At 37.5% G+C, this 116,189-nt stretch overlaps 3 protein-coding genes across 4 annotated transcripts; 1 reads left to right on the top strand and 2 right to left on the bottom strand.

The window, feature by feature from the left end:
• Nucleotides 1–23,910: 23,910 nt before the first annotated feature.
• Nucleotides 23,911–38,606, bottom strand: HAT1 (histone acetyltransferase 1). The gene is made up of 10 exons (XM_010221659.2): nt 38,535–38,606; nt 37,162–37,237; nt 36,539–36,659; nt 30,478–30,657; nt 30,130–30,251; nt 29,525–29,629; nt 29,079–29,185; nt 27,621–27,772; nt 26,301–26,417; nt 23,911–24,307 (listed from the first exon to the last, which is right to left on the bottom strand). Exons 1-10 carry the CDS (start codon nt 38,593–38,595, stop codon nt 24,140–24,142), a joined length of 1,209 nt encoding a protein of 402 aa, XP_010219961.2. The 5' UTR covers nt 38,596–38,606; the 3' UTR covers nt 23,911–24,139.
• A 3,024-nt stretch (nt 38,607–41,630) lies between these two features.
• On the top strand, nt 41,631–87,482 carry SLC25A12 (solute carrier family 25 member 12). The gene is made up of 18 exons (XM_088519435.1): nt 41,631–41,661; nt 42,179–42,232; nt 47,164–47,306; nt 51,112–51,227; nt 59,485–59,624; nt 61,895–62,041; nt 63,093–63,231; nt 64,065–64,158; nt 64,799–64,883; nt 69,681–69,765; nt 70,250–70,408; nt 74,217–74,269; nt 74,457–74,537; nt 81,978–82,118; nt 83,996–84,134; nt 86,297–86,455; nt 86,621–86,711; nt 87,274–87,482. Exons 1-18 carry the CDS (start codon nt 41,650–41,652, stop codon nt 87,458–87,460), a joined length of 2,025 nt encoding a protein of 674 aa, XP_088375561.1. The 5' UTR covers nt 41,631–41,649; the 3' UTR covers nt 87,461–87,482.
• Nucleotides 87,483–90,431: 2,949 nt separating this feature from the next.
• DYNC1I2 (dynein cytoplasmic 1 intermediate chain 2) lies at nt 90,432–115,501 on the bottom strand. 2 transcript variants are annotated; one of them, XM_088519437.1, is made up of 17 exons: nt 115,394–115,501; nt 113,837–113,954; nt 111,970–112,084; nt 108,761–108,851; nt 104,866–104,925; nt 103,476–103,591; nt 97,933–98,022; nt 97,617–97,779; nt 97,425–97,524; nt 96,870–96,995; nt 95,899–96,045; nt 95,480–95,593; nt 95,011–95,144; nt 93,866–94,010; nt 92,902–93,042; nt 91,909–92,034; nt 90,432–91,203 (listed from the first exon to the last, which is right to left on the bottom strand). In XM_088519437.1, the coding sequence occupies exons 2-17, from the start codon at nt 113,942–113,944 to the stop codon at nt 91,090–91,092; spliced, it is 1,890 nt and encodes a 629-aa protein (XP_088375563.1). In that variant the 5' UTR covers nt 113,945–113,954; nt 115,394–115,501; the 3' UTR covers nt 90,432–91,089. The 2 variants fall into 2 exon arrangements, with proteins under 2 accessions (XP_088375563.1, XP_088375562.1); XM_088519436.1 differs by lacking the exon at nt 104,866–104,925 and having other exon boundaries at nt 115,394–115,477.
• Nucleotides 115,502–116,189: the final 688 nt, after the last annotated feature.

The following is a 116,189-nucleotide window of genomic DNA, read 5'->3' on the forward strand; positions in this document are numbered from 1 at the left end:
GGCTCCAACCAGTTCAACTAAGTAAGAACATACAGCTTTTTCCTGTTAATTACCTAAAGTTCCCATTTGTCAATTTGAAGCAATGGCTGTGGTTCAACGGAGCTTTAGTTATAATTGGAACTATAACTGTTTAATAAAACACTGACTTTATAAAGCCCGTGTCACAAAGGTGCATGTGAGCTTCAAAAATAGAATGGGAAATGTTAAAGCTCCTTTCCAACTCTGGGTAACCTGTGTAACAGAGCGGCAGCTCACATTTCACAAGCAATAACCTGTGCATTTGCTGAGAAAAAGGACAACATGGGGAAATGCCTCAGGCAGAAGTCGAAACTGATTGGGCAAAGTAGCAGGACAAGAGTCCTTGGAATTAAACAAAAGCAAATTCATTCTGTTGACAGATGTTGATTACATCAAAGCCACAAAAAACTTTCTTCTTTCTTTCCTTTTATTTATTTATTTTTTGGCAACTAATACCTCTGCATTCTCTCTACATTAAGGATATAACATGTCTTAATCTACATAACCCAACATGCAATAATTTCTAAATTTGGTAAAAGTATATTGTAACGAGGTCTTAACGACAGGCTTCTCTAAACAAGAGTGTATTCACATGGTCATGTCTGCATACCCGTGCTGGTCACGCCATCATCAGCCCCTTACTTCCAGGGGTTAACTGCTCTGGCAGCCAAATAAAATACAGAGAGCGCTGTGTAATTATGGAGACAGTCAAAGGGCAGACTCTATTTTGAAATCTATTTGCACAGACAAGGTCTTCCAATTTCGCTTACAGGAAACAAGCTGGTAAACGGGCTCTCCTCCTCTCCAGATGCTTTCCACACTTTTTTCCCACATCAGGAAACGGGGGACACGGACACCACGCAGCACTGCTTCCTGCATTACAGGACTGTGTCATTACAAGGAGAAGAGCAAACCCATGCTCGTGAGAAATGTTTCCTCCTAATTGCCCATATTAGAGAAAAGCAAAACCCACGAGGACTCCTGAAAATGTGACTAGCAGCAATTTGTAAACAGGACACAGCCACAGCTGTCATAACGGTACTGGGAAGGAGAAAACAGAAATGAAAGGGTAAAAACACTCTGGTTTTAATAGCATGATTGGGGAAATGAAATATTCATTGGTTTGGATGTGACTTCACTCACAACAGCAACATATTGGTGAAAAGCTCAACAGCGTGCTTAAGATTATACCCCGATAAACCCCAATAAAGACCAGAATTTTACAAGCATTGTATTCAAATTGGCATTATTTTTGTTTAATTAAATAGAAAATAATGACAACAAAAAATCATTTATTTATTTAATGAAGGTATTAAGAGGAATTCCTGTTGTCACTACCCTCATGAACAGGGCCAACAAAGTTTTGTGGTGACAATCATGGAAGTCAGTGGCCAAATGCCACCAAATGACACCACTGGGACTCTGAGTGACATGCACAAAGTCAAATTTGGCCCAAAGGGCCAGTTATGCTCCTCGCTAATTAAAATTTTGCATTTACTTCAGGGAGAGCAAAAGTGAGCAATTGGTTTGCTGTATGCCAATACAATAAGTACTTGATTAGGGTGCAGATTTTAAAATTATTTGGAAACACATTTGCAATTGTCTGTGCCTGTTATTACTTACTTCAGACCTGCATACTGTGCATGATGCATCACTGCTTTCTGACATGATGCAGGTCTTCCAATTCATTATTCAGTCAAGCTATGGCCAGCAAAATAGCTGTTCTGCAAGTCGGCAAACTGGGAAACCAGGGAGACTGAGCAGGAAGGATGACAGCCTAAGGGTACTTCATCCCAATAATAACAACATTCAAGTAATAGTGCCCAGGTCATGACAAGCCGTGACCCTCCCCATAGCTCCTGCAGGAAGTTGGCTTGGTGCCACCTTTTGTCAGAAGCATTTGACAGTGCAACTTTAACTAACAAAGAGAAAAGGAAAATTTGATTTTATATCCTTAAGAAACCCTTCGACTGATTCCCTAGGCAGCAGTGTATGTATATGTTTACATGTATAGGAAATCCTGCCACGACAACATAAGAAATAAATTTATAGACAGAGTATCATTAAGTAGCACTACGTCATTATATTGCAGAATTTAAGAAATACAGAACACAATCTATTTGAAGGATGTAAATGTTTATACCAAAGGAAATTAATTGTCTGTTACACAAAATGCCACTAGGCTGTACATACTTGACTTTGAAAACCCTTCCTGCAACATACTCATAAAGCATTTTGACAAAATGCTTGCTCTCTGCGTTTTGAGATGATGGCAAGATTTAAGGTTAGGCATTCTCATTATGTTCCAAGAATATAATGTAGTCTTCAATCCTAGCTCTATTTCTACTAAATTTCCTCTCTCCAACAGAGTAATGTAAATACAAAATAAGAGGAAAATGTTGCCTAATGCAATATCACAGCAAAACAAAGCAAGTCAAATAAAAATCTGGACAAAGCAAAATTAAAAGTTTCACACACAGTTACTATCAGGGGAATTTATACTTCAAATCACAGCATCTGGCAAATTTCTGATTGTATGACTGGCAAAAAACATTCTTATTTTACTATGTTCATATATTGAATACATTAATTCATCTTAAGCAGAATAAATTGGGAGAAACATGTATTTGTTCAGGTTTGCACACACAAATATACCTTCCAAATGTGTTGAATCCAAATTTTTTTTAAACATCCGTGTTATTAATTTAGCTTGAAAGATCAGTCATTATATTCATTATTTTGATGCTGTAGGGAAGTAGCTATTGTTGGAACAAGTTACTCATTAAAAAGGAGCAGTTATTTCAGATAAAAATAATAAGCAATTCACACAGTCCTTACACATATGCACTCATACACACACACAAACACAGATCTCGTTGTTAATATGCACCCACCCACAGCTTTAACATCCATTGAATCCTACTGGGATAAAATCCTCTCAGGTGCCCTACGAAACAACTGTTTTTCAGCTGGCATGTTTACGTCCTGCATACACCCCTGCTACAGCATTAAATGTTACCGGCAGCGTGCTAAAAATAAATCCTACTTCAACACCTTAAATGGAAGGAAAAAAAAAAAGTATGTCCGAATCACCATGAAAATGTTTCAAACAGAAACCCTTTCATAAGATAAAGCTATGAGCAAGGTTGCTAAAATGAGAGTAATTTTTGCATAGAAATTTTAGGAATGCTTTAAACAATGTATCAGTATTTGCTCTGTAACTTGAGGTACGGGAAAGGAACTGTCTTCTTCCTGTACAAAATACATGTCTCACTGCAATAGCTCTTTTCCGTACTCCTGCAGCCAAACTTTAAAGGGTACAAGAAGATCCCTGAATCGTAAGGCAGGCTTATCTCAAGGATAAAAGTACAGATTGTTAGCAATTTGGGGATGAATGTTTTCATTCTACTTGTTTACATTGCTACTCATTTGGTTAAAAAAAAAAAAAAAGACAGCTAGCAGCCAAGTTCCTTGCCTTGTCTCAATTTTTATTAATTACTCATAATACTCTGTTTTATAAGAAGCCTCTATAAGCACATGAAAACACAAGTTATATTAGGGTGGTGAGTTTCCTACTGCGAAAGTGTGAGTGTCTTTTGCTGGAGCATGAGGTGCCAGGCTGGAGCGTCCTGCCTGTAAACTGGGCTCCCACGTACTCCAGCAGACACATGTAAGAGTTTGCAGATGTTTCTTCTGAACTGCGGTTCTAGCAGCTGTGGAAACAAGCTCCTGCTTTTAGAGAAGATCCTCTGCACACGGAAGCTGTTCCAGTCAAGGGCTTGAGGTTGGTAACTTAGAGCACCTTTGGTAAGGCATTTATTTTTATACCTATCAGTCATTAGCATGTGCTATTAATGCATAACATGGATGCTTATTCATAAATATGTGACATTTGGGTCACTGAATGAATTATAATGACAGGATTACAGATCCAGTTTGGAGGTATATGGTATAATACTTAGGATTTTTTTATTTTTAAGTATCTTTTACTTATCTTCTTGCTTAACCTTTACAAAGATCCCTTTCTTATCAAAAAAGTCCCTATTTATCAAATGGTAATACAGGAAGAACTTGTTTGCATTTTCAGAAGCACCAACATACATCACTTCTGACAAAAAAAAAAGTATTCTATAAGAAATGCTCAATCACTGTCACTCATACACACTAAAATATACATAAACGAAAGCATGTGGTGCGAACTATATTAGATTCAAACTGAACACAGAATTACAACTATAACAAACCTAAAACAAATAATTACAAGTGAATCACAGGCCTATTTACACATCTCACAAAACTGCTGGAAAGGTAGGTAACCATAGAAACCTGACAGCCTAAATTCAGTATTTTAAAATTTGTATTTAGTTCAATGTGCTCAAAGTGATGTTTCTATTTGATGAAATTCACATCTTTTAAAGGTTTCAGTTTTTACTTTGATACTTAAATAAATGCTTTAAATGATTTAATTTCTCAATTACTAATAATTTGCCTTTTTGATCTTATTTTATTCAAGTAAAGATTGCAATTTATTCCTGTAATATCAAATGTCAATATATTTAAATCCTGCAAATTAATATTTCCAACATTTCTTTCACAACTGAAATTAAATAATGATACAAAATAAGCACTCCTGAACCCAGTCCCTTATTATTGAATGTTTGTGTACAGACTTTTAGAAGCCACACCAAAAAAAAAGGATTACTCAAATTAGCTGCTATAGCTGAAATGCTGATAGTCTTTTCAACTTATAGTTGTCTTTTGCTGACAATTACAATTTGCTCAGCATAAAATCTAATGTCACAATTAGTACTAACGTCTCATGCTTTATTACATAATCCAAATGAGTAAAATATTTTTGCAGTCCACTTATAGTTTGGATGTTGGGCCCGCAGTATTTCATTCCACGGATGAGCAGGGGTCACGGGCTGACACGATTTAAATGGGTCAAGAGTATTTTCCTATCCACATTAATCACCCGGACGGCCGCACGCACGCAGGGAAGGCAGGCCGAGAACTACCAAGGAAATCACTTTTCACCGCCGACACTTCCCGTGGCCCCAGTGGCCGCAGGGGTGCCCGGAGGAACGCGGGGTCCTGCTGGGCCTGCGCTGACCCCGCTGGCAGGGCCTGCTGGCACGGAGGACGCGCCGGTGTCACCGACACGGGGCCCTGCTGCCCAAACACACATGGGGAAGCCTCGCACAGGAACCGACGGCCACAGAATCGGGCCTTTTCCTGCCTGGCATTTACAAAGCGCACCAAAACTGCGGCCTCTGCACTCAGAGTGTGTAGCTGCCATTGGAAGCCCTTTGCTCGCATACGGCAAAGGGCAAAGAAAATTCCTAAAAACTGCAGCACCTCTGTGCAAAGGGGAGCTGTCCTCTCTAATGCTAACGGCGAAGAGTCCAAGCACAAAAAAGCAGAAAGTGAGAGAGGGGCTAGGGATCAAACATCCTGAAGTTTCCTATGCAAGGAATGTAGGACTTATGGCAAGATTAAAATAAAAAGATGTCCTCAAACACACCAGCAGTCACATGTCCCTGGGCAAGTACTTTACTAGTATCTTAAACAGCTGTGAGCAGCAGGCGCATTAACCCAACACTGTCACTGTTCCACAAAGACACCTAAGGCACCCAGGGCATGAACCTGGCGAATGATTTCTGGTAAATCAAACAGTAATCATCACTCTGATGACTTCAGGCTGACCATAACTCTCTGCATGAATGAGCATTAGGACTGATCAGCCAATTTCACCGCTGTGCCAACCTACGTGCATGTTGGTATCCGACACGCTCATTTCCCTGGGTCCTGACCTGTGTGATGTACAGTTAAGACTCCTGGCATACAACATTTGTGACATTCCCAGCCACATCTTTGGGTTAGCTACAGCACCACAACTATCTATTAAACGCATTTCCAATTCAGATACCAAAAACTACCTAGAAGCCTTCACTGATAAGAACTTTGGATCTTCTCCATTAGACAAGACCATGATTGACACCACATATTCTTCCATCTCTTAGAAAACTTTGGCCTTAACTTGGGTAAATTATCAAATGTGATAATCCTATTGCATATTGTAATCATGGAATAAGTGAAGTCCAAGGCCCAATTCTACCCAGCTGCACAGCCTACTGCCAAATGCCGTGACTGTGAATTTTATGATCTGGACCATACCCCAGCCCCTTGGATGGAAAAGTGATTTCAGTTGGTCAAAGAATAAAATGAAAAGCTATCATCATTATTTTAGCCTATTTATTTCAGGTGATCAGAGGGAATTAGTATTGCCATCTGAGCTACATAGTTGGGTAGGATGAATCCCTCCTTCAGTGACTTTATTCTCTGCAGGAAGGCTGAGATATTCCATTGAAGGAATATTTCTTTCCATATTCCATTGAAAGACCAAGGTTGATTTGGTGACACAGTTTTCAAAAGCAATTTCTGGAAAATCATGACCCCCTATTAACAAAAGCAAGTGAAGACTGTCTTTATCAAGCACACTTTAGACCCAGTCACTGAACACTTGTATTTAGCACCGCCATTGCGGCATTTGGGTTGCTCCGTAACTAAAATTTTGCCAGAAAAGACCTGTTACCTAAAGAGAGTGTTCTATAACTCAAAACTCCTAGACAGTGTAACTACATGTTGAAGAAAGCAGCTGAGACAGAAACACATCAGAAAACTAACAAAACCATCAAAAACAAACAACCAAAACCAAAACAAACAAAAACCCTTTGTGAAAACTTGATCTTTTCAACGAAGTGGTTAGAGCTTTTTGAGAAAAACACTTTTCTCAGGTCCTGAGCTTGTTTGGAACTAGGATAGACTGCCTGATTATTAGCCAAGCTTTAGAAATCTAGACAAGTCCCCCCCCCCCTTTTTTTTTTTTCTTTTTAAACATAACACCTTTTAAGTTTCCTTCATAAGCCACATGAAGAACATTAATAATCAGTGCAGAATAACCAGAAACAACTCTGACAGATGAGATTTGCCTGGTCACCTCATAGGCATTATTCAGAAAACATGTGATGATGGTGGTGATCAGTTTAAACTCTGTCACCCCCTACAAATTCATCCATCATGCAGATGTCTGACTTCATTATCAGACCTGCACAAATCAACGCAGGCAACATCTCCTCTTGGTGTCAAAACAGGAGGTCTTTGAAAGATGGCCTTCTATTCATCTAGTCCAGAGAAGCTCAGCTCAACACTAGAGGGGTTCATGAGCATTTCAAGAGCTATAAGCTAAGCAGCATTACAGGCAGATCTGGAGAGGCTCCATCAGCCATTACAAAAAAAAATCTTCATGACTTCATCTTCATGACATGTGGAAGGAGATTAGGTCCTTACTGTTGCTTTTTTCTACCTCCAACTTCACCCATGTCAATCAAAAACGTGCGACTGAACATCTGGATCTATGTGAGAAACAATTTCCTTGCTATTTGCTATGTATGCTAACTTTCAAAATTCTAAAAAATCTATGATGTAGAACATAATTCAGATTTATGTATACCTAAATATGAACTGGTTAATCCAATAAAAGTGGCATGTTCCTTTAGAGAACATTGGATATGCCAAAAGCACCAATGTATCAATTCAGATCATGTTCATTACCGCAATAGTCCTTCATGGATCAGACTGAACTTGATCTAAAATCTAAACATTGCTTTAAGCAGGTATTTTAAATACCAATACAACAAAGTAAACATATTTAAAATCTAAAGGTTGGAGACTTTACACAGCTGGTTAAAGTAGCTGCCCATTACTCATTTAACCTGAAAAGAGCACAGTATCCCTTTCAGAAACACTCCAGAAAGTTCTCCTGGCACTATGCTATAGACGGAGTCTGCCAGAAGACCTGTGATGGGCTCTGAAGAGCTCTTTATTACCCTTTTCTAAAATTTCCACATAGCAGAGCCGTTTGTTGAACACTTGGCTTCCCACATTTTCCTCAGAAGCCAAAGAGCAATGTGAAAGACAACTGTTGATCTGGAAAAAGACACTGGCTCTAAACAGAACTCCTCAGGAAAATGGTTATTCAACAAAATAAACAAATGAGTTTTCCATACATTGTCTCTGTATCATAAAACACTTCCAGATTGTTTCCTTTCAAATAGCACAATTTTAATATGAATTATCTTGCAGGAACTTTAAAGCAAATTTCAAACTTACCCGGTCTAGGATTTTATTGGAAGCAGTTACCATGTGGGTAAACCCCTTTGCTAAGGAATAGCCAAGTTTGTGCATATTACCTTAAAAGCTTTCTCTTACATTGTTTTAGAACATACTGAGCTAAGGCTACAAACAAAACAAACTAAAACAAAATAAATCATTCTAACACTTTCCGTCATAATAAACCTAGCCCTTATTGTATATTCCTTCTTGAACTACATCCAGAGAGTGGTAAGACTGCATGCCACAGAACACCAGTTTTCATGCTTTCTCTCTCCCACTTCAGCCCAGCAAGTATTCGGATACATGCACTATTCTGGTACATGAGACTTCTGGTAGAGCGCAGGGGACTGTGCTCATCTAACTGTACACACATGTGAGTCTTTTTAGCATGTGCCACTTGCCTCTTGCACATCTCTAACCTCCTATGGGAAGTCAAGATGAAGCTGAGTATTCTATTATCCAAACTAAACAGACTACATCATGTCGATACATAACAAACAAGACAACTTCAAAACAATTTCGACCTGGGATCTAAGGAAATTGGGAATTTGTAAGCCGTATCTAAAGAATTCATGAAAGATTTATTTTAAAAGAGCAAGTCTCTTATCAATATGTTTCAGTTCCAACACACGACACAAAAGGCCACATCACTGCTGGACAATGCTTAGCAATATCCAAGGTGTATCCCAACAAGGACAGGACAGTCCAGTCTCAAACACAGGGGGAGACCCTGCGAGTGATAAGTGCCCTTGAGTAGAGGGGATGCAAAGGACAAGAGTATTGGTGACAACGGTTGAGAGCCACGGACAGAGCAGGGGCAGAAAATACACTGCAGTCGAGACAGGAGTTTAATGAGGCACCAAAGAACATATTGGCAAAACGTAAACAGAGAGAGAAGACCTGAGTTTCTTGTAAACAAAAACCAAGGTGATACAGAGGGAGTAGAATGGAGAATGAATAAGAAGACATCCATATTATAGCAAACTTTCTCTTAAGGGTTTTGAAACTGTTCCATTTTAAAAACCTTTTAGAATCTATGCTTTTGCTTGAGATAACACAGAGGACAAACGGTTTGACTTGAACTACTGAACACAAACTATGAGTGAATTTTCTTAAATGGAAACCAGAATTTCATTTCATATGGTACGTTTCACACTTAGTGTGTTACAAATTGCTTTAAATACTGGCAGGCAAACAGCCATTATGTACTCAAGAGCTCATACATAATAATACTTAGCATTTTTATAGTGCTTTTCATCTTCAGAGTGCTTTACAAACAACTCATTAATCTCAACCAATGCACCTGCAAGGTAAATAAAATATCTGCTTTGTGGGTGAGGAAAGAGACATAAAGTTCCGTGGCTTATCTGAGGCCAGGCGCCACGAGCCTCCAAAGCTCAACCTCCCAGCTCCTCAGTCCTATGTCTCGGTGTCTGGGCACAGACCGCGAGTTGAGATCAGCCCCTCCATCCGCCTGCACGGAGCTGGGAGAACTTGTCTTCTCAAGCAGCGACCGCCGGCAGGTTAGCAAGGCTGGCACATGCAAGCATTGGTGCATGCAGGTTCCCCGAGATCTTTAGCCTCCACCAGGAACGCTGCACAAAGACCCGAGGAGGTACAAAGCTCATGAGATGCCAAAACTAGACTCAAGACAGACATTAACAAACATGTTTGCCACCAAACATCAAAACGGATCTCACACTGTTTTGGCTCTGCTCGCCTCCCATTTTTCCCAAATGGCACTTTCTCCAGGGTGCCAGAATTGGACAAGTTTGACAACTGAATCCTAAACTTAGCAGGCTCTGGAGACTTCCATAATATAAGAAAACAACCACAGTTTAATTTTTCAAGCATTCTCTAATCAAATATTTTGTATGAATTTTGTCCAATAAAGACAGTAACCCTCTCCTAGAAAAAAATGTTTTTAAAGGGATTATATCACATGATTGCACTGTCCCTTCTTTCAGGTAGAAAAAGATCTGATATATTTTTTTTCCTTTTAACCTCGGAATACCAGGAACATCAAACCTGGAGCAGACAAGAATCCTGGAATAGCTGAAGGCAGTACAATGCAAGCACTGTTGTACAGCAGACTTGCTATTCTCTCACCCAAAGGAACAGAACCACGACATTTCAGCAAAGACTTCTTTATACCAGATGTTAGCTAGTTGTTTGATTAAACAGGTACACTTGAGAATCCTTTATCTGACCAGTTTTCACATTTGTCATGCCCCCACTTCACAAGTTCTTGAGTCTCTGTAGTTCATCCCAAGGTAAACAGCTCGCTTTAAGGAAAATAAATAAATCAGAAGCTGTTATGGTAACAGAAAAGCAAAAATAATTGGAAGCCAATTTTCCCACACAGATTTCTTAAGAAAGCAGAAAAACCCTCTCCCTAAAACCAATGGCATAACTTGATAATGAGATAAATACAGGCAGGAAAAGCTAAATGAACAACAACTAAAACTTATGTAGCTAGAAGAGTAATGAATATGTTCTGACTGCACTTCCAGTCAACATGGCTTTTAATTACTCTTCCACTATTTTAATTTCTTCAATTTACAGAAGAAAAAAATAACAAGGACTAACAATTCAAAACAAGATGAATAAACAGTTTTTGATTGTTAGGTAGAAATTACATGTTCTCCTTGTTTAAGAAAAATTTAAGATGATTATTGTGTTGTTTTTAAGTGGGATAGACATGGTCTGACTGCCAACTCCATGTTTTTCCTTTAAAAATATGATATATTTACATCTCCTGATGAAAATAAAGGCATATAAATGGAAACTAATTCACACAGGAAATGCAATTAAATTTAATCAGATTGAACACTAGCACGCACTCTGCAATCATAAAAAAATCTAAAAGTATTTTCTAAATAAAAATAATCTAACACGATAATATTCTACAGCTAAAATAATAGGCAATGTTTGCATAGTATAGCTCTTCTAACAGAAGAGAACAGATTAAAGAAATAAACATGTAAGAACAAAATTAAAATATGTAATTGTGTCTGTTAAAGCTAGGATAACAATGATAATGTAGCAAACCCCAGCATGATAGCACTAGTGCTACAATTTTTTTTTTGGTTATTTTGTTTAATAACGTGTCACTTTATTTGTAAGCAGTAATCAAGAGATGTCAAAGTAACTTCTTTGGCTGTGTGTATCCTTCATGGCTTCTGTTTTCATTCCATTTTAAAAGAATCTTTTCTTTTAATTACTAACAAACTAAACCCAGATTTTACAAGGAGTGAGGTACATTCCCCATGAGTATAAGGTGATACTATGTGGGAACAACAAAGAAAATAAGAAACACTGGAGCCAACGCTCAACTACAGTTTTCTTTGAACTCCCCCGAGAATCCCGCGGGTCCTGCAGGTCGTGGATTCCTGAGCAGGGGATCATGTTCATCAGTTACAGCAGCTCTGCTGGGCCCAAATCCAGGTAGACTGCTTGTCTAAACTTGATGAAATATAGGCGCCATCAGGTAACAGGGAGACTCCAGAAATGTGTAACTGAAAACTAAAAAATGAAATTAAAACACAGCCTTAGCCAACAGCCTCTTTCTGCAGCACACAGTAGCTGCAAGCCAGACATTACGAAATACCGACATTGCCTTATATACTTTCTCTTGCCTTCTCATGTATGTAGTATAAGAGTTGAACCAAGCAACCAAGTTGATTTTAAACAAACACTGCTGATTTAAAATGAAAATGTTTGGGAAGAAACCACTGCTGTAAGAGCACACAGCGTGGACCATGTCAAAACCAACCCCAAGCAATTGCACTGTACATTTTAATGCTAATGAAAATGCCTGACTGAGAGCTTGGTGAGAGGGAAGGAGGAAAAAAAAAAAAAAAGCAAGTGAAACTATACAGTCCTAAATGCCAGTTGAGAACCATTGTAGCTATGGGTCCTACACATGTTTTTAGCACAAAAAAAGCCTTTTACCCACTGCATGTGAGAACAATCCCTACAGTTTGCAGTGCAGTGGCAGGACTGTCACTTCATGTAGCTTGCACACAATTCCTAAACTTCCATTTAAATTTGCTAATGATTGCCAAAACAGAACATCAAACCAAGCACTTCTGAATATCCTGGAGGGGAAAAACACATTGGAGTCCCCAAAACAGATTGGAAAACAGAAGAAAAACAACTTTGATTTGATCAGCAGAAACCCAATTCTCTTCAGAGTAAGAAGTGAAAATACAAGGATGCAATGGTATGGCAATTTCCACCATTAAAACAGAAATCTTTTTTTTCTTGGTAGCTTCAATTTTAAATTCTAACTCTGACTATATGTACAAAGCTATGTGAGAAATAATTCAAAATGTTAGAATAACATGGAACATGAACAGAGGAGTTGAGTTTTCTCCACAAAGCTAAATAATAGCCATGAGACAGAATTTCAGAACTTTACAGATAAGTGTTACATCATTTTTGTGTATGCCTTAAATCCAACTTTTAGAATATTAAAGGAAATTTAGTGCAAAAACTTCAGTAAAAGTAGTATGTTATCTAAATCTAGCTTTCCATTTATGTCTACTTTTTTTTAAAAAAGCATGCAGTTCTGGTAGCTTGTAAAGAGAAGGCATTCATGCAGGCTTCAGGCCGTATTTAGTTCTGCCGATGTCATGCTTCCATGAGACCCTCCACAGATTACTCCCCTGGGTTCTCCATCTATGAATTAGAGATAACACTTTCATCCTCCCTTTGCCTGCTTTGGCCTTCCAGCCTGCAAGCCCTCCGAGACAGGAACTGTTTTATTATATGCTTGTATGGCATCCAATCCTGTGATTTAGGTTAGAGAAGCTATGTGCTCTGAAATACAACACACTATTCACAATTTGAGATCCATATTTTCTTTATTGATGATTCAGTCCTTCATCCTTTCTCTTCAAATACTATACCTTATAGTAAACAAGCTTAGAGATCACCAGGATCCTCTGAAATATTAACAATATTTTAAGTAAAATATCAAAGTTTTAAGTTAAAAAAAAAATGCAAGAACCAAGAAGTCATAGATTTCACTTGCAATTCAGTCCTTCAGATGGGCTTGGCAGGGAAATTGTCTGATGAAGATTTTAAGAGTCTGTGTCTTTTTTTCTTTAATTTAATCCCCAGAGACTGTGAAGCAGCATTCTTCATTCCACTTATTTGCTACATGATCACAGAGAAGTCGTTCAATTTTTGGCAGAACAACACTTGAGACTTGTGTGTTGACTAGTACTACATTTGTTCTGGGTATAGATTTCAACCTGAAGGGACACGGTCCTTTAAAAAGAGGCAAAGCAAGGAGCTCAGAACAAGTTTGTCTTTCACGCTGCCCACAGGCTGCGCTGACCCGCACACCTAAAACACCAATCACACACGAGACCTTCTATTTGAGACTTTGCATCTCATTAGATGCTACCACTTTGAGCTTCTGCTGATCCCCCAGAGCCAGGTAAGGGCAGGCCGCACCAGGAAGACATCCACGGCAGGCTGAGGACGCTTGTCGCCCTGGGGACAGCTTCATGTCCAAGCCTGAAGACCAGAAGAGCACAATGAAACCAGGGGGGAAACACAGCAATGAGCCAGGTCCTCCCCGGGGCATCCTCTTAGCCCCTTGGCCCCTTAGCAGAGGCTTTCACAGAACTTCGGGTTATTTTCCTTCTCTCACCTAAAGGTGGGCCTGTCCAATATGATTATTTCAGGCTGAGCACTGTCTGAGTGAGGGCACTGCCCAAGACCTGCCTGCCTAGGACACAAGGCTCAGGGGACAACGTGCGCCTCCCGAGCCAGGCGCCCCACGCGCTCACCCACCACCGTGACCCGAGCGCGGGCGGACAAGAGCTGTGTGTCCTGTCGGGGCAGCAGCACAGGGCACCTCGCACAGGAAAAGAGAACAATCAAACACTTGACTGGAAAGGGAATATCGGAATATTTCTCTTCTCCCCTGCCTTAGACTATGAAAGTGTGTCTCCTCCCTCCCCCTCACAGTCACTCATTGCTGCGCTGTTGAAATGGGAATTACTTCTTGTCTGCCTGACTATTTTCAAGACAGAGATGAAACTACCTTTGAATCATTTGAAAAATGTTAAAAGTGCCCTGTAATCAAATGGTTTGAACTTCAACAGTGCTCAATTTGCAGCTGATACTGCTAATGTTAAGTCCTGGAGACACGAGTCTGTCTGCAAATTAATGGAAAATATGAATTAATATTTACTTCCAGCTAATTGCCCAGCTCATGTACTGCACAGTGCAGCAAAGCATCATTTGATATTAAAAACTTCACAACAGAAGTTTCCAATCACTTTTTCTCATCTGCCAAAAAATTCATAAAAGCAAGACATATTTCATCTTCATTCTAGAACACCAAAAACTTTTAAGACAAGTCCTTCAAAGATGGCTATTGGCACATGCACACAAAAATATTGAATATGATACTTTATACGTATAAAATAAAAGAATAAAGGAAAGGAAGCTAAGCACACAAGGAAAGAAAATCTCACCTCAGTTACTGTATTGGTTCTTTTCAGAAAATTCCCAGAGAAATCTTGAAAGTGTTGTGACTGTGAATTCTAACTTTATGATCCGCATCTGCAGGGGTATCTCACAGTATCTCACATACCATGATGCTGGATGCTACAAAGAGCCCAGTGGGGACAGCCACACTTCTAGCCATGAGCAGAGTCGTGGGATCCATCGTGGCCGCTCCGGGCGCCTGCGTCACCTTCCAGTGCAGGGAGAGCCTGGTAAGGCAGAGCCCGGGCAGGTGCAGGGCCTGCGCCCACGGGTGGCACGGGCAAGAACTGCGTCATACACCGTCAGTAAATTAACTTAGAGAGGCTGGCCAACAACTCTGAGACACGTGAGGCAACGTATCAGTTATATCAGCTTATAATCACAATCAGGTGATTCATTTTATAAGGAATATCTTCTCATGATGTGGCTCAAATTCTTCAAGCTTCATTGCAACAAGTTAGGGGCTTCTGCTCTAACAAAATTTACATGTCTAAAATGAGTAAATCCATCTGCAAAAGAAGATTATGCCTTAAACTATCCAAGCTGTACATGGAGACATGCATTTTTTATGTCTTCTGTCTTATTTTGTTATTAATAATTAAATTTCACAGATGCGATTATTTTAACACCTGAAAACTGTCACAGTATGTAGTTAGATCATTCACAAGCCAATGAAACACTGTACGAGCCATACCAATCACAAACATAAACCATGAAAGGTCAGCATGCCATTTGATGTGTCTGTGTTGCGGCTCTTTCTTAGTTTCCCTTCACAAAATGCTAAATGCAATCAGGTCTCCTATGTATGACCGCCAAAACTCTACTTAAATATTGTTCCAGCAGGGACAGCAGCTCTAAGGAGGTCAACCCACTGCAAGGCCACTCTGAAACACAGTTTCTGAGTAGGTATGAGATTTCACAGGGCCTGTACAACCACTCACACTCTTGCAAAGTTGTTCATCTTCTCCTTGGTTTGTCAGTATTTTAAAATGCAATTCAGCAACTAGCAAGGCAGAGACTATTTAAACCAGTTCCCTGATATGCCTGCTAAAAATGCACAAACTGCCTTTTTGTTTCTTTGCAAACACAAGCACTTAACTTCTTTCCTTTTTCAGTCAAAACAAATATTTTAAGGATACATCCAGTCTTTCTGATAAGTGGAGGAAGTACTTAACTAGTATGCAAAATTCCACAATTTCAGCCTTTCAAATATATTTATGTAGAAACAGTTCTGTAGTTGAACTAGTTGTACATTTTCCTTTCATCACAAAAAAACAAAAACCACATATTTAAAAAACAAAAACAAACACACCATAAATATGAAAAGATATCACAAAAGTGGCTATCAAAAAGTAATTTTCATTCAGTTTAGGTAGAACAGATTCCCTTAGGTGATCAGAAATGTAATTTCAATTACTTCTGTCTTTTAGTAGTTGCAAATTAAGTTATACTGAACTGTCGAATTCAGGGAAAAGTTGATTTAGTTTAATCGACCTTGTCTGAACTATGACAATTGTGCTTTTTCAAGTTCTGGAAAGAAAGCACTTCCATTGGGGGTTCTAGATAAACTATGATATCTGAAGGGAAAGTACGAAAGCTTAACAATTTATTTATTTATTTTTAACTTATTGGGTCATTTAAATGGGTAATAGACTTAAAGCTGTGAGGTGGGGAGGGAGCTGGAGATGGTGACTAAAGCAATATCCAGAATGAAATGGTTGCAAAAGCAAAACTGATGAAGCAATAAAAAGTATGGTATGAAGCTGCACAGTAACTTTCAATTCACTTGAGATTCAAAACAGAAAATGATTGTCTTTATTTTCCTACATACTAGAAATGTGATTCAATTTCAACCGGCACGTGTGAAAGAGGGAAGGTTTTGACAGCTGTCACTAATAAAACAAATAGGAGACTGAATCTGAATGCTGAATATTGTAGCTGAACTCTCCCCAGAGTTCAGCAAAAGTTCAGATTCCGAAAGCAAAGCCAAACTGGAACGTCTCTATGGTATGAAAATACCATAAAATAATGAAAAATAATGATGTGGCTTTTCTGCCCTGCAAAATTCTGGGTTAACTATACAGAAGAGGCCTTCATAATTTCCAACTTGTTTCAAGACTGTCGGATAGAATAAAACATTAAAGAAAAGCAGAAGACAGAACTGTTAACATGACAAAAGGGACTGAGCTTCTGCTTTATGTCAGCTGTATAGCATAGCAACATTATGCTTTAGCTAAAAGCATAAAGCATTCAGTTTAATGTTTTATTTAAAGTTATTCTGGGTTAATGCTATGCTCTATTATTGTGATAAGTATTTAATAGACTTTAAAATAACAAAAAATAATGAAAAGAAGCAACAACACAGCTTACAAGTCTTTCATCAAGACCATTGCAAAGTATTTTTCCTGTTCACACATTTAAGATTCAAGCTCCTTTGAGCAGACATGACAGATTTACCACAGAAATTAAGAAGAGCCACTCAGTGAACAGTATTCCCCGAAGAGCTTCCAATGGTGCTTAGCACGAGACAATACAATATTGAGAGTAAGAAATGAAATGTAAACAGTGTTACACTGATAATGTTGCACTATTTTTCTAGCAAAGTGGGGCATCCCATACAATTGGTCCTATGCACTTGTGAAAGGTTATGTGGTAGAAAGGGTGCTCTTAGGAGGACCTGAAAGCACGAGAGAAGCAGGGTCCTGGAGAGCATGACATACACAGCACTGGCAATGTGTAAGAAGTTGTGGGGCTTCAGCACTTGCGAAGCAAGGGTCAAAGTATAAATAGGCTTTTAGGAGGATCATATATAATTATGCCAGGTTACCCCCCTTTTTTGGCGGGGGGGGGGGCGGTTCATACATAACAGCTCAAGTTATTAGAGCAGAACTACAGCGAGGCACTTTCATAGCTTGTTCATAACTCATAGATTTCAGAACTTTGCATCGCTTTATGTTAGCTGTTTTGGCTTGTCTTGTCTTATACATGTAATGAAGCCAGCTCTGCCTAGATTTCCAGCACAACAAAGACGAACAAGTACTAATACAAACACCGCCACCAAAGTTATTGTGGGCTAGAACTGTATAATAGCATAAGATTGTCTTAACGCGTACAGTACTTCTTCACGCAAGTCAGCTTTGCCTCTGCTTGTACTATAACCAGAGCTCGTTTTTCCAGGAGGATGGCGAAGTAAAATCACGCTCCTCACTTGGACCCTTCCCCGCGCGCACACACGGGGGCTTCACTTCGCGCGCAGCCCCCTTCCTACAGCCGCTCCTGTCCGCAGGAACCAAGCAGGGCTCGCGGTAACCCCGGCTCAGAGCTCCGCACGCCCACGGGGACGGGGACGGGGACGGGCCGCGCGCACTCACCGCCGCTCCACAGCACGGTGACACCCCTGGGCGCCGCCATCTTGGCCATGCGGGGCGGGGTCACGTGGCCGCGGGAGCCGCCTCGCGCCGGCGGGAGCCGTTGGGCGCCTCGGGCAGAGGCGGGACCGGAGGTGAGTGCGGACCGGACCGGACCGGACCGGACCCGTCCCGTCCGTGCGGCGCGGCAGGTGCCACACGGGCCCGCGGCACCTGCGCGGCGGCGTCGTGGCGGGCGGCAGCGCCCCCTTCCCGTCCTCGGCAGCGGCTCGGTGACGCCGGGGCGCCCCCGGCTCGGCTCGGCGCTGCGGTTCGCGTCGTGCGGCCGCGGAGGAGCTGCCTCGCGCAGCGCCTTTCCCGGAAAGCCGCGTTTCGGGAGGAGAACCCCCGGCTGCGTCCTAGGAAATGGGCTCCGCGTGTTGTGCTCGGGTAGGGACCGCTGCGGAGTCCGCAGTGAAGCGTAATCCCCGCTCCTCGGTTCCTGTGCACAGCCAAACGGCAGGCGAGGACCTGCAAAGCAAAACTGTCTGGAGCTGCTTTCCAACCTTTTCTAGTACTTTACCTTAAAAGCATCCAGGGACTCTCTTATGCAGTACTGTTGTGGTTGGTTTCGCTGGCAGCCAAACCAAAGTCTAAAGATTAAACTTCTAAAGCTCATGTATCCTGTTTATTTTCCATTCTTTTGTTTCCTTGCTTGCATTTGGCTTACCTGTATGTCTGTATGAACTTATTATTATTATTATTGCTATTGTTTTAGAAATTATGTTTTTATGGGCAGTGCATGATACAGAGGAGGAGAAACACTGCTACAGGACACAGATAACAGCTGTTAGGCAAATACCAAACCTAAAATAATCAAATTGCCAGATGAAAGAATTAGTGGAATGTATTAGAATAGTAGTTTAAAGAGCAGAGGGAATAAAAGCAAAATGTACAGGTAATGCAATGTACAAAGCAATCCTTTCTCTACACACACATGCACACATCCACATACTGGTACCTAGTGAGAAAATCCTCAGTTGAGAAGAGAGGATGACTGTTTACACCTATGTTTATTTGTGTCCTACTATAGCCATTATTAGGCTTCAGCTACACATCTACAAATTCTATAATTTAATTAACAAAGCAGGCTCAAACTCCAAGGTAGGTAAGAACTCTGATGCTATTTACCTTCACCTACTACCAACTCACTACTGGGCAGTAGAGGAGCATGTAGCTGGCAGCGGGATTGCTCATGCTGGCTGCAGCAGGTCGGTAGGTGGGCTCAGCTGCTCCTGTGAAAGGCGCCTCGGAGAAGAGCAGCAGGAACACCAGGGTGGGCGGCTGCAGAGGCCGGCTTAGCTCTGAGCCTGGGCGGTTATGGCTCGTAGTGGCTTGTAAGTTGTCAGATCTCTGTGTCGATAAACATTTGATTAAGTGAGCAGCAAGCATGGGGAAGCTGCTTCTAAATCAGTGATAGACAAAGCTCATATGAATTGTTACATCACAGCTGCAAAGCAGGTGAAATCACATATTTACGTTTGTCACCTTGTTAAACTTACTCTGGCTAAAGATTTTATCTTTTCCATGAAACTATGAAAGTATAAAAAGCATGATACGTATATGTATGTGTGTGAGTGTGTGTATGTATATACATTTTTAGAAAAGCTCAACTGAAAGAATGGTAAGCATTAAAGAATAGCAGGTATTGAACATGAAACACCTACCTTATGGAAACCAAGAAGTGGATGGCAAAGTGTTCCAAGTTGAGCTTGATTTCATTTTTGTTCAATCTTTTCCACTCAAACTGTGCAACATCCTTAAAAGGTGCATATACCTCTTATTTCAGGCGTATTTACAGCGGGACATATTTGTTTACTAAAGCAAGAAGTTATTGCTCTGCTCCTAGGTTTTTTTCAGTGCCTAGGTTTTTTTTCAGTGGCAAAGAGGGAACTCTGAAACACATATTTCCAAGATCTTTTCTGTATTATGTCATTACCTTAGATTCTTTCAATTCTGTGTGAGTCTTCTATCTGAAATGACTTTTGAAGAACTAAAGGCAGAATTTTTTCTTTCCCTTCTCTATTGGATTCTCTAAATTGGAACAGTAAAAATATTTTGAACATGGAAATTTGGGAATTGCTAGATAAATGATACGCTTGCTTGTTCCATTATTGGTCTGAAAAGAAGTCTAGATACATAGTCTATAGTCCCATTTCTTGCAATGACTATTACCAAAGACTTCAGCACAAGATACTAAGAACAGGGCAAACACTTATTTGAATGAGTAGTTCCGAGTAGAAACTCTGACTTTTATTATTTTTACATTGTAAAAGATTAGAGTGATAGGGATGAAAGCCCATTCCTACAATTTCTGTTCCCCTGATATAAACCAGAATGAATGTAGATAGTGTGGCCTGAGCAGAGTTTGCATCTATTTGTATGGCTTTGTGTAGTAGTCCTCCATTTTTACTGGTTGCACAAAAATTTTAGCCTTACAGTTCCAATTACTGCCACCTGTGTGGCTAATACCCTTTTGTAAAAGAAACTGTAGTAGATAGAACTCACGGTTTTGATCGTTGGAGAAGAACTAGCAGTGAAAAATTACCAGAGATGTTGATGTCTTTGGGGAAAAAACAAAAACAAAAAACCCTTGTTCCACATGATTTTTAGCTACATTGAGACAACTGAAATAGCTGCAATACATACCTGCTTATGAGATACCAGATGTTAATTCTTTTCCATGCTGTTTCTTTGTCAACTTCTCAAGTCCATATTATCCTAGCAAGCAATCGTTCACAAAGCAGTGATGTTAGCAAATAATATTTTGCAATTTGAAAGCTTTGATTCCAACATTTTAGGTGATACGTGTACAAATATATCACGTATTTCTAGCTCTAGCAGTTTGATACTGATGAAATCAGGTAAGAACTGACACTGGGAGAAAAGTAAAATGATAAAATATACAACATAAGATTTGCAAGACTTGTAGTGTCTGACAGTCATACAATATGATAAAGGATAAGCATAAAGAACAACAAAGTCTCAGTGAGAGACAAAAAGGAATTGAAAGAATGATCTATATAAGCAAACATAAATCCTTCGTATAGACATTGTGGGCTGCTTACCCTCCTGCTGATATTGTACAGAGAGACAATAGGTCAGTCTTGAATTGCCTAAACTGCCACATAGCAGCTTTGTGTGTTTCTTCATAGGAGGCAGGGACATTTGCTGTCCAAGATACTGCTGCGACTGTCTAGACCTTTATTCCCAGTATTGCAGTAGTTTAAGCACCCTTCAAATCCCGTAACTTCAGGTAGCGCTTCCTTTCACAGTTTGGAAACTAGAGTTTTTTTTTTTTTTTTTTTTTTTCTCCTTGAAATCACATTAATTACTGTTGAGCTAATTGTTGTTTCATAGTTTTTGAAGTACTTAACTTCTATTTTTGAAAATACACCAGGGAAGTCTTACTTGCAGGATTTTAATGTCTTACTGCATCCAGAGTAGGAGAGGACTGTAATAGGCTTCAGCTTCAAATGGTTAATTCCTCTACTCTTATTTGCTAAAATCTACAGATGAAAAGCAACTATGAAGTCTCAATGTTCCTGCATCTGCTAACAAATCCACAAAATTGGATGTTCCCTTTTACAGGATCTCATTGCAAATCTATGTAGATAGTTGGCATTAGTTCACGGGTTCCTTCTCAGCATGCAATTCAAGTAGTATCAGCAATAACTATGCTATTTTCTATAGTAAACTGAGAGGTATTTATTTAAATACAATATTAAGTCCCTGTTCCTAATTACCTAATACACCAATATAAATGGGGGCAATATAAAAAGGGTGATTTACAATATCAAACTTTTATTTCATAAATATGACTTGTAGGACAGTTGGAGTTGCTGCTGTGTATGCACTTCAAAGGCAATCCTGTAGCTATTTTTTAGGTGAAATTGATAACCGAAACCACTGAAAAAAGTAGGAACAAACATGTAAACTGGCAAGTCAGAAAGGTAAACGTGTATCTAGTAGCATCCACCAAAATATATATTTTTAGTCCATTTTACCATTGCCATAGTAATGGTAACCATAACCCTCTGTTGGTTCTAGTGAACGTGTCCAAGGAATCTGCATAAGTAAACTGTCAGACATGCCCTCCAAGTTATGGTGGCTACTACAAACCCCAGTACAAACAATTATTGTTTCTTCTGCTCTGCCACAGAATAGCCCAGACACTCCAGGCAAAGTCGGAAGGTCTAGCTTAATTTGTCAATGAAGGTAGTTTTAGGTAATTCATTTAACTGTAATGGATTAAAGAGTAATTGCATAGTCTTTCCAAGTAGCAGTACTGTAGATTCTCTAATCTGCTTCAAGATAGCAGAATTCACTTTCTAGATCTCTAAAAGACAGTTTATTCACAGCCTTGATGACTGTAACTAGCAGCAAGACAGTTCCTGTAAGCCAAGTCATAATTTCTGTTGCATATCCCAGCAGTTTAGAAACTTCCAGATGACACTGAAATGAGAAATCATGCTGAAAATAGGGGAGCACTACTATTCACTGGGGTGAACAGTTCACAAAACTCCTTCAACATTGTCAATATACAAAGAAAAAAACAAACCCTAGTAGGTTATGAAAGGATTAATCTACCCTAAGCACTATGCATAAAAAGTTACAGTAAAATGATTTTTGTCATTTTGACTCAGTAACTTCTTTCATATCCCTTTCCCACCATCAGTTAACTGTGACAGACTTTACTACATCTAACATCAAGTTCTAGATCTTATTTCTCATTTCTTTTGGAGCACCCATGTAACCTGGAGATGGTAACGGCCACACCTCCTTTCCCCATTTGGTACTAGAAAGAAGCAGAATTGTTAAGACTCTTTCAACTCTCCGTTCCCTCCTGTGGGGGAAGCAACTTAAGAGGGAAAGTACTGTTAATCACCATAAATGAGCAAGCAACCAGTTAAGGCTGTTTCTTCCTTGTTAGGATTAATGCTTCTTAAAAGGCTGAAGCTTCTTGCATTTCATGAGTAGCTCCAGCCTCACTAAGGCAAGACTCTAGCATTTAACATCTTCAGATTCCCTAGAGGCACAAGAAGTATCCTAGCTCTTTATGTAGGGGAAAAAAAAGCAGCATAATTCAACACAGATTTCCTTCTTCTAGGTTATCACCAACACTTGCTTCGTCTTTACTACTACAGGCAGGAAAGGTCTGGGATTGTTTAATTATTAACAAATATCATAGATGGGGATAGTGTGGATAGGGGAGGCCTATGGCATCACAATGATAAATCTTAATCACAAGGTGAAATGGATCACTGAGTAAGAAAACAGGAGTAAGACAAATAACTTAAAGTCCAAAACATAACAGACAGCAAAATAGAGCCAAGGAACTAGACTTTGGCAGTTGTTTCTTTACAGATTTTGTTGTAGGCTAAAGAACAGGTAAAATTGTGGCTGCTTCATCAACTGCAAGTTATTTCTAAGTGATCACCCTGATGCAACCACACTACAAGATTTGGGATCTGAAAATATGCCTTTCAAAGCTGCATTAGGAGAAGTCCTGGCATCAGGTCCACTTCTAAGTCAGGGTAAAGAACCTGTGCTCAGAAACGATGCCAGACAGACAAGAAATGGTGCAGCCTACTCCTACCACATTAAAACTGTCCCACAGACATGTACAAGGGAAGCCAGTACAACAATCCAAGGAGGGTCACGGTAGGAGAGATTTAGTAGAGCTGTCATATAAATATTGCTAGATTTATATACTAACCTGCCACTCTCATCTATTACCCTTCTATTTTACCTTACAACTTAAAATAAATAAAATCAAGCAAAGGCAATGTTACTGTGCTTGAGAATCTACATTGTTTATTTCAGCAATAAGTGCCCTCAAACCTAGGGTACAACATTTTAAAATCTATAACACAAAAATAGAAAATATTCAAAATGCACAGAAACACAAGTCACCTTAATGTGATTAAAACGTCACATGAGATCTTGCAATTAAGTAGCATTTAAGGATGTGCTTTACAACACTGTATAGAAATCTGCAAGTTTTCTGTACAGAAAAGGTAGAATCTTCATGCTTGCGCAAGTCGTTCTAGGACTCTTCGGTAATCGGAAACAAGTTGTTGGAAGCTCTCTTCTAACTGTTCATGTTGCATGTTTAGGTCTATTTGGTTCAACTGATTTGTCAGCTCCTCTGGTCTTAGACACCTTCTCATCTTGGCAAGTTCTCTCTGCTTTTTCTAAGCAATTAAACAAACAGTAATTTGAACACAACTAGTACAATCAGGAGTATTTAATTAAATTTATTCCATCTCAGTATCTAGTTTAAGGTGCTACTAATCCTAAAAAGCAGCAACAGTGGTAGATTAACAAAGATTTTTTTTCTAAAGTCTTACATTTTCTGTATTTCTGGGCAGAAAGAAATTTAAATTTTGTAAGCAACTAGGATTGCAATTAATGATACTTTTATATCAAGAAAAATGAATGGCATGAAAGACTAGATTATACAAAATTGTCCAGAATGTTAATATTAATCAAGCTTATTTTCCATTATGTCTCTTTAGCCAACTCATTTCCTATAACTGACCATCAAAATTAATTTTAAGGCTGCAGTATGTAGAAAATATTTCAAGAATTGCTACAAATAATTGAAAAATTACCAAAGATAAACAATAACAGAACTGAAATGCACTTAAGAGACTTACAAGCATAAACATACTTGTACATGCAAACATCAGGAGTGCCCCTTGCTGTTTGCCACATGCATGCAGTTTATGTGCTTCTTAATTACAGGCTTTGAGGTGTTTCCCCCAAATACTATTTTTATTCAGCTGGTATACTGAACGTTGCACATTGACTTTGCAGGATGATGTAAAAAATTCTCAGTATTTTCTTTGAATACAAATACTCCCCAATAAGAAGTTTTCTACATTATGGTATAAAGCATTCTTTTCAGAAGTTCCCTGTTTCTCCTATAGAAGACTTCCATGCTTCAGCACTCAAACTTAAGGACTATTTAACCCAAAATCTCTCTAATTTTGATGCCAAACATGAAAAAAAATCACAATCTGTTCACCTTCCAAACTACCTTAGTGTGTCCTCCTGTTCATTAGAATAACAAATCTTTATTTCCTAGAAATAAAAAGAGTGAAGGATAGAGTTGGCTCTATCAGTCTAGTAGTGGTACAGTAGAACCAAAAAAAAAAAAAAAAAAAAGGCAGCTCCATATTTCTAATGAAAATCTCCTCATTAACCAGGACACTTCATGGGGAAGAGTAGTTTATGCAATACTGTTTTATCACTTCTGCCAATGGTCCCCAGCATCCAACCTAAGTACATTCAAAGTTGGGCTTTACTGGTAGTGTATTCTCACAGCTAGAAGTCAAGGGGATTCTGGAGAGCAAACTTCTTTGGCATTACAGGCTAGCAGGATAAGCCCTGCTTTAGGAAAGCTTGCAATCAAGGCACTTTCCTATACTTTGTGAAACTTTTCCAACAGGGCTTAGGTTTGCTTAATAGGCACTTAACAGCACAGAATAGCTAGCACGCTAGTTGCCACAATAAACCTAGGTCAAATTTGTTGTCTTTTGACTTTATAAATACAGAGCGATGATGCCACGATCAACTAGAGGATCATTTGTTTCACCAATAACTCAGGTCTAACCAAGATGAAACAAATGTGCTGAACTGAGGATCTCAAGGAGCGTACGTGGTGAAGAGTAACATTCCTGGTTCCCATTAAGTTCAGAAAGCTTGTCTGAACTTTACTGCTGGATTTCCTTTATATTCCATCTGCACTGAGTTCTGTGCTGCCATGACTAAATTACTTCTGGCAAGTTGTCTTGTTAAGAACTAGTTAACAAGAACAGCAATCTAAACTGTAGTCAGTTTGCAGTATAAGCCTACTGCAACATTTACCTCTTCTCCAACCTTTTGGCTTGTTTTTTTAAGCCATTTTAAGCTTTTCAATGAACTGACTTTTTTTAAAGCTCATCTGGGCATAATGTGATCTGTAGCTGGATACCATAAGCTCATTCAGGAGCCAACCACAGGGCCTTCAACACAGCTATGTACAAATGTTCTTTGCATCTGTGTATGTCATTTAAACATTGCATAACTAATAGCAGTTGATTGGCAACATAATTGGCATCAACTATATTTATGGAAATGAAAGTAAAATCAAGTATAATTAGTCTTGAAATAAGTATTAGATTATATTTAAGTCATATACACCTTATAGGGGCCAATCAATCTTCTTTTAACGTCCAACCGATAGCTTCTGGACTGTTCTGCATCACCCATATCTGTTGCGCGCAACCGGAGAATTTCATAAACTCGTCTCGTGTGTTGCTAATGAATAAAAAGAATAAAAAAGCCTGAGTATTAAGAAAACAGTCTGCAGCAAATCAGAAAGAGGAGAGATTTAAACAGTTGTTCAGTATGTCAGAAGACTGAGAAGCCCGGAGAAGGATCCTCATAGCCCATGGCTTAGATGGGCGGACAACTCCATGCAGTCAAGTGTATGTTGCACCAGCTGTAGGGATGCTTCGAGGACAGCAATTCAATTCCTCGTTTTAAGGGAGCTGCATAAAGTCCAGAAGTAGGAGTCCAAGAGTGCTTCAAAGAACTGACAGAGGTTTGAAACCAGACAGTCCATTAAAATTAGTAAGGGAGGTACTGTATTCTAATGCCCCCTAAATACTTACAGCTTCTAGGGGGCCTTATAAGGAGAGCAGTAAATATGAAAATGCAACAACAGTGTTTAAGTTCACAGGTAAAAGATTCAGTAAGGGGAAAATTAGAGCATGGTTGCAAAATCGCTTCACTAGTAGCACATGCCTAGGGAAGAAAAAAAATACTCAAGTTGCTGCCATATTACTATTGCATTAAGACCAAATATTCTTTTGCTGAAACAAAAGCATGAAAAATGGTTTGTTTGCTATACTTATTAATATGTGTTTAGCTGCTATTTTAAAAAGGCGACTTATTTATCTGTTTAAGTTTAAGCTCTCAGATATAGAAAAAAGGCTACAGGCATGCTCTTATACAAGCTACAACATTATCATAAATATATTTGACTACAGCTTCTCCCCATGCCTCCTTCCCACCCGGGAGGTCTTATTCAATGTTTTTGCAAAACTATACTCAAATACATTTGAGTTGAGCATCTCTTCATTTCAACGCATGTTCCCTGCACATTCACTAGCAAGTGTAATCACTCACTGGGGAGGTTACAAGTGAGACTAATTGTTTTAACTGTTTTAGCTCTCTGGATGCTTAGAGCCACCTTAAGTGTCGTGTATTTCCAAACAACACTAATTTTGTATAGTTTCTATTTTTTCCAGGAACATCAAGGTCATGTTCTACTATATCAGCTGGAAAGGATGTAGGAAAGAAAAGGCATTTATCTAAACCATGAGCTAGGTATTTCACTTCCAGCTACATCCTAAGGATCTGCTGCTTGTTAAATTACAAGTCTTCACCTGTATGACTATATACTTTTATACCAGCTTGATAAGAATAGCTTCAACCACAACTGTTCAGATTTAATACCTTATTTATTTTCAGCTTCTGTTGCGCTTCCATCACCATTTCTTGGCTGAAACCCTGCATTAACTTTCCCGGGGAAAAGCAAAGAAGATCTTGGCAGAGCTTTACAAGAACAAAGTCTCTTAGCTTTATGTAGTTGTCAGATGGATCTTCAGCTAGAAGGAATATAAAAGCATACAGTTATCAGCATTATTTGCTTCTTCTTCTCTCATATACAGTTTAAAACAATGGATAACAAAAGTAGATAAAAATATTCCTCAATATGCTGACAGCTGTGCTTACTTATGAGTACTGCTAGCCAATCTTTTTAATGTATGACAATATAAGGTGAAAAAGACAGGAAAAGGACAAATTTCCAGCAAATAGTTGTCATATGCAGTTTAAGGATGATCAAAAGCTACTAAGTTACCAAGAGGAAGGACTGGATAGAAATTTTTCCTGCATATCTGTAGCACCATGGAACTAGCTATTTATTTTTTTTGTTTTGGAGATTTGCTTATGATCATTAGCAGTTAAAAAAGCTTTGTGGATGAGTGGCCTAATGCTGTGTGACAAGACTTAAAGCACTCCCTTTATGAAAAAGACTGGAGAAGTTGTATGAAAACTCAAGTCTTTTAAATCTCTTTACAAAGTTTATTTAACTGCTTAGAACTAATGCTAAGGAAAAAATGAATACCAAGCCACACACTTATAATAAATATTTTGTTCAAGGTTATAGCTTATCTCACAAGTGAAGTGTATGTTGATAATGCTTATTGTGGAGAAACTGTCCCACCTTTCTTTTTAAGTAATTTGAGTGAAAAGGAATGGAATAAGTTACAAGACTTCATAACTTTAGATGCTATTTAATTAAACATCTTGATCATATGAAGGTTGTTCATCCCGATTTTCCTGTATTTAGGCAAACAGAATGTTTTCCTTTGTTCCATCTGCCAGTGCTTGCATTGCATTTTTATTTTCAGGTATTCACATACACATCTATAGTATCACAGGAATCTTCAGTCAGCAATGCATGCTCCTGGAGCACACATCCCGTATAGACTTTAAGTGGTTGTAAAATTTTGGCTTGCACACTAATATTAATGTTATTTTAGATTATTTTCCAATTTTGAATTCTGTTGAACAGCAGCAAGCTGAACAGGGAGTTTGAAAACGCCTGATCTCTTGGCTAACTCAGCTGCGCATCTCACAATAAAATAGCTAATTAGCTGGTAATCCGTTCATGGAGGGATTGGATTTTCCTGGTGTGCTGTTCTAAGTAAGGGATTTGAGGCACTACATTATATACAGTTCTTCTGTAAAACAGTACTATTAATCCTGAACCAAGCTGAAGGTAAATCTTCAAAAGACCATTTAATTCTGATAAATGAATGCAAAATGTTAGTTTGCGGCCTAACAAGTCTGTGAATGCTACAAGCTGTCTATTAAACAGGCAGAACTAGTTAAGAATTGAGCACAAACCTGTTATATCCAGTACTGTAGGAGAAGACATATAGTATCTATGAACTGTTTCAAGAAGCTGAGCACCATGGCCTTCTCCTTGGAATGGTGGCAAAATAAGCATCTGGCTACAAAAAAAGTATTAATATCACAGTTAAAATGCATACATGTACATACATCATAATGTAAAGGCTTAAGAATTAAGTCATATTGCATTTGTATTATAATACTAAACTTTATGTTTTAACATCAAGATATCTAAATGTGTCTTAAAATTACTAAATATTCAAAACTTGCCTGAGATTCCCTCTGCTTCAAGAAGGGAACAATGAAATAAATCAGTGCATAGCCAGCTAATAATGGAGATTTTTTTAAACAAATCAACACCATTATAAACAAGTATTGGGAACTTCAGCAGTTCCCTCTTCTGAAATAAAAGGCAAGGCACGAGTTACGCCGCCAATTACCTTACACGTGGCCGGGTTTTGTCTGGGTACACATAGTAATTATAGACTGTCATGTAGCCTACGGTCGCAAAGAGCGTAGCTCCATCCTTATTATACTTCTCAAATCTGCAGATAAAACAGAAAGCCAAGCAGGTCAATTACAGTCGCGCTCCCATGCAGTGTCCATTTTCTTTTCCATTCTTCAACTGAATTTTCAGTGTCAGCAAGCTACTCTGTAAGGGCCCAATGGGTACACCTGCTATGTTCTGAATGTACAATTCACTTAATTGGTGTGCAGCAACTTGGATAAATCAGGCCTCTTTACAGCACTTCAGTGCACTTGCCTATTATAAAGATGAATAGGTGGCAAGTAAAAGAAAACACAGGCAAAGCTCATTTTACTGTTTAAGCCTACATTCAAGGCTCTAACAGACAACAGCATTTAATTCAGCTCTATTCTCAAGGCTTCCCAAAGCATAATGGAAGAAAACTCAAGCCTCATAAACAATGGTTTTTCTTTCCTGGGAAAAATATCATTATACTGCTCCAATAATTGGCCAGCCACAATTAAAATGCAGGCTTTGTGGAGGTAATAAGGTCCACTGTTGCTTTAGAACTGTACTTACACTAGAAAGTAGTTCCATCTTTCATCATCTATATCAATAAAGCTAGCAGTTTCAATAAACCACATCAAGAACGTCTGAAGCCTTTCATGATATTCTTGAAAGCCTGGACATGTCATGTCAGCCTAGGGAAAAAGCCAGGAGAAGTCAGGTGAAACTTATCACATTCAGGAGAAGAATCTGCAGAACCTAATTGAATTCTATATACAATTTTCTATAAGTAGGTTTATAATTAAGAAAAATGGTAAGATAGTAGTATTTATGTTATAGTTGAAGCATTACTAAAAGTGCCTCACTGGGAGATAAACAAGTTTGGTTGCTCAAAAAAAGCTATTTCACCCGTTTTCCTACCTTGTATATCTGGTAGGTTATATCCTCGCCAGCTTCCTCATTATGGACAGTGTAGGTGTGCAGCAGCATACCAAAGGGCTTGAAGTTGACCTCCTTCTCCAGCAGGGACACAAAGTCATCTGTGTTGGTGCAAAATCCAGGAGGAATGATTTCTCTAATTTTACTTTCAACATCATCTGCCTGGAGAATATACGAGGGAGAAGGATCAGCAAAGATAAAAAAAAAAAAAAAAAAAAAAAGGCAACAGCAGTCACCATTATTCCATTAGAGGCACACACAAAAGCAGGATGTATGGCCTATGTGTAATTTTAAAGAAAAAAGTGGTGAGTATTCCTGTTGCTCAATAGTGACCCTTTCAGCAGATAAAGGAGTCGCACTGAAGGGATCCAAAAAGGTCACAATCCAGCCCCTGCCAGCATAAAAAGCTGGTAGTTACAGCAGCAGTTTAGTGGATAATGGTGATGGAGAAGAGTCCTGAACATTTTTACTTTAAGATTATTGCAATTGTTCAATCAAAAAGGTGTTGATAACTATTCTAATAAGAAAATGTGGATGGAAATCCAGAAATCGCAAGGTGAATAAAGATACTGAATTCAGTTACACAGAAGAAATGCTTCCAGTTCACTGGAGGCAACACTTTTGTTTCTGGAAGTACATTAGAAGCTGAAACTGACTTCTTAATCCAGAAACTCTCCAGGACTACAAACAGCCTCATGGAACAGACCCTCCTAAACAAGCAACTAACAAGAGACAGTGGATGATGCAGGATTGGTGGGAAGGAAACAAGGCAAATACTAAAAATGGTCATCTCCAAACAGTAGAATGACAGCACACACTTGCATCCTTGTATTTTATGGCTGATCCCATAGGCAGACATTTTAGGCAGAGGGACACTACAAATGCATAAGACAACATCCAGCATGCTAACCACAGAACACTTTGAAACAAGTTCAACCTAAAATAATAAAAATATAATTTAGGGATTCTTTCAGCAAATTGGATCTGTTATCTAACACACTAGGGAGGGAAGAAATATGCTGACAGCAAAATTAAATTCAGAGATTAAAATTACCTTTGTTAAATAACCACAGTGAAAGTTACAGACTATCAGCTGAGCAGACTTCATAATCCTTTTCAGACACCAAAAAGACCACTTGATTGAATACATTTACTACTTCTTTTTAACCATGAATATTTGATGAAGCTTCACAATAACTTATTACTGCTTCTCACCAGGCAATAAAACTTAATGAATTGGTCTCAACTTAACAAAACAGTACTCCTCAATACAACCCCTAAAAGCCTGACATTACATTCAACAAAATGAGCTTACATTCAATTCAAACTTTCCTCTAGACAATGAACCCAGGTTTTTACTTAATGGAGTTTGCCGTGAGTTCAGCTGTAATGTTTGTATTGTATCTATGTCCACAAGGACTGACACAAGAACACTTTGTGTTAACTTACTAAGCAGCTCTTTCACACCGTTTACATGCATGATGGGTATTAGTTCTAAACCAAGACCCTTACTACTTAGCATTCAAAACAGGGAAATTAAGATGCTTAGAACAAAATACACTACAAAAGGCTAATACAACATGCTACTAATTCCTGTCCTTTCAACCATAGTCCCTTAAGTAGAAGCAATGCACCTGCAAATGAATAGCACTTTATCATTCAGTTACATTTTTAGTATAAAGAAGATGGATGCAGTTCAGCACAAACAAGTTTTAGTCTTAATGGTTTGGTACTACCAACATTTATATCTGTAGAGAGAGCTATTAAGCAGTTAATATATAGCTCTACAATACTTGGTGTTAGAAACCAATTGAAATGCATACAGTCTTTGCATCCATTTCATTCTCAAAACAAAGACGACACATTTATTGGAACCTTTTCTGTTCTTTCTGAAACAATATTGGCTAAATATTGCTTCTTTACATTTGCTGATTCTGTATGGTTATGCAAAAGTAGCAGTATTTTTGCAAAATCCATGAATTATGTTAAGTAATATATGGGACAACATTACAGAAAATTAATCTTGTTTTTCAACTATACAAGTGCATTGAAGTTCTGAAGTCTGCACTGTTGAGAAGGTGTAGGAAGTCAAAACTAACAATCCATAGTGATTTTAATTTTATACATTAAACGTATACAAAATAATCTAGAATTAAAAGGGAACTTCAAGCATCAGTTTGCTAATCTTTGCAAGAATTCAGACTATGTGGAAAAACATCTAAATGAGTGAATACGCAGCATGGAATGTAAGGTGCATCTAAAACTTTGCTCCCTTCACATATGCAAGTTTTTTCATCTATCAGTGATAAGATGAGGAAATTTCACACGCTGGAAGTGTGCAAGGTGCAGCCCTTACTGACCACCACCACAGGAAAATCTTGCTTTCCATAAAACAGAAATCACAAGATCAGAGGCTTATCAAGTAGAGCAATAGATAATTCCTAGCACTAAGTCTTTTTACCTGCTGTCTTTCAAAGAAGCTTCCCCTGAAAGCAAGCATACCATAATTTAAGCAATGAAAGAAACCTTTTATACATTATTTTTATGGGTTATCAAGGACTATTTGTTAAATAGGTAATCGCAGAAACATCAGTTTGGGAGGTGGCTCAAGTTTACCTGGTCCAGTTTTAAGTTAATGATTCCTAGACTACAGGAATGCGGAAACATCACTAGCATAAAACTAGTTTGTTTCTTTAAAACCTGTACTCTTTTATGGAAATATCCATTACATATTAGGCACTCTGCAAACTTTTCTGAAGTGCTTACGGTCTAAGGAGTTGCTGCCTTTCCTTCCACATCACTAAGACGTTTGTTTCCTTCACAAAAGCTAGGCACTCATCTTACCAATTGGCATGGCTTTGGCCAGCTCTATTCCTATGCTCTGGACCATGCAGCATATAAAATTTAAATTTCATGGGAAAGACTTTATTGCGTATTTACATGAAGCAGCCAAAGAATACACATTCGCTGAAATAAAAGATAAAGCCACACACAACCAAAAGAAAGAAAGAAAGAAAAAAACAAAAACCCAACACCCCACAAAAAAACAAAGCAAACAAAAAACCCACAAACCCACAGATTGTTTTCATCAGATACTGTTTGCCATCTCTGTCCCCAAGTCACTTTTTCACTGTAATTGTCTACTACTACTAGCAAGCAGTTATAATATTGAGACAGCATGTACATAGAATACTGATTTTAAAATACTTTCAGAAATTATTTGGAAACATAAGTTCTAAAATAACTATTTGCATTAGTTTCAGTTGAGAGAAACTGAACAATCAAGTTGCACTGCTTAATGAAAGTATGTCTAATATAAAAGTTATACTTTCATCTCATTAACTTTTGTACCAAAGCAGAAAGATTAGACCAGCTGCAAAGCAAGGTAATATTTATGCCAAAGACTCTTTTAGAGGTTAGTGAAATATTTTTCCCCTCATTCCATGAAATTCAGATAAAAGGAGGTTACTTGAGCAATCTTCAATCAATGACAATTCAGAGGTCAATGGTATTCGTATTTATATTAGAATAAAGCAACATCTCTGCAGATATTTCAAACAATCACCTCCACCCTAGTGAGAGATTCTGTCCACTATAGCTCAATGGATGAAGTTCCAACAAAGAGCATGTTTCTGCTCAGGATCTGATCCTACTTGCTTTCCTGGGTCTTCCCCACTATACGATTTACATCTATCCTTAGGGAGACCATATTAAGATGGACATAAATATGGAATTCTGGTATCTGACATTTAGAATCTCATCTTTTACTTCATTTTTAGAAGATTTTGGAGAAAAACTGATGGGATTTGGGCGAATATTTCTCCATAAACTACAGCAGCTGCTTTAGCAATATTGAAACCAAACTTACTTTGAGAAAACAAAACCATCAGATATTGACTGAACTTGTGTGGGGAAATAGATAAAAATTCCTAGAGTGTGACTAGCTTTGCAGACTATTAAAACTGACTTCTCCCTTGCAACCAGTTATCTCAAGGCAGACTGCTGTCCTCTCCAAAACACAATCTCTTTATAGCACAAAGACTACCTGTCATGCACTGTTAACAGTTCGTATCTTAATATTATTACTCTGAATGAGCTGAAATCAGCAGCCAAACAGTTAATTTAGAAGCATAAATGCCAATATGCATTTGAATTACCACCCTGCTGTGATGACAGCTAATGTTTCAATATCTGCAAATTCAAAACAGACATAACTGAAGTGTTCATATTTTGGGGTGGTTAAATTAATGGCAAATACAAATGCAGAATAAAACTGATGACTACCATATATATTTTTTTCCTTCCGAGATTTAAATACCTCCATACAAGCAACATACTTGGATGGTCAGTCTTTTACAATTAGACTGAAGGAAGCAAAGGGTAAGAGACCACATTTTTCCAATTCAGTCAAAGCCTGTCAATATTTTAGGGAAAAAGTATACAAAAGGCTATCTCAGACAAACACTCTTATTTGTCGCTGTCACAATCCCTTAAGCAATCAGAGGAATGTTACTGTAAATGCAACACAGGGCATGGCAGAAGCAAGGACTCACAGTGATCTGAACAGCTGCAAATTGTGCTTAGGACAAAATGGACCTTGTTTGTCTTCCCTGCATCTCCAAAGAATAGATGTGGCTTTGTTATTTGCATGAGTATAGATAGAATGATAATAAAAAAAAATGTTGTGGTGTGGATTGCCTTTGCAACTCCATTTTGAAGTCATATTTGGGAAATTCTGGACTGAGAAATGGTTGTCTGATTGTTTTTTTAAATATGGTCACCACTTGGCAAACAGCTACTTCTTTTCTCCTAACAGCCTCACAAAGGCTGAAGAGCATGACCCTTCCTTGTGAGGTATGTTGCCCTTGTCTCAAAAGCATCTCATACACGCCCAGGCACTCAGCTTGTTAAACTAAGCATAGTCTAAAAAAACCTAAGAAAAAGGGCAAATCCATCATATTCATCTAACAAAGTCAGCCCAACTTTTATTTTTTCCTTTAGAATTAACTTGGTCTTTCCTTGAAAGATATTTAAATGAGCCCTAAGTTTGAAATTAGAATCTGTAAATACAGTTTGAAATCAAAGATGTTTATTTTTTCAAGCTAATGAATAGCTTTTTCCAGACAGAGCAATTTGAAGTTAATGAAACACAGCCCTTTTTACACTACAGAGCATTATAAGGATTCATCAATAGCCAAATCAATGGCTTGGGGGGAAAGAGAGAAGGAAATCAATTCAGCATTTTCTTTCTGGTAGCTAAGTAAAACTCAAAGCGGTACGATTGTTTTTGTCGTCACTGCATCAGATGCCACTTCCAAAAAATCATTTTTCCCCCCTCAATAATTGCACAGTACTGTTGCAATTATTTAGCCATTTTATAAACATGGTTAACATACTAATATTTTATTCCTGTGCGCAAATCCCAAACATATTTCCTGAACTAGCTGGAAGCCTGATCGATTCAGCCTCTGTGGAGTTAGCTCACAAAAACATTCCAATAGAAGTACAGAGGGCAGAATATTAGAGGTGAGCGGGGGGAAGCTTTTCAGCAAGTGCTCTGTAACCTGGGGAAAGTTGTACAGAAAAGAATGTCTTGTATGTAATTGTGTTCTGTGCTCCTGTGAGATATAAAACACACATGATACCTAGCCAAGATTAGGGGACAGTTCAAATCTTGCTTCTGAATAATCTTGTGCTTCATATTTGCTATTTAATGAGATGCAGTAAAATACCTTACCTTGGGGTGACAATGGAAAGAACCACACCAGAACACCTATAGTACCCCTATCCGAATTCTACCCACACACTTTTTCTAACAGAACTTTCTTCAGTTTTGGAAAACACTACTAATAGTCTTTCTCCTGGGTTACATGAAAATTACAGACTTGTTAGGCCAATCTTTTTTTGTGGAACCAGCCTTGATATTAGCACATCGTATTTGGGTGACAGATTTGACAATACAATGAGATACACAGAACTCTTGCCCATATCCCTTTAAAATATCCCAATAATATTTCAAGCACAGGTCCGGCTCTTTCTTTACCTCCACACAGTCGAACTTTTCATTAACTTTAGATGTATAGTCGATGCGGAAAAGCGTTGACAGGTTACCAGCGATATAATACAACAGGATCTTCAGACCCTTGTAACCGAAAGCAACTTCACTGAGAAGAAAAAAAAAAAAAAAAAAAAAAAAAAAAAAAAAAAAGAAGCATCTTCAGAACTCTAATTTAACAGGAAAATACATCACAGATGTATTCCTTCATGTGATGAGGAATACTAAATCTAATAGGAAAAGGGAATCAAATGGAATGTGTACTATGTAGCTATATAATGCCTTACACCATTTCTACTCATTAGTTTGCTCCTCTATTGGAGAAATAGAACAAGTCTCTAAAGAGCAAGAATTAATAATTCTTACTAAATCTTAGAATTAGGTCAGGAACACAACAAATTAAGCAGAGAACAAAATGTCTAATTTTGCAGTCAGAATTGCTTATCTCTTAAGTAGCATAGAATGATTAAAGGCCCAAATCCTACAAGTTAGAGTATTGCTATGTTGTTTTAAATTGGCTTGGTAAAGTAATGTTTCTTGATTTTTAACAGGTAGGGAGCAACCCTCCCACACTCATTAACTGGTCTCTGCATACTTATGGACCAACTTACTCGTCTCCGAACACTTGGTGGCTATACTCTGGATTAAATGTTGTGTTGTCATCCTCCAAATCCTCAGGAAAGCGAACTGCAAGGGAAAAGTGAGCATGAATAAGTAAAATGTAAGTTCAGGCTCGTTTAAGGCAGAGATACCATGCTAGATGTTCATACATTCTTCCACAGCAGAACCAAAAAACCTTCAATTGTGAATCAATGCATGTTAAGCTGGTATAAAACAGAAATAACACTTTGAAAATTAGATGCATTTTATTTCCTCAACTCAAATCAGTAAGCCTAGCCAGCATAGCACAAAATGGAGAAATCAATGCAGATATATACAACTTTATATATTATGAATGTTACTTATCCTCTCTCTTAAACACAATGGATACTCCTACCATAAGCAGGCCCATCACGTAAACAATACTGCCTGCTCATGCTGTTTTTCTTCCTTTACGTGCAGGAGAAGCAAGAGCACTTCGCTGTAGGTGGGTTTCACAGAGTAGTGAAAGGAGGAACATGTTGAATGAATGGAAGAACGTGCTCTTATGTTCATGTTAAAGTTTATCAAATCAGAGCAGGTGCAAACAAAGTAGTTACAAATGCCAATGTAACATGCTATATTGTCAGAATATATATATTTTTTAACCTTAAACTGGTTTTACTCTCCTGTCCCAAGCTTACTGTTAAACAATGCATTCAGTGGTGGTATAAAAATAGTATTGTGGCATCTACACAAACTCAGTAACTTACCAACCAAGCATTTTATTCAGGTTGATGGATTTATGATAGTTGCTGCACAGTATCTGTGACGTGTTCTTTGATCATAAAACAGATTTATTATTGGGGGAATAAAACTAAAGACTAAGGCAGGATTTTGTGGAAAAAAAATGAGTTAAGGTATCAGATTCCTAAACACTCTCTGTTTATTCACAATTAAAATAATTTATTGATGTAAAATTGGAAGGAATATAATTCTTAGCTTAGGTATTGAAGTGACATTTCAGCCAAAGGTAGCTCCAGACAATCGGAATACGCTTGAATGCTGAATGAGTTGCACGTGTGCAAGGTTGTGGGAGTTACTGTTGCTATTGAAGCTGAAGGGGTTTGGGGCTATCTGCTTTTTCGCTTGTTTGTTCTTTTGTAAGCAAATGTTGGCTGTTGATTTGCAGCTTTGTTATTAAATTTCAGAAGAAAAAACATTTTCTTTATAATAATTCTATAGCTGTACTTTAACTGCACTAATCTCAGAAAAGACTGTGCTATTCCATCCTTGTATTTGAATATTTACATTAATAGCTGCATATTAAAATCTGGATGAATTTGAGGTATAAGAAGTTTTTACAGGCATTAATATCAAATGCACTGTATCTAAGTGATGTTACCTAGTTTTAGTTGAATTGCTTCATTTGTGCTACACTTATATTCAGCCAGTTTCTTCTCCATAGCAGTAAGCCCTAGAAGAAAAAAAAAAAAAAAAAAAAGAAAAGATTGAGAAAGTTTTAATGATTTGCACAAACTATGTGCCACTCATTCAATAAACATATTCAGAGGATTCTCAAAAACAAGAGAGACAACAAAAATGGAAAAGATGGCTGAAAAGAGCCATAGTATGTACCCTAAATGTAATATTACATTTTAACTCAATAACTTTTCTGGAACTAGAAACAAGATCTAAGAAACCAACTAAAATGATCTGCCTTTTTCTCAGAAAGGAGTTATTTTCAAAAGATTTAAAACTAAGCTATTACCAGTAAAAACCATCTTTGAAAGCTGCAAGTAGAAATTAACAATTCAATCTAACAATCTGTTTCCATAAAGCAACATATATTTTCATATACAACACGTGTTTTCCATAAAACAACATTATTTTCACTTCAGTATTTAAAAACATCCAGCTCATCCTAGCTAAGATATCGCACTGTCTTGTTCTCTGGACAGCAGAAGTGCCCAGAAGCCTCGGAAGAGGCCTGAGCCCTGTTGGACAAGCACCATGACATGGTGCCTGCCGTGACATCACAGCAAGGAGAGTCATGTCCTGGGAACACTCGGATCTACTCTGGACTGTGGTCAAGTGTTGCATGCTTTCTCAGAGAGCTTACAAGTGCATCTGATTGAAAGAACCCCTTCTGGTGGAATGTACTTCTCGGAGGTATTTCTACTTTCCTTTCATGAGGTGCAAAACAAACCTGTTTTCATAATAACCACATCATTCTATAGAACGCACAGGTCATCTTCTGTAAGCATGACTTTAAGCTTAGGGAAACACAACTATTCAAAAAAAAAAAGCTAGAAAATGAAGGTAAAAAGCACAGTAAACAGCAAAACAGAAACAAAACAGGTATTTGGTCCAGAAAAGCAAGAAATTCTCAGTGCTGTTTGCAGCCCACGTGACTATTTCCTCACAAGGACTTAGGAAAACAGGCTTATTTTGCAAATAGAATGAGGGATCATAATTGCTGTGCCCCACAACCTCAAAGCAGCATTTTCCCTAAATGGAAATCCCAGCTGGCTGCAAGTTTATTTGCAGCAACGCATTCACCGAAAACTTCAAGAATTCCTGCATCTCATCAAGCAGAACACCAAGTAAAAATAATTAAGTAAATAGGCCATTTAAATACTTTTTTTTTCTCCTTCTGAAGTGCCCAGACATGTCCATTAGTCTTACTCCACTGAGCTGCCCACATACCTACACCAGAGCAGGAAGGTGCACCTCTTCTATTGACTCAGAACTCCACAAAGCTTTGAAGAAAACAAAACAAAAATACAAGCTACCATCACCTAATGTGGAAGGAATGCTAGTATCTGAAAAAATAATCAGGGGAGCCACTCTCAGAATAAAAAGTAAATCTAAAAGCACATGCTAACTGCTGCACGCACATGCAACGTATTCTGCAACGTTAAGTCTTTATGCTGCAAACTACTGCCCTTCTTACAAATTATAGTTTTTCCATCATCTCCTTTAAGGCTGTATTTCTTTTACTCTAATTAACAAGACCCAGCCAAATCACTTTTTAGATGACTAAGTGGTTTGCAAAATCAGGCAGAAATTTTAAAAATGAAATAGTCAAAGGGAGAAACTTGGTGGCACATCAGTGGTCAAAAAGCAGATGATTAAAATAACTTCCTTTCTAATCTCCCTATATGCTCACAGAAAAAAATGCTTATACCTGTGTATCTCATACTGTGCCAAGCAGTATGGCATTGCTGCTTGTTTGGCCATCACTTGTGGGACCTCTCCAGGACAGTAAACTCCTAAACTCCGTGACAGACAAAACAATTTATATGTTTCACAACTCTAAATAAAACCCTATTAGCTGCTTCGACTTTATTAAAAGAGAGCATTTGACGAAGAGCCCCTCTAAAGTCACCAAGCAGAATAAAGGAAAGAGTTCCTAAAACACGGGGTCTCCTTTGCTGACGCTCGGCCCAGGGCCCCGAGGCGCGGAGGAAACGCCAGCCCGGCTGCGGGTAGCGCTGCGCGGCTCTGTCCCCCGCACCCACAGGCGGGCAGCGCCCGCCGGCCCAGCAGACCCCGAACCAGAGCCAGGGGCCTTGCTCGGGGGCGCGGCGGCTCCGCGATCTGTGCAGACGCTCGAGCCCAACCTCCGGCGCGGCCCCGCTCTGCGGAGGCGGCGCCAGCCCGTGGGGCCCGGCCGGGCCACCTTTCCGCAACCTCCGAAACAGGACAGGACCGCAGGAGCCGCAGGGCCGATACGAGCGGCGCGCGAGACTCACCCGCCATTTCTGAGCGGCGGCCGAGGCGCTCACGCAGAACGAATCAACCCGCGCGCCCACTCGCCGGAAATGAAAACACACACACGCTTCCGCTTCCGGCCGCCGGAACACGGAAAGGGAGCGCTAGGCGCGGCTAGAATTGCGCAGCGCGCGGCGCGCATGCGCGGTCCCACCCCTCGCCCCATGTCATTTGCATGGCCCCACCCCCGGCCGGCGCACACACACGGGGGGCTCGGGGCGGCCTCCCGCCCGCCGCGGCTCGTGGGGGTGGCCGGGGCTGCGCTGCCGCTGTGGCGCCTTCGCTCCGCGCGCGTGGCCTGTGCGAGCGCCCGGACGGTCAGAGCTCCCCTCTCGCCAGGTTACCAATGTTGAAGTTAATCCTTTAGAAGAGCGACTTGAAAACTGAGACGTCTTATCCACTCCAGATTTAAATATAGTTATTTTTCTTTTTCTCCTCATGAATTTCCTGTCTAGGCTATATGGTTCAAGGCCACCGAAGGGGAAGCATCAGCTTTGTCACGGGGAGCAAGAGGAGGCTCATGCTGAGGCTTTTCACTGGCCTCGATGCCCGGGCCGCAGCGCAGCGCTCAGGAGGCCCGGCTCGCGCCAGGCTGCTCAGGGCGGCGGCTCTTGGCGCTGCCCTGGGGGCGGGGAGGGCCGAGCGCGGGGAGCGGCCGGGCGGGCCCGGGCGCTCATTAGCGCGGCCGGCGGGTGGGCTGGAAGTGCCGGCGGCTCCGCCTCCTCCTCGTCGCCGGGCGCAGCATGGCGGTCAAGGTGACTCTGGCACTCCGTCGCCGTTGGCATGAGGAGGCGGGCGGCCGTTCCGCCGCCTCCGCGGCTGGTGGAGAGCAGGCGGGCGGCGGGAGGGAGCGAGCCCCCCGGGGCCCAGAGAAGCGCCGCGCGCTGGGGCGGCGATGTCGGGGCGCCCCGGGCACGGGCCGTGCAGCCTGCGCCCCTGATGCGCCTCGGGGGGTAACGGTCGCTGCGAGGCGGCCGTTGGTTCGCGCGCGCGAGCAGTAACGGCCGCTGTGAGGCGGCGGTTGCGCAGGGTGCGCTGGCGGGCACGGGGCTTGGCGGCCGGCGGTGCTGCCGGTTTGACAGCTGTCACCGGTGCTCGTGCTGTGTCCGAGCGGAGCAATAAAAACCAAGGGTGTCATGATTGGGATTCTCCTTATCGCTTAGATAAGAGACCTGATAGTCATTGCCCTTATCAGTGCAGATTGCCTCTTTTTTTCTCTAATCTAAACTCTATCAGTAGCTCAACTAGTGAAGCATTAACTTTTATTCACAGGTGCAATCAACTAAGAGGGCTGATCCCGCTGAACTGCGAAATGTTTTTTTGCAGGTAAACAGACCCTTTTTGTGTGGTTCACTGGACAGACATTTTTACTCCCTTTTCTTTTCCGCAGTTTGTCACAGCACCAGTCATGGGTTGTGCTTGTGGCATGCTTAAAAGTTCATTTTGCAAGACGGGATGTTGAAAGGGCCTTCTGGCCCTAAGGGGAAATTGCTTCTGACAAAAATTGTCATTAAACATTTCCAGATTATAATCTGAAACAAATTTCTGAAATATTTTCCAACTTCCTATGAAGAAAGTAATTAGTGTCTAAGTAGTAGTACCATTTTTGAAACTTTACAAGGTTGCAAAATGACTTAGATGACTATATGTACTGTTTTGGGGATCTTTATCCTTAGAAATGGATGAATTACTAGCAATGATTTTAGAATTTATGATTAATTTATTAAGGTTGATGAGTTTCATAATATCCATATTACTCTGCTTTTATTATTTCTGTCAGGGCATTAGAATTAATGTATATAAACTGCATGAAACCCAGCTAGAGTGAAGCACTTTCTAAAAGGAAAACCCAATCAATTCTCAAAATTTGATAATAATTTTTTTAACATGCTGGTGGAATAAGAACTAAACCATATTTCCAAAACCATTTAAATACTTTTTTCTTTCCCTTTAAGTTGAACGTTAGTCGGTGTATTCAAGAAGTTTTATTTTGTAGGAAAGGAAAGAAATCGAAATTGAGTTTTAGGGCTAGTATTGTGCATGAGAAAATCTATTGTGCCATCTTTGGCAAGTAGTTTTTGATCCTAACTTTTAAATAAGTTACCACATGTGGTCAGTAGACAAATCCTTTTTGCCTGAGAGAGATAAGTTACATCTCAATCACAGATTTTTTTTTCCTTGTTTGTGAAATGCATTACTCTGCTAGAATCACTTGAGTGTTGGAATAATAGCATGAAAGTCTAGCTTTTAATTTCTAGTGATATTCTTTCCTTCATAGATTCATTCATTGTCAGTATGCCATTTAGCTGTTATATAAGGAATACAATAGAGTTTTAAAATCAAATAAGCACCATTAAAGTATGAAAAACATGTACTATTGATGTAATTCTGGAATGTCACACAGCACTTTTATAACTAATTTGTAAGATACTTGTACTCCTTTCTTTTTGTTAACAGAAGGTGAAATGTAACGTCAAAGTTTTCCACTCAATTTGGAAATGTGCATTTCATGTGGTTCTTGACTTTGGGTATACATGGCAGTAGAGGTGTTTACTTCTGGAAATAAGTAAATTATTTGAAATCCTTGATTTTGATCATACAATAAAAAGTGGAGAGGAGGAATACTGTGCAACCAAATCTTTTAAATTGTCTATAAAACAACATGCATGTTGACCTGAAAAAAACCTGAAGAATTTACTATTAAAATCTTTTTATTTTCTTCCTGTCTGTCTTGTTATTTTCAAACAAGCATTCGAGTTACTCTTTTTCATTTGTTTGTTTGTTTTACTGCTCTGAGGAATTAAAAATGCAGTTCTCCTGCCTTCCCTTGGATATCTGAGTTTACAATAAATAAATATTTACATATATAAAAAAGAATACAAGCAGTACAGATGTGTCCTGTGTAGAAAGAGGCTTTATATTTTTTCTGGATTATATTTGATTCTAGTAAACTTGGAAATCATGCTCTTGCTGCAATAGGTAACAAATAAATTTAGTTACATTAAGAAAATATCAAAGAGAACCGACTCTTTCCAGGACTAAGTTGCAGAAAGGTTTGTTACAAAATATTGTCAGCATTGCACTCATCACGGATCAGATATGCCGTGCTCCTTGGTGAGGGTGCAAGCTTGTTGTGTGTGCTTCAGCTAAAGGGCGTGCATGCCTTCCTAAATTTGGCTTCCCTTGGAAAGAGGTAGAAGGGAAGACCTGAACTCTGGGCCTCTTCGTCATCCATCTTGGGCATACAGAGAGTATTTAAATTTCCTTCTATTCATATGTACGCCCTAATATGGTACATCAACTCCTCTATCCATCCAGTGTAATTTGCATCTCAATTGGTGCTTAGCATTTTCTTAAAATTTCTGAAACACTGTGTACATATATATATTTTTTTAAACCCTTAAAAATCTTAAGGTTGAGTATCATGAAAAGATGTGCTATTATTTTTATGTAATCCAGGAATTGCAAATGTGTGTGCACTATCAAATAAGCTACCTCTCAGGTATGCAGCACTTCTGGAAGCATGAGGATGCCTAACTTGGTATGGTGCAAATGCAGTAATTTGTATGTTCATGTTATGTGATGATCTTTAGTGTGTGTGTATATATATATATATATGCAAATTCATCAAATGGTTACCTGAGACAGCCTGTACATGTATAATAATGATTTTGCATTGTAAGGTAGCATAATTTGAGATGGAGGAAAATACAGATTTAATAGATGTATTATATTTTATATACAAACTGAAGTATAATTAATAATCACCTCTTTTGTCCCCCAAACTGTTTTGTTCATGCTCACATTGCATGCTGAAAAGGTCATTTGAGGACAGATTTTGTAAGTGGATAGCTTAGCTGCTTTGTCACGCCATAATTTATTGACATGATGCCAGGCTCTGTCAAAATATCATGACCTTCTCATATGGAGCTGAATGTATCTGTCAGTATTCTTATCTTTAAAAAAAATAACAAAACTCCTCCTCTCAAGGTTTTTTTTTGGTAAAACGAGTCACTGTTTGTAATAAAATCAGATAAATTATTGCCTGAAGAAATAAGACTGAGACATTTGGATTTGGACTGTCTTTGTTAGGCCCACAAGTATCATTCTGTTATTATTGAGGATGTGTTCAGTTTCTGCATGTCCTGTGATCCCTCACATATAAAACTTGCTTTGGATTGCACGTGTTTCAGCAGAACATATTTTGTTATCACTTATGCATCTCATTGAAAAGGGGACCTTTACTAGGTGATTCAGTGATACCTAAATCACAGTTTCATTATATTGTCATGTGCTGACCTGAAGAATTCCTGCCCAGTGCTGTGTTTTCCTCTTTTGGTAGAAATAATCTATTTTAGTTCTTAGTTCAGTAATCTACTTTATAATGTAAACTTGCATGCAGCTAACTACACCTCTGTAAGAGGAAAGAGGGAAATGTGAGGGGCTGGTGAGGAGGAATAGATGTTGAGGCTAAGGTAAAAGCTTGAGGTAAGCTCCTGTATGCCGAAACTGGGTCCTGACTGAATTGGATGGGTTGCATACAGCTGAAACACATAAATGAGGCATGTGAATTTATCTTAACAGAGCTTCAAATCTTAAGAGGTCTCGTGTTTGGGTGCTATTATTAATGTTCTAATTCTTGTGGGTCCCTGGCAGAATATACCTCCTCTTTTACATAAAGCTGAGTCAGCTGTGTCAAGATACTACAATATATTGTGAAATAGTCACAAATTCCAGATAACGCTACTGGTTGAAATTTGAATTCACTACTGTACATGCTGTGCTACAGACTCCTGGGCTGGGAGGATGGAGGGCATTGCTTTTAATTATTTATTTTCTCTGCAGATAACTCTTGTATAGTCATCCTTTAACAATTAGAATCTAGAAAAGTGAATAACTGTTTTACAAATGAATAAAAATCACGATTTTTCGAAATCAAAATTCTAAAGAAATTGATGTGAAGTTTTGTCACTTGCCTTGCTCAGAAGGAACCCAGGTTTACATAAATGTTTAAAGATTTGCACCTAATTCATTTGTGTGTACAAGTAACCTATACAGTAGACAGTGAACATAAGAGATGGATTTTAAAGATATTAAATAAACTTGCTTACAGGTTTCTAGAGTGAAAATGCTGGGAAATGAACTCAATAGGCAAATACTCAACTATTGGCTTACAGTAGTTTAACAAATTAGACATCTCTTAAGATTTTTCTTATTTTCCACAGTGCAAATATAGTTTAACTTGGCAATCAATGAGCTTAGGTTTTATTTCTAAGGTCATTGTCATGTCATAAATAAATACAAGACCTTGTTTTTCTGCAACTATACTGCCATCCTGAAACAGGATCTAAACTTCTGTAATACATTTTCTCTATATTCATTTTGTACACACTGACTTCAATGCGACTTGCCATTCAGTGATGCTGCGGAAAGCAAGAGAGTAAGTCGTCCGCTCTTTGTGTTCCCCAAGCACGTAAAGAGCGGGATGGTGGTGCTGGTTTTCTGCGGGTACGTCTGAACAGTGTCCTGTGCTTGACAGCAAAAAGGAACAGGTGATACTTTCTGCTCCTGCCTCATGGTCGTAGTTCAAGACATGTTTGGCTGTTTTATTTTTAATGGATTGTACTAATATTTCAATTACTTAGTGTTTCTAAAATTTTCTTAGAATTCAGATGTGAACTTATTTTATTTTTAATAAAACTCAAAACCAAAGCTCAAAATGAAATCAAAGCATTTTAGTTGACCCGAATCCTTTTATATGTTTTTTTTTCCGCTTAAATTACTTAAATGAGAAATGACAAAACAGTTATTTTTATAACAAAAATAAATTTGAAAGATCATTTCTTACGGAAAGAGAAATACTGTCCCACAATTACTAGTAGCAGGCATCTTTTGAACAATTGTTTCTGCTCACTCTGGTAGTTGCAGTTTGGAAAATATTTATGTGCCATGCTTTTACAGTTTAGGTAAAAATGGAAAGGTATAGGTCTGTAATTTTTATAAATTTATACAAATAACTAACAATTTCTGAAAATGCATAATTGTTTTTTTAAAGAAGATATTAGTCTTTACGTAGACACCTCTATTCTGGAGGGATAAGTTGGTTGGTGCTGTTAAGCAACTAGTATACTAGCACTATTGGTTTAATCAAACCCTTTAATTTCAGAACAGACATATGTCCACAATTTCAAATAATCTCCAGTAAAGATACTAATTTGTATCCTTTTTTTTTTTTTTGGGTTCATTTTTTACTCTAGTATGCCAGTGTTGAGAAAGATGGCGAGCATTACATGACCCCGGAAGATTTTGTGCAAAAATACCTGGGGCTGTATACGGATCCACGTTATAATCCTAAAACAGTACAGCTGTTGGCTGGAGTGGCAGATCAAACAAAGGATGGGTGAGAATTTTACTTTCTATTAGAAACCTGTAATATATTGGTAAATTTGAGTTTTTCTGATTATTTCATTTTCTAAAATACATTGCTAATTTGATTATGCTTTAGTCTTCCTCAAGTAATGAGATTTTTCCCAAGTAGAACAAATTATTCTTTTGGAAGAAGGGAAAATAGGATATATAACAGTAAAGCATTTTTTTTTTTTTTGTTTTTAGTTGTTTTAAAAGAGTTTTGACAATTATTGTAAATGCAAAGTAGATTGAATTGCAAATAATTTTAATATAGTATGACTGCCCTGGGAAAGGCCATCATGGACTTAGGTCCATGATCATAGACTTTTGTAGAGTCTTCAGTATCTATGATTGAACATGGAAATATGGAAAATCTTCCTGTAGTATGAAATACTAATCAAAGCATTGAGGGCTTTAAAAAAAGTGCTGACTGTTAAGAAAGAGATACTAATGATGATATAAAGGAAAAACGTGTTTTTCTAGTCAAGGTAAGGTCACACTACATAATGCTTTTCCAATAGTGATTATAGATAGTGTTACTTGGTTTTAGATAGCCCTCTGAAACATATTTACAGAATGTCCACTCTGCTGAGATTATCTTTATCCAACACATCTTCAAAGGAGCTTTCCCTACTTTTCTTTTTGCTATATGTAGGCTTCCAGCTTCAGACTGGGATTGTAGCAGGAAGCATGAATGTTGTTAGAGTGGAAAGATTAAGATGTGTAAGAGCAGAAGTCAAGAATGCAGAGGGGAGTGGGTATTTTATAGAGATGAGGGAGAAGGCTACTATTAAAGCAGGATACAATACATGTTGAAATAGATAAATCTGATGTTTATCATTATGTGAGTATTTTTATTTTCCTTCATTGTTCTGTTTTAGAGTATTTTATTAGTTTGCGTAGTATTCTGAGCAGTTTGCACAGTATTTGCACTTTACAAATAAAATTATGTATGTTGTATATGTTATACATGAAATAGCAATTATAGAACCTCCTGTTTATTGTAATGTTACATGATGGCTCTTTGAAAAACAAAGTTGCAGCAGTTTCATAATACGTTTGAGATGTGTGTAGATAGATAGTCAGATTTATGTATCTATGTCTATACATAGATAAATAATTTTATGTTTTATAGACATAAATATATAAAGTCAGCAATTCCAAATAAACTGTGTTGCTGTTTGTGACACATGGCTATAATTTGTTGTACTGTTAAAGATTAAAAGTGCCATTCTGTGTATCTATTGAAATAAGAGTCTAACTGATGACTAGTAAAATATGTTGAATATCTTGTCTGTCTGAAAGCTGCTACATTTTAAAATGTACATTATTTCAGAAAATGTATTATGAAAGGAACTTCTTTAATAAGAAATCAATAATTTGTTTTATTGCTTTCAACAGAAGTTGACACTGAGGCACACTTTTTTGTTGCTTTCTCTGTGAATATAAGTTCTTGTTTTGTTTTATTTTTAATCTGGGTAATGTTCAAAGTGAGGCAATCGGTTATGGGTAAGTGCACTTTATCTACTACTGTATGGGAAGAATGAAATAATGGGAAATCATATGGTCTGCAGTACAAAATGTTTGTCTGAAAACTTGCTGATACTTGTCTGAAGTGTGTTTTCTTAAATGTTTTAATCTATGTTCGTCTCTAATCAGTATTTCATATGGACAATCTATTATGCCCCCAAAATCTTTTATTATTTATTTATATCTAGAAGCTTATTCTTCCTAGACTTTGTAGTGAGCTGCAATATAGCAAAATCCAGACTCTGGTAACTGTATTATTTACACAGAGAGTTCAATCTATAGCATGTATAATTACCGTGGTCTTTCATCAAATTCTAGTAATATATTACGTCTTTCCAAGGACTTAAAGTTATTTTATAAAGCTTGAGGATGTATTATTACTCATTTTTAATCCAGGCATTTGTACATTAAATGGAAATCCACAGCAAGTAATTGGAAGCTCTAGGTTCTTGGGTCTTCTGCCATTTTCTGTTAAGCTCATTTACCCCTCAGATAAATGCTCCAAGCATATTGGCAACTTTTCCTTGTAAGTTCTTGTTGACTTCATGTAGATTTAAGTTTGGCATCTCTAGAAAATAAGCTTATATGATAACTGGTTCTCAGTAGAATGTTTTCTTTCTTTTTTTTTTTTTTCTTTAATTACTCTGTCCGTACTTTGATGTAACTTTTCCAGAATGCTACTGCATTCTCCTGTTACTGTAATACAAAACTAAATTGCCTTGGTGGAGTTCTATACGGTGGTTCTTATAACAGATGATTCTTCACTTTCAGAATGTTACTTCTTCACTATTACAGATGCAAATGTTCTCCGGAGTTACAATGATGAAGTCTAAATTAGAATTTGGCCTAAATTACTTTATCTGATATCCATTTAATAGAGTATGATTTGATTGATGCTCTAAGTAAAATATTCAGAGCATTCCTGTGTCATTAGACTTCAAGCACTATTTTCAAATTTAGGATTAGGGTACATATCCTCTCTGAATATACAAGTGTGCCAAAGCCAGCTAACCAATTACACAAACCTAACTCGAGATTAGTTGTAAAATAAAAGGCTTTTTCTTCCCATCAATCTTTCAAAACTTAACAGTGGTCATTCAGAATTCTTCATTTTAATTGCTTGATTTTGGCTACTTGGCTCATCACAAGGCAGTTTCCAGAATTTGGAATTGTGTACTTAAGCTGGTGCTGAAGAAGGATCTATGTTTTGTAAGATGGTCCTGAAGAAAGACCTATGTTTTGCAGAACAGTGTCACAGCAGTGCTGTACATTAGTTCTTAAAGCAGTGTTGTGGAGAGATATGGCAAAGAGGTGCATTGTTATGAACACACTCTTCAAACCATACAAAATAAGCTGTAAGAATAGGGAAGAAGAAAGAGAAAATAAAATTTTAAAAAGCATTGGAATGTTACAGGTGAAGTTAAAGGTGAGTGATTTGATATCCTTACAGAGTCTGTAATGCAGTGGGCTTGATTGGATGGGACTCTCCATTATGGCATTTAGTCTAGCTCCTGCTTTCTTTGCCCTGATAATGGAGGAACACAGGGGATATTCCTGCTCTTAGGAATTTGCAAGTTGGTAATCTGTCTCGGTATCCATTCCAGTTTGAATTTATCTTTTTCAGCGCAAGAACCTTGATTTGTGTGCAGCATTCCAGAGATGTCATTAAAGCCCTATCTGGTGATACTTCTGCTTCCTTATCTCTGCTGGAAACAGCATTCCAGTCCCAACATTATTTTATTTATTGATTTTTGTTCTCAAATATATAACTTTATAGTTCATATTTGAAGTGTATTATATATGTCTCTGTGTGTGTATATACACGCTAAAATATAACTTCTGATCATACTTTTTTTTTTTTTTTTTTTTTACATATGTTAAAGGTTGTTTTAAGAAAAAAAATCTTCTTATGTTTAAATTAAAATGTCTTTTTTTCAGTAGAGATTCATGCACATATATATATTTGTATGTATGAACTGACAGGCCTCTAAATTTCTTGCTGGTAGTTTTTTTTAATAGATATCTTAACTTTTAAATGTTGTCTGCTTAAATTTATAATTTATTGCCAGGCAATAAATGATGATATTCAAATACCTCTCTTTCCATCTCTAGTATAAATTATAAAATTATTTCAATTTTGAAATTGTGTATTGAAATTGTATTTAATAACAGGATCATAAAGTTTTCTAGAGCATCAAGTACAAAATATCATTTGTACTGTAAATAATTTTTGAAATTATAACAACAACTTTATTTTTCCTTTGTAGGTTGATTTCCTATCAAGAGTTTTTGGCATTTGAATCAGTTTTGTGTACGCCAGATGCAATATTCATTGTTGCTTTTCAGTTGTTTGACAAGAATGGCAATGGAGAAGTAACATTTGGTAAGAATATCTAAAAAAAGCCACTTTAAGAAAGTAATAGTAATAGTATAGACTATAAGAATGGTTCAGTGGTTCGTCGCAACTAGAAATGCTTACTGTGCAGTAAAGCCCTGATTTCCTAAAAGAGTTTGTATAAGTAAAGCATGTTTTTTTTTTCTTGCAAGGGATATACCTAACACATAAGCTTAAGAAATACAAGTAAATAAAAATATTTTACTGTATCTTCTTGAATCACAATTTCTTTTCACATTCCTGAAGTATTTGATGCACTATTACTTTGTTCTGTGTCATCCAAAGCAAAATTCTTTTTGTTACCAACTTCAAGCTCCTTTGTTAAGGGATTTTTAAATCATATTCTGTATCTCCATATATTTGGAGAATTGTCATTAGATTTAGTAGGAGCTGGTAATAGAAATGAAGAAAGTCTAGTCTTTAGAATTTGTAGCTGACTGTTCCTATTCTTGAGGAGCAAGACTTACATTAATGTTATGAATGTAACTTCCACCTTGATCTTGTATTTGGAATATAAGGAAGTAATTGTATCTTTTAAGGTTTTTGTTTATTTATTTATTTTTCCTAATCACACAAATTAGTAACTGGACAAAAATCTTTAGGCTAATGATACCACTTTATAATGTTGCTAAATAACTATTAACTTTGCAATTTGAAGAGCATTAGCTTTTATTTTTAAATTTTTGTATGTTAATGAAAATTAGATAAATCAATGCCAAGATTTTTATTGAATGGAATGAGAATTACATGTTATTTCTATCCAGAAGAATAAATCTCTCAATAAAGAAAATGCAAACTATGTTTGGATTTGTAACCACTTACTCTTTGAACTGCTTGATTTTCTTAAAATTTTTGCAACTATTTTTGGATCAAAAGTTTAGACAAATCATGCAGGGGTCTTTTTATGTAAACAGAATGACTTGAATTATGACGTTTGTTAAATTACATGATTAACTAAAGGGTCAAATACTAAGCAATTTGGATACTCAATGTTTTGTAAAAAAATCCCCTCAATATATGTAGAGATGAAGTCAATAAATGCAGTCATTAGGAAGCAGACAAAGTATTATAATTGTCTAACTGCCTTAATGTTGATGTGTTTAAAGTCACAAGGAATGCAGATACACACTTGGTAGCTTATATGAACACGACTTGAAATAGCTGGTTCCCATAAATGAATGAAAAATAATTTTATATTGTATACTTTTTTCAGTCAGAGGATCATTATTTTTATGATCAGGTCATTGCTTTTAAAAGCCAGAAGAATAAGACAAGAGAAACTGTAAAACACAAAATTATACAAATTTGCCCAATATTTTTCTGTCAATTTTTTATAACAAAAATTATATATTTTTATAAAGCTGATAAATCTTGAATAGGAAACTATTCAGAGAAACTTTAGTGTTTGTTTTAATTTATATTGCATTTCCTATTATATTTAATAGTATTTTGTAGCATGTCAAATTGGATACATATTTTGTGGTACAGTTTCCCTCATTTTTATTACTGCTGGATTTTTGTTTTCTTTTTGTTTATTTGTAAAATGGACTGCTCTATTTATTTATTTTTTTAAAACCATGGGGATATAATACAAATTAATGCTCATATCTGTGGTAGAAAAAAATGTGTGATGATATATGACACGTTCAGTATTTGATAACTCTACAGCTAATTTCCGCGTCAATCTTATGGACTATAGAGGCTGTTTTTTAAATGAGCCATGCGCTCCTTCATTTTCACACTGCATAAGCAGAAAGGCATAGAATTTAGTTTTGTGTGAAAACAGGAACATGAAAAGGAGGTTAGGAGAGTACAAAGTCTTTAGAGGAAGACTTCATCTAGCTGAAACGTGATACTTTCAATGCTGATTTTCTTTAAAGAACCTTTATGAATGGTTATTTGTAAGAAAGCGGAGGCCAGGTCTCTTTAGTTAGTGGTGTCTGCACTCCAAGCAGGAGTATGAATAATTAAATGAATTTGCCTCAAACTAAATTAGAGTATGTTAATAGTGCTATTTTATAAAATTTGACCTACTGTATACATTTCTATGAATTAATCGTATGTATCAAAAATCTTAAGAATGTACAGAAATAGAATAAATTTAGCCAAGCAGGATGAAAATTGTTATTAAACACGACAGTTCTATTTCAGAGGATAATGTATCCAATTTGCAGATAAACCCTGTTGGTTTTGGGAGCAATCATAAGCCTTCAAGCTTTTCTGGCTCGTATGCAATGCTATATGATTATATTGATTCCAAAGCTAACTCAAACGAGTAATTCCTAACAGAATTGAGATGGATTTGTTTAGTTTTTTCTGCACTGTGCATCAGGAACTGGGGTGGGTGAAGAGTGAAGCACAGAATCAAGCTGTGTCTCTTAGGGCGATAACTTGAACCCAGCACTGGCCTTGCTGGTGCTTAAAGCTCAAACCAAAACGTTGGAAGAAAGCTGTGCTGGCACTGGTCCTGTGATAAGAAACGATCCTGTGTGTAAGTTGGTTATTTCCCCAAACCCTTTGGCTGTGACTGTATTGGCGTTTTCAAAAGCATCCTGATCTGCTTGGATTTTTCACTTACCTGGAGAGAGTTAAGTATATTTGTTGACTTTGTTTGTTTGTTTGTTTTCCAAAGATCTAGCTGTGTGTTCTGTGTTTTTTGAATGCATGTTGCTTCACTCATATTCACACCTTTTTTTAGAATTTATTTAATGTCACCGAGCTAGACCATACACAGTCTCTGTATCTTCTTGCAGTCTCCTTTACCCCTGGTCTACCATTGATCTCTATAAAACTTAGCCTTCTTGTCTCTAGGGAGGGAACCATTGATTAAACTGTGTAACAGAAAAGTCTATCTTACACACCAGGAAATGGAAAGGGGCAAATAGCTTATGCCTCTTCAGAAACTATTTCTTTGAAATACGTATCCCCTATGCTATGCTAATCAGTCTGTGTAATATCATATATTAATTAGAATTGTTAAAATAGGAAGCCTTTTGTGTGCTGTTCTTTGTCACTTTAGTGTGTCATCTACTTTCTTATTACTTTGGGATACTTTTCAGGAGTTTTGGACAGCTCAAAATCCCTACTGAATAAGTGCTGCAAATGTGCAGATAGTATGCAGTAATATGTGTATAGTATATCCACTGCTATAAAATTGAGTTGCCACTACTGTGTCTGAGAAATCTGGTTACACAATTTGTTTGCTATGGTCTACATGTTTCAGCTGCACTGTACTTACTGTCAGCTTGCTGAAAAAAAAGCAAGAACATGACTGTTCTAATAACACCTTGATATGACTAACAGTGTAGATTAAGTCACTTTTTAAATCATGGAGAAATAGGAAAGAAAGCATTTATTTTCCAGATCAAATGTCTTCGTAAGTGCTAAGTGAGTATTTAAAGGGAAATGTTTTGCTCATGTACCCTTACAATACTGCTTTAGCTATAAGATATTTAATAAGATGTAAATATATTAACAAGATATAGCTCAAGCAGATAAAGATAGATGATTTTTCTTTACCATTGTTATCTTTCTTGTTCTCTTGTCTATTGGCAGAGAAGACTGGCAACCACTCTGCTCTTTTGATCATGGAGTGCAAACTCCTTAACATGAGTGAAATATTTAGAAACAGGTCATAAAATTACTGCTATTACACTAAGGATTTTTTTTAATTGCTATTCTCTAAAGATCTTTTGTTATGAATTCAGATTAAAGCAAAACTGAATGTTAAATCTGTGCAAGCTACTTGCTTAGCAGAGAATGCTGAAGAAGAGAATTCTCACTATGGAGAAAAGGTGAAACCTGTGACTATTCTTGGCACTTCTCTTGAAATAGGTATCTAGATGGAAGTGACAGAATTCTTTATATTTTATTCCTTGGACAAACCATACAGTGATCTGGACTGTGTCACTTTTAATTGTAATGTACAATTTCAAGGCTTTTTCCAGATGTTTTTGTAGAGGCATCATAGAGAAAGCCATTCTATGATACTTATATATAGTGTATACTTGCAGATGTAGTGAAAAATCTATAGCATAGAATACATTAAAATACATTAGGTATGTACGACTGCAGCGTGTGCAGATGGGACCATAGATGGCTGAGCAGACAAATGAAAAAAATTCTTAAGCAGCAAACCTCTAGCATACATAAGCTAGTAACCAAACCTGCCCTTTTTTGTGTGTTTCTTCAGAAGATTATAAATCAAAACAAATCATTATAACAAATAAATAAGTAGTTACTACCTCAAGACTTGCCTGGGGTACTGAACTCGTTCCCACCATGGACCAGAAATGGTTGTTTGGCAAAGAGGATAAGCTTAATTTTAACATTCCAAATACAGAAATTCATGCCAGAATCAGTTAAACCATTTGGGCTTTTCACTGAACAGTTGACTGATGTATTGGGGAAAAATAAAAATTTTTGGTTAAATATAATCAATTGAAAATGTGATTTGCAAGTTATGTAGGAGAATGCTGTTTTATGTTTTTCTTGTTTCATTCTGCATGTAATAGAGTAGTCTAATTCTTGGATATGTTGCTCTTAAAAGTTGAAGCAGTGTCTTAAGTCTGCAGGCTAAATGAAAATCTGTGCTCTAGCGTGACATTTTCCATGTCAGTTAGAATGATGGAGTGATATTAGTCATAACTAGAATATGACAAGCACTCTTCTCATTTCTGTTCTATCGCAAATCATGTCTTTTCACTTGATTGACCCTCATGGCTAGTGAAAAGCATCTGTTGGTAGATAGGCATTGCTGCAGCTGCTTAAAACTACAGTGGCAACTTTAACTTGGCAACAAATTTTCAAAATAAAGCGCATTATTTAAAAAATAAAAATTGTTGTGTGCCATTGAACAAATGGATTTGATAGTGATGTTGTCATTGTGCACAACCGTTCTGCAGGGTGAAACACTGCTCAGATGTGCTGGTGTTCTGCTGCACTCCTTATCTCAAATTGATCAACAAAAGATCTCGGTGTTTATACCTTAGGAAATTCTCCTTCTCCCGCTCTTGTTTTTCTTACATTATTTCTTTGAGCCATAGGTAGTGGTGTTTGATGGATTCTGATCCAGAATCTTGTGTATGATACCTGCACGTTGCTGCTCCAGGCAGCTATAATTTGTTTAGAAGGACTGGGTGGGGAAATTCTGAAACGATCTGGAGAGAATGCATGTCACTTCGGAGGTAATGCACTAGTGTGCTAGAGTAGTATCTTACTGTTGCTGGGGCGGATGGTAAGTTGAGTATGTCGTCAGGCTGCTGACTTGCGTGCCTATCAGAGAAGAAAATGAGTTGCTCTAAGCTTGGAAAGAAAGTACTAGCTCAGTAGGAAAGAATTCCACTGCAGAAAGGTGAGCGAAGAGTAAGAAAGAACATTAATAAATGAGTAATACGTATTGACAAGGACAATGCATGCATTCTGTAAAAAGTCATGCTAAAATGAACGATTTAAAAATAATTTACTGTTTGCCACCTGCAGAATAACTGTTGGAAATTTGAACTACTCATAGTTTATCTTATCTGTTTTACTTGTTTTTGACTCATATAAAAAATAAATGAGCATAACATTAAGGTACCTTGATGTTGCCTATTTTCTGTGTTGTCAATTCTTTGCTTGTGCTGTGGAAAAAATAAATTAAAAATAAGACATTTGCTCATAGTTCAGTGTGATGAAATTGCAGGTGATGAGCACATTATGTATAATCTTTGAAATGTGGTTGTCCCTTTGCAGCTTTTCTCATCACTGAGTTTTTGGTGGTGGTGATGGCTATTTCCTTTGATATAGGGAAGAGCCAACAAAATTGGATTAAAAATGGTATTCTTGATATATTGTGAAGAAATTATTGCTATTCTGTGATAGGAGTAGCAATTTCTAGTGCTTATCTGGCGATGTTTGAGAATACCCTGTCAGTGATTACCTAATTATCTTACAGAAGAAAAATGTTTAAGGTGTCTGAAATTTCAGAGAAGCAACAGGCTAATTTGGATAGCATCTCTAAACCCATTCAGCCACATACTGCGCTTCAAGTGCAATATATATTTATGATATAAAATTACATTTAATATTTTATAGACTTATATATAAAATTATTTATTCCTGTGCCAGTATTATTTTTATGTGCTGAAAGATATTGATTTGTGCCTGTAAATCCTTTCTTTAAGAAGGAAAATCAATAGTGTGGAAAACTAATTCTCAGTTTTAAGTAGTAGACTATGAAGTGCTTGAATGAGAGTTAAGAAAAGGCCAATGGCTTAAGTCTCATTAAAAATCAGTGGAAGATTGGAGTATTTGAGCACTTCAGGAGCAGACCTTAATTTGGAGAAAAAATTTTATAAGAAAAAAAGTGAAATTTCTTAAAAATCTAACATTCTGAAGCAAACATTGGAAACAGTTGAAAACAATTGCAATATCCTGTCAGCTTCAGCATACTATTGGCTAAGTTTTCATTAAAAGAAATCAGTGCTTTTTTTATAGGTGTGGAAACACGGTTCATGTGTTAGTAGTCAAGCCAGTAGGTGCAACTGAGCAGGCCTGTCCTCTCTTCCCTTTACAGTTTAGTGCCATTTTGAAAGTTGAGCAGCAGGCTGCCTTCATCTGTTTGTAGTTATAAAGACTCTAGGTAGCTCGGTCAGAAACTGCAGTGAATCCATGGTACTCAGGTTTAAATTCACCTTTCCTAGTTCCTTACCCTCTAGCAAGGATGGAAAAATGTGCTGCAAACAAACATGTCAAAGGAATTTTGGTGAAATAACATAGTTTAACGCTATGTGTTTGGTGATTTATCTTTTTCATTTTCTTAGTGCTCAGAACATAGAAAGTGTCAATATTGATGTCAGTAGACAAGAGCAGACAATTACAAGTAGTCAGTTTAGGTGTTTTTAGGCTTCCTGCTTACCTGAAAACCTCCTTTTAGCCTCCCTTGCAGTGGAAACTATGGTTTAAATTGCAATTGTTTCACTATTGTCTATGTTTGACCTTTAAGCAAAGACTAAGTTACAGTTAAATCACTAACCAGCATGGTCTGCCCTTTATATATGTAATCTCAAATCTTCTGCAAAGCCATCTAGCCATGGAATCCCACTTCGTATGTTCCCATTGTGAAATGGGTTTCTTCTAAGGATTTGCAATCATTTCCTCACTGAAACTTGTAAAATTATATAGTACCAGAATTGCTATAGTTTTTTGTGAGGATGAATTAATGTAGTAGTCCTTTAACGCAGAGAAAGCAACACATTTGCTCCAAGTAGACAGTCCAAAATGAGTATCAAATGATAGTAAACTTCTCTGTATCACATTTTTTTTATGTTGGCAGGTTTTAGACTAGTTGATTAAAAGTTAAAATCAATTTTAGTAATTGGAGGTAAAGAGTGAAAGGTATTCATGTGGTTTGGCTAGATGTCCAGTTAGTATTTGGGCAGATAATCGGCACAGAAAAATGGGTTGTTTTACAGAGGGGCAATGTTGTACATGAATAAAGCATGCTCTTTTTTTTTTTTTTTTTTTTTTTTTTTTCAAATAAGGCTTTGACTGACTCCAGATAATGCTTTATGCATTGAGATTTCAGTTGCAGTGTATACATACAGAGAATTCCATATTCTGAAATGACAGGGTTTTTCTTTACTTCATTTAAAAGAGGACATCTCTATCTTCACTTATCTTAAAACATTTTAATAACTGAGACTACCAATTATGTTTTATAGGATTTGATTTTTGTGCTAGGGCCTTATCAAAAGCTTTTAATAAGGTGCTTTCTGCTGAGTTAATAATATGTTTTAGATGGCATTTCTTATACCTATCTTCAATAGACATATTCAGACAGTGTGATTGTAATAATCAAGTTTCAATCAAACCATACTTAGTATGACAAATATTGCATGAGATTGTAATGTAGGTGTTCGTGCTCTTGATAAGGGACTTAATTTGACTGCTGGCAGAGACAGAGAACCACTATTGATTTTTATATCTGAATGCAAAATAACTCATATTTGTCATGCACAAGGGAAATTGTTTCTTAATTAGAACTAAATAAAACACTCCAACGTTTTATGTACAGAAAGTATCATGCTCTATAGCAAATATATTCTCGTAGAGGTCTGTGAAGGTTCAGTTAGCAATTATTTTTAACAAACTAAAGCACTTCTTAAACAGCTGCTTAAAACTTCATTTGTCTGCGTACTGCCTGGAACGTTTGTTGAATTACTGTACCACAAAGCTCACTTCTTGTTTTTTCCCTCCTCCACAGCAAATGTCAAAGAAATCTTCGAACAAACTATTATTCATCTTCAAATCCCCTTTAACTGGGACTGTGAATTCATTCGGCTGCATTTTGGGCATAACAGGAAGAAGCATCTTAACTATTCAGAGTTCACCCAGTTTCTTCAGGTGGGTTATTAGCCATCTTTCAAAGTGGAATAGAAATTTGATTTTATCTATAGCAATATACTAATGCTGTTACAAATTTTGAGCTTTTGCTGGTAATGATGATCATTATCTGATACTGATTATTTTCTAATCCTGAAAGTTGTGATGAAACTATTTCTCCATAGTAGTTGTCTAAGCACTGTATATTAATTTTGCTTTAACTTGATCCTATACTGTTTATGAAATTAATCCTTTTACTGATTTTTATTTTTTACTGAATTGTTCTCTCATAGGAATTTTAATAGCAAAAATAACCTTGATCAAAGGTTAGATCCTTAGTATTACATCCTTAGTATAACCAGTTGTTTTTTATCATACAGCGTCTCATGGAAAATTACTAAATCTTTTAACATTTCTTTTAGGTCTATAAGGATTATCTTACTACTTGGCCCCATCCACCTCTCCTCCTTTTTTTTTTTAATATATTTTTTTCCTCACTAACTGTCATGTATGCTACTACATTTGTTTTGGAAGTTTGATCTTAAATGCAGCCAACTTTGCAGGAGACACATCTGCTTTTCTGAGATGTTGCTGTAGCCCCTTTTAGATATCAGGCCATAAAACCTAGAACCGGACTTTGTGCTAACCAAAAAGCTGTAATTGAAACATATTACACAATTGATTATTGCATTAGAAGGAAATAAAGGAATACTGCAGTTATAAAAGATGCAGGAAGAAGAAAGTAGGAGAAAAAAAATTATAATTCAGGAAAGGAATTTGCAAACTTATGTGGGTAATTGTACTGAATCCAGTAATGTGCAGTGCTCACCTCATGATGTTACTTTTCTTTTAGTTTTCTGCCTCGTATGCCTGAAGAAAAATAGATGATGTACTTCTAAAGCTGATCTTTGCTACAAAATAATTTTGGACATACGATTTAAGAGTAAGGATTGGTAGATATGCTTTGATAACATCTATAATTATTGTCCAGGATAAAACTAGATATGGAGCAGGTTCTAGGAAAAAAAAAAGTCTAATTACATAAGGTCTGAAGTCTTTATTGTAAATTGATGTACTAGAGATTGATACAGTCTTTTAAGGCTGCAATATACCTTGATGTTACTTTCAAGGAAGAAACTGTGTCCTGACTTTGATACTGCTTGCTGTCAGCTATCCCAGGCACAGATTCTAGTGCAGAAGAAAACACATTACTAGTGAGAAGCATCTTTTAACTCAGAGCAAAGTGGTAAATATGTGTTTTGATTTTTTTTATTATGTTTACTGCTCCAACGATGCAGTTGCTTAGAATACAGTAACCTCTTATGCTCATCATATAATAAACAAGAAGTTTAGTATGGAAAGGCAGTATGGATTGTGTCATTTTCAATATGTACATGAGTTGGTTGTTGTTATCGTCCTCATTTTAGATATGATTGTTTTGTTTATTTGGACTAACATTGTCCCGTGCAATTTAGGCCCTGGATTTTTAGAACTTGATCTAGAAAACCCTGATGTTGTGAGACCTGAGAAATTAGTGTAGAGGTGGTATAAGCTGATAACTTATTTTAGCTGTTTCCAGAAGTCTGAGTGACAGCTGAATGTGCTTTTTTGTTTGCTTTAACAGAAGGAAAAAAACTTTTCTGGACATTGAATTTAATGATGATTGCATCATTATTATCTTGCGTCTAGGTTACTGCAGTGTACTTTATATGACATTTTTGTTACAGATTGCATAGGAGTTTTAAATTGCCTGAAATGAGTGACTCTTTCTATCATTACAGGAGATATCTGTTAGGGGCAGTCTACATCTATATTATGTAATTTTCACCATCTTTCTGTTTATTTTCAAGTATGCCTTTTAATCAGTTAAATATGATTGGGATAGTATAAATTAATCTTGCATGTGTAAAGAGATGAACTCACTTTGAGCCTTTAGGATCAATATCAAAAGTTTCCCTAGCAGTTAAATATTTATATATTAAATTACACTAGGCAGGACATAAGATTCTGGTGTGTAAAGACTATTTCTCAAATTGGTTTGTGACAGATAATATTGCCTTACAGTTCAATAGGGACTTTCCTTTTCTGGAGAGATGAATCCGCGAATGGAACTAGTATGCAGGCTTCTTGTCTTAGTTGGGCTGGCCTTTAAGTTTAAAGTACAGTTGTGTTATGGTGTTCACACAGGCATATTCAGACATGCTCTAAGAATATGAAATTAGTAGGATTACTGTGAACAGCGGGTTGAAGAATTTGGCTCTAATCTTCTGTTTCTGAATATTTCCTTCTAGGAGCTGCAATCAGAACATGCAAGACAAGCCTTTGCACTGAAGGACAAAAATAAAAGTGGTATGATTACTGGACTGGACTTCAGTGACATCATGGTTACCCTTCGCTCACATATGCTAACTCCATTTGTGGAAGAAAATTTAGTTTCAGTAAGTGTGAAGAAGAGTACCTTAAGCTAAGGGCTTTAAACCAAACTTCTTTAATAGCTGTAATTTTTGAAGTTGCTACTGCTTCTGTCCTGCTTTGCCTTCTACCTGTTTATTACTGTCTTTGTGTTGGATGTTGGGGATAGAGTGTGCAGAGTGAAACATGGCACCCGCTCTTGCTGCACTACTGGAAAAGTTTGGCAGCCTTTTTTAGGTGCTTAAAGTGCCATTGGAAGCAGTCTGAGTTCGTATGCTATACTTTACACTAAAAGGGCAAATTATATATTGAAATGAAAAACTACTTATTTTGGCCAGAATTATCTGATTTTTAGATTTTGTTGTATGGCAGATCTCAGGAGGAGGAGACTACTTACAGATTTGTTCTTGCATATATGCTTAAACTCATTTGTATTTGAATGAGTTTGGAAAATGTGAATGTAGGTTCTAGAGGTACTGTAGTTACAGCTGTGATAGTCTGACAAGATTTCTAGGTAAAGCAATAAAATAAAATTATTACTTTATACTTTTATAAACTTTTACTTTTTGTATACTATTTCATCCTATACACTTTTACATTATTACTTTACCTACTTTACCTACTGATCCGGCCTTGCCCAACTTGCCTAATAATATGGTATCTTGTCTTAGATTTCCAGTAACTATTAACTTTAGACTTTGGAATAAAGATTTCTTGCTATATGCAATGGCATAAGTCGTCATCTTTATCTAAGGAAGCATTTACATGCATTTCTGTATTATAAAAATATCTTTATTATAAAAATACTCAGTGGCACATTTAGTGTGTATCAGATAAGTGAAAAATAAATTAATTATATGATTTCCTGAATGTTTCCTAGTGTTGAATTTTTACCCCTAAGAAAACAGTGTTCTTTCAAATAATCCTTCCCTCATGTTTCTCTTAAAATTAGCTGAAAAAATTACTAGAAGTGTATCTTCAATTATTTCATAATTTACTCAAGTCTGTCCTGTAGTTTGTAATAAGTGGTTGTCAAGGGGCTTAAGGTGCTTAACTTCATTAATATAATTCTTCCAGGTGGCTGGTGGAACTGTTTCCCATCAGGTCAGTTTCTCCTATTTCAATGCATTTAATGCCCTGTTGAATAACATGGATCTTGTTAGGAAGATATACAGTAATATAGCAGGTTCGAGGAAAGATGTTGAAGTTACAAAAGGTAAAGCATATTTCCTACATTTTACTGATGTGTATATATATATATTTCTTTTAGTTCTGTCTTTTAAATCTGATATTTCGTATGGGTTAAGGCTGCAGTAGTATGCAAGGATAGCACTATTATGGGAGGTGTTTAGAGGGTGATTTCCATCTTCACAGGCTAGTAATGATTTTCAGCTAACTCATTAAGGACAAGAATTGAGATTCTGACAGGAGCCTTGTTATCTGTATTAGTTTGAATGGATATCCACAAAATAGTGTATTATTCAAGATTTTAGCAGACCTTGAGGGAAATTCATGGTTGCCTATAGAGAAGTAATTGCTGGGGAATGTGCCATCAGAATGGGTCAAGTTTGAAAATTGATGATTAGTAATCTCCGTGATTTATTAAGGTCTAGTTGCTTTTATCCATGATTAAGTCTTATTTTTTAAAAGGTAATCATTTATAACTTTTTGTAGTTGACTGGCCTGAGTGGTTTTACATAAAATTTATGTCTGTATATTGGACATTGTTAATTCCTATACATAAGAAATGTGGCCACAGAAATTGTGGGTGTGTGTTTATAAATCTTGCTAATATGACTTTTTTGTTGTTGTTGTTGACTCTGATGATGACTTCTTCTTGTAATTGAAAGTTGTGGAATGAAACATGCTTGAGTTTTAAAGACTGGTTCTAAGAGGGACTTTTTCCTAAATGTATCTTTTTTCCTTTGTGTTATGGATTTTGCTTTGTGGTGGTAGATTTTAGTTTTATGATATTTACATGGGAGCATTTAAAGAGAAGATCTGATTAATAGCCTAATTGCTTTATTTCTCTTTCCCTTTCAATTCCAGAGGAATTTACCCATTCTGCAATTCGATTTGGACAAGTTACACCGCTGGAAATAGATATTCTCTACCAACTTGCAGACTTGTACAGTGTTACTGGGTAATTTATAATAATTATTATTATCATTTTCTAATCATTTTATTGGCATTTTCAGTGTGAATTATCTTAATGGTGATTTTTTTTTTTAAAATGCATTCTGTTGTATTTGATTACCATATTCTTTTCAATGAAAACTGCATTTGGTATGTGCATGCATTTTGTGAGTGAATTTTTTACATCAAGCACAGTTGTTATCTGCCATAAGTATGGCATATAAAGTAGCAGTATATGTTACAGAAATCCCAAAAGATTAGAATACACTGGTGGTATTAGCTTTAAATATTGATGTTCTGAGTAGATGTCTGCAGGTGAAATGTTGTGATGGAGGGAAGATACCTAAAAGTTGTTTCATTTGTGAATGATGTCCTTTATTACTGGTAAACAGGAATCCACTTCTGAATAATCCAAGCTCCCCCTTTACCTCCATTTGAGAACAATATGAAGAGACTACACTTCTAATTCTGAAGATTCTTTATTACAGTACAATAGAATTCTTACAAATACACAAATACATTTAAATATGTCAGATGCTTTTTTTTTAATTTAGTATGTATTCTGTAGGGTGTGGCCAGGAATGCTTTATTGAATATGCTTGCTATTTTATCTAACAGTAATTTGTTTTCCTCGGCCTTATATGAAGGCGCTTAACTTTGGCAGACATTGAGAGAATAGCACCCCTGGCTGAAGGTGCCTTACCTTACAATTTGGCAGAACTCCAGAGGCAGGTGGGTAGGAGTGATATATATGGAATAAAACTGCTTAAGTGAATGCTTATTTGCACTTACACATGAAAAGCAAAAAGAACAGTCTTTGGGCAGATTTGTAGCATGTGAATTCTGTCAGATTTAGATGTATGCTATATGGGTTGCAATAAGGATGGAATTAGAGCACAAAACTGAATATGTTTCTAACTAGGATATTGAGTGTCATGCTGAAGGATGGTGAGCTAATGTAAAAGAATATTTAGGAACTTGGTTCTCTTACTGACAGTACTTTTGTTCATTCCTGAAAAGCCTTTCACTTCACTAAATAATCTAACCCCATAATAAGAAAATTAACTTTTGATAGTAAAAGCATGAGTATTAACTGCAAGGAATATAAGCATGTTCTTTCTTGAAAAATGGGGTGAAATTACAGGTTTAACCGCTAAAATGATCACTGAGTTTTACTGTACTTGTTGGCTATATGACTTACACATTAGCAAGAGAATTCAACTTTATTGTGATTAATGGAAAAAAAGTAGAATTAGAGAACGGAGAATACCAGAGTACATTGTTAATATTCTGTTTCACTAGACCCTTACATTCAGATTTGCTAAGTTTGCCTTTATCATGATTTCATTATTAAATGTACAGATGTATAGTATATCAAAAGAGACCCAGACTGCCCAGCAGGCTTTTGAATGCAGATTTTTTTTTTTAATCTTCAATCAGAAGTGAAGATATAGGACCAAACTTCATCCAAGGGTTCAGCTTCTCTTTAGACTTTCTACCACAGTTACCTAGTACTGTACTGCCCATTTTTCAGTAGTATAGCTTGCAAATTTGTATTAAAAATCTAAATTTGGGGGGACCTCCACTGTATTTTATTTCATATAACATATAATTTGAGAGATTTCTGTCTGCAAGCCTCTCTGCAAACTGTCTAATGCTAGTTAAGTTGCAATTTAAATTTTAGCATAAACAATCTAAAGTTCAAACTCGGGTAATGCTGATATTGATAGTAGCAACATAATTGAAAATCTCTTATGCTAGGCTGCTAATAGAAACAATTATATTCTACTCTGAACATATTCTGTGAAAATAATCTTTTCTGGAGCATTTTGTAGATGACTGCTGTCACTAGAATAACTCAAAGGGGATTAAGCTGAGTGTTAGTAATGTAAAGGTAATAATGCAGTGAATATGATCCTTAGAACCATTGCATAGCAGATTCAGAAAGGAAGGCCTGTGTGCTTGGTGAATTACATGATTACATAATCATGATATGCATGGGCCAGCTGCACATTGGTATATATTATGAAAAACAAAACAAAACAAAAGAGCAGGATCTGATCTTACATATTATGATTGCGCAGTCTTTCTTCTATTTTTATTCTGTTAGAGTTTTATGAGTTTTGTAGTGCAATTCTATGTAGTATATTCTCAAGTAAATTTTGCTCCAAGGTTGTCTTCATTATCTTTCTCCCTTGAATATATGAAGAGAAAGTAGTAGGATGCCTGCCACTTTTTTTATATGAGCATGTCCCATCCATGATCAATAGTTCTAAGTATATCTGTTTGCGCTCACTAGAGAAGCAGAGAAGTACAATTTTTCTTTCTGAAGGATCACATTTTCTTACAATGTCAAAATTACTCTAGTTCTCCATGTATTTTAGGAACTTACTGGGTGTCTATCAAGACATCCCAGAGCTCTGATTACCAAGTGGCATAGCCTGGTTTAGGATGGCTGTGCTCCCAGCAGCCCCACCACCTTTGGTACAAAGTTGAGCTTCTTACAAATCTATTGCTGAACTGCCACATCTGGTAGTTGAGCATTTCTGTCAGCCTGAAGTTGGTGATGACTTGCATTGTTGTGCTACTGGAATATGGCAGTCATGCAGCAACTGATTCCCGAGCAACTCAGCCATCCTGGCTTGTTGGGACAGGACAGGCAGCTGGCAGGGATATTTTGGTCAGCCTCTGCAAGCTACACTGCCTCCCTTCACCGAGCAAAGTCCCAAAGCTTCAGCTGGAAAAGGTGAAATTCAGGTTCTCTACTCTGGTGGTGGCAGTAACAGGTACTGAAACTGTTCATAATGTTCCTGCTCTGCTTGTCCTTAGGGGATTAGAGACATCAGAGCTAATGAAATATATGTCCAATCCCTACTTCGTGGTAACGGTATTTCTATGGATTCCAGAAGACAAGAATTGTAGCATGGATTAGTGCAGAAAAGTGGATACAGCGTTTATCCAGATTAATTAAAAATATTTCTGACAAAATTTCTTAATTGCATTCCAAAGTGGCAGCTTTGGTTTTAATTAGTGTCTTTGTGACTCTCACTCACCTTTCAGTAGACTGTTAGGAAATAAAAAAGCTGATTTGTTTTTTCACTTCAGATTTACCTTTGTAGCTTGACGTTGTTATAAATAAGCTTATTGAAAGAAAAACTTTCACTCATTATTAGAATAGAACATATACTCTTCACACTCCTGGAGTCATATTTTATGCTGTCAGCCAAGCATTTCTGTGTTAAAAATGCACACTGGAAAGTAAGATCATTTCATTTTTGTTTTATAAAGAACAGCCCTGTGGTGGACCTTATCCAAAGTGAAACTTGCATTATCTTACTATCTGTATTGATGCAGTGAGTGATATTATCATTTCTGTGAGGTCCATCTGTCCCTGGAAAAAAATGAAAACAACTCTGCAATCATTTTATATAATCGTAAAATCTTTTCTTAAAGGAAAATCTAAATTTTAAAATAAACTCAGACTGTCTTTGTAGATTTGGTAGGAATGGAAATCAGTCTGCTTTCAACCATGTTTACTTTATTGTCAATTTTTTCATTGTGTAAGATCTTCTTAAAGCCTAGCAGCTGAGTATACCATGTGGGTGACAGCTACAGTAATTTTCTGTTTATAAATATTCATGATTTGAAAGCTATAGCATTAATTATATTCATTTACATCTCTATCTGAACATGCAAGTAAACTACAAACTTTGTGAACACTTATTAAATAGTATAAAAGTGACATTTCCTTCAGAAAGAATTTGAGTTCTCACATCCGGTGACACATTCATTAGGATTTATGTCTGAATATAATGCTTCGATTTTGATGAGACCTTTGTGGAGTTTAGAAGAAAATGAATAGCTTAAAAAGAAATGCATGTGCTAAAATAGGATACCTTTTTTTTGGTGAAATGAAGAATCAGTCCCGTTTCTAATTCTTTTGGGACATTATTATTACATATATTTTTTATTTACATGAATCAAAAGAGATACCTTTGTATTCTGGAATTTATTTTTGTGTCTTGTGTGTGTGTGTGTGTTTTATTTTTTTTTGTTGTTGTTGTTTTGTTTTTTTGTTTAATGTGATGTTTAGAGGATAATGTGGAAATTCTTTAGATTAAGTGTTTCTCTTTGCTTATTTAAAATAAACTGTTGTTTGCACAGTTTATGGTTTTGATTCTACTGAGAAATTTTTGATTCTTCTCTGGTAAGCCATATTGCATATGGGGGAAGGAAAATGGGGGAAAAGAAAGGATGGTAGCTGTGTCCTGATCTTCTTATGCTGTGGAAAAACTGTGTAAAAATATAATTTGTGTTTTTCTAAATAGCGGTCTCCTCTTAATCTCTTAGGCCTTTGTCCTGCATTGTATAATTCCAATGTGAAAATGTACAGCAGTAGCCAGTTTGTATATCCAATTTTATAGCCATATTGTATATCCAATATAATATCTGTACAAATAGAGTAACTTATGCTGAGGTACATGCTGTCTTACTATGAATATTTGGTTTTTGCATACTTTAATAAGATAAACATAATTTAAGCTGGCTTGGAGAGTTAGCTGTAACAATCTTTGCGGCGTATCTATCATATGCAACAGAGCAAAGCTTTTCTTTAGCGTTCTGAGGTCTTATATAAATTCCAGCTCTGCTGTTAGGATTGAATCTGCTAATGATACAGGTTGCTTTCAAGAAAAAAGATATTAATGGTTGAGGGAATCTGCTTTAGTATCTACTCCAATATGCCCTTTAGCAATTAATATTTTGGCCATTTATATAACCACAAACAAGCTATCATGTACAGTGGAAGTTCTTCTTTTGTTAACAATAAATTCCTTATTTAGTTTTGGAAGAGAATTTGGCCCATTTTGCATATTTTTCAATGCAAATTTGTGAACGATATGATTATGAGTCTCTGCAAATATTTTCCATGCAGGGTATTTTTATTTAAAACTGTTATACTAGTGAATGTAATGGAAGTGAGTGAGATCATCACTGGGTCTGTAAATTAGCAACCTTACTGTGGACCTAATAGATTAGAGATCCTTATGGAGAATAATTTGAGGAATAATTGACTTTTTTTCCTTGTTTTGAGGGTATTAAATGTTATGCTGTGTATTAATGTGTATGTGATCTTAAAATATACAGCGCGTTGACCAACGCTACCACTGAGATTCTGAATTCCACTTCAGGTAGAAAATTTTATTGGAGCCGGAAGGGGTTCTGTACCTTACAAGTAAAAGGGAACAAAATGGAAAGCAGCGAAGTTGATATGGGTTGTTGTGTTTGTACTTTATTGTAAACGTAATTGGTTTCATGAAGGAATATGGAAGAAAGAATATTTTAGGAGAAGTGTACTTGAAAAGTATGCTTCATCCACTAATTATTCAGTCTTTTCAATATTTTTCTTCCTTAATATAAATCTACTTTTATCAGATTCCTTCTGTAACTTTAAAAAAGCCAGTACATAGGCATCTTTGTTTTTCCATGCAGTTTTCTAAGCATTTCTTTTTTTTACTTTTTCCCAAACAGCAATCTTTTGGAGAGGTGGGCAGGCCTATCTGGCTCCAGGTAGCTGAGTCAGCTTACAGGTTCACTTTGGGCTCGATTGCTGGAGGTGAGTGATGTGTCCGGGTTTTGTTTTCCCGCTTTGCTTAGGGTAACAATACCTTGCTGAACCCACTGAACCCACTACTTGAGTTCATCTAAGGATTCATTTCTTACTCTTAGGTGTGAAGGGTTGTCGGGTGGTAGCACTTCTGGTGGTTCCATTTCCTCTATCCCTTTAGCCACTGTGCTCTAGTATCCTCCCGCTTCCTCTGAAGCTCTGTTCATTTCAGTAGCAAATTTCCTTACTGGTAATTCTGATTGCATGTTTTTTTCTGATTGGTTTTCTTTGATCTCTGTATCATATTTTACATAATAGATTAATCCATTCTCCTCGAGACCTTTTTGTAGACTTCCAGGATTTTTCTTTCTTGTTTCCGACCCGTAAGCGAGCTTCTCATGTAATGCATTCTAAGTAGTGTTTGAGTAAATGTTGTAGAAAATGGTGATAATAATTATATTGCAGATCTAATAGTCCCAGTGCTTTCTTACAGCTGTTGGTGCTACTGCTGTATACCCCATAGACCTGGTGAAGACTCGGATGCAGAATCAACGTTCCTCTGGTGCAGTTGTAGGAGAGTTGATGTATAAGAACAGCTTTGACTGCTTTAAAAAGGTTTTGCGTTTTGAAGGCTTTTTTGGTCTTTACAGAGGTAAGTCAGTCAAAGATTTAATTTATTTATTTATTAAACACTTCAAATCTAGTCTCTTACGGGAAAACTAGGAAATTTTACCTCTCTTTCACATGACCGAATAATAATTTTCCCTTGAACGGTGTTCATGGTAAAAATTCCTGCAATTAAGTAATTTTGTTTGTTTATTTATTTATTTGTTCGTTTGTTTTGTTACTGTTTTGTTCCTTGCTTCTAATATCATTCTAATAAGTTCTAAATTTTGTGGTGTGAGTATTGTGGACATGATCGTTATCTCACAAGTTAAGGATTGTGACTTTAGACTGGAAGCAAATATCGGGAGCAGATTATCCTCTGTTTTGTCCTGAAGTGAGTATAAAACTATGAGACAATCGTTTTGAAATGTGACTGTTAAACAGGATGCCAAATTTTGTGCCAAGTTCTTCTGCAAACAGTGGGACTTGCTTTGTGATTTTTATCCTGTGAGCAAATGACTGCAGCCTATTAGTGTGCTATCTTACTTTTTTTCTTTGAAACATACAAAAGGGAACTTACAAAAGTTGTAATTTAAAAAAGAAAAGAACTCCTCTAAACTACAGGTTAAAAATTTGAAACAACTTTTTATCAATTTTAACAGTTAGATAAAAAGCTCTCTTAGCTCCTGTTTTAGCTTAGCAACATGATGTGAGAAGAATTTATTGCATTAGCAAAGATGGAATAGGTACTGGAATAGGAATAGATAGAACAGGTACACTATCTGAGAATTATATTTAGTTGAATTCTCTATTTTTAATTGTCATTTAACATAATAAAACACACAATTTTCGGAAGGTATAGTAAGGTGGTAGTTATCTTGCACACTTTTTTTTTTCTTATTTGAGCCAAGTCACTCACTTCTGTGATGGCCACAGCTTGTGGGTTTTATATTTATTTTTTCCCTTCCATGTATTATCATGAAGACATTGGTCAGTGTCAATTTACTTGGAAGAGAATATCTGCAAAAATTTTGCATTTAAAATTCTGTGGATTCTGACTAAGAGTTATTAGTAATCTCACAGGAGTTTTCAATACAAGTGAAAGAGGAATATGTTGGTAAAAATATTAGTGAAATAGATGCAACCTGTGTGAGTCATTTATATCTTACAGATAAAATCTTTCAGTCAGTATATACCACTTGAGTTACACTTATGACTCCGTCTCAAAATGAATGATTTCTTCTTCACACCTGAATCCCCGAGAATTCTTTTTTCTTTCTGTCTTTCTTTTTTCCCCTCCTTTTATTTCCCCAAACACATGGTTTTATATTGCAACTTGTGCAGCCGATAATCTGTGATTTTGTTTTGTTTTTAACTTTTGTTTTCTAACACTGTTAATTCAAAGATGTTTCCTTTGAGGAAAGATGTTTCCTTTGAGGAAAAAAAATCTGTTTAAAGAATGTCATCTTGTTAAGCTTTTTTTTTTTAATAATAATTGTGTTTAAGAATGTTTAGTGTAATTGGTTCATGTGACTTTATGAAAATGTTATATTTAATGATCATCACGTTATTAAAGTCTTGGACTCACAGAATTAGAAGGTATATTGATCTGGAAGTACAGAATCATTTATTTTGTGAGGAAAGAGTTGACTGAGAGTCCATACCTAGGGTCTGATGTGCCATAGTTAGATTATTTTAATTGTATTCCAATATAACAGTATAATTCTGTGTGTTTACCACACAGTTCTGAATACAGATTTGCATGCTTACTGGAAAAAGTCCTTCAGATTTTTATAGAGAACTTTTCAATTTTGGTCAAGAAAATCATGACGTTCTTGGATCCTGGCATCCAACTCCTGAATTAATTCTGAAGTATTTTCTAAGCTGTCTCCTAGCACACGCAGACTTCCAGGTTCTCCGGATTGCACAGTGTGTGTTTGCAGCGTGCTTAGCAGCGCATGAAAGGCAGAGGTGGGGGGATTGTCTGGTGGTGTTTTGTCTAGGAGTTTTGGTTTTTTAAAGTGTAGGCGCTGCAGAGCTTGATTTTTCTTTTCATGCTAGATCAGAGATTCAGGCTGGGAGGGCAGCATTTCTTTTTGTTATTGTCAACCTTTCTTTGTATTTAATAACTACCTTTCCTTGGCATAGTAAGTCTGTAAATCACATAGAAAGTACCGTGTTGGAAGAAAACACTGCGCTGCATATATTAGCCACTGCTCCTTCTATTTAGGTACATTTGCTTAGACCTTGCTTTTAAGGAAGTAATATAAAAATTAAACAGATTGAATAGTTTGGGAATTTTTAAAAATCCTTTATGAGTTTTAAGCTGTTATTTTTTTTTTACTTAAAGGACAGTGGAAAACTGTGTTATTACAGTTTTTGTGACATTATTGTATGTAATTAGCATGGATATATTTTTTTTATAGCAAATTGATAAACACATTAACAAATCAATATTCTTTAACAACAGGATAATGTTAAGAAATTAACAGTCCTACGAAAACTAAGCCTTTAAGTTTTATAATCTATGCATATGTCAAAATGACTGTGAAGAAAAGAGATTCTAAAATAACACATGCTGCTATAATCTTGTATGTTACGAAGTTAAGACTGCCATCTACTGATTTTTCTCTCAAAGCTATTAGTTCCTGGAAAGGTTTATGTGCTTTTGTAAATGGCAGTTCATTCTGATAGTAGCCTATTTTCCAGAGGCAAGAGCCTTTTCAAAATCATTCCATCCACTAATGCTTCCTCTTTGTGGCATTAAACAATACTTAGTAGTAATAGAGTTTAAAGAAGTTCATGTTACAATGTTGAACTGCACAAGTGAATATCTGCAATATCCTTAGTTGACTGTAACCTCCAGAAATTCAGTTTAGTGAGTCAAGCAGAAGTAATTTCATAATTTATCAGTCACCTTCTACATGTCGCAAATCCATCTCATAAACAGAGGATAACACCTGTATGGTTGAAATAATGCAAGCGCTGTGCTGGGTTGTACTTATAGAACAAATCAATGGATACTGGATATTTCTTCAACTCGTTCCCTAGTTCCCTGTTCCTATGTCTTCATTATCATCACTTATATAACCACATAAAAATGAACATGTTAGAATATGTTAGTATTTAGTGAAATATTATTAGTGTGTGAGTTGGAGAATATAGCTGTTTTATTTTTTTAGGTAGGTTTGGAAAGAATAGTGGTTGCCTGTGTAAATGCCATTTTGCTTAAGTGTTTGTCAGATAATTTTAATTCAAATCTCTTTTGAAGTTAAGTCTATTTCTAAACTCAGTTGAGCAGTGAAATAAATCAGTTACGTATTTCATGGGAAGGAATCAAGCCACTTAGGCATTGCCAAAGAAGAAACTCTAAGACATGCTTTTAAAAAGAAAAGGTCATTTTTAATGTGTTATAATGATAAAAATTGTTTGATGTTTTTGTGTATCCCAGAATTACACTTCTATTAAAAAATAATTCCAAGAATTATGGGAAAATTATATTAAGAGGCTGAAAAATTCCAGTCAAGTCACCTCTTATTTGAATAGAAATATCCAAGATCCATATTTGCTCCTTCTTACTCCTCTTTTTTTTCGGTATAGCAACAGTATCATGCTTGACATGGTGTGGAAGGCAGCAATGGTGACTCTTTTCATTGCTATTTCAACAGAAATCTTAATATAAAAGGGTATAGGTATGCATTTAACATGCAGTGCTCTAACAGCCTCACATGCATAACTGCAAGCCACTTCAAAGGATATCCCATGTGCAGAAAGACATTTCTGTAGAGTTGTAATAGATATTAGTTTATGTATTAGGAAGATAATGTTGCCTTATGATGTCTTTGTTTCTATAGGCTTGTTACCACAGCTGATAGGTGTTGCTCCAGAAAAGGCTATTAAGCTAACTGTACGTATCTTTTTTTTGTTTTCTGGCATCCTTTTGTTTGATAACATACGCAGGATTTATTTCCTAAAATGTGTGAAAGATGACCACTTAAAAGTACTCTAATAAATATGGGTACAAATATACTTTATGCATGTTAATAAGAAGGAAAAATAACAAAAAGCTTTGTAATGTATTGTATCTTTATTAGGTTAACGATTTTGTCAGAGACAAATTTACTAAGAAGGATGGTTCCATTCCACTGCCTGCAGAGATCCTTGCTGGAGGTTGTGTAAGTACCAGTCTTCTACTTTTCCTAGGAAGAAGTGGTTCTCACTCATGTGCAGTACAGTTGGAATGACACTTAATGCCTATGAACAGAGCTGTTGTTTCCTTCAAATTCACAAGAACTGAAAAAGTTATTTCTCTGTTTAAAAATCTTTGCATACATCTGAATTGAGTTCCCTTGGAATTACATGCTTGAACAGGTTTTTTTGGACCAGTTTTTAACCTGTAGTATCAGCAGTGCTTGTATTCACAAAAGGGCCTTCAGCTTGGCTAAAGAGAGGGTGTCTCTTCTCCTCTTCCACGTTTATGCTTGAGTAATGTTAATGGTTAGTGTGGGAACATATAGATAGTCTTTGACATATTCTAAATACCAGGTTTAGAGTTCCCCCCAGCCCTTTCCTGCCCAGAAGCTGGGAGATTTTAAAAAAGATTTTAAAAAGGAAAGATATATGTCCTTTAGCAAGCAAAAATTACCTCTTAATGAAAGTAGGGAAAACTAAATAATGTGCCCTTATCTTTCAGTTAAAAATCTAAGTGAATTTTCCATTTAATACTTTATACAAAGTTTAGCTACTCCAGACACCAACCCCATCCTGTATGTAAATATAGTACAAGAACTTGAGTTTTCATTGAGAATGAAAGCTATTATTCAGTAAATCTCTAAGGTACCTGTAAGCGATCTTCATTGATTTTGGTGGATTATTTTGTGTGTATTTGGCTGATTTCATTTGTGGGATTCCTCCGCAATTGTTAACCCTATAAAATGTCTAAGACTTAAGGTTTTTTTTGTAGCAGAAAACACTAATAACTTCCAGTTGAGCAGGCTGACAGGCTGGTACAGACCCTCCTCAGCTTGTAATAAAACCTGGGGCAGAAAGGTTGTTGACCTCTGCAAGCTTTTAATTCAAAGAAGCAGCCCTGGAGGGAGACTGCTTATAGTTCTGCCTGATTGAATTTGGCAGCCTGGTACATGCTTGAGTCTTCACCTGTCAGTGTACAAACTTTGTTTTTTGAGAAATGTGAGAAAACAGCTGTGATGTAGAGCTAGCAACAGACTAAGTTTTTTTTTTTTTTTTTCCTGGAAAGCTGAATAACACAGGCAGCACATATAGATCATTTAAAACAGAAGTGAATATAATTTATTAGTACTTTTCTCTCTGCTGTCATTACATTTAAAATTCAAATCAAACATCTGATAATTGATTTTATTATTTCATGTTATTTTGTACAAAAATGTGTAATATGCAGTAAGATATTTACTAGAGACTGGCTGCACTTCTTGGTAGGTAGGCCTTTTTTGAAATTAAGTTTGTATTTTTTTTTCCTGTAGTAAATGTGGTAACTGTGGGGAAAATTGAGTTTCAGATAAACTTTCAGAAATTTAGATGTTTCTGTGAGACTGAGTAAACTTGTAATCTGTCCGAACACAACCCTTTCTTCTGCCTAACTGTCTTAGCTCATATTCTCATCTCATGTTTGAAGATAATACTTATTTCATTACATTTGGGGTAATTCTAGAGAATGCTGGCATTTATAGGAGTGGAGTTGGCCATAATTTAGCAGCTTCAGAGATGTTTTTCATTCTTGTAGTCTTTTCTGGGTCATCTAATATCTTATCAATCGGTGACTTCTCTGTCTGCATTGTTGCTTACTTTTGTTTCAACTATTTCACTTCTTCCTAGATTGCAAAAATCTTTTTAGCTTATAAAATTTATTTTAAAAACCCTGAGGGGATCGGTTCACTAAAGCAATGGCTTGTTAATACGCTAGTATCTCTCCTCATGCTCTGTCCTTTCTCTATGCAGATTCTATTTCAAGTAAAACAGGATAGCAGCTGTGTGACCATATTGGACTTGCTGAGCTGTTTTTAGAACACTGTCAACGACCTTGTATAAATCCCTTTCTGTATTGTCACTGTGAGGCTAATTTTTTGACAGCTCTTGTCTATGTTGATTTGCCTGGAAATTGTCATAATCTTATTTCTGGTGTTCACTGTATAGTGTTTTTCCACAAAATATTACGAGACGTAACCAGTTATAGCTGGAGAATTGCCACAGGTAGGTTTAGTCTGTGTCAACGTACATGTACGATCTCCTGTCTGGAGGATGTTACCTTCCTTCTTCATCTCCCTTGGATTCCATTCTTCCTCTCTCCATTAGTACCATATGATGGGTAACTGTGGGACTGCTTTGCTCTTGTCTAAGCCAAAATTAATTTCAGCATCTGCATTTGGGTAGCTTGTTTTTGTGGCCTTTTTCACTGTTTGACATGTCAATGTTTTGCTAAAAGTACATTATAAATAGGCTAAATTTAAAACATTCTTTTCATCTTGAACCTGAACCTTCTTCTAATAGGAATGATGCTTTTTTTCATCACTTCTTGTAGTGGGTGAGCTAGCTGGATTCTTGGCAGTTTTGTACAGGTGACAGCAGAGGACTTACTGACCTTTCAAGGCTCACAGTCTTGTGAACTGTAAAGGGTGCATTGTGGGTGCCATAGTCCTCAACCTGGACCCCCAGAAATGTTGCGAGGAACTGGAGGCATCTTGGAAAACATTCCAACAGACCTAACAAATTCTCTTCCTCTTTGGATGGTATTGCCACATCAGAGTGTTTGTATGCAGTTCATTAGTGATCAAGAGCATTATTCATACTTACACATGTGCAGGGAAAACATTTTCTTTCCCTACTGATATTATAATTAATTGAATTACATTCTCTGTAATTCAGTGATTAGCCTACATCCTGCCCTTGGAGTCCTGGGCTACCGTTAGCTGTGAGGTGCAGGGAGGCTGCGCAAGGCTCGACAACACTCCCTGTACCCTGGCCCCGGCCGGCGAGCAGGGAGCGTGTCCGAGATGTGCCCCACTGCTCGGAGGAACTTGAGTGCATGAGTCACTATGTCATGAAGACAGGGTGCCCTTGGGTACCTGCTCTTGCAGAGGTATTGGAGCAGAGGTATTGGAGCATGCACATATAACGGTAAATAAATGATATACAAATATCTCTACTGTAGAGAGAAAAAGATGCTGCGATTTTAAGCTGTAATTCCTATGAGTTATATAGAAGAGATTCCAGAATCACAATGGAAGGGACCTCTAGAGATCAGCTAGTTCAACCCCCAAAGGTGGATGGTTCGAAACAAGAAAAAGGTATGTTATGCCTGGCATTTTTAATGGGTGAATCCTGTTTCATCTAAAAGATGTTTCTGATTCCTAGATGTTTCTGATTCCTACTGCATGAAAGTAGAGGCTGGAGAATGGAGCAACACTGGATCTAAGAAGCCTTGGAGGTAGAGGCAGTGCATCTCTTGATGATTATAGGTAGCATATGTCTGTGTGTGTGTTTGCATATACATACACACAGAGGTCCAACGTTACCACTGAATATTAAAAACCTTTATAAATTCGAACATTAAATCTTACATCTAATCTAAATATATTGGAATTTCTAAAAGTAATTTTTATATACATTTATACATTGTGTTTTTATATGTATGCATGTAAAGATATATACATGCATATGTTGTATAAGATTTGAGGGTTAAAGTTTATCAGGCAAATATATACATGTATTTCTTTCTGAAAACTAAAGAAGTTACTTTTTATTTGATAAACAGAAAAATATAGACTTATAGTTGCAGGCTACTTTTATTTCAAAATCTTGAATATACTCCTCTTCTTTCCATATGCTTTAAACAGATAAAATTAGAAGCAGAATTAAACTCTCTACTGTGTTATCTTAAACCTCTGTTGCAGAGGATTGTCCCTAAAGTTAGGGACAAAGTTGTTGTTTAGTAACAGCTAGTAAGCTTACTGTAGGTAACTTTTCCTTGAGAAAGAAGTATAAGTTCCTTGATGTTTTAAGGACTGTTTTAAGTAACGTCTTATTTTAGTTGCTTGCATGAGCACAGTTTTGGTCCAGGATGTGGTGATTTCAGGAAGGAAGGAAGGAAGGGTTCGAAACAGGCCTCTCCGCCTTTGCAGCATATGCCTCTTGGGTGGAATTGGAAAGGGCAAGAGGTCTTCTTATGTTGCAGGGTCACTTGTGTATTTCCTTCAGCCTTTGGCATGTCATGAGGGGTTTGCTGGGGGATCTCAAACTGCATCTTTTCTCTTATAACCTTTGCTGTCAGATTTAGTTCCTTTATTTGCCCCTTGCAGAGTTATTTTACATGACATTAAGGTTAACTAGAAGCTTTTATTGCTAGTATTTTTGATGTGTATGAATAACCTCCATTCAGAAACAAATTTGTCAACCTTTTTTAAAGTGTCCATTGTAATTTATGTGTTAAGGGATGTTTCCAGGAGGCGCAAATTTAGATTTAGTACACATTCTGCAAAAGAAATTCAGGGACTGCAATATGTGTGTGTGCATGTATATACATGTGCTTGTGTGTGTGCGTATGTATGCGCATGCCTGGGTATTTAAAATACATAGTAGACAGCTGAGGTAAGTTATTCTGAAAAAGAGTGATGATGATTATGGATGATTCGCACAGAAGCGTGGAGCTCTGCGCTGCAGCCCTGTGCCCTGCAAGTTCATTTCACTTGGAGCTGCTCCGTGTCACCCTTCCCTGCAGCCTCTTTTGGGGTGCCGAGGCAGCACCTCCCTTCTCTGCCTCAAACATTTGGACTGTTTTAACGCAAACAAAGAAATGAATGCACATGGATTTTTAAAAAGTATGTGACGAAAAAGTGAATTTTCTTGTGTTACATGTCCTGTGTAAGAGCCAACACTCGGTCTTTCCTTCGTCCTCTTCTGTGTGCTTGTGATATATATTTAAGGAGCTCTCTTGTGTTTGTGCAGTTCCACAGAGTTCAGCTCAGCTCTTCATGTGAATTAAACCACAGCTGTGTTACTGCCAGGCAGAAAAGTTCGCAGTACTCCAGGCACTGCTATGTGAAAAGTCAAGGTTGGGATAGAAGCATACTGCTCATACGCAGTATTCAGCAGGGCATCTTGACAGTTACGGGTGCATGTTAAGTTGTTTGTCAGCCCTGTGATTATTCGATGTTCAAATTGTTAATATAACTAAAGAGCTTTTCACATGGTTTTCTACTGATTTTATAAGCATGTATGAGGGTTTTCATGATAGTTTATTCAGTAGCCTGTTTATCAAGTCATATTTAAACATTAATACTACAGTAATATATAATTCTACATTAATAATACACAATGCATACTATTAAGTGTGTAAATGTATTAGTATTACTACTGAATTATTACTGTGTTTTGTGTTTGAAGTTTTATCTGTTAATTTCTGCTTCAGAAGAAGGCTGTTGCTGCCTTTAACAGAGAGGCAGGAAAGGAAAATGTTAATTGCAGGACGATTGAATTCATGGTAGAAAATAGAAATGTTTACGAATAGACCTGTTTGTGTTTCTGTGGTAGGTGTTAGGCAAATACAAATAGTTATTTTGGTTGCTCTGCAGGATGTGCTGATTTATAACAGATTAAGAATAAAAAATTGATTTTCACATATATGTAGACAAAAATACATATTTAATGACATAATAGCTCTCTAGAAAGAGTGAATTTCTATTTTAGAGTCTAAATTTGAAGTTATTTGAGGGTTGTTTTTTACGGGGCATTGTATTATATAATAATAGCATTCTGCCTAATATTATTTCTACAATTGTTAAAAAAGTTAACACAAGGAGATGACAAAAATTTGAAATTATTTTTGTCTTTAATGCAATATGAACAAAAAACAGTTACTGTTTAGCAGATCTTTCCAGATAAGAATTGTGTAACTTTTATTTAGGTTGAAACTTTCTAGGCAGGAGAGTCATTTCATCTTGCATGCATGAACTGGAAAGGTGAGATGAAAAGCTAACAGAGCCTGGGGAACATCTTTGGATGCAGGTGGTGCCAGGAGCAGGGCAGGTGGGGTCAGCTGCCTCATCAGGGACTCCCAGGGATCTTCCTGATGGCTGCAATACATGTCTGCAAAATCCAGCCTGTGATTTCTTTCAGAGGAGAATAGAAGTGAAGGAATGTATGGCAGGTTAACTATCTAGATTATTTGAGTGGAAAGCCTTAGAGAAGTAGCTACTACAGTAAAGATAATTAACCATAAGCAGGGGGTTGATCTGCTACTGTCAGGTTTAAGGTGCTTTAACACTAAAATCATAATAGTGATGATTTTAAAATTTAATATTGAGTGCAAATTAAATAATAAACAGTGTTTGCAGTAAAAAGATGGCAGTATGTTCAGTGATATATGTGCTGCTTGGTCACAGAAGATTTGATGTTTCACATGCCACAATCCACTGGAGTGCTCCATCACTCTCTGCAAGAGCTTTGCAATGCTCTGTCATTCAAAGTCTAAAACAATGCAAGTTACCAACTTCCATGGCATGCCTCAGGGCTAATCTCAGTTTCTCCTTCCTGGCTTTAGAGAGATGGAGACTGTATTGTAGACACAGACATGACAGAAAGGGTTAGTGTTCCTTGCTTTGGAATCACTTAGCAGAGGAGGGCATGTGTGCAGGCTAGGAGGTGGTTCAGAGGAGCCCTCTCTGGCGGCAATTATGAAAGTGAAGCAAAATTTCGCTGTTTTGTGATCAACCAGACATTTTTCCAGATGTGAATGGTCATACCTAGAGCATACCAAAGAGAAAACTAAACATCATTTTAAATGGCTTTACATGCTTCTGAAACAAAACTGCCAGACTGAATCTCCCGCAGATCTGAAATGTAGTTCTTTGGAAGGCTTTCATTAGAGTACAGAATCCAAAGCAGCTCTGCAACACACTGCTAAGGAAAAAGTGTGCAAGGTAGTCCTTCAATCCTGCTCATAGAAAATATCCTCCATGTAAACCCTGTCGTGGCCAGCTCAGAGGAAGTGAGCTCCTTTCAGGATGTGGCACCTGTTTGTATGTAGTAGCATATTTTGAAATGTTACTCTACCTGTTTGGATTTTATATTTTATTTCCAATTAGGACAATTAAAGGCTGCTCTACAAATCTCCAAACACCTTTTCTAATAATTTAAAATTACACCATTAAATGCAAATTTATCTTTCAAACAACATCACTAATAAATGCAAATAACATGTCTACACATTGGTGATGAATTATTGTTGAATAAACATAAGGTCTCTTTTATATGCATTTCATGTTCTAGTAACACAAGTCTAAGGATTATTTTAGTTTAATATTTAGTATAATATTTTATAGGTTTTTGCTGAGTTTTATGACTTTTAGAAAGTGATGTCAAGGAAAAATGAGAAACAAAGTAAACTAATCCATTCCTGAAGAATATAAACACCTAGATTTTTCTGTAAAACTTACAAGTACTTTCTCTTAAATATCTCATATATTTTTATATGAAAATATCACCCAGTGCAGTGAGAAATATAGGCACTCAGCACACAAGAGCCAACCTGTCACTATGTGCTCTACTATCACAATTCACTTTCTTTTCCTTCGATTTTGCAGGCAGGAGCTTCCCAGGTCATCTTCACTAATCCACTGGAGATTGTCAAGATACGGTTGCAAGTAGCAGGAGAAATTACGACAGGACCCAGAGTCAGTGCCCTTTCTGTCATGAAAGATTTAGGCCTTCTTGGTCTTTATAAGGTAAGTATTCCTGCTTCAAGTGGCTTTATCGCAGCTCTGTTAACTTGGTTTATGCTAAACTTAAAATTGTTGAAACACGAACTGCTTCAAAAACAAAGAAACCATTTGAATTTGAAAACAATCTGTTCCTGCAGGGAAATCCCTCAGCGGAAAACTGAAGAAAACCCACTTTTGTATCAATGGCAGTGGGATACGTAAAAATACTCTCCCATTCTATCCTTCGGGCTTTTATCCCAAGCTACAGGGAGTCCTGTATTGCAGACCTGCTGGCTTCTAGCGCAGAGCATTTCATTTGGTGGGGTTTGTGAAGTTTCTTTAGTTTTCCTTGTATGTTTTTCTTACATTTCTTCAAACCTCTGCTATCTCTATTGTTATCTTTGCAGTAGGATATTCTCTTTGTCTTAATACTTTGACGACAGTGAAACACTAGTGGAGTTTAGTAGGATTCAGATCTTTAAGAAGTTAAGCGGTGGGATTTGTCAATAACAAATTCCACTGAAAAGAGCCCGCACTGTACAGCACTTTAGCAGAATGCCAGTCAACAGATTCTTGCCCTGCAGGTACACTTACTGCCATCATTACAGATCAGATGTAATGGAGCAGAAGCTATTAGCTTCCTTAAACAAGAAAAAGTACTTCTTGCTGTACCTTTTGCCAGTGCAAGGGGTAATACGTTAAATTCAGCAGTTAGCTCAGCTGTGCAGTTACAAAATACTGGTTTACTTGATTCGTCCATGGGTGTGCAATATTATAAAAGTGTGCAAATCTATCTCTAGAGCTGCATTTTTTTTAATGCTGTAGATTGGATTCATAACCATTACATTTCCTAAAGATCACAGATGTTTTAGTAGACAGGACAAAAGTATCATTTTTGTGTGCAGTAATTAAACAACTGAGTTTGCTGAGAATTCTGCTAATTTTTAAAAATCGCATTAGCATTTCTGAGTAACTGTAAAAATTCATCTTACAGCATAAAATACTTGAATGAGAATTGGAAAATCGTCATATGCAGGAGATTTTTTTTTTTTTTTTTTTTTTCAAACGGGTCTTCTACCTCTTTACCTCCAGCCATGTTTCATGCCATGTGGTGCCTGTTCCTCATGAGTGGGGCTCCAGAGGCTTGTGGGCCTCGGCTGGGGCTGCTGTCCCGGTGCGTGGCCATGGGGAGCTGGGGGCGTGCAGCTCATTCTAGTAGCACGTTTGCTCCCAGGGAATGCAGATGAGATTTTTGACACATTATCACTTACCTGAGCTTTGTACAGAAGGACTAAATTTAGTTTGTACCAGATTTATGACCGGAGTTACTAAAAGAATGTTAGATATGTTTTCTTAAGAGTGCTTCAACGCATTTTATAGCGTGTGCACTTCTGTTGGGGAGCACTTCAGTGCCAGGTGTTGGCCAAGAGCTACCACTGGTGGTTTTGTCCTAGGCCTCTGGTTTTGTCTCTATGCTTCTTTCTTTGGAGTGCAAGGACTTGCTGTCTTGCTGCTTCTGCAGGTTCTTGTCGGCAAGATGTAAGGACAGACTTGTGCCTTTGGCTGTTTTCTGCAAGTCACATTTGGACTTGCCATGTTTTAAAAAATATATATATTTATTCTAGGTACCAGTGTCAGAGTTGATGTCAGGAGCTGCTTACCGAACATTGAAATGAACTGTGAATCTTTCGTATTCTTGAAACTGTTACATTGGATGTGCTTTATTTTCTTCAAGGTTCAATTTTGCATCTTCTGTTTCCTAGAACAGATTTTATTTTCTGTGCTATTTATCCAGCAGATCAAGAGAGTCGGTATTTTGTGAGCTTAGGAGGCTTGCTGGATATCAATTTTAACCTTATTTACATCATTTATTTGTATTATGTCTCTTTTCTGTGTGACAGGGTGCCAAAGCATGTTTCCTCAGAGACATTCCCTTTTCTGCAATCTACTTTCCTGTTTATGCTCACAGTAAACTGATGCTTGCTGATGAAAATGGCCATGTGGGAGGGCTTAATCTCCTTACAGCTGGTGCCATTGCAGGTAATTTTGCAGAATGTTTTCTCAAAGCAATTTTTTTCTTTTAGTAATATTTAATATTCATTTGGTAGCCTCATATATAGGAAGGGTACTGTACCATTGTATCTGATTTAATCTAAATTTGATCACTGTTATCCTTACAGGAGGCGATGTAATTTTGATGAGAGCTAATTACATTTGCATAATGTGGATAAACAGCGTAATGCAGCTCAGCAACTTGTAGTCAAATTTGATCTGTCTGTCTCGATGGGGTTTTACTTGTTACTCTGCTCTCTGACTTGAAGGCTAATTTGAATCTTTGATGAACGTAAAATGAGCTATGATAAGAGCTAAGAAGAAAATGACTTACCTAGTTTAGGGTTCCTGAATAACTGAGGAGAAACTTAAGTTACCTTTAAAAGTAACCACCAAAAATAGAGCATTAGTTTATAAAGAAGCTAAGGTTAAAATATTGTGCTGTAAAATATAGAATATTTTGAAGACTTCTCAAAAATGCTTAATATAAACAGGATAGATAGCTGTGATAAAAAGTTCTTTTTACTGAGAAGTAAGTGGTAGGAAGTGTAGTGATGGATATCTAAAATTGTGAGTTGAGATGACCACATCCTGCGCTGCTGAGCATAAGTTCACTGTGATTAAATAACAGCTGAAACCTCTCGATCCTGAACCAGTTGGCACTGGCATCTGTGAGGTTTGGCTAGACCGCCGGGCTAAATGGTCCTACTTAGAGTTGCAAGGAGTCACAATATATCTGCAAATCATGAGCATTCCGTATGTAAAAAGAGTATCCCATCTTGGGCTTGCAGCAGAGCTGGTTTGCTCTTTGCCACTTGGATAATTTCCTTGTGTCACAGGGAAAGGGAGAAACCAACTAGGAAATGAAGAACAGATTTGTAGCTCTGTATAGTCTCAAGTAATATAAATCTGCTGGGAATGGGAAAGAATTTATCTCACTGTACTCACCAACATACATATACAAACAATATAAATATTGTTTGACTTGGGTCTCACTGTTTTTATTTTTTTGGTCTGCAAGCTTCACAGCTTTTTAAAATTTCTTTGATTAGTTTTTCAGAGTCATCCAGATACTATGTGAGGAACCCCATTAAAAGTGTCTCCCAGGCCCAGTTTTATGCTTTGTACAGGCATTTGCCTTGCTAAACTGCAAATTTCAAATTCCTGATTGCTTAGTCTCTTCCCGCTATGATGCCCAGCAGGGGCGTGCCAGGCAAGAACACAGTACGGCCGGATCTGCCTGCATCGGGTTGCAATTAGTGCGTGGTTTGTACGGTTAACTGCATCGCTCCTGTTCTCCCTGAAAACCTTCTGAATTGATCAGCAGCACTTGTGGGAGTTTGTGATTACCTATGCAAATCACTGGCTTTTTAAACTTTTCAGTCAACATTAATCAAAAGTTACCAAAATTCTAAATTAATTATGAAAGTCTAAGTCAGATCATGGTTTCTCTAAGAGGTTGAAATTTTTACAGCTGGAGCCTGTAAATATTCAGAAGTAGCTCAGATAACACCCACAGCAATAAGCTGTGGAGTATGTTTTTAAAAACTTTCCCCAGTTCTTTGAACAGAAGGCTGAGAGTGGGTCCTGCAAGTGCAGCTTTGTTCTTTCACAGTTGTCTAACATCACCTCATTGGTGTTAAGCAGACTTGTAAAACACTGCTAGTATCTTTTTTTGTCTTGCCTTTTAAAGGTATCTGTTCTCCTACAAAGGTTCTCAGGTTCCAAAATCAATCATGGGTAGTTTTTTAAAATCTATAATACTTTGTAGGCTATTCATACAGTAAGTTTGTACCACTGACTTCTGTGAGGCTATTTGTGTGCTAAGACTGATATCTATATGGCTGTTTTTCATATTCAAAATTATTGTTAATGACACACCACTGTCTTGCTGATGTTGAGAGAATGATTCTGGTAAGAGGGTTTATTATTTCCCTTACCATCAACTATAGCCTTTAAATCTAGAAGAAACTCAAAAGGATTATATTAAGAACAGCTTATATTAATGTCAAGTATAAGAACTTGTGTTCTTAGCAATCTCTAATTCTTTTTAAAAAGATTGAAGTTTGCAATTTTATTTTTTCAGTTAGAAGTGTTTCATCTTTTATAAGATTCTTCGTGCAAATTAAATGTGGTTTTCTTCTAAAAAGGGGTGCCTGCTGCTTCGCTGGTAACCCCTGCTGATGTCATCAAGACAAGACTGCAAGTGGCAGCTCGTGCCGGTCAGACAACATACACTGGAGTTATTGACTGTTTCGGAAAGATTCTGCGGGAGGAAGGCCCTTCTGCCTTTTGGAAGGGAGCTGCAGGTGAGAAACGCGCTCGAAATACGAATTAATGCTTGCTTTGCTAAAGACGCAAATTAAAGGAATATCTATAAGGTCTGGTTCTGAAAACTTAGTATTTTGTTTTAATGTTTAGTTTTGCCTGAGAAACTCTCTTGTGTTTGTGACATGACTTGTCATATTTAACAGCTCGTGTGTTCAGATCTTCACCCCAATTCGGTGTTACTTTGGTCACCTACGAACTTCTGCAGAGATGGTTTTATGTTGATTTTGGAGGACTGTAAGTCAAATATTTGATCTTTACCTTGCATGCAAATCTTTCATGTACAAGAATCTTGTTTTTATCATGCATGGGCCATTTAAATGCGGTGGCCCCGAGCAGTGGTACTTAAAATGATATTATACCATGTAAAAAAACATTCCCCCCATCACTAATAACAGAAAACTTACTTGTATACTCCCTCTTTATCAGTAAGAACTAAGTGGTTTTTATTTTTGAATAAACAACATAACATTTGAGTTTTCAGGGTTGCGGGGTCTATTGTGCTTCTCATCTGTTTTACTGGAGTCTAGGGAAAAAATGAGTTTAGGGTACTTTAAAATAATCTACAAACCTATCCGTAAAAGTGTAATTTCTGCTTAGGCCTCCATTTCCAGGTAAGTAGCACACGCTTTTAACCAACCTTACTTGATGACAGGAATGACTTACAGTTGGTTTTAATGATCTTGCATACTCAGTCCAAAGCTTTAAGCAAGCAACCTACTTTGGATTTTGTAATGTTATTTAGGCTTAAAAATACTTTAAATAAAAGAAAGGTGTTTGCTCTTATTTCTTCGAACAGGAAACCTTCTGGATCAGAACCTCCCCCAAAAACTCGCATTTCAGATCTTCCTCCTGTTAACCCTGAGCACATAGGTGGATACAGACTTGCTACAGCTACCTTTGCTGGTATAGAAAATAAATTTGGTTTGTATCTTCCAAAATTCCGGCCTACTGTTGTGTCAGCTCAACCAAAAACTAGCACCTGAAGCCTGAAGAGAAGGTTGCGTTTAACAAAGCGATGCAGTGGAAGAGTCACAAGTGTAGGACGGTGGTTGTGCAGGCAGCTGTGTGGTGATGGAGCTGACCTGAGCTTGCAAATCAAGTTACTCCTTTCCAATACTAGTGCAGAGACGTACATTTATTTGTTTATAAACTAGACATTTACACAGAAGAAACTGCTGCTTTGGTTCCATACCTTGTTTGAAACCAGTGGCACCTGTTGCCTAGACTTTGCCTTGCAGAGCCTGCTTTTAATGTAACTGTACATAGTGTACATCTCTGTACAGAGACATCACAGCATCTATCCCCATACATTTATATAAGGGGTGTTGCAGTTCTAAATAGTTTAAAATGTACAGAATGTTTTGAAGGCATTTGGTTAAGAACCACGACAATAAAATATTTAAAAACATTTAAGTCGATTCACTTTTTTGTATTTATAGAAAAGTTGTCCAACATGATTTTTTTTCTCCCCACAGATTAAGGATCATAGATTAAATGTTAAAATTAGATCCAGCCCTCTAAGGTATGTATCATACAGTATGTAGCCTTTGAAGGAATTCATTCCCCTCTTAGCTACTTACAGCAAAGGTATATAAATTAAAATCAGGAAGACTTGTGAAGAGCAGATGGAACCTAGGTGAACAAGAGTGGACAAGCCTTGCTGGTGCTGGAGATCTGCCTGGAGATGCATCTGATCTCCTGCCTGACCAAGGAAAAGATCCTGCCTCTCTAACTGTGGTAAAATGACCTCTAATAGGATAATACTTCTAGCTGGTTCTGGTCTTGAGACAGAGGAGAACTAAGTGATGAGGAAACTAATACACAGGGATCCATGTAAGGAAAATAAGGAATTACAAAAATATAATTCCAACACAAATTCCAGTTGAGTCGTATAAGCTAGTGCTAAGTAGAGAGGGAAGAGAAAGGCTTATTTAAGTTTTGGCAGACATTTTCTCTGTTTATTTGGTGTAGTTATTCAAGCCAGTAGGCCAGGGGAAAGAGACATCTCCATTTCTAGTCGTCTAGCAAGAGGAAGTCAGAATAGCTGTGCAGCCAGAAAGGGGAGGGGGCTTCCAGCCTTGCTTACTGAAGTGAGAGAAGCCTTCCTTTCAGGATTACACACGGTGGACCTCAATGAACCTCAGCAGTGTAAAGAGTTTTGCAGCTGTTTTCTGCTCAGGACAGCAAGTCAACATGATGTTCCAGGTAGTTAAAAACAAAAAACAAAAACAAACAAACAAACAAACAAAAAACAAAAAACAGGGTTTTGAAATAGTGACCAAGACAAATGCAATGCAGGCTTTCTCCAGCTCTGCCCTCAGGCACCATGAAGAACCTTTTGCTGCTGCACAGTAGTTAACGATCTGGAGATGACAGTACAGTAAACTCAGGCCTTCGCTCACAACTCTGGTACATGCACCTAACTCCATTAAAAGGCTTCCTGTCCTTATTCCTTTCTGTTGAAAGAATTACCTGTTTTACCCGCTTTGCCTAGATCCAGGCTTCCCAGGAACAATCACTCCCAGAGCTGCTTACTGGGTCTGCTCTCTTCTAAAGAAATACTGAAATGCCACCGAGTATCCACTGGCCTTTAATCCTAGTCAGCTGTGACAGACTTGGTCAAGGCTTTAGGACCTTTTACAAAGGGAGGCAATATTTCTATTTCTTACTGCTCCAGAGTGGCCATTTGATTGCGTGGCTCCTGGGATGGTCATTTACCTTATCCAGCATCCCTACTGGTCTCTCTTTAAATTTGTAGATAAAATTTTCACATTTTAACCTGTGCCTACGTACCTGCAAGGAAGGAGGACAAGGGAGAATTAAAAGAGTTTTCATGAAGTTTACAAAAGGCTAAAACAGCTTAAGCCTCATCTTGGATATGATCTATGAGTTTATTTCCAGCAAAAGGTCTTACCAACTGATTTCTGAAAATATAAGTCTAAAGGGTATTATGAAATAACCAAAAAATCCCAGCAAGATAACAGAACATTCTGTTCATTAAGGATTCCTGTGCCTAAAGGGTAGAATCAGCACATGATCTGCCTCTTCTGTATATAGCTCACATGTTTTCCAACATTCCAGCTGCTGGCGTAAGGTTGAGGAAATCATACAAGCAAATGTCAAACTGAACAGCACGACTTGGGATTGAAAAAATAGAGGAGGGACTTTTGATAAGGCAACACTGATGGAAACCTGAAGACCTTTCCCTTCCAAACCCACTGAAAAAGAGAACCTCTTGAAGACAGGAATGCTATTACTGCAGCCGCTGTCCAGACGGATGACTTGTAACAGAGACAAAAAAAGGGAAAAAAAAAACAGAAAAAACATTTCTAGCCATGGTGACAATTAAGCAGCAATATAAACCTGTTTCTTACATTTACGCATACAAAATATCACTTCTGGCAAAATGTAGCAGGTAAGAGAGACTGTGGTACTTTTGGTCCACAGTCTTAAGTTGTCAGTCTGCAGGACTAGTACTATGTAATCAAACAAGTGAGAATATTTAAAATACTAAGAAAGGTTCTTTAGATGAGCCTGACTTCAGTGTTTTTTGTTTTGTTTCCAAGTTTGATGGAAAGTTTCTTAAGTCTTAAAAATTCAACCTGTACCAGAAATTTCAGCCCTTTTGTTTCCAACTACTGAAAAGATGATTTCAAAAACAAATAAGCAAACACCCAAATGACCCAACCAAAACAAACACAGTAACAAGGCTGTAGTTTACAAAAAAGCAATTAATTAATAATCAAACAATCAATTTAAGTCAAAAATCTATCTCTTAGGCTCAGAAAAAGCAAAATCTGACCACAGCCTTCTTCCTTTAAACTGATTGCTATGGTAGGAAGGAGGCTGGAAATCAACCCCATGATTTGTTTGTAAAAATGAAAGAAGCAGCACCAGCAACTTTCTACCCTGAAACGACTGAAGTGAGACAGAGAAGGGTCAGGACAGCTCACAGGTGCTTATATAACATTTATTTATAAATCAAGTCTTACCTTTTAATGCACCAATTCAAAAAGAAAAAAAATACTTAGTATTAAATATTAATTTCATTAATTCAGGTCCAATTATCAGTAAGTTTGTAACTACAGACAAGTTTTTATTCACATGTATTACCCACTACCAGAGCCTGAGGCTTATCTATATATAAACAGTGAAACTTCGAAGATAGGCATGCATTTCCATAAGTGGTTTGAATAATTCAATTTATAGGACCTTTCAGAGATTAACTACCAAGGTTAGTCAATGTAATACGGAAAGTTTGGTTTAGAAACATTGTCTACTTTTCAGAAATAGATAAACTGTTATAAACTGGGAGTTTCAGAAGTCTAACAGCAAATTTACACCAGGTTAGTGTTTCAGCAAAATAATTTCCTTGCAAAGTCTAAGTCAGCTGTATTAAAAGTTACATAAATCCAAGAATGTGCTTGTAATTTACATATAAAAAGTGACAATGCAAGATTTGACTTTCCTTGATCTTAACACATTATCAAAGTCCACACTTTAATCCGTATATTCTTCCCTCAGCTATTATTTAAACTGACAGATGCTTTTATACTTTGAAGACTTGCATTAAATCGTTCTCAAATCTGCCCCTGCCACCTGTGTTGGCCACCTACGCAGGTATGCGGGTTGCGGCTTCCTCTTCAGCATCAGCTCTGTTGGCATTTATTTCTGCCAATGTTCGACCAAATCGAGTCCACTCATCACTGCGAGGAACGGCAATTTGCTGTTGGCAAAGATAATGTTACTTGTACCTATTGATAAATACAAACTCAGCACATTTTTAGCAGCAAATTCACAGGTAATGCTCAGAAGAGGCACTCATTAAAGTTGAGCTTTATTTAATATACCTTCTAAAGTAGCCTAAAGGTCAAAAGTGCCAACTAATAGAATGGGAGAGTCCTGTATCAAAGCATGGATACAAGCACTATCATGAGTTCATTGGTACACTTGTAAATTCGAGAGATGGGCTCCATCTGGTAAGGAAATAGCAGTGAAATGTCCCCAGTATTTTTAACGATGGCACCAGCTTCCCAGCGGGAACTAGGCCAAGACGGCTTCAGTTCAAAAATGTTTTGTTTGACATTTCTCATACTATGGTTACAATTCACAGTTACAAAGAGGACAAAAAAAAATCTCTTTGATTGTTTCACCTTATTTTACCAGCCTTAATTTTTATTTATTTATTTATTTTTTAAAACACATGGACTACATGGCTGCCATGTTGTCAGCATGACTGCCAAAAAGTTAGGCTAAAATACTTGAAACAAAAAGGAAAGATTAATATGAATTTAGAATTAATCCTTGAAGAAAACTATAGCTTTATTCCTTAGAGGGAAAAAAGAACAGTTAAAAATAAGTTGCAAGTGAAGAGTAAAAGGCAAACTGGAATGTTCTGTAATGTACTTTGCATGTTATATGGTATACATACCTCTCCCACATCATATATAACTATCTGTCCCTCCGAATCACCGACAGCGATCTCTCTCCCCGAATGGGTCCATCTCACACGGTTCAAGGCAGGATTGCCCTCCACAGAAATGCTTGCGGTTGGCACCTGCAAGCATTTAAAACACATTTCCATTTAAAACACATGGCTAAGCCCGTGGGAGGGTTTCCTGGCTCTTGATAGCAAAGCGCGCCCAGTCCCCGAGCTTGGTACAAGGGCAAGTGCCCCGCGCTCAAGCTCAGGCTGGGTAAGCAGATCCTACAAGGCTCCGAGCAGCCAAGTGCCGCCGGCAGCGCCAGGGCTGGGCTGCGGGACAGAGGACTTCTGCCTCCTGGCAGGGCTGCGGGGAGGAGGCGCCGCGAAGTTTCAGCGTGTGGTGGCCACGCGTCAGGGAGACGCAGGAGCAGCAGCCCTGCGGTCACCGAGGAAGATGGTGACAGGCCAGGGATAAGTCAGCTCTTCTTTGTGTTTTATTACTTATTTTTACTTTTTTGTTTTAAAAAAGAAGTTGGGACTTTATACTATGAGCAAATTTATACCTACACTAACTTTTAAAAGTTTAAAATACATTACAGTTTTGCCAAAGTACTCATAAGCCAAACAAGAACAGTGGCACACAGCAAACAAGATTGCTCCCAATGTTAAGCTGTAGAGTGCCAAGGCCAAACTGGCAGAGATCTGAAAGCACTTGCACATTGTGGATCAGTGTTTCACTGACAGGGATTTTGTGCTCCTACAGGTATGGCAATAATTTAATTGACGTTCATTATGAGAACAGAGTAATATATATTATTCTACTGGAATAACCACCTACTGGAGCTACAGAATATTAAAGACAACCAAACCTACAAACAATTCCTCCTCCTTGCAAAAAACTCCACCTAAACGCTCTGGTAAAACCTCAGTGCCTTCCTCAAACTGCACGAAGCCCATCCCCAGCCGCATGCCGCCGACCGGCCTCTGCCTCGGCCTCACCTCCGTGTCGTTGTTGAGGTTCCACAGGTCGAGCCTGCCCATCCCGTCCACGCATGCAAACAAGGCCGGGTGAGTCGGAGACCACATCACATCATAAACATAGTCTGAGTTGTCTTCGAACGAGTAGAGAGGCTTATTATTCTGTGAAAAAACACAGTATTCTGCACTGCAAATTCTAGAACTAACAAGCAAGGCAAAACACAGAGGTGTTAGCTGTGTTAGCTAAAGCTGATACACATTTTGACTTTTTACCTCTGAAAAAAGTGGCCAAAATTAACTAATTATCAGACATAACTTCCTAAGCATGTAGCCTTTTTGTTGCCTGCCATCAGGAAGCCAATACCATCACAAGAGACTATAAACTTAATGCATTTGAAGTGCCAGGAATCAAGCCAGTGCGGAGTGAGTGACAGCCCACATGGTTACCGGCAGACTAACTCCGCTCCCTCCGCTCTGCGTTCCTCGGCACGGCCCAGTGACAGCAAAAGTGGCAGTGCTGGCAATGCCAACAATACGTATTTCTATAGCAGGTCCCTACGTGGAGTTTGATTGACATGAGTTTTGGTGCCTATCCACTGGTCCTCCACAAAATCATAGCAAAACATTTGCTTTATGCAGACTATGAGGTAACTGGCCCTGCAGAATAGCATTTGAAGATTTTACTGATTTTAGAACATGATTTGGCCTTGCTCACACGAATAGCTGAAAACGGGTTGTAAGAATGAACAGAATGGATCAGAAACCCACACATGATGCATAGACAGAAAGCGTCTGCACGTGGTTTGCTACAGTTTTGTGCCTCATCTGTCTCTTCCTTGTAGGAGACCAGAACAAACACTGTGGGTGAAGGAGGCTGGTGCAAGGCCCTGCAGAACGGCGACTGCCCCTCGGTTCGCTGCTCTTACATTACAGCACCACCTTGTGTCAAGCACTGTGAAGAGAAGCACCGAACTATTTCAGTTACCTTAGTTGTCCAAAGCTTCACTGTCCAGTCAAAAGAAGAGGTGACAAAAAGGTGCGAGAAGTCTACAGGCCCAACTGCTGCGTGGCAGTGGATCCCTGTGATTGGTCCCTGGTGTCCTTCAAACATCTCGCTGATTCCAGCTTTGCTGTTTTAGAATATACAATTAAGGTTAATTTCTCTGAAAACCATACATCTGATTTATTTTAATGCAATCACGAAAACATTTTGCTGCTTTCTACAGATGTTACCCCATGCAAAAGGCTTTATCACAGCAGGCATGTGGAAGGCAAGGTTTGAATGTGGACCTGAACTTCAGCATCCCTTTTCTGTTATCCTCAAGTGTCAAAACACACCACAGGGAGCAGTCCCACCTAGCAGGGACATGCTTAACTACACAGTTCTTCAGGCTCAATTCATACAAATAACGGAATGCACTCCTCAGAAACGAAGAAGAAACTCCCCCAGGTTTAACAGAAGTTCCATGAGCCTTGCTGAGACAAAGTTCAGACAGAAAGTTCAGACAGAAAACTGTAACAAGATATCCCCAACAGTCCTCTATCCGGAAGGCTGAAAAGGAAGAGGAAGGCTGGGGGGGGGGGGGGGAAGATGAGCAAGATGTTACACAAAAATGATACAATTTTGGCTATTTTGAAACCAAAGAACTGTGCAGCAAGGTTGATGTGTATTTGAGATGAAATCTGAACGTTCAATTATATTTAAGAAAGCAATTGATAAGATACAGCCGGACAATTTCAAAATAGATTGAACAGCAGGAGAAAGGCTGGCCAATTGAGCATCTGTGCGTGATGTTACTGTACAATTATTACAGCCCTGATACCAAGTTTGGAATGTTCTGCTACAATTCAAATGAATAAAACCTAAGCGAGCTGAGGTTGGCCTCATTGCTGCAAACAATTCTTAGCAGCATAGCCAGCATAGGAGCAACTCAATATTCTAACTCTTTCTGGTTTAAATGAAACTATTGCTCAGGAAAGAGTGCGTACTGGAGTTTACACACAGTTATTTTCAACTGCTTCAAGACCACAGCCTAATCGTGCACTATGAATACACTAGGCAGTGTACAGCACACAGGGACTCATCCCTTCACTATTTTTATCCCTTGGAGAAATTAAGGTTTAATTCACCTGCCATGGCGGCACGCGGTGTACACGGAGCCCTCCTCGCTGCCAACAACAAAGTTGTTGACGTCTCCAACAGGGAAGGACATGCACGTAACCGCCACAGCCTTGGACTGCTTGTGAACAAGCTCCATGCTATCCTGCAGCGATAACAGTACAAATTTTTAAAAAGGTAAGTTTCTGATATTAACATTTACACCAAGTCATTTAGAATTTACTTGTCTAGAGTTTGGCAGGAATAAGAAAGTTCTTTCTTCCTTTGGGGGCAAACACAATTTTAAGAAAATTAACAAAACATATAAAAGGATTGCCAGAGAGTAATGGATTACGCAGGAAGAAAAAATATTTTATAACTTGGTCATAAAGCTACTGTAACTGTATACTCCATGTATTGTGAAGATGTAAAACAATCTAAACAGCATGAAAAAATAAAATCCTTATCTGGAATACATACTACATATACGCAAGATTATACCTGTGGCTGGGAAAGCATGTCCAGACTCCAAGAGCATATCTTCCCATCAGTTGAGATACTAATCAGATTATGAGCATTCTGGGTCCCAACGACATTTACGCAGTATACAGGGTGCTGAGAAATACAAAATATTATCAGAAAAAGAAATTTCCAAGCAATAAATTCTGGTATAGTTAATATATTGTAAAATATACAATGTTTCCTAAGGCATGAAAGATCAATCACAGTACAGTATGAAGAATCCTCCCCTACAAAACTGATGCTTGTCTCATTTAAAAACTGGTTCCTCAGCAATAGCATTGGAAAAATATGGACATAAACATTTAAGCACCATCAATCAAGTGCACTGGACAGGGTTTCCTAGAGGTTAAATACATCTCAACAGGGAAAACAGTTCTTGCAGATATTTCACCCCCTACCGTGTGAGCAGCAGCTGAAAGCGGAGTTCTCTGCACTGGGGTTCTCTTATTGCTGCGATTATCCCATAGCACAATCTGGCCCGAGTACGTGCCACCAACCACCAGGTTAGGATGAAATTTTGCAAATGTGGCTGACATCACTGCTGACTGAAAGGGAAAAGAAAAACCTTTATCATTCAGCAATGCTATGTTTCAAACTAAAGAAAACATGACTGATTTTAAGTTTTCTGCTTAGATTTATTCAATATGGTATTTCACTATCTAGTTACACAAGGATTCACAAACCCTCGAAATGAAACCCCAGCAGTTTTAGTTTCAACTTGTATTGATAAATAAAGTTGGGGGAAATAAAGTTTCCCTTTCTACTTCCGTACATATAAATAAAGATACAGAGAAGTGTATATACACACACGCACATATACATTTATTGCTGCTAGCACAGTGCACTAGCACAAGAAGATCCACCAATTTTAATAATGTTTTGCTACATTCTGAGGTCATTACTTAGGGAATCTGACAACACCACATTAATTTTGACTGAACTATGCGATTTCCCAGATATTATTTTCATAATAACAGTCATAATTCTACCCCAGGCTTGGTGCAGCAGGAAAGATTTGCATCACTATCTTCACAAGACCTCCATCCTCCATCCACCTGTTTCATTTGAACAATATGTTCCTAGTTTTCATCTCCTCAGGCCACCTTCAATTCATTCTGTAAACTAACTTCAAGCAGTATACAGTTTCCATCAGTCCCTTCACATAAAAACCCTCTTTGTGGGTCCACTATTATAGAGGAGTGTTTCTGTTGAAGTCTCCAGCTATCAACATCTGTTTGCAAAATACACGTGGTTAAAATGAACGCCAGCCCAACGAAACCGTTATGCTGACAAGTATAACGAAGGCACTTGTCCAACTTCATCAACATAAAACTTTTAGCATGCAGAGACTGAAATAAATGTTCCATACCTGGCAGTGAAAGACATACTCTGGGGTAGTTTTCTTGTACTTCATGTTCCATACAAGGGCTACGCCATCAGGCTCATGAGGCGCATCTTCGTTGTTGTTGTAGGAGGCTACAAGTAATTCTGGGTACTGAAAAATAAGTGAAAAGGTTCAAAGCAAGTACGATGAGCAGCGAACAGTCTAGACAATCCCAGAACCTAACTGATATAAAACTTAGCTTGTAAAACATGATTAACTTATATGCCACCTTTTGTTCTATTTGTCCTAGTAACTTGTTTGTAAATGTAAAGGCCACTACATTTAAGTGTGCTTTGTATTTTAAAGCTAGTAACTACAATATAACCCATAAACAGTAACAAATACGCTAAAGACTTTTTCTGAATATTACAGGGATTTGCTACTTTAAGAAGATTAATGGTTCTATTTAAGAACCACAGAGCATGTAAGACCTATTCTATGTAACACTTAGCAATCAATAGTATCTACAGAAGAATTACCTAAGCAGAACTAGAAAAATTTACAGAGACGACTAGTTCATGTAGCACAAGCATTGTTTACCTGAGATGACCAGTCCAAACAACTGACAACGCGATGCTTCGACCAACGTTCATCAAAAAACTGCCTATTTAAGGACAGTTTGGCTCCTGCTTGAATCTCTCTGTAAAGCAGGTAGAAAATATTAATCTTAGATCACCTTTCAGTTACAAGTTTTGCACGTTCTCAGAAAAGCAATCAGTGCTTCCACGTTACCCTTCTTTGTCTTCTAAGTCTCTTCCACTATAGTCAAAGAAAATGTTAATCTGCTCAGAAAGGGCTCTTTCAACAATCCTTGTGGAGTGGTCGAAGAAACTTAAGAATTCTTCAGAATGCAAAATTTGTTGTTTTTCCTCTTCTGTAAGTTCATGAGGGGCAACTGCAAGACAGTTACATATAGATTTTCTATAACACATTCTCACAAGCCGTTTGTGAAAAGTCAAATTAATGTCAATTTAATTGAAAGAAAAGTTAAAAATTGCTATATGCCTTTCGTCACAGCACAGTAAGAAGGTTCTGAATTGAACTGTACCTTCCTCCTCCTCCTCTTTTTTTAATGTTTTTTCTTCCTCAGGTTCAATTGATGGCTTTGGAACAACCACATCATCTTCATCTTCCTCATCTAAGGAGAAACAGGACAGTCAGGCTGTCAAAAGTTTTTATTTATTTATTTATTTATTTTTTAAGAGGAACAGTGACATTTTATATGAAACTCAAGTAAGTTGATATAAACATGTATCATTTATCTTAAAATGACTGTACTTGTTAAAACTTGGTCTCCAAGAAGACTAACATTGTCTTGAACCAACAAATCTTCAGGACAATATACCTGAATTTAGCACTCGCACTAAACTGTGTAGCTGTATAAACTGAAATAAAGCATATGGGAAACTGTAAAGAAGCCAAAGCGGAAATCTTCCTTAGAAGCATTAATAATTCCACAAAAAAAAAAACATGCAGTCGATGCATGTTCTGTGTAACATTCTGACACATTAATGCTGTAGAATAAAGAAAAATCAAATGTCTAAAATAGTCTACAGAGCAGCTGCTTACTTGTGATCCGAAACCATCAGAGTCTAATGGGTCTTCATATGGCATGAAGATGGCTTACATTAGCTTTCAGGTTGCTATTCTGTGGCAAATTTTGCTAAAGATAATAGCAGGCAAATTACATTTTTTCTGTCATTCTAAATGCAAGTCTCATTATCTGTATCATGTTTGGCAAAGAGAACTTTACAGCAAAATGTGTTTTCCCTAATTACAAAGAATAACATAAAATGTTAATGTTCAGGAATACTGACAAGGCTTACTGCACTTTTCCTATTTCTACATTTTACTCCTTCAACACTGCGAACCAGAAAATAACTTTAAATTACTTTGTGTTGTGGAATATGCATTCCCTGGCTTTTCTTCATCTGCTTTCTGGAAGAAGCCTCTGAAAATACTGTTTTTATTGGCTAAACAGCTCTGTCACCTGTCTGCAAGGGGCCGGCGCCTGCTGCAGCCTCATCTATTCAGCGGGGAGCAGGCGCCTGGGACAGCCTTCTCCCTGAGCCACCTTCAGAGTTACCTAAGGGCAACCCAAACGCTCCCCCCGCGCAGAAAGAGGGTGGCCAGGACGGGAAGCAGCTGCCCAGCCCCGGTCCCAGCAGCCAGGCCAGCTGAGCGGCCGCGCGAGCAGATGGCGGCGCTGGGAGCGCGTCGCGGAGAGGTGGCCGCGGGCCGGCTCCCGGCTCCGCGTTTTTCTGCCTCGCTGCTTCCAATCACGGCTCTCCCCAAAGGCAGGTCTGCGCAATTACCCGCACGCCAGGAGGTCCCCGCGCAGGCCCCGGCCCTGCAAACAAAATACAGCTTGTAGGCCGTGCCAGCTGCCAAACCACACACATAGTGATGGGCTTAAAGAGGGCTGAAAATCTTCCTAACTCCGTAGTGTAGGCAATAAAAATATAACTGTACCTGCAGGAAAGAAAGCTTTAAATGACACTGTATAATGCACACAATAATACAAACTCCAACTTAATCAAAATGATAATGACGTATGCCAATCCTACATTACTTGAAATTGAGCGATTTTTACGTTCTGACAAGTTTACAGAACTAGGATAAATGGCATGAATGATTTCAATATATGCTCATACTTTTGAACCAAATGGTGAAGGTTAAAATCTTTCCTTTCAAGGGCCTCAATCAGCCACAAAGGAAAACAGTAATCACTGTCTTTTCAGCCAGCCCAACCGCATTTGTCAGCCCTTTCTCCGTCAATGCAGCCAGAGCAATCAACCTGCCAAACATTCAGAATGGAAAAACAATCTGAAAATACAGGGTATAATGCACCTGCCAGTGAAAATGGCCATTTCAAGAAAAGCTAGTGATCTCAGTGACCCTGCTGAGGAGGCGGTGGTGCAAAGGGGAAAGAACGCGTAAAAGAATTCTTAGCGATCTGCACTCTCTTGCACACTGACACTTCCTTACAAAGCATGCCAATTACAGCTTTTGTGCTACTTAAAAAAAAAAAAAAAAAAAAAAAAAAGGCTTTTTTGGGCAAAATAATCACGCAGAGAAACAGAAAGACACTGTTCCTTTTTAGATGGATTCACGTGTACAGTGGACCAGTAACCTGAAAAATGCAACTTGTAGCCATTCTCAAGCCACTGAAATCCTAATGGCAAATCACTATATGTGTGAACATTGATAAATTAAAAAAAAGTAATACGAGTTAACAGGCAGGATTTGGGCACAACAAATTACAAAAGAACATATGCACGCGACAGCCGCTTGGATAAAACCCCCCTCTTGCTCCATCTCTCTCTCCCACCCAATCACCCAAGCAGATGTAAACAATTCCCGAAACAGAGAAGTTGGGTTTTGAGTCATCCCAAATCCATTGTCCTAGCTCTGAATGCCCCCAAATCAGAAATTTCAGCTTCCCACCCCCAAGTTAGCCATACTACACTGATTTTAAGCACCATTTTCAGTGACAGGAGTCAAACTCTTGTCAGATGCAGATGGTCAACCCTTTGGCGCTAAGTGACCTTCTAATCTACATATTTTATTCAAAATATCATATAGTTGATTGCTTCTGTTTTTTCATGTTTGAGACATAAATGGCATATATTATACAGAGATATAGATTCCTTCATAGTACTTTCCCTGCACGCGGCCAACTGATATTAGTGTATTTAAAGGAAGGACAGAGCATTTAGTTTAGTTTCCTCCAAGTATCCAACATGAAACTGAACTTGTCATCTCACTACAATTTATCTGTACCTATGTAAATCTAAAACCTTTTCTCTAAAGTAAGCACAGGCGTAAGCAAAACTGACTTTCTCATTAAGAAATCTGAAGGAAAAATTAAAAAATAATAGCTGGAAAAGCACACGAATTTTTGATATCACTATCTCAGATTGCTTTCTCAGAGAACTTTACAGTCTAAAAAGACAGCAAGAAGCTGTAAGACAGTTTGGAGGTCAGATTTTTTTTTTTTTTTTTTTAATTACTACTACTTCTCATTTACCCTGATGTTACTTAATAACAGTTCAAGTGGTGGCATTTGCAGGGAGCTGTCAATAATATGCATGCAAGCAAACTGGGACAACAGACATTTCATTTCTGAAGAGAGTTTCAAACATGGAGTCAGAAATCCACATGATGTAGCATTGTGCTGCATTTATTTAAAGGCAGGTATATGAAAGCTAGCTGAACTTCAAAAATCTCCAAAGCCCAGTCAGTCTCACTTCACGCCCCTCCTTACTCATTATTGACTTTATCTACCGTGTTCTTGCCACTTCAACTGACAGGATACAAAATCCAATTGCTCATTTAATAGACTGCTGCTAAGACTTAGGAGAGCCTTGAAGATGGAAAACAGGACTATGTCGCATCAACATATGGATGAATATTCATTAAAGGATACTAAGTGATTAACTCCACGCTTTTTTTATGACAGGGGAACAAGGAATCTAAGGTTATAAACTGAGCAGCAAAGACGACAAAAATAGCAGTTACTTTAGAAGTGACAAGTTTCTTGTCAATGAATGCTAAAACAGGTTTAATGAAGCATTGAATTGTTACTTTGAGTTAACATCAAAATTGTGATGTATTTTGGCGAGACGGAAAGAAAAGCAGTGCTGTAAATTAGGCTGCACCCAGCAATAACACTACAGAGTGAAGTCCCAGTCGCCTGGGTAATCTGTTGCTGCAGAGTAGGTTAATCAAAGTTAAATCATCTGTGAAATGGGTGGCTTTTGTTAAGTTCAATGTGTCTTCATATCAAGTCTTCCCATCTATATTTCGCTGTACATTTAAAGCACGCACAGGAATGCACATGAATATAATGTTTCGCTATAATACTTAAAAAAAAATTATAAAAACACTGTATTCATTGTAGCAGCATCCAGAGGCCCAGTCCTATACACCAAGTTGCTGTATTCTACAAACAGAGGCAAAAAGCCAAAATACGTTTAATATTTATTTTACAACACATTCTCAAAGAGTGGAGCTAGTGCCTGGAGTTAGCTGTAATTCACATAGGTACTGTATTGTACAGCAGCACTGGACATAGTTATTTCATTAACGTAGGAAAAGTCTTAATTATGACAGTCTTCAGGCAAAGCTGTGTTCACCTATATGTCTATCTTTGTGTTAGCCACCTTAAAGGCTCCTAACATCTGCACTGGTGATGGTAATTTCTTCCTATGCAATTTTCAAAAATATGTTATCAAGTTACCAAGGAGGAAATCAGACAGTTCAGCAGAAAGCAGTATAGTAAGAACTGCAGATTCTTCTCCTGCAGAAAGGCAAAAATCAGCACCAATATCAGAGTACTCTGCATCAGTGGTGGCCAACATGGAGCACGCAGAATATCCGGACAGATTCTAGATTTCACGCACGAATTCTGAGGTTATAATAAAACAATATATTACTGCTTAAACAAAGTTATGCAAGTTGTGAGAACTGTTGGCACACTAAATGCCTACAGCAACACGGTGGTGTCACTTTTCAAAATCAGGAGCTGGGCATCGTATGAGAGAGAGACAAGGCCACCTAGTATTTTCACTACAGGTGTTTCAAGGGGAAAGAAAAGAAAAGTGAAAAGAAGTCATAATTCTTGTGACCGCACTTTTAGGTCACAGCAAAACGAAGCTGACAGTGCCAACAACACTGAAGTACTCTTAATTCTGCTCTCAGGCTGCATGCAAACTGGCCCTACTCTCTTGTCTTTGGACCAGGGACAAGCACAGGTCCAAAACAGCTGCACCCAAGAAGCCTCTGGTCTTCACTGAAGTTTCCTCATATTTGGTATTGTCTAGGCTGCTGCAACACGCACAGCCATCCAAACTTAAACTTAATCCACCGACCTGCTCTCATCAAAGGCAAATGGAATTTCCTCGGTTTAGATTTCTCAACAGCTGAATGCAGCCTCTCAGTCAACCTTCACGACGACTGACCTTCACATCTTAAAAATCAGAACTCTTCAGGTAAAAGCTGCTCGTTATTTACCTGCTTGTTGTACTTAATCTAAAAGGGATAACTTCGAAAGCAAACGTCAGGTTTAGGAGGTGGATCTCCAATACATAACGGTCACATCATTGGTATTTCTGCAAAGATTTCTATGGCAAGTAGGGAACAATTTTGGTTTAAAACTAAACTTTATCATACTTCCTAGCTCTACTCCCCAAAAGATTAGTTTTATCTTGACTTTGTTTTCCAATTTTCCAATATACAGCCTTCAAATAACCTGCCTGGGCTTTCTTAAACATCATAAAGGCAAAATACAACCCACTTATTCGTGAGCTCTCAGCTCCTTAAGCAACTCAATGTGTCTAATCTGCATGTTTACTATGGGTAAAAAAACACAAGTATTGCTAAAAGAATGTTAAACAAGATGCAGAATGACAATAACATTCTTGAGCAAAAGCTATATGAACTTAATGACAGAATTTGTATCAGTCATCTCTCAAATGAACCTTCATTCTATCTTATTAAATTTTAAAACCATAAAGTGTTGGTTCCAATTCACAAAGTCAATATTACTGTAGTTGAAGGAAGAACTTCAGTAATAAGTTACTCATTCACCTTCCTTTGGTTGAGTCATAACAGGTGTTTGCGTCTCCTTTGTGTAAGTAACAATTTCTCGAGGAGGAAAATCAACTTGGGTAATTTTGGCCATTCCAAGCTTAACAGGCCCACGTCTAAATAAAATGAACAGAAACATCAGAAAAAATATTTAATTTTAGAAAAGATTTCATATTCAGTCTAGAACAATAAATGCATCATCACATGAAACAACATAGTCTAGTAAAAATTAAATCCCATGGAAATTAACCCCTTAAAAATTCACAGGACTATTATTTCTACTTAAAGTCAGTAGCTATTTATACATTTAAGACAAAAAGAGACGTGCAAATGCATACAAACATCTGGAATATAAGCAGAATTCTAAAGTTTTACTCCTTTGCTGTTGACCAGGGTACTGCTGCATACAGTGGCTATGAAACACCCTGTTTTCAGTGGAAGACACCTGCTCACACAAGTCACATTTGCAAGGTTAGGGTTCTAAGATTTCAACGCCTGAAAAACAGCTTAATTATTGTGAATGAAACAGCATTTCCTAGCCCATTTAACTGTGCTGCCCATCTTTTTATCTACCTCTAAGGTGCTATTTAGAACTCAGAACTACTGCGAGTCTCATCTGAAGTCGACACATGAAGTCAGTTATCGACGGTGCACAACCCCAGAGCATGACACTGGAAAACTCAATGCTTTCATTCTCCCCTGCCTTATGAAATATGATCTTATAAATGCAGATAGAGGCAGCACCACCTAACTACAGTACATAATGTACTTCCAAAAAACACATCATATTAATCAGAACCACCTCAGTCACTGGGATTTCCTATAAAAGGTAATTCCAGTAGGTATTGTGGCCAATACAGTACCTATTGAACAATTAAAAGCAATTTATCTATATAACATCTAGTTTCTCATTATCTACACTTCACCTAGCGTAAGAGGAAGGAAAAAAGGGGAAAGTCTTTTTTTAAAAGACTTTGGTGGGCTGAATCATAGCTATAATAGCATGTTACGGTTTTTAGCAAGACTTAATAACAATTTTTATAAGCATACTTGAAATATTAATGTGTATGTTATATTAAAGGACAGGAACCATTCTGTCTGTTTCAAACAAATAGTTCTTCTAAGCTTTATATGTTAAATTATTTTTAAAGTTTATCTGTCAATGAAAAACATTAACCATTGAGTTTTGTTATTAAAAATAAGCAGTTTTACATGTATTTAATAAAATTTCCTATTATGGACCAACAGCACTAAGTCTTGGGACACTGTGAACCTTCATTAGTCACAGAATATTCTCTTAGCAATTACTTGAAGTCTTAAGAAAAATAAACTCTAATACTCATTGCTTATCAATATATTTAAGAGGGAATATAATAAATCCATGCAATACCCCAGATCGGAATCAGAGTGGAGCTGAAGAACTGATGGATCAGTATCCCAATGCAGCGTCCTGATACCACAAGTTGAACAACCATGCAGCATTAGCAAAAAAGGCCAGAGATTAGTGAAGCAAATACACACTACGGAACACTAGAGTTATAGTAAGCTTACAGTTATTTCATTCTTTACAAAAAACCCAAAGCAACGTAACACCAGTTAAGGGAAATTCACCAAAAAGTCAGTGCAGTAATACATGCAGCAAATACAAGAGTTAAAAAACATGAAATACAGAACAATTAGAAAAGAATTAAATTATTTTAAGGATTGAAAGTTAAAGATTTGCCAACAAACACAGCCCTTACGAGAAGAAAATACAAATATTTTAGTTAATGACAGGAACTACTACAGACTTTAAGCTCTTTATTTAAGTCTATACAGATCTGGTCAAGTCATATGAAGACAGCTTTGTTAACATTACGCAGTCTTGCCCAGAGCATTAAATATGTGGAGGAAATTGTCATATTGGTAAAGGAAATGAGTCAACACATAAACCTTTTGGTATTGAAGCAAAAACACATTTCCACTGGGACACAGAACTGCTAGAATTTCCGAAATGTGACACTGCAGTAATTATGGGTTAAGCACTGCCTTGGGCTTGAAAGTGTCATCTGATTTAGAGACAACTCTGTTTAAGGTACTCAAATCTCTTAGATATAGTGGGCTTAATATTAATGACACATTTCAAACTACTGTGATATCTCATTGCAGTGACAAACATAAGGCATCCACTGTAAGTCACTTCTATATCAAAAGACATATGAAGTTAAGCCTAAATCTACTCTTTCTTCCTTCATTCTGAGCCTTCACTACAAAGTTTCCTTTAGTGCTACTGCCTACTATGACACTTAGGGGGAGTTGAGTTTTAAAGGTTTAACACAGATATATAGGAAAAAAATCAACAAGCAAACATATTTTTGTCTCATGTTGAAAATCATGATTTAAAAAGTATATTAGCATGTAAAACAAATTGAAAAATAAAGAATATACAATATCTTATGGTAAGACGACAAGAAAAGGCATATATTCCCTTCTATCATTTTAAGAATTCTAATGCGCAGAGTTCCTAAAGGTAACGCTGATCTCAAAAGTTTACAGGCAATGCCATAAAAACTCACTTGTACTCATGAATTATCCTGTTCTTGTCTGCACTGTCTACAATAACCAAATTGCAAAACTCTCCCTATCTTGTGTGTGCCAGGAAATAGACTGTCTTGTCATAAACCTAATTATTTTAAGCACTTTTTTTTTTTTAAAGGTTTCTGCTATTTTTCTTGGAGAAATAAACTTGAGCTTGGAGTTCAAACTGTTTACTGAGACTTCAGGTTGAGTATTGCTTGTACTGAGATTCAATACTGTTTCTCACACAAAACACTCCCCCTTCCTCCCCATACCAAGAGCCTTCACATTGCTTCTGCAAATGAAGATTTCTTATCTTCAGACAGCACTATGCTACATTACCACAACACTTGTCAACCATTTTTCTAACTTTTTCAATCACACTTGGGAGGGCTATAAATTAAAAGGCTCCAAGTTGTGTGTCCGGTATAAGATCTAGATCTGCCTGAGGTTGTTCTCCTGTTTTCAAATAATTCTTTTAACTTTCAACAGTTTCTTCAGTGGTATGAAAAACATGCTACATTAATCTTCAGCCTCCAGTTCTTACTCTTGACTGAGAAGAGAGAAGAAACAGTAAGAATGCAAAGGAACAGTATCATACTGGAAGACAAAACTGCTCACTGATGAAAATAAAGCAAGACAGCTGTAGGTAACAACAGAAGCAGAGTCTGAACATTGGTTTACTAATTACTAAATAAGTTAAGCTACTAAGAAAAAAAAAGATTAAACTCATAAAGGAGGTCATCTCTGTAATGCACAGTTCCAGCATGAACTATAGAGTGGCCACTGTAGTGTGATACCAAAGAACTGAAATAGAGTGATATAAAAGGGCAATACTGGAACAACTTGAACTTGCTGATGTTACCCACACTGACACAGAGCTCATACTGAGCTGCCAAGTATAACACTATAGAATTATTACACGGTACAACTTTTCCATCAATTTTCAGCTTCAAGTGGTTGTGTACATTAGGCATGCACATTTTTACTAACATAGGAGGACACAAACATCTGCTTACCATGGAAGGGTAAGCATTACCCTTCCCTCTTACCATTGGTCAGAGAATAAACAAGGAGAGTCTTGCTATCCGCAACATTATGTTGCCTTAAATCTAGCTATATGGTTATACCTGTTCTGCATTTTTAGGGCAGCTTTGTTTTTTAGGGGAAAAAAAAAGTCTCCATGTCTTGGAAATTATCAAGACCACCTATATTTAGTTCTAAGTCTTGCAAATGGCTGAAGCTATAGGAGTATAAAATATAGGCCTTCTCAAATCTTCATGGAAACAAATGTAGACAGAACAGCATTATGTTACTACACATGTGAAACGTACAACCAGCAAATGCTCATGAGGGGGAGATAAATTCAGTACTTGGCATCAATGTGGAGTCTGACTACACAGGTATGTGACCTATGCGTATTATCATATGGAAGTTATATATGAAAAGAAAAATCCTATTTATTTCTTGCTTTTACTCCTAGACAGTGAATTTAAACATAAAATGGCAATTTATTTGAGATTACTATTTAATTTTTCGTTACTGAATAGAAGAATAATGATATCGGTTCTTTACTTATGTGACAAATGAACTTCAACTGCACAGTGAAAAACTATATCCTCCAAACAGCGGTGTCAAAAAGAGTTTGTGTTTGCTGCCTGTCGTATTTTCCTGGTTCTAATTTCATGGCTGCTACTTGGAAACAAACAACTTGCAACTTTTGCTTAGACTTTTTTTGTTAAAATCTAGAATAATTGTAGACTGTGCAATTCATGTATAATGCATATATATATACACGTTACTCAACTTTTTTAAAAGACACGTGAAAGTGGTATACATATTTACTTTCTTCAACATGACGACTCATACAGGAACAAAAGAGAGAGAATATCTGTGCTTTAACCAGACTTCATCCATGAAGCATCTACAGTAAGTTTAAAGCATGAGTAATTAATGGCTGTGAAAACATAATTTATCAATGTTAACAGACAATTTGTTTACAGATTGTGCATGGGACATGACCAATGATGGAAACTCCCTTTGGAGGCAATGTTTCCCATCTTAGAACCCATAGATTTCCACTTTAAATTCCTGCTTTAACACAAATATTTAGCTGTCTTTAAAGCTGTAATTCTCAAACCATCATGCACACACACATAAAAAAAAGGCTCACAGGAACATAGCAAGTACCGGAGCTATTAGAAGAAGGAAAAATAGAAAGGAAGAAGGAAAAACAGAGAAAAATCCCGCAGCTGTACCAACATGCTGCTAGGTTTGTAGACGATATCACTACTACATGGAAAAAAGAAATAGTTAGTGATCCATATATACCCTCCTTTAAAAAGCTGGGAAAAGCCCCAAAGTGTTATTTTTCCAGTTGTTCTATTGTCCTTACACATTCATGTTTACAAAAACATTACCACAAGACATTCAGATTCATTTTACTTTAAACTTGCAAGTTTAAACAATCCTGTGTTAATGCTAGCAATTTCAAATTAGTAAATATAGCTGTATTTCAAATTAGAAAGCAAAGTGTTTGGATAAAATGATCACTGCTCACAGATTAATATTACTCTAACCTCACAGTTAAGTCATGATTGGTTCTTGTTTTAAGTCATGATCTTATAAAGATCTTGTAAAGTTTTTTTTTTTCCTTTTGATCTTATAAAGTTTTGCTCATTCAGAATACAAGTGTTAAACAAAGGAATAAGTCAAAGACAGTGACATACCTAGATCCAACAGCGCCATCCCCAGAGTCCTGGCTTCCAGCTTCGCTTGGCGTACTCACGGATTTGGAAGACGGAGAGGTAGGAGGAGGGACTAGATAGTGAAACAGACAGGTATCCGCTGTTACTACTCGGAGAGGTTGCACAGCTTAGGATGTTTCCAAATTAATTTAAAATGAAGTATTAAAAAAAAATCAATGGCAAACAAAAAAATACATGGATGAAAATGAACAGTAGAAAGAGAGGGGAAAAGACAATGTTAACATTTCATGCTGGATGTTCATGCAATTGCTTGGCATTTAGGCATCTATGGCGTACAAAAAAAAAAAAGACATGGAAAGACTTTTAAAAAAAAATGACTTGGAAAATATATTTGAAAAACTGAATTTCTCACAAATGGTGGCACCAACTTGCAAAAGAATTTTCACTAAATCATGTTGCTTAGAGAAATATAACTGTTCAACACGAGTTATCTTAAAAATATTTAACGGCTGATTTTGTTGCAAAACACAATCTCTGAAGTGTGAACCAAAAAAAGTGATTTTGGAGCATGCTACTATATTTGCCTTAGTTTGAGCCAAACATAAATCTTGTCTCATCTATCCAAAGCATCTGGTATTGAGCTTTGTTTTTCTTTTTACTAGACAAGCTGTCTACTACTATCTACTACTACTGTTTACTATCTAGTACTGCTATATGCAAATACAGCTTAAAAAGCAACATGTTTTTTGGAATTGACACAATATAAGGAATGAGATCATGCCATTTGAACACAGAACTATTCCAATATTTCTTTCAAATTTTCTTTTTTTTTTAAAAAAAAAAAAAAAAAACAAAGGTAACAAATTTAGGCTTAAGAATCAGGATGCGCCTCAAAGTTTGTCATATTTGTTTCACTTTTCAGTAACAGGTAAAACATTCAGCCAACCCATTCACTCTTTAATTGAACAATGTGAGATTAGGAACTTATTTTGTCACCATTTAAAAAAAGTCACTTTATCTAGAAATAATGGCAAAAAATCAAACTAGAAATAAACTTGTAATAATATACATGGTCAAGACATAAATAATAAATTAGGGCATTAGAGATAAATATTTTTGAATTTGGCTTTGTGATGGCACTATCCTTTAATCCCACCCATTCTAAATATTTAGCAAAATGTGAAAGCAATTAACAACCTCTGAGGGTTTTTAAGGCTTCTAAAGTACCCGTCAGCGGGTCTAAAATATAAGCATAGCAATCAAAAACTTAATTACATTGCATCATAAATATAAGAGAATAAATAAATGAAATCAAGGCTATTTTAGTTTTGTATAACTCCAGAAAAGAATGACACTATACAAATGCAAGATATTCCTGTAACGCACACAAGAGTTACAGCAGTTTTAAAATGAAAAAGCCCATACAAATGAATTCAATCTTTGCAGATTTTTGAGAAGAGCAACATTAACAACAAAACATTCCTAATTCTCAAATTTCTTCCTACAAAACACCAAGTTTTCCCACATAAAACTGCTGGTCAAACTCCCTTGAGCTTTCCATTATAAAAAAATAGTGTAACAGAAAAAATACTGTAACAAAAAGAACAACGTGAAAGACAATGAAGGTAAAACAAAACACACACAGACACAAACAGAATAAGCTTTACTGCCACCCAAAACTTCATGGAAGACAATTAAACACAAGCTCAGTTTCTTTAGCAAAAACTCCTCAAGCTTTCTACAACATTTTACTCAAAGCAAATCATTAAACTATAACAACTTTATCTATTTCCACACTCTTCGGTTAGCAACTTAATAAGTTAATCTAATAATTAAAAAAAAAAAAAGATCATGGGCACTAAGGAATACACTGCTTCAAGAGCCGAGGTAGAATTCATGTCCAGTTAAGTGGCTTAGTATTTGATGCTACATTGCCCTCTTGTGGAGGGAGCTGTTTTTAAGGAATTTTTCCCATTAGCACAGTGATACCTTTTTAATGCTTAAGTCTTAAGAAAAGATAAAGCATAATTCTACCTACTGCAATAGAGGATGAAATTATACTGAATTCTCAGAAGTTATTTTGTCTCACTAACTTATACCTTTTTAATATAAAAAGGTATCAAAAATACACACTCTTCCTACTACTCTGACTATACTTAATAGTACTACACTGCCATCTTCTATAAGAAAGGCACCTTTCTTTGGCACTCTACTTGGATATCTTTCGTCGGGATGCAGACAGCAGACCAAGCTTGCACCTCAGCACTTGCTCCTGAGGAAGCAGGTAGGACATTTTAGCTTAGTTTGAGATCTGGATCAGGTCTGGGTACCCTGCACTGTAACAGAAGGAGCTGAGAATCCGTGTGCACAGCCAGGTGTGGTTAAGGAGCAGCTCCCTGGAACAAAATGAACTGCTTCAGCTGCTCTAATGGAAAGTGCTTTAATGGTATTATTCCAGGCTCAGCTTTTAAACACTTCAGGGCTGTCCAAAAGCAATTATAAAGACGCAGACCTTGCCAATAAGAAATGATTCTCTTCCTGTTATTTGCCAGCACAGTTGAAATAAATCCTCATCATCATTACATCACTCTGAAAAGTAAGTTTTAACACTTGCTTGAATTTCAAACCTGGAGGAAAATAAAGTATTGCCCTCTCTGCAATTTTCCACAGAGACGCAGTTAAATAAAGGCAAAGAACAACAACCGATATACTATACCAATACACCCACCCAGAAACAACGAAGACATGAATTATCTTCCTACACAGTTAAGTTTTATATTTAGCCTTACTATTACTTCAAAGTCCATCATGTATTTGAGATGAGGAGTATTAGGGAGTAAATATGCAGAAATGACACAAGTCAATTCGACATGAAAATACAAGAATTTAGATGTGACATTATGAAACAGAGAGGAAATACAGAAGGATAATAAAGAGGGAAAATAGGTTTAAAAAATACATCATATTTGTCTATTTCAAATAAACATGCTAAACCATCTATTAAGTACAAAACATATCTTTTACAAGTATTATGCTGAGATTTTACTGAGACACGTCATTGAATATTACAACAGAGACAACCATGCAGGACAAAGTAGTACAAAAAGCAGACAAGCATACCCAAAAAATAGCAGCCAGGGAATTTAAGATACTTATATAAATATCACAGTCCTAACAAGCAAATAGGGAGGGAAAATGTCTATTTTATAAATTAATGCTACTATTCTTACCAATAGGAGAGTCAGGTGTTAACCCCATACTCTGAAGTAATGCTTCAGCTTCTCTCCTCTTCTTTTCAAGATCAGATTCTTCTTGTACAGGAAGAGCTTCTTTCTTCTGATCAGTCTAAAATAAATAAATAAATTAGGGCATTTACATGGTATTAAGAACTGTTTACTTTCATTTCTGACACGTCAATAGGTTTTCTGTGCTATTGAAACATTTTAGACAATTAGCATACAGATTAGATAATTAAGTCTAGTAATTCTGATGATCCTTTCTGTAGATAAGGTAAACAATGGCCAGGAATCACTAAATTTGGAAGCTTTTGTACTGTCTTCAATAACAATGGCATGTACAACGTGCAAAAATGTCTTCCCATTTGTCGAAATGACTGACATAAAATCAAGAACACTTTTTTATTTTTCCCCCCCTATATTAATGCTAGCCACTGTAAAAATATTAAGATGCTAGGCTGGATATAGTTTAGTAATTAAGAATAAATATATATACGAATAGGGATCATTATCATCTCTGATCATTTTAGCTATTTTTTTCCAAACAAAAACACCAAAGGGCTGGGAGAAAGCTTTCTTCAGACCCTCAGGATTCACAAACAAATATAAGACCTTAAAAGAAAAAACCCTGAAACTATGCAGTAACTGCTTAACATCCAAAAGTTTGAAATGAATTTAATGATTTTAAGTTGTTTTATTTTTTGCTAAATTTCACACAACAAAAGAGCAAAGTCACATTCCCATCCTCTTTGAAAGATGTTGAGCACTTCTCCAAATTTTCACACCTATTCCAATTTCAGAAATATAATTAATAATTTAAGGTATTCCCTTAAGCTCAAATCACTGTCAAGTGAACATTTGTGTAAATGTAAATTAATTATATAAATACAAGGCTTTAAAAGAAGCAGCAAAAACTAGACCAGTCTATTCTATAACAATGTCACAATTAAAGACCGATTACTCTTTGTATGACCGCATGTTATGCTTCTAGTCTACTGTACAAATCCTTAAAAACAGAAACAAACAGACAAACACTTCCAGACTCTGAAGCAAGTTACCAACTGATTAGGCACTGTATCGCACGTGGAACCTCAAATACAGACAATATGTTGTTCATAAGATATTTCCCTCGCCTTTCTCTCTCTGTCATGTTGCTGGCAGCTGCCCAGTCTTGAGTCACATGCTAAATCAGGAGTCCTACAAGATCATATTCAAAATATAAGAATGTCAAGGAAAATGCCGAACAGACAAAATGCTTCGGCAGCTTTTATTTATGATATGTAGTCTGCTTTCAGCAGAGAAGTGGCTAGACAACTCTGACATACGTAACCAAGGAAAAAAAAAATCCAGAAGACTGTAAACAAACTGACTTAATACATATTTAGCATGTATTGCAAGTGCTGCTCCAATTTTAAAATTCAGGTTAAAGAACAGAAAATAAAGTTAGCAGTGTAACAGACACTTAGACTTTTAACAGGGGCATCCCGAGAACCACATTTCAGAAATGTGTTCTCTAAATAATACCATCACAAAGGACAGCTTTTGGGTAGTACTACGGTTGCTTCTCCTAGTGGTTTGATTAACGATGTACCATGCACACATGTATAAATATTGGATTTAGGAAAACACAAGAGTGGATTTTCTTTTGGTTTGTTTATTTTACTATAGCTTACTGTATTGATAACTCTTTTCTTTAGAGACATTTGTTCTTCAATGGAAGCTGCTATATTTGTACCAGCAACAGACCATTAAATAGACTCTCCTTAAATAACATGTAACAAATGACTTTAAGTAAACCTACCTTTAAATTTTAGACAAGTAACATATGAAAATGAGCAAATTTCAAGCAAAAAAATCTTACTTCTTTTTTCTTTCTTTCTTCCTCTTTTCTTTTTTTCTCCTCCCTGATTTGAGCCAATCGCTGCTTCTTGCGCTCCAACTCCGCCTTCAGCTCACTTTTGTCAGACATGATTGAAACACTGATCAAACCAGAAAACATTGCATGGTTATTTGCATTTTTTAAATATAGTAACTTTTCTTTAAGTAAGCAGTCATTAGTGTATGTGTACTAGTGTACAAAACCTAGAACAGTGAAAACTCTTAAAATCATAATTACAAATCAAATCCCTTTCCACATTTCCCTCACATAACACAATCTATTGAAAAGATTGCTTTAAAGCAAGGAACTGCAGTATGGTGATAGCATCCATTCCCAGTGCACTTCTGAGGCTATTTTAAAGAATAGTTTTGAGAGAAATATGTCGAGCACCAAAGATGGTGCTCTCTGATCTTGCAATAGGATTCTGCACAGCTAGAGAGCCAAGTACAAAACTGATGGACAAGGAAATGCAAGAAAAGTATTTCTGCATCATCAACATTTACTTTTCATTTTAATATCTTAAATATCAGTATGCTGTAAGTTAGTAGTATGTAGGCTATATATTCTAACACAAAGAACTGTAGGATTCAAAATATGAATTTAAGAAAAGATTTAGTAGGATTAATGGAATTTGCGAAGCACAGTAGGATCAAACATCACAGCAAAAAAAAAAAAAAAAAAACCATAGATGTTCACTTTTAAAGAGGTTTCTGTACGCTGTCAACTAAGATACTGTATTTTTATGACCAAAAAAATGCACAAAAATGTTTTTCTACATAACTAACCCCACAAAGTACAGATACAAAAGTCATCAATAACAAAACTAAAAAAAAAAGAAAAAAAATCTATTTCACAACTTTACAGATATTTAAAATACATGTATGAAAAACTGCATAAATGGGCCAGATGAGTAAAAAGTTAACTCTTTTGCTGCTAAGCAAATGCAAGCATCCTCAGTATAAAAGATGCAAAAGCAACTCTGCAATAACTGAGGGATCTACAGATGCTTTTACAACAAGCTTACGAACGAGGACATCAATTGTTAGTAATACGCTATTTGCTGCATGAAAATTTACACCTGCATATACTTGCCAAGAACTGAAAAGGAAAGCAAATTCAAAGTGTAGCAAGCCCCGCAAGCTACCCCCCTATATGTATCGGGACGCTTTTCATCTATTTTGACTTACATTTAGGTACTACTAATTCAAAATTTAAAACCCGCTGCCGGCGCCCCGGCATTTTATGGCCGCTTTTCTGCTCGGCCCCGCGCGGCCCCAGGACCGCTGCTGTCACGCAAGATGGAGTTCCTACCGGCCCAGGGCAGCCCGCGCCACCGCCGCGCCCGGCCCCGCCGCCCACGGCAGCAGCGCCCAGGGGCAGCTCCCCGGCCCGGCCGGCGCCATCCCAGCCCGCGGAACTCCCGGGAGCTCCGGCTGCCGCCCCCGCCTCACGGCGCCCCCCCGGCCCCAGCCGCCCCCCGCAGGCCTTGCCGTATCCCCCCGCCCCCACGCCGCGGAGCGGCCGCGGCGCCGCGCGCACCTGGGAGCGGCCGCGCCTAACCGCCCCTCGCGCCGCTTCCGCCGCTCCACAAAGGCGGCAGCGGCTGACAGGGAGGAGTCGACGGCGGCCGTCGAGGACCAAAGCTGCTCTCGACACGTTTCGCGGTGCGCAGGAACTCACGGAAACCCGGGAGCGCACGAGGGCTCGTTAGCGACCAGGGAGCGCGAGCTCCAGCACCACGCGCGCTTGCCCCGCCGCGGGAAGCAGCCCCACGGGAAGTCCTGTGGAGAAGGAGCGCGGAGCGGCGGGAGACGCCCCCGGACGCATCAGCGACACGGCGACCGAAAGAACGACACCCAGCGTGCCATGCCCCGCCCGCTGGGCGCCGGGGCGCGGGGCATGCCGGGACCCGTAGTCTTAGGGTCGGCGGAGCCCGCGCTGCGGCGTGTGGCGGCGCGCGCCGCTTGTCCCTGGCGGCCGTTACAGAGTCTCGCGGCGGCGCCTCCCGGCAGCGCCTCCCGGCAGCCGCGCGGGTACCTCAGGCTCCGAGGGAGCTACCGAGGGCCGGCATCGCTTCACCCTTTGGCCCAGCTTCCCGGTAATGTGGGGCAGGGAAGCGCTGCGGGCACAGGACTCCCCGGAGGGTGAGGAGCCAAGCGAGCCCCGGCTGTACCAGCGACCACGCCATGAAACAACTCGGCCCGATGGAAACCTGGATTGAGCTGCATAATTTTAATCATAGGCCAGGTAGGCTAGCAGCCTTGATCGCTTCTGTGCCCTGGCAACCCAACGCATCAGGGCCTGATGTGCTGCCTAAGAACAGAATTGTCCATGC

The sequence above is a fragment of the Tinamus guttatus genome, unplaced genomic scaffold (assembly GCF_059628265.1).
Source record: "Tinamus guttatus ecotype Peru unplaced genomic scaffold, ASM5962826v1 Tinamus_guttatus_pri_ptg000060l, whole genome shotgun sequence".
Lineage (NCBI taxonomy): Eukaryota > Metazoa > Chordata > Aves > Tinamiformes > Tinamidae > Tinamus > Tinamus guttatus.

What these genes read in the sequence shown, in the direction of transcription:
- HAT1 (XM_010221659.2), bottom strand. Translation starts at nt 38,595, where the DNA reads ATGGAGAAGAAACTGGCTGAATATAAGTGTAGCACAAATGAAGCAATT. An exon ending in AGCAATTCAACTAAAACTAG is followed by an intron (nt 37,238 to 38,534) that starts GTAACATCACTT and finishes TTTCCCTTGCAG; the next exon opens with TTCGCTTTCCTGAGGATTTG. An exon ending in GATTGATTGGCCCCTATAAG is followed by an intron (nt 24,308 to 26,300) that starts GTGTATATGACT and finishes TTAATTGCTTAG; the next exon opens with AAAAAGCAGAGAGAACTTGC.
- SLC25A12 (XM_088519435.1), top strand. An exon ending in AGTTCACCCAGTTTCTTCAG is followed by an intron (nt 59,625 to 61,894) that starts GTGGGTTATTAG and finishes ATTTCCTTCTAG; the next exon opens with GAGCTGCAATCAGAACATGC. An exon ending in TGGCAGAACTCCAGAGGCAG is followed by an intron (nt 64,884 to 69,680) that starts GTGGGTAGGAGT and finishes TTTCCCAAACAG; the next exon opens with CAATCTTTTGGAGAGGTGGG.
- DYNC1I2 (XM_088519437.1), bottom strand. Translation starts at nt 113,944, where the DNA reads ATGTCTGACAAAAGTGAGCTGAAGGCGGAGTTGGAGCGCAAGAAGCAG. An exon ending in CACTCTGATTCCGATCTGGG is followed by an intron (nt 103,592 to 104,865) that starts GTATTGCATGGA and finishes CATTTTATTTAG; the next exon opens with ACGTGGGCCTGTTAAGCTTG. An exon ending in TTATATATGATGTGGGAGAG is followed by an intron (nt 91,204 to 91,908) that starts GTATGTATACCA and finishes CTTTGCCAACAG; the next exon opens with CAAATTGCCGTTCCTCGCAG.